At 39.3% G+C, this 133,952-nt stretch overlaps 2 protein-coding genes across 3 annotated transcripts; one reads left to right on the top strand and one right to left on the bottom strand.

Moving 5' to 3' along the window:
- The first annotated feature begins 33,459 nt into the window (after positions 1-33,459).
- On the top strand, positions 33,460-45,317 carry foxn4.L (forkhead box N4 L homeolog). The gene is made up of 10 exons (XM_018260933.2): positions 33,460-34,548; positions 35,162-35,250; positions 41,603-41,760; positions 42,079-42,185; positions 42,342-42,449; positions 42,663-42,787; positions 42,958-43,054; positions 43,165-43,372; positions 43,579-43,956; positions 44,847-45,317. The coding sequence occupies exons 2-10, from the start codon at positions 35,165-35,167 to the stop codon at positions 45,095-45,097; spliced, it is 1,518 nt and encodes a 505-aa protein (XP_018116422.1). The 5' UTR covers positions 33,460-34,548; positions 35,162-35,164; the 3' UTR covers positions 45,098-45,317.
- A 4,339-nt stretch (positions 45,318-49,656) lies between these two features.
- On the bottom strand, positions 49,657-130,335 carry LOC108715603 (acetyl-CoA carboxylase 2). 2 transcript variants are annotated; one of them, XM_018260915.2, is made up of 54 exons: positions 130,179-130,335; positions 127,048-127,588; positions 104,359-104,491; positions 101,217-101,355; positions 99,724-99,833; positions 98,145-98,226; positions 97,663-97,761; positions 96,258-96,367; positions 95,109-95,219; positions 94,676-94,885; positions 93,518-93,688; positions 92,774-92,935; positions 92,077-92,240; positions 90,774-90,924; positions 89,823-89,926; positions 88,701-88,782; positions 87,529-87,674; positions 87,300-87,450; positions 86,531-86,665; positions 86,118-86,264; positions 85,818-86,006; positions 84,630-84,730; positions 83,089-83,177; positions 82,275-82,399; positions 82,041-82,154; positions 81,000-81,113; positions 80,768-80,857; positions 80,456-80,574; positions 78,900-78,923; positions 76,375-76,512; positions 76,119-76,218; positions 74,870-74,977; positions 74,568-74,624; positions 74,448-74,489; positions 69,538-69,753; positions 68,441-68,596; positions 67,988-68,191; positions 67,219-67,374; positions 66,259-66,381; positions 65,700-65,969; positions 63,948-64,045; positions 63,727-63,847; positions 63,465-63,575; positions 60,590-60,733; positions 59,166-59,286; positions 58,987-59,083; positions 58,797-58,893; positions 58,022-58,157; positions 57,214-57,391; positions 56,809-56,921; positions 56,512-56,666; positions 56,252-56,422; positions 55,250-55,386; positions 49,657-50,692 (listed from the first exon to the last, which is right to left on the bottom strand). In XM_018260915.2, exons 2-54 carry the CDS (start codon positions 127,578-127,580, stop codon positions 50,566-50,568), a joined length of 7,281 nt encoding a protein of 2,426 aa, XP_018116404.1. In that variant the 5' UTR covers positions 127,581-127,588; positions 130,179-130,335; the 3' UTR covers positions 49,657-50,565. The 2 variants fall into 2 exon arrangements, with proteins under 2 accessions (XP_018116404.1, XP_018116412.1); XM_018260923.2 differs by lacking the exon at positions 78,900-78,923.
- Between the last annotated feature and the right edge of the window lie 3,617 nt (positions 130,336-133,952).

Below are 133,952 nucleotides of genomic sequence, written 5' to 3'. Positions count from 1 at the left end.
GTGGGCGAATTATGTGTGCCAAACTGCAAAGAAAAGACATCATATGCAAGAAAACGTACAGGGGCACATTCACTAAGCTCGGGTGAATGAATAGAGGGAAAAAAACTTGTTTTTTGTGCTCCTCGACTATCGAATTGGCGTAAATTCGCCTGAGTAGAATGATTCGAATAGATCGAGCGAAAAAACGGTGCGACTATTCGCCCATTCGATAGTCGAAGTACTGTCTCTCGCTCGACTATTCGGCGGGCATATATTCGCCCATTCGACTTTTCGCCAGTGCGTAAATTCGCTCGAATCCCCTATTCGATTCCATTCCCCAATCGAATTTCGAGGGATTTAACCCCTTTGAAATTCGACCCTTGATACATCTGCCCCACCGTGTAGGTGAGTAAAAACAGCTGAACCCCAAATCCCAACATGGGATTGCATATGTAAATTAGGGAATGAAAAGGGGAAAAAGTGTGTGTGTCCCTTAATTAATAAACATAAAGGATTTTAAAAACACACTTACTAATATCAGGTATATATTGATATACTGCATATTCCCTCAATGCACAGGACTGTATGTAGGGATGTGCTGAATAATGTATTTTGGCTTTAGCCAAACCATATCTGAACCCATAAAATCATGCAAACTTAAAGTGCTAACAACTAATGGATGCACTTTTGGTTCGCAGGTGATATCATTTTGTTGATTCTATTGAAATCAGTTTCAGACAAAATTATACAGAATTCTATGATTTTTCTTGTACTGCATGTGCTTTTGTGGTCGACAAAATGAGCAATGCTTTGAGAATGAACATTGGCGCATCTAAAGCCAGGTGCCTTTTTGCATATAACCAAGGACACTAGAAAGGGGAGAGGTTCAATGAGTCACGAGATGCTCAGCAGATTGACAGTGCTTTGCCCTTTAGAAATATGGACATTTTTAGGTAACAAACTTAGATTTGATTGAATTACATACTATACAACAATGAAAGTACCAGAAAGCACTGTAATCTGTATTTATAGGAATATACTGTAGCTAATTGTTTTCCAGCCATGTCTAAGTATTTAATTTTTTTTTCTTTGGTATTTGCCAGTAACTATATTCAACCTAGACGTTGTCACATTTGTCCACTGTGAGAGACACATACATGTTGTGAACAGCTCTAATCTGCAGCCCAATTAAAAATAATGAGGACTGTCCCCAGCTGTCATGGCCCGTTATGCATAATAGGAGGTGATAGATTCTGGAATAGATGTAGTTTTTGGCAGGCAGTGGATGGGAGTCTAGCAGGATGTGTAGTATAGAATAGGCCACAAAGCATTGACTTATCCATCTCTAAATATGTTGTTTAAATAATGAGTAATTAAAGAACACACATAGGTTATACCTCACTAATCTTTACACTCCAGTTACGAGTAGAACCAGTGTTGGTTCTTCTTTAACGATTACAATCTTGGTATAAATGACCATACACTATTTGTGCAAGACACAATAGCTGGTTATGGCATGTAATCACTATAAGCATGATGCTAGAAATGCTAAGTGCTGGAACAATGCAATGGAATCCTTCATAATAATAAAACTTTTTTCATGCACCTTTAACTTAAATAAAAAAATATCAGTAAAGATTCAAAAGCACAGATACTTTGGTGGAAAAAAGTTGTAAATCAGTGATATAAGCCCACTCAGCAGTGGACAACCTCTATTGGCAATTTAAACATGGCTAAGCATAGGAATATGATGACAAAAACCGTGCACCACTATAGCTTTTATATAATGATGCTCTTAAGGGCAGAACTATTCATTGTGCATTGGCAACTGAAGCTTTAGGGAGACTTCTGGGCTTGAGTGTGTAGAGGTTACTATGATTTAAGACATAGTGACCTGTAACGGCCCTGCAAAATTATGTTCTGCCTCTGAAGAGTGTAATTTCTGTATTTCATTCTCAAGGAAAGGGTAGCTGGTAATAAAAATCTAGGATTCATTAAAGTAAAAACAGGAAACCAATTTTCACTTTGAATGTTGCCTACTGAAGCAAACATAGTTGCCACCATCCATAATATGGCTACTAAGTATATTCAAATCAATTAATCTCAAGTAGTGTTTAATCCAACCAAATAATTTGGGAACAAGATGCTGGAAAGTAGCCAGTGAGGCATAAATACAGCGAGGAAAGATGCATCTAAATCTGAAAAAAAGTTGTATACCCACTGTGTTCCTTTACTGATGATCTTGTACAGGTACCAGAATTACACTTATAGAGGCGCTTACTTCCTTTGTGGTTGATCTGTCATAACTTGTTGTAATGTTTGATGTGACAGCCATGGAGTTTTCACATGAAATGCTGTTAATCACTAAATCAGGTTCTGATTATCTCAGGGACTAAGGGGTTGGAATGCACTATGGCTGCCCATGAAGTCAGATTTGCTTTATAAAAGAAACACTTCCATTAATGTCTATTGTCAAGTTTCCTAAAGGGGCAGATTCATTACATATGCATTAAAGAAATCCTATTCATGTGCAAGGTGGAAGCATACATTTGGAACTGCTGGAAAGGATTAATTCAGCTGGAAAAATCATGTCTTGTATATTATTGCCAAGCAGTTCGGTTTTCTGTTTAATACCCCAACAAATGGATCTGTCTCAGACCAGTCTGAGCTAAAACTCAATCTCATTTGTTTGGGTCACTTCATGAATTTCTAAAACATACTTATTGTGACAGAAAAAAACAGAACCTAAAAGACAAACCACAGTAATGAATAAAACCCCAAACCAAAAAATAGCAAACCCAAGATAGACAAAGCAAAAGTGAAGAAAAAACATACAATTTATGGTATTTCTCTATGTGAATTATGTATATTGGAGCAAACTTTCTATTCATCCTAACATGACCAATTTAATACATCTTATAAACTTTTGGAATAAACGACAGAGAGCCTACATATGCTTGTACTAATAAACTCCATTATATAAAACCATTATATGAAGGACATTATACTAGTCAACAGGATTGGAAGAGAGAGAAAACTCACAGGTCCACATCGCGGCCACTCTTTCGTTGTGTCCAGTCCCAATAGTGTGCTGGCTCCCTCTTACTGGTCTCCAATCCAGTGGACATCATGAGGCCGATTCACTTAGCTCGAGTGAAGGATTCGAATGAAAAATACTTCGAATTTCGAAGTATTTTTTTGGTACTTCGACCATCGAATTGGTTAAATTCGTTCGAATTCGAACGAAATCGAACGAATCGAACGAAAAATCGTTCGACTATTCGACCATTCGATAGTCGAAGTACTTGCCCTTTAAAAAAAACTTCGACCCCCTACTTCGGCAGGTAAAACCTACCGAAGTCAATGTTAGCCTATGGGGAAGGTCCCCATAGGCTTGCTAACCTTTTTTTGATCGAAGGATTTTCGTTCGATCGTTGGATTCAAATCCTTCGAATCGTTCGATTCGAAGGATTTAATCGTTCGATCGAACGAAAAATCCTTCGATCGATCGAACGAAGGATTAGCGCTAAATCCTTCGACTTCGATATTCGAAGTCGAAGGATTTCAATTCGAGGGTCGAATTTCGAAGTATTTTTAACTTCGAAATTCGACCCTTAGTGAATCTGCCCCCATATGTGGGGGGGTTAGGTAGGTGAGAAAGCCAATCCACACACTTTGGATAAAAATCACTGTCCAGCTTTATTGAAAAAATTAAAACAACAGACAGGCATCTTTAGCAGTTGTGTGAGCAGTTGTCAGAGAGGTGTGATGAAGTGCCAGAAAGGGGCATGAAACGCGTCAGGTGATTCAACATGTCATAGGGTAGGAGTACAACTGCTAAAGATGCCTGTCTGTTGTTTTAATTTTTTCAATAAAGCTGGACAGTGATTTTTATCCAAAGTGTGTGGAATGGCTTTCTCACCTACCTAACCCCCCACATAGGATTGGAATGTAGCTGGTGGCCAGATTTCTATCTGATGTTGAACTAAATGATTTATCTTTATTCACTTTACTGACATAGTTTAACCCCCTCCAAATGACTCCAGATCTATCTATGCACCTACATATATAATCAAATACATATTGCTGCTCAGTTATCCAATAAAAAAAGTATTTTGAGATAAAAAAAAATGCACAAACCTGAGGGATGGCAATGGTGAATGACTTATGTGGAATATGGACTTTAGTTAATCAACGGGAATCTGCTAAATTTAGCAGCCTTAAACTTAACCAAGTGGTACATATGTAGGCTCTATGGGGTACATTTATCAAAGAGTGAAGTTCCGCCACTAGAGTGAAATTCCGCCACTCTCCATTCATTTCTATGGGATTTTGAAAGGTGTATTTATCAATGGGTGAAAGTGAAAGTTCACCCTTTGATAAATACGCCTATAAAAATCCCATAGAAATGAATGGAGAGTGGCGGAATTTCACTCTAGTGGCGGAACTTCACTATTAACTTCACTCTTTGATAAATATACCCCTATATGCTTCTGTTTTCCAATGAATGCTTAACCCTGGGAGTTGTTGTATGTCTCTGGACACAAATATCTCTGCACCCACTTTGTAAATCTGTGACCATCTTACAAGTTTCTTCTACTTGGCAGAGGTGTGCCTGAGAACCACTGCATGAACCTGTGAATATATATAGTGTTGACATCCATTATGCTGACCTGAGAATTATTCTATAGTTAAGCATAGATAACTAAATGCTCCATTCACAAATATGCTGTGGCTTCATTGTCTTCTAACAAGTTTTCATACAGAGAAGCAAATAAGCCTTCCTCTTTTCTGCACAATTAACTTACATAGCAGCCAGACATTGGTTCCAGTTTCTAAAAAGTAAAACATGTTCCAAGCAAATTTGAATAACAGAGGCAACAGAAACAGAAAAGAGGCATCAGAGATCATTTTACATAGAGGTACTCCACTGTAGTTGACGGGGAGACAAAGGATCTGAATGATACAGCCCCCGAATATCATTTTGTCAAAGGAATAAGTCCCCAAATCCATTAAATTAGCAGTGAAGCCTAAAGGAGGCCATACATGCACTCTGAGCTTACCCAAATGATCAGGCCACGTGGAGATCAGTTGGATGCTGTCTGTTATAGCCATCCACATGGATGGCCAAATAGCACTAATCTGAACAGAAGTTTAGCATATAAAGGCTACTGATCCTACTGAAGTTACTACTAAGACGAATAGTAAAAAGCCTAAATTCAAACACAATAAATCATAAAAAAATAATTAATAATATATCCTTATCCTGCATATTAAATTATAGGTTAGAAAGAGGCAGAATAGAAAGGCAAATACAAAATGTAGAATACTACTGTCTGCATTATACTAACATGTAATTCTCCTTCAAGGTGCACATTTTACAGAAAAAAACAGAAAAGCACACATATAAAAACTCCCTACACAGTAAATATTACAGAATTATCTGTACTGTTTTCCCCCAACAAATTCTGCATTTCTCCACACATCCTATTCCCTGGAAAAAAAATCAGGTTGGTCTTGTCTGGAAGTAGCCCACAAAAGATGATCTATTCATTGGGTCTTGTGAACCTCAAGGTCCTGTAGGTCACTGAGCAAATCCCTCCCTGCTGGATTGTTGACAGGTCTTTGCAGGGTTCCTTACTAAACACCAAAACTTAATTGACTGTCTTCCCCCTCACCATGAAATGATTGAGAAAATGTTCGTTTTTAAGCCTATTATCAGTCACAATGAATAACTCACTCTGTCCCCATGACGGTGTCTGCATTATAAATGCTATGAAGAAAACAGAGAGAAAGAGAGAGAGAAAGAGAGAGATAGAGAGAGAGAGAGAGATGAACAGATTTAAATGTTTTGTAGCAGTTCTTGAGTTGGACTTAGAAAAAACATTTTTCGTAACAAGAGATTTCTCTCTCTACCCACAAAGGGTAAAGGCTTGGCTGCAGTAATTATAAAAGACATAACTGAACTAATGCAAGCAATAGAATTTAAAAGTTAAAATATGTCACCTATAAAATAAACTAGATGTTAAAAAAAAACAAAGATAACTTTATTGGAGAGAACCAAACATATTCAAATGTAAAACTTGTGACTTTGTTTGTAATAGAAAGAGTCAGTTTCCGTAATTGTCACGAGCATCCTTAACTATATCTGTATTGTTATGTATAATGTTCATTTTGTGTTTACTTTGTTACTACAGTTTGGTTTCCATGCTGTAAAAATGTTGTTGTATTTTGCCAAAGACTGAAACTTCCAGTTGCTGTTACTTATTGTATCACTTTGTTCATATGTACATAATAGACTCATAATAGATTTATATATTGACACCTTGCTTTGTAAAACATTTTCAGCAGTGGTATAACTAGAGGTTACTGGGACCTACAACAAAATATTTTAGGCCACCCTCCCTAAACTTTGAAAATATATTTTTATAAATATATAGAAATGATTTTCAGTCAGTGCCTTGCTGTATATTCAGGGGGAAGCACCAAGGCGGGATGGGCAAAAGAATCCCTTAGTGCTCAATTACAGAACACAAGTGCCCTTGAGTTTGCTGGTCTCTGTACTGAGCACTAGATCAGTAATTAAAAAAGAAAACACTAAATAACCAACAAATAATTTAGGAAGGAAGAAGACATTCAAATGTTCACTGCTTTAAAGTGGCATTTAACACTAAAGGAGTAGGAAAGTCTCACTGGTAGGTAGGCAATGGTAGGCAAATCTGTCACTTTTTTAGGGATTGGATTTGGTTCGACCTGGCTCTTGGATTTGGCCAAATCTGAATCCTGCTAAAAAAAGTCTTGGATTTGGCTGAATACCACACTTGGTGCATCTCTGCTGGGGGTGCCAAACATTAGGCACTCCCCAAAGATTAAGACTTACCTTCTCCTTTAAGTGATATGATTTAATTGTGCTGACATTTTACCAAGGGGAATAGAAAAACAAAAATGCCAACTCCGAAAACTGTAAGAGCCGAATTATCCTTTTTTATATCTGAGATTTGTTTCAACTATATTCTGTACAATTATTTTCTCTTACTCAAATATATACATTTTTTTTTAGTTTGAAAGAAAAAACCCAAACACTAGCACTAGCTAGTCATGGAAAAAAAGTCACAAACGAAAAATCACAATGTTCCATTCATTTTAAATGAGGCTGAAAATCGTGGAAAGAAATAAAATAAAGTTGCTTTGAATACTTCAAAGACAATTCCCATTGACTTCTTTACAAATTTGGCAGCTTCTACTTGCTGAGCTTTTTGCATGCAAATTGTTGGCATTATTAATACATTGCGTTTGAGTTTTCAGAAAATATTCTCGATTACGTTGACATTCGCATTTATTTTGTCAAATCACAAAAATAAAAATCTTGAATTTTGCTAAATCTGCCACTAATTGTTTACACAAGGTGGGGGTGGTGGTAGGGGGTGACATCAGGTGATAGGGGGGTGCCCCTCAGGACGAAGCACGTGAAGTGCACATTTTATGCCCCTTCAGCTAGATGACTTCTATTATGTAGACTTGTAAAGTACCCATTTAGAGCAACCAATAACGTTTAAAGTGGGCTAAATGAAGGAAAACATTGATCCAGTATAGGTAAAAATAGAGTAAACAATGTCTGTCGACAGACCAAGACGGCGGCTTATTGGCCAGTGTGTGGGGCCATCTGACGGGGTTCCCCGATCAATATCTGGTCGAAAGTCGGCCAGATGTCGATCGGGCAGGTTAAAAAATCCTGTTGGATCGCAGCCACCAGCTATGCATGTATACGGTCACACGATCGGATCACACTTCATTGTGGGCATATCGGGGAGAGATCAGCTTGTTTGGCGACATTGCCGAACGAGGGGATCTTTATGTCTATAGGTGGCCATACACGGGCCGATAAAAGCTGCTGACAAACCAAGTCGGCAGCTTATTGGCCCGTGTATGGGGGCCCCCGAAGGGCTTCCTCGATCGAGATCTGGCCGAAAGTCGGCCAGATCTCGATCGGATGGGATTAAAAATCCCGTCGGATCGCGGGCGCATCTGTTCGTTGATGCGGTCCCGCGATCCGACCGCCCGTTTGCGAATGCTAGGATCCGATCGTTGGGCCCTAGGGCCCACGATCTGATCTGCCCGATATTGCCCACCTCAAGGTGGGCATATTGGAGGGAGATCCGCTCGTTTGGCGACATCGCCAAACGAGCGGATCTATCCATGTATGGCCACCTTAAGGCCACTGTAAGCCTTATTTCGATTGAAAAAATATTGGATCTGAAGTCTTAAGGTGGCCATACACAGGCAGACTAAATCTTCTGATATCGGTCCTTTAGACCAATTCAGCATCTTATCTGCCCGTGTATGGGGGCTTCCGACGGGTCTACCCGATTGATATCTGGCCACAATATAGATTGGAAAGGTTTAATTTCTCAGGCGATCGGTCGAAGCCCATTGCTCCTCGCTGTAATCCGATAATTCGGCCCTAGGGCCGAACGTTCGGATTATAGCCCTGCGTTGGTGGGCATATGGGGGAAAGATACACTCGTTTGGCAATGTCGCCAAGCGAGCGCATCTTATAGTGTATGGCCAGCTTTACAGCAGATGGGGAAAGAACTTGATGGGGATGTTTACTTTACATTGTATATAGATTTCACTGTGCGTTATCCGGTGAATGCCTGAGAAAGTATTTAAAGCAGAAGATGTAATTACTTTTAAATCAGTCTTGTGCCACTGTCTGTCCCCTTTCAAATTACAAGTAATGACAAGAAAATTCATTAGTGAAGAGAAAAAAAGCCAACTTGACTTCTAACCTCAACATCCAACCATGCTTGATTAGTTCACTGATGCCTATTGTAAACAGTATTTGCTCTGGTTTTGTTTTCTACAGCAAAGAAGAGGCCAGAATGAAAGATTACAGGGGATTTACAGGATTTTCAAAACCTTGTAAAACATCCACCATTAGCAACAACAACAGCAACAAAACAGAACAAAGAAATGCGGAACCTAATGTTTTGAAACAAACAAGGACAAAAACAAATATTGTATGTCAAATTTTTAGCTCATTGTACTGCTGCTGCAGCATTTAAATACATGGCGGGGTTTATTTTTAGGGATGTAGCGAACGTCGGAAAAAATGTAATGTAAAATATGTTCGCGAACTTGCGCAAAAACGCGAGCGGTTCGCGAACGGTTCGCGAACCCCATAGACTTCAATGGGAAGGCGAACTTTAACATCTAGAAAAGACATTTCTGGCCAGAAAAATGATTTTAAAGTTGTTTAAAGGGTGCAACGACCTGGACAGTGGCATGCCAGAGGGGGATCAAGGGCAAAAATGTATCTGAAAAATCTGCCTGTGTGTGCTTGGAAGAGATAGTGTAGGGGGAGAGCTGTTAGTGATTTCAGGGACAGATGATAGTAAGTTTGCTGGCTAGTAATCTGCTTGATACTGCTCTGTATTGGAGGGACAGAAGTCTGCAGGGATTTGAGGGACATTTTAGCTTAGGTAGCTTTGCTGGCTAGTAATCTACTGTTCTCTTTAAACAACTGCCATACGTTGACCTTGTAGGCATTGTTTGCCCAGTTTTTTTGGACGCAGCCACTGAAGCACAGTTGCCAGAAAAAATATGCCATATAAATGCTGAAAATAGTCATTTTTCGCCATACGTTGACCTTGTAGACATTGTTTGCCCAGTTTTTTTGGACGCAGCCACTGAAGCACAGTTGCCAGAAAAATTATGCCATATAAATGCTGAAAATATAAATTTTTTTGGTTGCAGCCACTGAAGCACAGAGGCCAGAAAAATTATGCCATATAAATGCAGAAAATATGCATTTTTTTGGTCGCAGCCACTGAAGCACAGTTGACAGAAAAATTATGCCATATAAATGCTGAAAATATAAACTTTTTTGGTTGCAGCCACTGAAGCACAGAGGCCAGAAAAATTATGCCATATAAATGCAGAAAACATGCATTTTTTTGGTCGCAGCCACTGAAGCACAGTTGACAGAAAAATTATGCCATATAAATGCTGAAAATATAAATTTTTTTGGTTGCAGCCACTGAAGCACAGAGGCCAGAAAAATTATGCCATATAAATGCAGAAAATATGCATTTTTTTGGTCGCAGCCACTGAAGCACAGTTGCCAGAAAAAATATGCCATATAAATGCTGAAAATAGTCATTTTTTGCCATATACGTTGAGTCAACGTATGGCAAAAAATGACTATTTTCAGCATTTATATGGCATATTTTTTCTGGCCTCTGTGCTTCAGTGGCTGCGGCCAAAAAAACTGGGCAAACAATGCCTACAAGGTCAACGTCGTTGACCTTGTAGGCATTGTTTGCCCAGTTTTTTTGGCCGCAGCCACTGAAGCACAGAGGCCAGAAAAAATATGCCATATAAATGCTGAAAATAGTCATTTTTTTGGTCGCAGCCACTGAAGCACAGTTGCCAGAAAAATTATGCCATATAAATGCTGAAAATATAAATTTTTTTGGTTGCAGCCACTGAAGCACAGAGGCCAGAAAAATTATGCCATATAAATGCAGAAAATATGCATTTTTTTGGTTGCAGCCACTGAAGCACAGAGGCCAGAAAAATTATGCCATATAAATGCAGAAAATATGCATTTTTTTGGATGCAGCCACTGAAGCACAGTTGCCAGAAAAAATATGCCATATAAATGCTGAAAATAGTCATTTTTTGCCATACGTTGACCTTGTAGACATTGTTTGCCCAGTTTTTTTGGTTGCAGCCACTGAAGCACAGAGGCCAGAAAAAATTAAACCAGTAGGGTTTGCACCCTAGTTTGTAACGGTGGCGGAGGGAGGAGGAGGACGCTAAAGGACAGCTGTGTGTGGAGTCATGAGGCTTGAAGAGAAGGACAGTTGCATAGAAGTCAGAACAAGTCTTCCGGCGTGCAGTAACCCTCCGAGATCCACCCCTCATTCATTTTAATAAAGGTCAGGTAATCGACACTTTTGTGACCTAGGCGAGTTCTCTTCTCAGTTACAATCCCTCCTGCTGCACTGAAGGTCCTTTCTGAGAGCACACTTGAGGCTGGGCAAGACAAGAGGTTCATGGCAAATTGTGACAGCTCTGGCCACAGATCAAGCCTGCGCACCCAGTAGTCCAGGGGTTCATCGCTCCTCAGAGTGTCGATATCTGCAGTTAATGCCAGGTAGTCCGCTACCTGCCGGTCGAGGCGTTCTTTGAGGGTGGATCCAGAAGGGTTGTGGCGCTGCCTTGGACAGAAAAACATTTGCATGTCTGACGTTACAGACTGGCCAAAGGGCTTTGTCCTTGCAGGTGTGCTCGTGGCAGGATTACTGGCACCTCTGCCCCTGGAATGTTGATGAGTTCCTGAAGTGACATCACCCTTAAAAGCATTGTACAACATGTTTTGCAGGCTGGTTTGTAAATGCCGCATCTTTTCGGACTTGTGGTATGTTGGTAACATTTCTGACACTTTATGCTTGTACCGAGGGTCTAGTAGCGTTGCGACCCAGTACAGGTCCTTCTCCTTAAGCCTCTTGATACGGGGGTCCTTCAACAGGCATGACAGCATGAAAGACCCCATTCTCACAAGGTTGGATGCAGAGCTATCCATCTCCGCTTCCTCATTATCAAGGACTGCATCATCCACGGTCTCCTCCCCCCAGCCACGTACAAGACCAGGGGTCCCCAAAAGGTCACCACTAGCCCCCTGGGAAGCCTGCTCCTGTTGGTCCTCCTCCTCCTCCTCCACAAAGCCACCTTCCTCCTCTGACTCCACTTCTGGCACCTCTCCCTGCGTTGCAGCAGGTGCCTGGGTTCGTTCTGGTGATTCCGACCAGAAATCGTGCGCTTCCAGCTCCTCGTCACGCTGGTCTACAGCCTCATCTGTCACTCGTCGCACGGCACGCTCCAGGAAGAAAGCGAAGGGTATTAGGTCGCTGATGGTGCCTTCGGTGCGACTGACCATATTTGTCACCTCTTCAAAAGGTCGCATGAGCCTGCAGGCATCGCGCATAAGCACCCAGTAACGGGGGAAAAAAATCCCCAGCTGTGCAGATCCAGTCCTACCACCCAGTTCAAAAAGGTACTCGTTGACGGCCCTTTGTTGTTGCAGCAGACGTTCCAACATAAGGAGCGTTGAATTCCAGCGAGTCTGGCTGTCAGAAATCAAACGCCTGACTGGCATGTTGTAGCGCTGCTGAATGTCAGCAAGGCGTGCCATGGCTGTGTAGGAACGTCTGAAATGGGCCGACACCTTTCTGGACTGGGTGAGAACGTCCTGGAATCCTGGGTACTTGGAGACAAAACGTTGGACTATTAAATTTAACACATGTGCCATGCAGGGCACATGTGTTAAATTGCCTAGTCTCAACGCTGCCAACAGATTGCTTCCATTGTCACACACCACTTTTCCGATCTGCAGTTGGTGTGGGGTCAGCCACCGATCGGCCTGTGACTGCAGAGATGACAGGAGTACAGATCCGGTATGGTTTTTGCTTTCCAGGCACGTCATCCCCAAGACAGCGTGACAACGGCGTACCTGGCACGTCGAATAGCCTAGGGGGAGCTGGGGGTGCACAGGTGTGGAGGAGGAGAAGGAGGACCCAGCAGCAGAGTAAGAAGAAGAAGAAGACGAGGTAGAGAGCGATGGAGGAGTAGAGGTGGTGGCAGAACCGCGTGCAATCCGTGGCGGTGACACCAACTCCACTGTTGTTGTTGAGCTACCCATTCCCTGCTTCCCAGCCATTACCAAGTTCACCCAGTGGGCAGTGTAGGTGACATACCTGCCCTGACCATGCTTGGAGGACCATGCGTCAGTAGTCATATGGACCTTTGGCCCAACACTAAGTGACAGAGATGCGGTAACTTGGCTCTGCACATGTTGGTACAGGTGTGGTATTCCCTTTTTAGAAAAAAAATTGCGGCTGGGTACCTTCCACTGCGGTGTCCCAATTGCTACAAATTTGCGGAAGGCCTCAGAGTCCACCAGCTGGTATGGTAAAAGCTGGCGGGCTAAGAGTGCAGACAAGCCAGCTGTCAGACGCCGGGCAAGGGGGTGACAGTCAGACATTGGCTTCTTACGCTCAAACATGGCCTTCACAGAAACTTGGCTGGTGGCAGATGACTGGGAATGGGAACAGGTGGTCAAGGTGGAAGGCGGAGTGGAGGGTGGTTCAGACGGGTCAAGGAGAGCAGAGGTAGAGCAGTAAGATGCTGGACCAGAAGGAGTGTGGCTTTTAGTTTGCCTGTTGCCTTTGAGGTGTTGCTCCCAAAGTGCTTTGTGCTTGCCGCTCATGTGCCTTCGCATAGAAGTTGTACCTATGTGGCTGTTGGGCTTACCAAGGCTCAGTTTCTGACTGCACTCATTGCAAATTACAATGCTTTTGTCAGAGGCACACACATTAAAAAAATCCCACACTGCTGACTTTTTGGAAGTGTGCGATCTGGCGGTAACAGTAGAAGTTGGCGGAGTTGGCGGTATTGGCGGCAATGGCGGGTGCGTTGGCCGGCTGAACACAGGTGCCGATACATGTTGTTGCCCTGCTGATCCCTGCGGGCTGTCCTCCCTGCTTCTTCTAAGTCTTATTCTCCTACTGCCTCTCTGACTCTCCGTCTCTCCATCTGAACTACCCTCCTCTTGCTCTCTTCTACTAGGCACCCACAAAACATCAATCTCCTCATCATCATTCTCCTCAGATGCATCAATTTCTTCTGACACATCACAGAAGGAAGCAGCAGCGGGGACCTCCTCCTCATCACTCATTATGTCCATCTCTATCGTGTTCTCTGCCAGAATTAAATCTGGTGTAAGGTCCTCATCTCCTTCATCTTCTTCTGGCAATAATGGTTGCGCATTACTCAGTTCAAGAAACTCATTGGAAAATAACTCCTCTGACCCCAGTGAAGAAGGGGCACCGGTGGTGGAGGAAGTGTTACGTGGGGTGGCCATAGCAGTGGAGGATGAGGAGGATGTTGTGGTAAAGTTAGAAACGGTAGAGGATGGGGTGTGCTGTGTAAGCCAGTCAACTACCTCTTCAGCATTTTGGGAGTTCAGGGTCATTGGCTTTTTAAAACTGGGCAATTTGCTAGGGCCACAGGATTGCATAGCAGCACGGCCCCTAGCCCGGCCTCTGCGTGGCGGCCTGCCTTTGCCTGGCATTATTTTTAAAAAAACAACAACAACAACAAAAACTCAGTTGGTTTTTCTGGAAACGATAATACACACAGCTAGATGGCGGGTTGAAGAAAACACTGTGCAAATAATGCCTACAAAGTCAACGTATACACTACTACAGCGGTGGATACGGATTACGTAAAATATATGAATGCTGCTTGAAAAAAAGTAACTCAAGTGGTTTTTCTAGAGACGATAATATTATCAATATTTAGACAAAATGTGAACAAGCTCACACAGCTCGATGGCGGGTTGAAGAAAACACTGTGCAAATAATGCCTACAAGGCCAACGTATACACTACTACAGCGGTGGATACGGATTACGTAAAATATATGAATGCTGCTTGAAAAAAGTGACTCCGGTGTTTTTTCTGGAGACGGTAATATTATGGATATTTAGACAGAATGGGAACAAGGTCACACAGCTCGATGGCGGGTTGAAGAAAACAGTGTGCAAATAATGCCTACAAGGCCAACGTATACACTACTACAGCGGTGGATACGGATTACGTAAAATATATGAATGCTGCTTGAAAAAAGTGACTCCGGTGTTTTTTCTGGAGACGGTAATATTATGGATATTTAGACAGAATGGGAACAAGGTCACACAGCTCGATGGCGGGTTGAAGAAAACAGTGTGCAAATAATGCCTACAAGGCCAACGTATACACTACTACAGCGGTGGATACGGATTACGTAAAATATATGAATGCTGCTTGAAAAAAGTGACTCCGGTGTTTTTTCTGGAGACGGTAATATTATGGATATTTAGACAGAATGGGAACAAGGTCACACAGCTCGATGGCGGGTTGAAGAAAACAGTGTGCAAATAATGCCTACAAGGCCAACGTATACACTACTACAGCGGTGGATACGGATTACGTAAAATATATTATGGCTGCTTGAAAAAAGTGACTCCGGTGTTTTTTCTGGAGACGGTAATATTATGGATATTTAGACAGAATGTGAACAAGGTCACACAGCTCGATGGCGGGTTGAAGAAAACAGTGTGCAAATAATGCCTACAGGGCAAATAATGCCTAAAAGGTCAACTTATACACTACTACAGCGGTAGTAAAATAAAAAAAAGTAAAATAAAAAAAAAATGAATATTAAAAAAAAAAATTAAAGTTGGTGCTGCTGAACTACTAGGAGCAGCAGATTAGCACACCAGTCCCACTCCCCAACACTGCTAGACTAATAGCACTGGGCTCTTATAGTAGTAGTAGTAGTAGTAGTAGTAAAACAACAAAAAAATAAATAAAAGCAGTCCTTACAAGGACTACTGTTATTGCAGCAGTCAGCAGATGAGATCAGAAGCAGGACAGCTGCCCACTGCAGCTACATACAGAGCACTGCAGTAGAAGGTAGATTACTAGCCAGCAAAGCTACCTAAGCTTAAATGTCCCTCAAACCCCTGCAGACTTCTGTCCCTCCAATAACAGAGCAGTATCAAAACGATTACTAGCCAGCAAACTTTCAACTGTCCCTGAAATCACTAACAGGCAGCAGCTCTCTCCCTACACTATCTCTTCAGCACACACAGGCAGAGTGAAAAAACGCTGCAGGGCTTCGGTTTTTATAGGGAAGGGGAGTGGTCCAGGGGAGAGCTTCCTGATTGGCTGCCATGTACCTGCTGGTCTGGGGTGAGAGGGCAAAAAAAAGCGCCAACAATGGCGAACCCAAAATGGCGAACGTCGCGCGACGTTCGCGAACTTCCGGCGAGCGCGAACACCCGATGTTCGCGCGAACAAGTTCGCCGGCGAACAGTTCGCGACATCTCTATTTATTTTATTCCATTGATCTTTACTCTTTTTTTAGTTTAATAAAATGTATTTTCCATCTGCCCAGTGTTGGCAAAATATTTTCTTCAGGTGAATAGGTGTATTTGGTGTGTAACGTGTGATGAAATGAGACAGCTAAAAGCTGTAAAATAGGATCAGAAGAAACTTGCGGATAGCGAGATAGTCATTATGTCATTTCTTCCTGACGGATGAAAGTTAAATACCAGGTAGGAATTATCAGAAATTTATGCTGTTAAAATCCAGGAAATTCAAAATCTCTTGAAAAGTCAAATCCCTTTTAGTGATGGAGTCAGTGGGCGTCAAAGTTATTTTAACGCGCGCCAATTTCGACGCCCGCAACAATTTTGTATACGTGCGCCTATTTTGTCCAAATGCATTAAAGTCAATGGGCATCCGAATAATTTGGAACGTGCAACAATTTTTATGCGCACAGCTATTCTGACGCATGGCAAATTTTTTTTTGACGCGCCAAATTTTTCGCTGGTGAATTTTTGCCGCAGTTTTGCAAATTTATTTCGCGGGCAGCGAAACGTGGAAATCTGCTGCAAAGTCACGCCTGGCAAATGTATTCGCCCATCACTAGTCACTATTCAATAAAGGATTATAGAACTGTTTTTTATCGGAGTTAGTGAGATTCCTACTAAAAAAGAACATTTGCCCTAAATTCCCCCATCTTGCCACTGTGTTCCTAGGCCTTTCTGTTTGGTTGGGAAATCATCACGTGACCTCCATTTAATTCTTCCTGTCACAATAAGACCCTGCTTGTTTTATAGGATTCCATTGTTCCTCAATAGCAGTGCTTGTTATTGAAGGATAGAAAGGCATTATATTGCCCTTAAATACATGACCCCAAAGCAAAAGTTTAGAAATTAATTTTGAAGCAAATGCAAATATGACTGCAAATTAAATTATTTTAGCCTAATTGCTAAGTGCGCAAAATTACATTATATTAATTTTTCTAAGGTAATATTACCTAATGATCTAAATACCGTAATGTGCCAATGTCTATCACCTGACCTGGCTACGACAAAAAATGCAGCCAAGCGAGAAGTCAGTGGATTATTTCCAAAGTCAATCACCTTAATTTTCATCTAACAGTGTAGTTTAAAGGGGGTTAACCCCACATGCTGTGTGTAACCGATGCTGTATTGTACTGTTTCTATGTAACACATTGTACTTAAAAGCCAGTTAGTGTGAAATTACAGATAGGTCTCTAGGGATAAGGGGCTGTGATATAAAGGCACCCCCATGGGAGAGTACAGATGGTCCAGGTTAGTTTCACAATAGGCACAGTCCAATGGTTAAAAAGGATGTAACGGAAAAAACCAAGCAAAGCAGTCGTAGTGCCTGGGCAGACAGTAGGTTTAAATAATGCAGTTCATCCCACTCATACTTTCTGGGAATAAAACCATGAGATTGTGGCATGTTCTGCTAGCACTGACACAGAAAGAACGTCATGCTTTATAGTTCCAGTCTGTTTGGATGGCGGCAGGTTTTAAGATAATAGAAATTGTATGATTTCTCCTTTAGTTCAAAATTTTTTTTTAGAAAAAATATTTATTATAGGTACAAAGCAAAAGATCAGATGACTGAAATTTAGAATGATACTGTATATTATAAGCATTTTATTTATTTCCTATAACTATTCCTTGTTGCGGGGTGAAGACTAAGACAAATGGGGGAAGGAACTATGTGCAAGAATATATAGGTTTGTTTCATGGGAGAATGGAAGCATTTGACATTATTTGGCATATTTATCAAAGGTCGAAGGTCGAAGTTAAAAAAACTTCAAATTCAAAAAGACCAATCGAATGGAGGTCGAAATTTTTTTGGGGTCGAAGTGGGCCGAATTCAGCCTACTTTGAATTATACGATCGTACTTCGAATCGCGCGATCGTACTTCAATCGTACTTCAATTCAAAGTTTTTATAACTTCGACCTTCGATCTCCCAAACCCCCCCAATTGCCTCCATACAGGTTGTAGGAGGTCCCCCATAGGCTAAAACAGCCTACTAATATAGTATTGGGACACCCTATGCTGCAGCTTATTATACAAAAGTAGCAAATGCTGGTCTAAATAGGTGGTAATCTGGTTAAGAACTGAATGAACACCATGAGAAGTCAAGAATGGCTGAGACAGAAAGGGGGAATAACAAAGCAGACGACAGAGCAAAAACATCAACGAACAAAACATAATGTCTGACAGTTCATTCACTTGTATGAGAGTATCTAAGGGTAATGTTTCACAGCTCTTTAACCCCCATCCACATAATATCCAAATTAGGACAACATAATCCCCATTGGGAATACATAAAAGTGACACACCGTTAAGTACTGGAAATAATATTATCACTTTTATTTAATTAATCCGCGTAGTACATACACAGAATGTAATTAGGAAAGCATCAGGTAAAAAAATGTATATATATGCATTCAGTATGTATAAATATGCCCTATTAAGTAATAGCAATATCAGCAATCAAAAGGAATGGCTTATTAGTAACAGGCATTTCTTACAACATGACTTCTGAAATACCTTCATATCTGAGTGACCCCTCACGCTTCTCTCAGATCGTGTATATGGGCAGGTGCCTGCACATGACTAATGCAACATGCACCTTAAATTAATTAATTGAACATTTTATAGAGCTGTCAACTCCCCCTATTTTATCGGGAGTTACCAGATTTTACGTTGTGTCCCACTGTCTCCCTTCACTTTACCACATTTGCCCGATTTCTGATGATTCCTGGTGATTTTGCACAATTGCAGGGAAAAATCTGACTACTTCAGTGACGTCAGAGGAGCAGGTTCTGTGGCTTCAGGAGAGGTTCTGTGCATGTGTGTGACATCACTTCCTACTAAGTCACACACCCAAAAAGTTTCTGCCACGTGCTGGCACGCTCCACAAGTTCCCCAATTCTGCTGGTTATGAAGTTGACAGCTCTGATTTTAAAGCTCTTTTTAATTTACTTTATGGATGCTTGAGAATACCTTGGGTATTAATGCCAATGTTAATGGATAGTACTGCGGTCTGTTAGTCCCCAAGAAATTAAGTACTAGGGCATATTACAATCTTTGTTTCCTTGGGTTTGTGTTCTTTTAAATTAGTTATTATCTGATGCCACAGCACTATGGTACCTGTCTTCTTCCTCTTGCTCGTACCATTAGTACAGTACCTTTCTATTTATAATTCCATTTCCTTCTCTCAGCTGCACATGAAGGTGAATTTGTATTTATATATATTAATCATTATAGAATCTTAGTAGATGTAAGCACTATTTAAACTTTATTTTAATTAGATTATTTCATAAACTATTTTTAAATATTATTTGAATTAAAGACTACGAGCTGTAAGCACAACAGAAGGTTGTTTTTGAGTCTGTGTAAAACAAACACACTGTATGCCTGCCTTGTAAGAGCCCCTAAGAGTAAGTTGACCCTAGAAAACCATATTTTAGTCCCATTCCCTATTGATAGGACAGTAAGAACAATAAAGTATAGCACATATAAGGACCGGGGGGAGCCAACCCTCATGTTTTTTTCTGTCCTACCTTTGGTAGGATGGTAGGAGCAGAGCGGATCTTTTTTCTTCGGATTTCAGCTCCAAGAGAGCTGTGGACATGCAGGGAGCCAGTGAGTTTGGTGGTCCTTGCGGGGTGGAAACTATTCGCAATGGCGATAAACCCTGTGAGCAGTGAGACACACTTTTTACTGGATTATCCGGCACTTCCACGTTCCAGCCGAATTAGGTACATCAGCTCGTGGGACGCAATGCATCACGCTCGGCAGGAGGCACCCTAAAATGACGTCATTGCGCTCTGGTTAGCGTGAACTTTTAAAAAATAGTGCTTGTACAGCCTAGATTGCCTGTTTTCCTGTCACTGAGGAGGTAGCCAGGTTCTAAGGCTGCTGGGTGCTGGGGAAAGCCTGAAGGTATTTTCAGGTCCATTATGCCTCTCTCTCTCTTATATATATTGGAACTTAAGGATTGTTTTCTCCGTGTGTTACAGATGTCTAGTCAGGAAACTCCCTCTGGGAAGAGAAAATCCAAGAACAGACATTTGATTTGCTGGGAATGTGAAGTACCCATACCTGATAATTATGAAAGAGGGCGCTGTGAAGATTGCTTAGCAAAAGCCCAAAGTGTACCACAACAAGCTGAAAGTTCTCTATCCTGGCTTAAAGATCATCTTCAGCAATCTTTTGCAGAGATAAAACAATCAATCATACATAGAGATTCAGGAGAGGTGGAAAGGGAATCCCTGGAAGAGGCAGAGTTTACAGTTTTTGACGAGATATTTTCGTCTTCCGAGGGAGAAGAAACAGAGATGGCAAGGTTCCAAGCGGAATCAGTTTCAAAATTGATTAAAGCTGTTAGAGTGGCTATTGAAGATCAGGAGGGAAAAGATTTGACTGCAGAAGCAGAAAGAGGTTGGACTCAAAAGAAACAGAAAGTTTTTCCAGTGCACCCAGTAATTTAAGATCTCATAGAATTTGAGTGAAAAAACCCGGATAAAGCTCCTGTAATTAATAAGACATTTAAAACACTTTTTCCAATTAGTAAAGAAGCTAAAGTTTGGGAATCATCTCCAAAAGTAGATGTCGCGGTTGGTCGCCTATCTAAGAGGACCACTATTCCTGTGGAGGATGGTTCAGGTCTTAAAGATGTCATGGACCTCAAGGTGGAATGTTCGCTCAGACGCATTTATTCCACATCGTCTAATCAATGCAAGCCACTTATTGCTGCATCAGAGGTTTCCAGGGCCCTCGGGAACTGGGTGGTCCAGTTGGAAGAGGATGTACTAAGTAAAACTCCTAGAGAGAACCTGATAAAAGATATAAAATATATAAAGATGATTAAAGCTGCATCAGAATTCCTATGCGATTCATCTACTGAAGCTAGACGGGCCATATGGCTCAAACTGTGGAGAGTGGATTCTACATCTAAGATAAATCTATGTAATATGGATTTCGAACCTGGACATTTGTTCGTATCTAATCTAGATACACTGATGGAAAAACTGTAAACAAAGAAGATCTCCACCCAGAACTCGCCAGTCCAGGTATCCAGAGAGGGAAAAAGAGAAAGATAGATCTCAATCTTTCAGAGGACAAGGAATGGCCAGAGCTACAAGAGGAAGAACGCCAGAAGTTTGGAGGTGGGAGACAGACTAACTTTTTTCTATCCCCAATGGAAATCATTTATCACCAATACATGGGTTCTGCATCTAATAAAAGAAGGTTACAGAATAGAGTTTCAACCACCTCAAGAATCTGTCATTATCCAAACAGATTTTTCACCTCAAAAACAGCAAGCACTAGAGGAGTCCATGCTTAAGTTTTTACAGATGAGGGCGCTCGAAGAAGTACCCCAATTAGAAAAAGGTTTGGGAACATATTTCAGAATTTTTTTGGTTCCAAAGCCAAATGGAACGTCTTGGATGATTATCGACCTAAGAAGGTTAAACAGATTCATAAGGAGGAAGCACTTTTGAATGGAATCCATAAAATCAGTGATACAGATTCTAGAAGAGGGAGATTTTGTTGGCTACTCTAGACTTAAGAGATGCATATCTACACCTGGCGATATTTACAAAACACAGAAAATATCTAAGAGTGGCAATGTTTGTCGACAATCAGCTTCGACATTTTCAGTTTCGGGCTCTTCCATTTGGAATTACTTCAGCCCCCTGTGTCTTCACGAAAGTGGTGGTAGCCGTAGTAGCCGGTCTCTGGGAAGAAGGGATCCATATTGTTCCTTATTTGGACGACTGGCTAGGATGGCTTCTTTACTATCAAAACATCTTCAAAGGACACTCAAAGTTCTAGAGGCCCTCTGATTGATAACAGAACAGAGGACGATGGCTCTTCAAGTTCAGATCTCAAAATTACTGTCACACGCTCCAGTGTCTCTTCGTCAGATGATGAAAGTATTGGGTTTGATGATGTCATCCATAGAAGCAGTCCCTTGGGCACGCCTTCACATGAGGTATCTTGAAACCAAGAAACTATCCAGATGGGATCAGAATTTATCTACCCTGGATTCAGTGATATTCATCCTGGTACTAGTACTGGAAGCAATGGATTGGTGGCTCCAGAGGGACAGGCTGAAACAAGGGAGATCGATAAGAGAACAAAGTTGGTTCCTTGTCATAAAAGATGCCTCCAAATTTGGTTGGGGTGCTCATTTGGGGCCCCTCATAGTCCAGGGGACCTGGGATCATGTGGAGAAGTCTCTCTCTTTAAACTTCAGAGAGCTAAGGGCAGTATTCCTAACCTTGAAAGCGTTCCAGCCAAGGATCAAGGGGTGTGCAATCAAGATTCAGTCAGACAATACCTCAGTAGTGACTTACCTGAACAAACAGGGAGGTACAAGGTCCAGAATTCTCCTAACAGAGTCCCTAAAGATCCTCAGATTGGCAGAGGAAAATCTACAGGATCTCAAGGCAATTCACATAAGGGGGGGAAAGGACAATTGTTTGGCAGACAGGCTGAGCAGGGGGAAAGTTTGCCCAGGAGAGTGGTCATCGGTCCAAGAATTTTTTCAGAAGATCATACGCAGGTGGGGGATGCCAGTGGTAGACTTGATGGCAACACGCCACAATGCAAAGACCACCAGGTTTTGCTCCCTATACAGGGAGGACAACCCTTGGGTTCTGGATGCATTTTCCATAGAATGGAAGTTCAGACTGGCATATATTTTCCCTCCAATTCACCTAATCGGCAGAGTTCTGAGGAAATCAGATGGGAGCAGTCTTCAGTGATAGCTATAATACCATTTTGGCCGAAAAGGAGCTGGTTCTCGGGCCTGATGGAGATGTGTCAAGGGGAATACTGGATTCTCCCATTAACAAGAGATCTGCTGAGGCAGGGCCATCAGCTTCTTTTGGACCTACAACGGTGGATGCTGACAGCTTGGAAGTTGATAGGCCCCTATTAAAAAAATTGGGTCTATCAGAAGATGTGGTAAATACACTACTTCAGTGAAGAAAGCCACCAACATCTAAAGTTTATGCCAGAATTGTTAAAGCTTATAAGAAGTGGTGTGTTTCTCAAGAAATTCGTTGGGCCAATACGAATACTAACCAAATTTTAAAATTTCTACAAAAGGGTCTTGAGAAGAATCTTAAGCCTAATACCCCAAAGTTTCAAGTATCAGCGTTATCTGCATTTTTGGGAATTAGACTTTCTGAGAATCCTCTCATTAGAAGATTTATTAAAGCTGCAGTAAAGCTCAGACCGACAGTAATACAACCCATACCTCAGTGGGACTTAAACGTGGTCTTAGAAAGATTGTGTGAAATTCCCTTTGAACCTTTGGATAAGTCAGACATAAAATACTTATCCTTTAAGGCATTATTCCTCACGGCGTTAACATCAGCTAAAAGGGTCGGTTAGCTACAAGCTTTGTCGATTAAGGATCCTTACATCAGATTTTTTCAGGATTATGTGTTACTAAGAACAACTCCCCACTTAAGATTTGCCTTCCTACTTTTCTACCAGAACCAAATACTGCGGAAGAAGTTTGGTTACATTCCCTCGATGTGGGAAGGATTCTCAAAGAATATATCAAAAGAACACAAGATTTTAGAGTATCTGAAAACTTGTTAATTTCTTTTTTTGGAAAAAACAAAGGGAAGGCAGCTTCGAAATTATCTCTGGCTAGATGGATAAAAGATACTATTCAGACATGCTATATCGTAGATAATCGTTCTCCTTCAATATTTGTCAAAGCACATTCAACTAGAGCTACAGCTACATCTTGGGCAGAAAAATATCTAGTTCCGATGGATCAAATATGCAGAGCGGCTTCATGGTCGAATCTTCACATTTTCTCCAAGCACTATAGACTAGACATACAGGCTTCCCAGGAGGCAGCTTTTGGAAGAACCATTCTACAGTCAGTGACGAAGAGTTCCTGAATTCCCACCCTTTCTTGCTATATCCCATTTGTGTGCTGCAATTGGACGCTAAGGAACGTTGAAATTTCACTTACGGTAATCTCTCTTTCCCTTTTCAGTCCAATTGTCAGCACAAATAAAATCTACCCTCCCTATTAAATTACTATGCATTCAGTTTTGATGTATTATTGCTTGGAAAGAACATGAGGGTTGGAGGGAGGGGGTCCTTATATGTGCTAAACTTTATTGTTCCTAAAATCCCATTGTGTGCTGACAATTGGACTGAAAAGGAAAGAGAAATTACAGTGAAGTGAAATTTCAACTATTTTTTCAAATATTTAGCATGTAGTGAGCTGAAAATAAAATTGTGGTTTTATAATATTTCTGAAAAATTCTTCAAAGCTTGCATTTTACAGCATCTAATGTAAAATATCATAAAAGGGTCTTCTAAACAGAAAATAATAAGAGTAAGTTAATATTATTATGTTTGAATCCAAACTACAAATCAAAGCTAAAGATTGCATTTCTTATGACATGTCTAAGAAATTGTGCACTAAAGCACCTTATTACTCATATGACCTAAGGTAAAACAAAAAAGATAAAGCATTATAAAAATGATTGACAGATGTCTTATGCACAGTTTGATGCCATATAAGCATAAGACTTCCAGATGTAAGGCATGACATCTCGGATGAAAATGGAGCAAAACATTTTTTATGGTTGACATGGCTACTAAAAAAAATGTATTATAAGAGACCCTAAAAGTAAGTTGATCCCAAAAGCCATATATCTTTCGGCAAGTACACATTCTGACAAATTTAAAATGGGCAAGTATGTCTTTGGAATTAAATTAGCTGATGTTTTAATAAAATTTCTGTAATCCACCTCAAAGTTTTCATTACATCACCTCATGTTCAATATGTCTTAAAGTATAAATGTAAACCGTAGGTATATGGGGTCACGAATGCTATGACTCTTCTGAAGGGTTTTATACCCAATATGCATAGGATTACTAAATTATGTGGCAATGTAATGTACCTTCTTCTATCCCTAATAGCCTAATGTTTGCTTACCCTATTGTCTACATTTGCTGATTAATTGATTGCTTTTTTTCACTGAAACTGTAATTAAAGGACCCTTCTGTCAGTTGTATTAACCGTAAATTACCATTCAGTCTGTATTTACAGGGTTAAGCTCAGAAGGTAAATGGAATGGCTTAAAATGCTCCAGAACAAATATATGTTTCTGTATATTGCCCTTAGATACAAAAAGTACATTGCAAAGGTGAGCTATGAGAAGAAATCTTGCATTCAAGTTATCTGGGACAAAACTTTTTTTAAAAAAAAATATTAGGAGGACAAAAAAGAATGGAAAGCATCAATCAGGCCAAAAAAAATAAAAAGTAAAACAAATCTCAAATTATTTGTAAATATATTGGAAGAAAATACAGCAGGAGTTCATGGTACTCATGGGACTTAAATCGGGTAACTAGGTTGGTGGAAACAGGGAGGGAGATTTTGAACTACTGTACCTCTTTTTCTCCAAGGAGGAGCCAGATAATGAAGGCTTCCTTTTTAATAGAACCAATTCAATAATTGAATAAGCCCACTTATTCTCCTACTAAATTAGTTATGCTCTTTGGTTGTCAGACCACTTTAAAGTTATTCTCTGTCATGGGAAAAAAATTTTTCACAAAATGTGTCAGTTAATAGCACTCCTCCAGTAGAATGCTGCTTTCAAATTTGTTTTTCAAAAGAGCAACAGATTTTTTTAATATATAATTTTGAAATCTGACGTGGGCTAGCCATGTTGTCAGTTCCCAAATGTGCCCCCAGTCATGTAACTTGTGCTCTGATAGACTTCAGTAACTCTTTACTGCTGCAATGCAAGCTGGAGTGATATCACCCCCTTCCATTCCTCCTGCTAGCAGCCCTTCAGCAGAACAATAGGGTGGTAATGAGATAACTGCTCCCTAAAGCTGGCCATAGAGGCAAAGATCTCATCGTACGAATCGAGGATTTGTACGATTTTCGGACCGTGTGTGGAGAGTCCCAACAATTTTCGTCCGGCGAAGATCGGTCATTTGGTCGATCAAACAGGTTAGAAAATCTCAGTCGGCTGCCGATAATATCTTTGTGTGTTGCCGATCGTACGATTTTCAGTGGGAGACTGTCACTAGCTTTGTCTATCGTACGATTGCTGTCAGGGGCAGAACATTGGCTGATCTGTTCTTTACAACTTTATTTGGTCGGAATGGTAAGACTTTGATCTGAATGGTTAGTGGCAGGTCGGGAGGTGGGAAATTCCGATCGTACATTGATTCGTATGATCGGACCTTTGCGTCTGTGGCCATCTTAACATCTGCATTGCTAATGCTCCCATGCTACCATCTATCTAAAAGTAGTTTCTGAAAGCACATGACCAGGCACAATGACCTGAGATAGCTGCCTACACACCAATATTACAACTAAAATAAATACATTTATTGGTTCAAGAATACAATTTTAAATGGTAGAATGAATTACTTGCAATGTACACAATGTAATTGAGTAATCAAAACTATACAGGTATGGGACCTGTTATCCAAAATGCTCGGGACCTGGGGTTTTCGGGATAATGGATCTTTCTGTAATTTCATACCTTAAGTCTACTAGAAAATCATGTAAACATTAAATAAACCTAGCAGGCTGGTTTTGCATCCAATAAGGATTAATTATATCTTAGCTTGGATCAAGTACAAGGTATTGTTTTATTATGACGGAAAAAAAAGAAATCATTTTCTAAAATCTGAATTATTAGGATCAAATAGAGTCTATGGGAGACGGCCTTTCCATAATTCTGAGCTTTCTGGATAGCAGGTTTCTGGATAATGGATCCCATACCTATACCATAAAAAGCATGACAAAATCCCTTTAATTAAAGCGGAATAACTGGTAACATAAAAATATATTAACGTGTATTGTGTGGGTAATAATGATTTTTCACAAATAAGTTGTATTTATTTTTCTTATAGTTGTTTTTAGACATATTATCTGAAAGATATTTATTAATCATCATCACTAGCTACAGTTCAGTGGATTTTCATAAAAGGGACAGGGGATATATATATTGTCTAGTTTTGGTTTATATGTAGATTTTAGATAATTTATGTATTTAAAGTGAATGTACTAATAGTATTTGAATTACTGATCATGTGACTTTTATCAGCTGTTTGTTCCCGCCACAGTATATATTTAAGGTGGTTTAATGTTCAGTTTGTTACTTTGAGAAAGGCTAGGGACCTAGCTGAAACGTTAGTCATTTATAATAAATATTATGATTTTTATTAAGCCCTGAGAGTGCGGACCTTCTACACAGGCCAACTCCTGATACTTGCTCAGCTAGCCCTCAGTTAGACCCTTATCCTGACATTCTCCTGACAAATTAAGTAGTGACATAGTGCTTTAAATTAATTCTAGTTGCTCAAATTGGCTTCTTATGATTTGTGTGTAAGTAGTGATGCAGTAATGGGTGCATGTGGCTTCAGTTCAGAGTATTTGAGTAGAATGTACAATGGCCTGTGTAGGACCTGTGATTACTAACATCATTTAAAAGGTTTTTAAAAAATGGTCTCATATGAGGATATGTCTTTTCTTACATATTAATAACTATTTTAAGTTTCCATGAAAATGACATTGAAAAGTTTTAAAAATATGTTTTGTTTAAATGAAATGTAATTATTTATTTATAAATTATTACAGGATGCAAATGTACATCCTACAGAGGATGGGGACCAGCTTTTACTCTTCATTTGGAGCGAGAGAAGAAAGAATTAGAAGACACCGAGAAACAGCCAGTGAGCAATTTGGAAGACTTTTAGTATCAGCAGCAAATAGGAGACATCCAGCAGGGCCATCAAGACAAGCAACATGAACAAATCTAGATGATCAGATTCTAATTGAAATAAAATAAAAAAAATTCCAAAATGTTTTCAAATGTTTTTGTGGTCATTATAATACCATATAATACACAAGAGCCATGAATATCCTGTAAATTATATCCTTATAAACGGTGAGTTCTGATGTCATTAGTTATAAACGGTGAGTTCTGATGTCATTTCTGTCACATGACTCACTGAAATTTGTGTATTATAATAAATAAAGTACCCCCAGTTGTAAAATATGAGGATATTAGAAGTTACCTCGGAGTTCCATGACCTGTATAAAAACACTCGGCCTTTGGCCTCGTGTTTTTATATGGTCATGAAACTCCTCGGTAACTTATAATATCCTTATATTTTACAAGAGGGGGTACTTTATTCACTATATCATGTTAGAAAGTCTTTTTGCTCCTAATCCAGGGAAAATGGAAGTAAGGCGTGCCTGATGTCTTGATTTTAAAGCTATAAAAATATTTTCTCTTTTAAAAAACAGATTTTAGTACTACAGAGGCATTTTATTTGTGCATCACAAACTCAAATGGGCAGCAGTGTATACATGTGCTGAGAGAGACCTTAAAAAAAAAGAGACCGTAGGCTGTAAACTCCACTGAACCCAGGACTTATGCTATTCATGGAATAATAATAATAATATAATAAAGGTATAATCTATAGCAGCATTTATAGTTGAACTTCCCCTTTGGTTTATAACCTTTGCTGGATTATCTGCAAAATGTAACACCCTATTGATTACTGAATCTGGGAAAATGTATGTTTTTGTATGTATGCTTCTGTAGATATGGACTACTATGGGGCAAATTTACTTATGGTCGAATATCGAGGGTTAATTAGCTCCCAAGGATGAAGGGGTTAGTAGCATAAAGAAAATCACAAGTCTATTATAAAGCGTATGAGCCCTTTCTCCTTTTTCAGTTTGAATGACTGCCCCCCATGGCTACACAGCTGCCTGTATAAATTATAGTAGTATATCTAATGCAAACACATCAATTTTACAAATGCAAGTCAATAGTACATGATATTTTAATTACTTTAAAATGCTTATATTTTTTGGTGTTACTGTTCCTTTAATCCAATGATTCTAATTTTGAAGAAAAAAAAGTTTTTTTTGTTTCTTTGTAAAACACCTGCTGGGGGGGTACTTTCTTCTACCATACCAAGATAATTTTTTTGATTTTGCCGGCATTCCCTACTCCATTTGGCATGCGCAGGAGCAGTACAGAACATCTTTGCCGATTTCTGTGCATCTGCCTTATATGCAGGTAGGGTTGCCACCCGGCCAGGATTTTACAAGCCTAGCCGGTAAAACACCTGCCAAGGCCAGGGCCGGTATTAAAAATTTGTAATACCCTTAAAGGAACAGTAACACCAAAAAATGAAAGTGTTTTAAAAGAATGACAATATAATGTATTGTTGCCCTGCACTGGTAAAAGCTGTGTGTTTGCTTCAGAAACATTACTATAGTTTATATAAACAAGCTGCAGTGTAGCCATGGGCGCAGCCATTCAAGCACTGGATACACAGTAGATATCAGACTATTCTGAAGAATCCCATTGTATACCAAAGAGCTTATGTTATCTGCTGTGTATTCTGTGCCTTTTCTCCTTTGCCAGCTTGAATGGCTGCCTCCATGGCTACACAGCAGCTTGTTTATATGAACTATAGTAGAGTTTCTGAATCAAACACACTAGTCTTATCAGTGCAAAGCGACAGTACATAATATTTTAATTACTTTAAAACATTTTGATTTTCTGGAGTTAGTGTTCCTTTAACAAAAGCCCTTAGCCCGCCCCCAATCCACTCGAAACGTAACTTTTCTATGCCAGGATGACGGTTTGCCGTCATCTATAGTAAACAAAATCAATTACACAATAAAATATGGAAATGCAATTTCCCATCGTGCAAATAAGCAGTAATTTGTTTGTGACTAATTTGCTTTCTATCTGTAAGTAGGAATAAATCCATGGTAATGGCAACTCAACCTTTTTTTTTTATAAATGTTTTTTAATGACATTAATCAATGCACAGTATTCCAATTACAGAAAGTCCTCCTCTCTAGAAAACCACAAAACCCAAGCATATCTGATAGATAAGATACTAGTAAACACAAATATGTATTGCAGAAGACATGAATCCTGCTTAATATAACAGAGAAATCATGATACTAGCTCTTAAAGTGGACGTGTCACCCAGGCACAAAAACCTGTATAATAAAAGTCCTTTTCAAATTAAACATGAAATCCAATTTCTATTTTTTATTAAAGCCTTCATAGCTGTTGTGAGCTCATTTAAAAATCTCAGCTGTCAATCAAATATTCTCTGCCCCTCCTCTATGCCTAGGCATAAAGGAGGGCAGACAATTGCTTTCACTTTCCATTCAGCACTTCCTAGATATTAGTGCTCTCCACATATTCCCCCATTCTTTTCACTGTTTAATTGTGTAGCCAGGGCATGGGGGTGGACATTAGGTCCCCATTCTGGTGCAAAAATAAGATTCTGAGATGATGCAAGACTTGCCTTAATAACAGTGTCCACAAAATGGCCCCTGCCTGCTTGCTATAATTATGAATTCCCAGACTGGAGGAAACAAGATTCAAATAATTTATATAGTGTAATTAAAGTTCATTTTGCTTGACTAATGTGATAAAATAGTATTTTGAATAATAATAATAACCCATAATAATTTTGGGTGACAGGTCCCCTTTAACAGTGGATACTGAAAGGAAATAAAATGTAACTTTTATTACCATGATCTTATCCAAAAATCTCCCCTGATTCATCCACGGCTGATGTCACAGGGCCTCTTTAAATGCAACCACCTCTAGTTTAGGATGGGGGAGGAGGATGATTTAACCTTTTTAGTGTCACACATGGATTTTAAAGCTAGGGATGAACTTCTGATCAATTCTCCTTTCCGTTGACATTGAGCAAAGTGTGCAAACAAGTACCCCTTGTGGCTAAATTGCCCCAGAGATCAACAGACATTTGGTGATGATGTTTGTGGTTGGACATTGACCACCAGCCCTAATAAAAACCATTCTGAAGACAACCCATTGCCCTCTTGCTTTTCTTTTCCATTGATTTCACACACAAAATACACAATATACAATCTGCCAGTGCACACACAAACTTTTCTTTTTTTCCCCGTTTCCATCAGCATTCTCCTATGCTTATAAGGCACCTCTCTGCATTGACACCTTGTCTGGACACCAAGATGAAGATTATGAAGATAAGGAGAGGACATTTCCTGTGAATTAACTTGATCTGTATAGGGCTGCTGGATAAGGCTCTGTTTATGATACAGATTAAGGGCCAGATATCCTTTTAGAGATTTAGTATCCCTTACAAACTGTTTTTAAAGGGGACATGTCACACTACGAAATAATTCCAAATTCTTTTCTATCATGTTAGTTGCGCAAAATAAACTTTACTTACACTATATTTATTTTTTTACATTTTGTTTCCTTCAGTCATGGAATTATACAATAATAGCAAGCAGGCAGGTGCCATTTTGTGTACACTGTTATTAAGACAAAACGTGTATCACCCCAAAATCTAGTTTATGCCCATGTGCAGTGCACTACACAATTATAGACCCTAAGGAGGGAAGGGGGAATGTGAGGACAGCAGTGATATAAAGGAATTGCTGAATGGAAAGTGAAAGTAAATGACGGCCCCACCTCTATGCCTCAGGCATAGAGGTGGTGCAGATAATATTTGATTGACATCTCAGATTTTAAAAACCTTTATAACATGGATAAATGTTTTAATGCAAAAAATAATTATTGTTCCATGTTTAAATTACAAAGGACTTTCATTATGCAGCTTTTTATGTGGAAGTGACAGGTCCACTTTAAAGGTGCACAAAAATTAGAGTTCAATGATGACAAGTGTTGTGACTCAAATTGATACTGTCAAATAATGGTTAATAATGTGGTTTAACCCAATAGTTTATGTTGCATCGAGATATACAAAAGTACCAGGTACCATTCTTAGATCTGTTATATTTTTGTTGAATAAAATAAAATAACTGTAAAGTGTGTGAGCTGATAAGGTTTCTCTTGGTATTAAAATCGAGCAAATGGCCAGACTGGTGACATCAGAGGGGATGTTCTGTGATGTCAGAGAGTGGAGCAGTGACATCATAGCATGCGTAGTGACATTGGGGAAGTGTCTGGTGATGTTGGGGTGTGACTTTGATGTTGCACCCACATCCCTTGGCTAGATTTTAAACTTTAAAAACCGGGCAGGATATTTTAAACCAGACAGCCCCCTAAAAAATGAACAGGTGGTAAACACAAACCAAAAACTACTATAAAGGGGTCTGGACATTAGTGTGAGGGGCATGAGTATAGCCCAAGGTAATGAGAAAAACAACACAAATAATGTGTCTTTTACTAATGACAGAAAGTTCTTCTTGTTTCACATAGTCCTAGTTTTAAAGTACTAAGATTAATGCATCCCTCCAAAAGGACTTGTGTTTAGTACAATATAAGTATTTATTATAAGAAGTAGGCCCTGTATATAGCAAAGCTGTGGAATCCACTATAAGGATAAACAGAGCTTCAAGGAATCGTTTAGTATAAACATAAAAAATGGCTAAATAGATAGGCTGTGCAAAATAAAAAATGTTTCTTATAATATTTTTTAGTGCTCCAGAATAAAAATAATGCAACATTTTTAGTTTCGTAAACACATTAGTGCACATCTGTAAATGTATTGTAGAAGTAATGCAATATGTTGAAAAGTGGAGTTTGAGCCTAATTCTTGCATATTAATGCACCCTTGAAATCATATAGCAAATCCCTGATGAAGGGAGGTGGAGAACCCTCTCCCCCAAATGTTGATATGGTGAATGGCTGAATAAATGGGTTAAGGACCCACATCGCAATTGGTGTCTTTAGCTCTGAGACGTTGCCAAAGCTGTGGAGTCGGCATCTAAAGCAATTTTGGGTATCGCCAAAAATGTACCAACTCCTAATAAGTTTAAATAAAAGCACTGAAAATAATCAAAACAGATTTAAGAGCTTCTATCTGGCAGAAGCAATTCTGTTTCTAAGGACAATACTTTAATTGAGGATTGTATTTAACAGCTATTATATAGCTATAGACCAGGTTCAATTAGAGTCAGGCCACACGAGCAGATTCGGGGAGATTAGTCGCCCCAGCGACAAATCTCCCCTTCTTCGGGGGCGACAATCTCCTCTGCCCTCCAGTTCACGTCAAGTTGCCTCACGAGGAAACCTCGGAAAATGAAGCGATGCGTGTGCATTCCCCCAGGCGATTTTCATTTAATTTTGCGCAGGGCAGGGGGAAGTCAGTTCGGGGAGATTGTCGCCCCAAAGAAGAGGAGATTTGTCGCTGGGAGCAACTAATCTCCCCGAATCTGCTTGTGTGTCCTGACCCTTAATAAAGAAGTTGTTTTAGGTTTTTGCAAGTGTTTTAAGAAGTCTAACTTTGATTTGTTTCAGAATGATGTGGTTTATATGTGTGTGCTGTGTCACCTCAGGAATACAGTGCAACACGGAGCCATAAGAACTGGCTGCCCCACAGCAAATGACAAAGTAAAAGCTCAGGGCGCTACGTGTCAGGGATGTTTTTGGTGCGACTGAGTTCGCTGTGAGAAACAATGGCACAGGCTTGTTTGTTTGTTTTCCTCTTTCATCTTGTCCCTGTGTGAGCACCGTCTGTCCCTCCCTCTTCTCTCCCCCCTTCCGTGCCGCCATCCCAGCTGTCTTTCCCGGGCTGAGGCGCGGGCCCAGCGGCGGGCATGGACAGCGCGAGCCGGGCGGGCTCAATGATTGTCCAACGGCTGGTGCCCAGTGTGTGTGAGAGAAGCAGAGAGAGAGAGCAGCAGCGGCAGCAGCACACGGACACACACACGTCTCCCCAGACGAACGGAGTCTCACACAGGAGCCCAAGAGCAGTCCATGCCTGCGCCCGCCGGAACTTGCCATTCGCACAAGGCAGCAGCACGTTGATTACTACGGTAGCAGGAGCCTCATTGCAACTCACTGCCCATCTCTCAACCCCTCTCCTAGTCTGAAACCAACTTTCAAACAACTGCAGCCCTATCAGCGTCCCAGGGGCCAGTACCATCCGCCGCATTTACCAGGGGTGTTTACAAGTGGCTGAAATTGCATCTCCGCGGCATTGTCCTTTTTAACAAGAGATCGGAGGACAGAAGACATTTCGGGACACTTAACCCCATTAGGGAAGGGCACCCGGAAATGCTGCAGGTGTCCCGGTGAACTCACTTGTCGACCACTAACTCTAGACGCTGATTTTAGCTCCTACGTGCCAAATATAGCGCCAGACAAAAGAAAAGCCAAACTAATCCCCATATACTACAGATACACACATAAGTACGAGTCCTTTGTAGGACATTTGATAGTTAGTCATTATTCCCCACAACCCCCCGCTTAAAGTTGAACTGTTCCAATGGCAATGAGTGGCACTGAGGCCTGTCAGGAGTGATTGTGAGTGGCCACAAAGACGGGCTGCTGTTGGGGGTAGGGAAGGAACATCATCTCGTCCCTTATGGGAACAGCTCGCAACTCAGCAGCCCTGCCCTACCACTGACCCAGCGAGGCAGAGTGTGCGCATGCGCAGCGCTGGACAGCTCCTGAGAGGGAAATTTAAAAACGGTTTGGGGACAGAGAGAAATCCCATTACAAAGGAGAGAACACAGTGCCCTGGAAGCACAGAGCTGCTCACTCACTGCAGCTTCCCTGCTCACTAACCATAACCAGAGACCTACGCCTGGGACATTTAGGTAACGGCATTTACTCATTATCTTGCTAATATATATATTTATTATTTTTCACAAAGCTCATAACCAGATTCCTGCGAAACTCAACCCTATGTCCTATGTGCTTATACATATGCGCACTTGTTATTCTATATAACCCCGCTTGTTTGTGTGCTTCATCACATGCTACTGCTATGGGCAAAACAGGGGTGAATCCAAACAAATTAGTGACATTTCCTAGCAAACAGAATCTTTACTGGGAATCGCTTAATATTCCCCCTCGTAAATATCAATTTTTATGTCAGATCATCGTTATATGTTTGTATTGGATATGGGGTTTCCTTAATAATCACTTGAAATTCTTCCCCAATATATTAACCTGTTTGCTTTAAGTGATATTTTATAATCGTGTTTATATAATACTCAAGTCTACATATTAGGGACTCACCCTAATCCATGCCACTGATATTTATAGTCCACAAAATCCCATATTTTTTTCCCCTGCTTTATATACCAACGTCTATTATACTTTCCTTTAAGACAAATCTAGCAAATGCCAATTAGGGCCCACGCTTTCACTTCTAAATCTTTGCATCACAGTATTGACTAATACCATATATTCTCCTCTTCCCTAAAGGAAATGATAGACAGTGACATATCTGCTATAATGTCTGGGATAATAAGGGCATCAGGGCAGAATCATCATCCACAGAGCCAAGAATATAGGTATGTTGTTTTTGTTTTGGTACTTGGGATTAAGCACTGGAAGTCAGAGGGGTCTTCTATACTTGATGGTGAATATTTGATAGCAAAGGGTATTTTCTGTCGAGAAGTTTACTGTTTTACTGCAAAACTTTTTCACTTGATTTTTGTGGTCTCTCTCTTCTCTAAAGTGTTCACCCTATAAAGTGCATACCAACATACAGCATACCTGTGCATAACCAAATATTTTTTTTTCATACATACATACACTTAAAATACAGTAGATCCCCCATTTTACATCCCTTGGTTTTAAGTGGTCCCAACTATATATTATACATAATACATTTCCCTGATTTTACATTTTTCTGGATTTTACACCATTTTTTTCTGGTCCCCTAAAAAAGGTAAAATGGGGGTTGTACTGTATACACTACAGTATTTATTTATTTATTTATTTATGCAATATATAGCTATACTGACAATTCAGATTTTTCTCCAGATTTCTTTAGACTGTTATGCTGTGGCGGTTCATATACAGCAGCAAAGCCGTTGACATAGCAGAATAGGGGGTTTTCCATGCAGCAGGGAATTTTTTCCAATATCTATATTGTCTTTTCTTACATTTTGCACTGCTTGTTGTGCCCTGTGGTGCAACTTGTTGTGCTCCTAGGATGGAGTGAAAAAATTGCACCTGACTTTTTATGCATCACTGCCTGCATTTGCAAGTGCTGCATACAGAAGAGGCAGGAGTTGGGTGACACCTGGATGTCTCCTGGAATGATCCTTAGCTTGCACATAATTAACAATACAGAAGCTGCAGAAAGCTGGAGAGTGCAAGGTGCGACTGAGCCATGAACTTAGTACCTGCTTAGGGTGCAACATATAAAGTGCAACTTACACCTGCCAATGGGAGGGGCATATCTGCTCCCTTTATGGGGCAATTTCAAAACCCTCAGCGCTCGATTACAACCACTTAACTATTAAATGATTCCACACTTGATTCCCTTTTCAGAGGCATTTTCCATAGAGTGGGTTAACACCATCACCCCTAGTGATCATAATAATGATACCTTTGCAGCTGGCATTATGTGACAGCTGTGTTTTTAATGAATAATACATTGTAAAAATCCCTATAAATAAGTTGGATTCCACTTTAATAAAACAGTTGCAATGCAAAAAGGCTAAAAAGTATAAGAAAACACTGAATGCTTATACTGAGGCTATCTTATTAGCAGAGAGATTTACAAACAAAATCTTATTAAGTACTGAGATATATGCACATATTTATTTTATACTGGGATTCTGTTTATAAAAAAATATTTTTTAGCCTGTTTTGGAGAAGTAAAGTGAGCAACTCTGTGATTTTTATTTTACTTTATAATAAAATACAACAATTTTTTTTGTCTGTATTTCATAGCCTATCTCTACGTACATATTTATGTTTATTGTGTTTTTATAGAAACTCTGCATTGTTTTGTTTATGAAGCTGGTTAAAAAAATAGATTATTATGTCTGGATGTCGATTGTACAATGTTTATAAACACATTAACCTCATTCCTTATGCTGCTTTGGCAGAGAAAAGCTTTAGTGCCCCCTGCTGTATAGGTGAACTACTGCATGCCAATTTTAACGGGGTCCTCCTGCCAAAAACTGTTGCTTTGCATAACAAATTGAATTCTAAGCAACTTTCTAATGTACACAAAAATAAGTGTTCGATAGTTTTAAATTGCTACTGAAAGCAGCAGCTATCTGAACCAATGTAGCAGAAGCCAGCAGAATAACAGACCTGAATTCTAATACAGTGTTCCAAGAGTCAAAAGAACTTATACGCATATACTGCTTTCAATATCAATTATATTTACAAATAAAACTGTTGATAATCTTTAGCCAATGTATATTGTCGTGCTGCTTAAAATTACACTTGACACAATAACTCTAGATTTCACATGATTTTACTTTAAAAAGTAGGAAACATTCAATTTGCACGGAGTAGTGCGTATGCCTTCTTTATACACAAATTATATTTCTTATGCCCAGATCCTCCCATTTACAGCAAAACATGCCCTATCAGCTACCAATTTTTAACAGACCTTTTTTAACAGACAGTATAGTATAAGGCATTGTTTTCCATCTATTTTAAAGGGCAGTTTACCTTAAATTAACTTGTACTATGTAGATGATTCTGTCCTGACTTCTTAGAATGCCACTGTAGGATGAACTTCCCCAGCAAATGCTGAAAATGATGATGATTTATCATAAAACAACTTATCTGTTTAGAACTACAGGAAGGTTTCGTCTTTAAAAAACAATAGTGAAGAGCACATAGGGTTAGCTTCCTAAGGAAATATTCATGAAACAGTTAATATCTATACATTGTTTTCATATAGACATCAGTCTCAGGTGGGTGTACCTGTGATTAAAGGTAGATGGTGGCTTCCGGTAACAATAAAACTTGTATCTGCATTAGGTGGATAACAAAACTCTGCTTGTAACTAACCCCCAAAATAGTTGCAGTCAGCCAATACATACATTTACCCACTCAAATGACTACAGGTTTGGAGAATAATGAGTGTAACATAATAATGTGCAGCTACAACATATCTCAAATATTATATATTTATAAGGCAGATGGTCATCTTGCAGTCATCTGGAGTTTGCTGAATTGTATCTCCCACTAGCCATTTAGCAAATGAAGTGACAGTTGTGACATCACCCATGTTTTGAAAGGAATAACATACAGACATCCCCAATAGTAACAGTAATCTTGTGAGTAACTGACTTATAAAGCTCACAATCCTTCAGATTCAGAGTTGTGGCAGCCTATTAATACACAAATTTCGTTCCATTCGGCCTGACAGAGAAAACAATAGAACTGTCAAACTGTATGAGTTCTGTTTATACTTGCTTTATCAGTGTAGCATATGACGGGGTCCTAGAGTTCTAGAAATCCCTGCAGGGGGGTGCGCAAGTGCCCAGTAACGTGAATATTTCCCAATTAGTGAAAAAAGAACATTTTCCTCTACAATTAAAGGCAAATTTAAGTTATGAATAATATGGATGTATGTAATATATATATATATATATATATATATATATATATATATATATATACTCCTTCCGATTCATAGCTGGTTCAGCTTTCTAGATATGCAACAGCTGATTTGCCAAGTTTTTAATGTTCCAGTTGACCTTTTCTAATAACTAACCAGAGCTGCTAGACAAATTGCGAGGTTGGGGTAAACAAGTTAAATTTATTGTTTTGAAGGTTATTGTTTATAATCTGGATCATTATCAGTACTAAGAGGGGTCAGGTTCCCTCCTCTGACCTCTTGCTTCACTGGCTGGGGGGGTTGAGGGGTCATAGACCAGGGTCATTTTTACTTTCTTTGTGGCACCTACCCTATCATAGATAAGGACACTGGTTTTAATTTTTTTTTAATTTGTCCCACCCTATCCCATGGGTTATAGTGGTTAATGTTCCTCAGGCTACAACTGATTACAGCCTCCCTGGCTAACAGGTCAGAAGTTGCTGCTGACTCTTACCTTATTTATTCATCGGTTTCCCACCAGGCACATGAACCCTGTCACCTGGACCTCCTTGCTACTAGTTAAGTTGACCCAAACCCCTACACAATGTGTGTTACAGTATGTGGTGGTCCCTAATAAAACCTAATAAGACCTAATAAGTATGCTATATGGTCCCTAATCAGACCTCCTGTATTTACTCCCCACCAGGCACAAGTTACAGAGGGCAACGTGATTACAAGGGGCTTAACTCAGTGAGCTTTTTCCCTCGTCAGGTCCAGTTTTTGCCCAGACTTAACAAGTGAATTTAAATAGCAAATCTTAAATTCCCTATTAAACTGATAATTTTATCATTGGACTGAGCATGCCTGACGGGCTTTTTCTTATTTACATTTCTAAATGATTTCACATGTGTAGCTGTGAATGTGGGTGGTAGGTATTTTATATAAAGCACGACCCCCCAAATGTCATAAAAGGCACCCAGTTTGTCCAGGAGCTGTAACCCGTAGCAACTAATAAGATATTTGCTTTCAAACAGGTAAATTCTACCTGCGGATTGTTTGCTATGGGTTATTGCTCCTGGGCAAATTTAGTGCCTTTTATTAAGTAACCCTGTTGTCTTTTAGTATTTGTAATGGATGATTCATATACCACATCATGGTATAGGAAGCACATTAAAAGGCACATTTATCATTTGACATTATTGACCATAAAAAATGTAAAATCTGAATTTTCGAATTCAAATTTTCAATTCGACCCTTGATCAATCTGCTCCTTAATAACAGGTTATGAAACACTGTCATGCAGTAATAGAAATGAGTATATAGATGTATATAAGGCTGGGGGGGGGCACACTGTAGTCCTCTAGCGAGTTCCAGAGAAAGAGAGGAGCTGTACAGATGTATGCACACATGAATGAACCTGTTTATAAGTTGAGTGTTCTACAAGCTAGCACTTTAACACAAGCTATTTATGTAAATAGAAATAAGATTGTTTTTTTAACCACAAAAGATTGATTCTATAGGGCGTGGAATTGGGTTTAAATAGGGGCATATGAGATTCTCATTCTTTCAGTATGAGGACCCAGCTGGTAATGGGTCTGATCCTGGACACTAGCAGGCTGTTACACAAGTGTTAACACAGGGGTTTGGGGATTGGAAGTTGTACTGAATGAGTTTGCCCTGTGACAGGAGGTGTGCGCAGAGGGTTTGACTCTTAGCACTCCCTATTCGACCTTTCCATTTGTTAAACAAAAAAGCCCCCAAACTCGTCATTTCAGACCAGTAGGCACCAGGCGGGTGGCAGATGGCACTCTTTTTGTGCTCCTCTTGTCTGCTGTCATTCAGCTAGATTAATGAAGGGTCTGCAAAGGGAAGAAGGGGGGAAAGAGGTCTTGTGGGGGTAGAGAAATAGAAACAATTAATCCTCCCCCAAAAACAATGGAGACACGTGTCAGTCGGCTTTAGCCGTTTTTTAAGTACAATAGAGCAGTGGTCTCTGAATAACAAAACCAACTGTTGCAAACCAGACGGGCCTGCCCAGCTTTTAAATCATTTCGTTTGATCTTGTTTGTTTATGATTTGGCCAATGGCAGAGCTGGAAGAAGGGTCAGCTGAGTATCCCCCCTCCCTTAACTCTACATTATCCAAATGGGGCATTGTGGGAAGTCACTGGTAAAGCTCCTAATTACTGGGATACAATGGCAGAATCAGAGCACACATGAGATGCATTCTATCTATGAAAAAAAAACAACATTTGCACTTGCACCGAAATGGTTAAATACATTCATTGCTTATGAAATAGAAATGTACCCCAGCTTAGATTCAGTCTTATAAAGAAGTCTGTCCTTCACAGGTATAGTCTGATAAATATTAGTATTTATAGAAATACATTTGTAGTGACAGCTGCACAGAGCTGACTGTCATGCCATGGATTATGTGATTATAATAAGGACTCAGCATTTCAGTAACGATCTTTCTACATAATAACGGCTGAAAACATTAACCTACACATTTCTATCTGTATAAAAACATGTTAGCCTGATTTTTTTTTTTTTTTTTTTTGCAAATCAAATCAGACGTTAGCCACATAACAACCTTTGTATTATAGATGTCTTTATTATCTTAGCTATTATTATCTGCTATTTGGCAGTAAAATTGCCATATTCATAAAAGTCAAAAAAATTATATCTTGTAAAACATTTTCAAAACCTCATGGGTAATTGTATTATTCTACCATTCTGTGCTTTATTAATTGTTCTTTTTAGCCTTGCTTGCATTCTAAGAAACCCTATAGCAGATACCATTTGCTTCCTTCATGTTAAAGGAACAGTAACACCAAAACATGAAAGTGTTTTAAAGAAATGGCAATATAATGCAGTGTTGTTCTGCTCTGTTACAGCTGGTGTGTTTGATTCAGAAACTCTACTATAGTTTATATAAACATGCTGCTGTGTAGCCATGGGGGCAGCCATTCAAAGGAGAAAAAGTACAGGATACACAGCAGATAACAGATAAGCTTCAATGGGATTCTACAGAACCTACCATCTACCATGTATCTTGTGTTTGAAGGATGCTCCCATGTATAAACAGCAGCTTGATTATATAAACTATAGTTGCATTTCTGAAGTAAACCCACCAGATTTACCAGTGCATTGCAGCAGTACATGACTTTGTCATTCCTTTAAAGCACTTTAATTTTTTGCTGTTACCGTTCCTTTAATAATCTTTAAAACATGGCTGCCATCAGATTTTCACTTATTAGAAGGGGATATTTTGAAGATTTTAGCTAAAAAATCTGATAATTTGTGTAATAATGCAGAATACTGACCCTTTCTTGGCACTGACCACAGGCATTTGAACCCCTCTCAAATGGGAGCAGAGGAACTTCCCAATGACCTGCAGTCTCTGTCATGGCTGACCTCTGTGGATGTTCCCAGGTTACAGCAGATGACTACTGCAAGGATGGACTACAGTCACTCTTCCCAGAATTCTCTGATGCAGCAGTCAGGTAGGTTGAGCATAGTCTATCTATCTATCTATCTATCTATCTATCTATCTATCTATCTATCTATCTATCTATCAATCTATCTATCTGTCTATCTCCTATCTATCAATCTATCTATCTATCTATCCATCCATCTATCTATCTATGTCTATCTATCTATTGTATGCCTATCATCTATCTATCTATCTATCTATCTATCTATCTATCTATCTATCTATCTATCTATCTATCTATCATCTATCTATCTATCTATCTATCTATCTATCTATCTATCTATCTATCTATCTATATGCCATTGTTCATGTATATTTTTCTTTCCAGGGCATTTATCAAGCAATGCACACTCACCTGGATCTATGATTCACATTCCAGCAAGCATGCAACAGGGGATTCTGGGTCTGAATACGTTAACATCACATGGGTCCAATGTAAGTAATCCCATATTAATCTTAAAGCTGCTGTTTATAATAGTAGACAAAATGAGAAACTTTATTCCCATAGTGAGGAAGTTATTGCGACTGGTAATGATGATGCCGTATGAATAAAACGATAAAATAAAAGCGTTTCCTCTTTCGTTCCATTAGATGAGCCAGTACAATATGGCAGGACACGTGTCTCCTGGTTTGCAGGCTCAGCAGCCGGTGTACCAACCTCATTCACAGCAAATCTATGCACTGTCCCAGGGATCCCAGGTAATACACCTTTCAAGTTTAAAAAAGCAAATATGTTTTAGAAAGGGAAGCTAGATGGAGTAGCTAGGCATGGGGGGAATAGTTACCAGTCAGTAGGACAAGTAGAATGTTTTTAATATAGATAAAATGGTGTCCCAATAAAAGAAATGCAGGATAAAGGTGGAGTTTAATTGTGTCTATTTTGTCAAATAATAATATTTCTCTTTTCTCCAGTGTTCCTCTGCAAACTTGTACAACAGTTCATACAGGGCACAAGCTCAGTTCACGCCGCGCCTTGCAGCTCATCCTACACAGGAACTGCAGCCCAAGAGCTACCCCAAACCCATCTATTCATACAGGTACATTCAACTATAAGATGACTAGACTTGATTTAAATAATCATATCACCAGTGAAACAGACAATAGCTCTGTAGCTATGGGTACCAATACTGTATGCACAGCTGTCTCTTCCATTGTACCCTACACCATTACTGGGTCTAAAGATTTGCATTTTACTTTTCTGTTAAAGTTGCCTTATTGCAATGGCCTTGAAGAACAGCAAGACTGGAAGCCTGCCAGTGAGTGAAATCTACAGTTTTATGAAGGATCATTTCCCTTATTTTAAGGTATGGCATAATGCACTGTATTGGTGTTGTCCATAATGGTGCTTTTCTAATGGTTTAAATTACAATGCATTTTCTGATGTTTACAGTTTTTTCCCCTTTTTGCATTACAGATAGCTCCAGACGGCTGGAAGAACTCAGTTCGACATAACCTTTCCCTAAACAAGTGCTTTGAGAAGGTAGAGAACAAATTAAGTGGATCTTCACGCAAAGGGTGCTTGTGGGCCCTGAACCCAGCTAAGATTGATAAAATGGAAGAGGAGATGCAGAAATGGAAGAGGAAGGATCTTCCAGCTATACGTAGGAGCATGGCTAACCCAGGTAATTACAAGCTTGGGTACCTTAAAAATTTTAGATGTGGAGAAACAAAAATACTTTAAAATGTGCCCTCGTTCAGACACCCTTTGATGCTGTAGAAAACTTTATAATTAGCTTCTCTTATTTTTGACTCCAAGACAGAGGATATGTTCAGGTGTAAAATACCACTACTTTTGACAAACTTTCTTAAACCATTTATCTCTCTGCAGATGAACTGGACAAACTTATCATGGACAGACCAGAGAATTGCAAAGCTCCTAGTAAATTGGTGGAAACAGAAGTTCAAGCTATGACGCCCATAGGAAACATCCCGGGCAGGATTCCTCAGCACCATCCACACCATGTCATGACTTTGTCATTACAGTCCATTCCTTTGCACCATCAGATCCAGACCCAGGCCAGGCTAGCATCAGCTTCTCCAGCCCCAGCCCAGAGTCCTCCAGTTCACTCTATTCCAGACATGACCCACAGTCCCCTTCAACAGCACATCATGAGCAGGGCTGCTTCAGACTTTCTCAGCCTCACTTCAGATATGAACACAGAGGTTGATGCCCTTGATCCTAGCATCATGGACTTTGCTCTACAAGGTGAGTAGGACATGTTGTATTAAGTAACTAACAGTGGGTTAAGTACAGTGGTTTATTAAAAGGGCCATTTCGTGCAGAAACTTGTCTTAATGATACATGCTCAAATTACCATAAAACAAAATGAAAACATTTCAAATTAATCTTGTTTAATTAAAGGGATTCTGTCATGGGAAAACATGTTGTTTTCAAAACGCATCAGTTAATAGTGCTACTCCAGCAGAATTCTGCACTGAAATACAATTCTTAAAACAGCAAACAGATTTTTTTTATTCAATTTTGAAATCTGACATGGAGCTAGACTTATTGTCAGTTTCCCAGCTGCCCCCAGTCATGTGACTTGTGCCTACACTTTAGTATGGAAATACTTTCTGGCATGCTGTTATCTCTCCTACTTAATGTAACTGAATCAGTCTCAGTGGGACTTGGCTTTTACTATTGAGTGTTGTTTTTAGATCTACCAGGGAGCCATTATCTTGTGTTAGGGAGCTGTTATCTTGTGTTCTATCTGGTTACCTTTTCAGTGTTCTATTGTTAGGCTGCTGGGGGGGGCGATATCACTCCATGTTGCAGTACAGCAGTAAAGAGTGACGAAGTAAAGAGAGTGAAGTTTATCAGAACACAAGTCACATGACTGAGGCAGCTGGGAAACTGACAAAATGTCTAGCCCCATGTCAGATTTCAAAATTGAACATAAAAAAAATCTGTTTGCTCTTTTGAGAAATGGATTTCAGTGCAGAATTCTGCTGGAGTAGCACTATTAACTGGTAAGTTTTGAAAAAAACATGTTTTCCCATGACAGTATGCCTTTAAGGGCCTGTCTCAGTATATTATTTTTATTTCATTCCCGTATTGGCTTTTAATTCCAATCTCCATTATGCTTTATGTTAAAGGAAACATATGGGAGGACATGAAGGATGAGAGCTTCAGCCTGGACACATTAGGGGCTTTCAGCAGTTCCCCTCTCCAACTCTCAGACTGTGATTTGGGAACCATTGGTCTGACCCCTGTGTCTAGCAGCGGGGATCATTCTTTCTCAGACTTTCAGGTTACCAGCCTGTACACTACATATCCAACTATGGAAAATGTGGCACCTTCCCAGTGTGTGACTGGATCAGGAACCAAGCCTATTGCTCTGCTTTAATAGCAGGACACTTATGAATTCAAAGTCACTGTGACAACTTCTGGTTGTATATTGGCACTGTACTGCCAGAGATGAACATAAGCAACTGATGGTGTTTAGGCTGGATACTGGAAAACTTGCACAATTTACCCTGCCGCCAACAATCTGCAAAACAAGGAGCCTGCTGAACAACACAAAGCATCATTATACCATACAATTAAAATTGCCATTTCTGCCTCTACATTGTTTTTTCAGTTGGACAAAAAAAGTTAAATATTGCAGAAATATTTTTTGGTGAAATCAGTGTTGCATATTCAGGTTAAAACCAATACTCCAAAAAAAAGCTTGCATGTCAGGAAGGCTACTAACAAGGTCCTCTTGCATTGACTTATACATGAACTCGGCAGGTTTTAGGTGGCGAATAGTCCAATTCAAATTTTAAAGGGCCAGAGTTGGATAGATCTCAAAATTTGAATTTAAACAAATAAAGTTTGGATAATTCAGAATTCGAATTTGAGAGTTTTGACCATAAAAAAAAAATTTAAAAAATGAATTAAAATTTTCAATTCGACCCATAATAAAGCTGTCTTTAGTTGGCGTTAGAAAAGCTAATTCCTGGACCTGATTTCTATTACGGCAGCTCTAACTATTTGCCAAGGAATAAGAAGCAATACAAGGGAGTTGTTTTTTTGTGACAAATTTTATTTATTTAAAATTTTAAGAGACTTTTCTTAACACGCAACATTTTTGAAAGATCCACATAAAGCTCCCCAAATTACATTCGTGTGTTAGCAATGACTAAGAGGCATACGCTGCCCAATAGCTTTGGAAGTTTACCAAGCAGAGAAGAGTTGAAATTGAGGTAGTGTTATATATAAGGTATAGGGTGCTTTATTGTCAGATTTTTCTGAATACTCACCTCTCAAATTGAGAGCTTTTTTTTATTTTCCTCTGGAATTTCCACCTTTCAAAACTGGCGACAAGTATTCCAACCAACAAATTATGATTTGACACGAGTTGTATTGTACACATCAACCCATTCACAACCTGGGAGCCTTTCATTGCTCTTTGGCCAAATTTTTTATTTTATTTTTCTTTCAAGCTGAAAAAAAAACCACTGTATAAATTGTAGAATTACTCTTTTTCTCAGACTGTTTCTAGAATAGCGTATGTATGTGCATGTTCACCTTTTTATACATTTTAATATTGTACTAGGCAGTATTATTTGTAAATTTATTTATATTTATTATTGTGAACAAACCTCTGTAAATTAAGCAGTTAATTATTTTGATTAATGTGGACGCTCATTTTGTATCTTTAGTAAAGATATCTTTATGTAGTCTGATGTAGATCTTATTTTAAACAGTCATTCATTCCTAATGACAAATTTACTCCAGTCACTTAAATAAGACATATATATATATATATATATATATATATATATATATATATATATATATATATATATATATATATATATATATATATATATATCATATCCAAAAAGTTGGGACACTGTGAATGTGTGTTGGATGATGAATGTTCATTTTTGTTAAACATTTTACATTTTCTTACACTTTAAGCCATTTTTTCCCAGGCCGAGCCAATTCTACAGGTAAACCTCAATTTATATTACCCAGTTTTATGTGTGTGTATGTGTGTGTGGGGGGTCTTTAAAAAAATTGGGGTTTTACTATAGAGGTATGGGATCTATTATAAACAAGTATAAATAATTTCACTGGCATCAGGTCAAAGTCCAAGCAGGGACAAACCCTTGCTGTGTTTATTTGCGAAAGTGCAACGTTTCAGGATAAACCCCTTTGCCATGCTTGTTCATAAACTCCATTTTATCCAAATAATCCAGATTTTTGAAAATTATTTCCTTTTTCTCTGTAATAATAAAACAGTACCTTGTACTTGATCCCAACTAAGATATAATTAATCCTTAGTGGAAGCAAAACCAACCTATTGGGTTTATTTAATGTTAAGGATTTTCTAGTAGACTTAAGGTGTGAAGATCCAAATTACAGAAAGATCCCTTATCAAGATAAACCCAGGTCCCGAGCATTCTGGATAACAGCTCTCATATCTGTATTTATATTTTTTGTTTTGGAATCTAAAGAGCTTACTTACCATAGTAAATAGGCAGCAGTGGGAAAGTCATAATGGAAAATCCATACTAGAAGACCTAAAAAGATATATTAAAAATAACGCCTTCTTAGCATTGATCTGATTCTTGGATGCTGGGGTCAGTGTCCCTGACAACCAGGCAGCAGTTTGCAGTTAGGTTGGAATGAAACACGAATAACATACAAAACAAACAACAAAGACCAATAGAAACAAAAATGAAACCGAAAAAGGAGGAGGTGCCTGTCGGCAAAATACTCTGCAGCTCCAGAGAAACCAATGCTGACCGCAGCATGTAGCCTAATAAGTTTCTAATTAGCCATGCTGCATGTGGATGTTATATTAATAGAGCAAATGATGCATACATTGTAGCATTTCCCTATGTGAAATATCCACAGTGTAGGATATTCTCAAATATGCAAAGCATCACATTAAAGAAGAACTGAAGCTTAACTTAAAAAGTAGGCTAGAAATGTTATGCATTATGTTTTGTGCTTCTATACCAGCCTAAGGCAACCACAGACAGCCCTGTAGTTGAGCAGTGCCTCCAAAGATGCCCTAGTAGCTCCCCATCTTCTTTTCTGCACATGCTCTGTGCTGCTGTCACTTACTGAGCGTAGGGACTTTTATATCAGGCTCTGATCTTACAACCCAGGCCTGGACTGGCAAACTGTCAGAGAGGCTGCTGTAAGATGCCATAGACAGTCACTATTTGTTTAGACTGATGGGGCTGTTTGGCTTCTGTGTAGTTGAAATGCCAGGGCCTATTATGACTCCCAGTCCAGGCCTGTTGGGATATCACCATTGTACTTACAGTGGATTATACAGTGCTGCTTCTCCGACTGTAGTGCTCATATAACATCACATGGGGCCTTGCACCTGATCCAAACTAAGATATAATTAAACCTTACTGGAAGCAAATCCAGCCTACTGGGTTTATTTTATGTTTACATGATTTTCTAGTAGACTTAGGGGGTTATTTACTAAACTCTGAATACAAAAATTCCAAAAAATTTGTGGTTTTATTTTTATAAAATCGGACTTTTAAAAAAAAAACAATTTTTCGGGAATTTATTAAACCCAGAGGATGGAAAAGTCTGAATTAGAAAATCCAGCATCTCAGACCTGTCGAGGTTGCATATAAGTCAATGGGAGAAGTCCCAATGATTTTTTTGATGTGCGCTGGGTTTCATGCAACACCCTGAAGTTTTTGTGCAAAAATCTGAGTTTTAGGGTGAAAAATCCCAAAAAAAACCCCAGTGAAAATCGAATGAAAAATCTGAAAAAATCGTGAAAAACACATTTTTTCCCCGCAAAGCAAATTTTCGGGAAAATGTAATAATAAATAAGCGCAAAAAACCTGAGTGGATTTGATCGGAGTTTGTAGCAGAAAATAATGAGATAAATTCGGACTTTGATAAATAACCCTCTATAGGTATGAAGATCCAAATTACGGAAAGATCTGTTATCCAAAAAGCCTCGGGTCCCAAGCATTCTGGATAACAGGTCCCATACATGTACTGTATATTATTACGGTATATGATTGCTTGGTACTCAAAGGTTACTTCCCTTGTTATGATGCACTTCCTAAAAGTCACTAAACTCATCCCTAAGAGGGGCTGGTATAGGTAACTAATCTGTTATTGCTATTAATGCTAAATTTTAATTGGAGTTTAGGGAGCAAATAATGTGCTGGTGTAAGGAACCCTGGTGGTCTAGTGGTTAGCGCTTACCCTGGTGGTCCAGTGGCTTTCTCCTGGGCATGCGGGGGCGCCCGCCATGACTCCGGTGGGGACACCTGCTGCATGTGTCCTTCTTCTTCCAAGTCCGGTCTTCCTATGTCGCGCGGGCTGGCACGCTTCCTGGTTTATGCGCCGGCGTGATGATGTCACGTGCAATGGCGCGAAATTTAAACAGTATAAAAGGGGAATTCAAGTATCTGCACACTGCCCGTTGTTAGGTTCAATTTAGCTTGTTCCTGGGTGCTTTCCTATTTGAAATCCTGATTGATCATCTTGCCTGTCTGTGACTTCTCTGATTTCTCCATTTCTGATCCTTGCCTGCCTGTTAACTCCGAACTCTCCAATCCTGACTATTTGCCTGTCCACTGATTATTGTACGCTCTCTAATCCTGATTCCGGCCTGTCTGACTATTCTAATCTGCCTGTGCCGGTCCGGCCTGCCTGTTCCTAGTGGTGTTCTTCCTTCCAGTATCCTTGTGAGACGATCGTGCCTCTTTGCTTGTCCAGAACCGTTAGCTTTGCTCCTCTCTCAAATAAGACCTGGTGGCATCTGATTAGCCGAGGGCTCCTCCCGAAGTGAAAGGCAGCGGTTAAAGGCAGAAGTGGGAGACCAGGGGGCCTAGCTTTGGTTCTGGATATAGGGTGCCAAACGTGACAGCTGGACAAGTCAGTGGATAACATGGTAACAAAGCAAGAAGCACAACAACAAAATCAAATTTGTAATGCTCTTGATTGTGGATACAGGGATGGAATGGAATAGGGCAAATAAACATGACAAACAAAAAGTTCCGTAAAATCTTTTTTTTTTTTTTACTCGTCAAATGGCCAAAGTACATGAAGAACCATTGTGCGTATGAATACAATCAGTATGGCCACAGGCATCACCACTTCTCAATCAGCCAGAAGCACCTGAAGTTTTGTATCTGTGTATCTAGAACCCCTTTGAAACATTTGTAGTGGGCAGAAAATAAAACAAAAAGAAATTAAAAAGAAAATCACTGAGGTCACGTATAGAATTTCAAAGAGGAAGAAAAAAAGAAAAAAGTTGAATGATCTGACAGTATGATTCCGAGAATCCATTTGGGCAACACAAACACGTAATATGGGAACACTGCAAGGTGTAAATACAAAGCTGGTGGCTGTGCCTAAAATGTGAATGTCCATAGCTAAAGCAATCCGTTCCACACTGCAGTGGGATGCATTAACACATTCCCAATAACTGCTCTGTATACTGGAAGGCACTTTACTGACTGGGTGAATAGAGGCAGAGAAGTTTGTGCTTGTTTTAAACCATTGATCCCCAACCCCTTGTATGTTGCTCCCAGTGGCCTCAAAGCAGATGATAATTATTGAATTCCAGGCTTGAAGGCAAGTTTTAGTTGCATAAAACCAGATGTACTGCCAAACACAGTCTCCTGTAGTCTACCAGTCCACATAGGGGCTACCAAATAGCCAATCACAGTCCTTATTTGGCACCCCCAGGATTTTTGTTTTCATGGTTGTGTTGCACCCCAACTCTTTTTACAACTGAATGTGGCTCACTGGTAAAAAAAAAAAAAGGATGGGGACCCCTGTTTTAAACTTTCAGTTCATTAGCAAGTCGCATTGCTCCCATCACAGTTAGCTGGGAGGGGTATTGTCCATGGTAGATAAGAGCCTGGTCAACTGAGCTCTCTGTGCTGAAGTGATGTGCTGAGTCATGTGAACAATGCAGTCCATGGCTACTTCTGGGTTAGCTTGAACCAAACTGTGGACAGAGAGAATGAAAGCCAAGTAAAAGTCTGTTAATGACCACACACAGTTCACAACAAGACATTTATATATACAAAAAACATGTATTTATTAACAGCTGTAGACAGATTTTGAGCCCTTAAGGGGAGGCTTTTCAGGAACCTGACATTGCATTTAAATGGTACTTCATTCATTGTTTCATTCATGAATAACAGGGATTGTTTGTCCATATATTGCAATATATTTAAGCTGGCCAACTACGTCAAAGTCATCCCATATCTGGCCAGTCCTACGCTTAATTTTATCTGATTCATTAAGAACTCTATTGCTTCATTATACATTTTACAAAGGGACGAATACGTTTTACCTGCAACTTACTTGCTGCTTTCAAAGTAAACCTCCATACTTGGCTGCCCTTTTATTAGACACCAGTGGGATCACCTGACTATAGCTGGGAAGGGTGGGAGCTACAACATGGAGCTGGTCACTGCTCCTGTATAAACTATAACAAACAAAGGAAAGTTGTGCTCACCACTAGTTTTTAAAACCATTAGGCGGGGGTGCAATGACGCTGTGACCACAAAATACATATAGTCAAATACAAGAGTCCTCTGCACTCAACCCATTATCAATATATTTAAGACAGAGACATTTTGTGCATACAGCTACTGAAAAATGCCTTACCCTTTAAACAAAACAGGGATTGTTTGTCCATATATTGCAATACATTTAATCTGGCCAACTACGTCAAAGTCATCCCATATCTGGCCAGTCCTACACTCAATTTTCATCTGATTCATTAAGAATTCTATTGCTTCATTATACATTTTACACAGGGATGAAGTTTTACCCACAACTTGCTGCTTTCAATGTTAAAATTCCCAAACATGACTGCCCTTTTATTGGCCACCAGTGGGATCACCTAACTAATTTTTAAACCATTAAGTGGGGTACAATGACTGACATACAGTAGTTGTATTTGTCTGTGTGAATTTTGTGGTCACAGCCTCATTGCACCCGTGCTTAATGTTTTTAGATTAGTGGTGAGCACGACTTTCCCTTGTTTGTTATAATTTATACAGGAGCAGTGACCAGCTCCATGTTATAGCTCCAACCCTTCCCAGCTATAGAGAAGGGCAACCACGGTTGGGAGTTTAACCTTGGAAACAGCAAGTCAGTTGCAGGTAAAACTTAGGGGCAAATTCACTAAGCGCCTAACGCTAGCGTGAATTCACCAGCGTTGGGCATTTTCGTTACTTCGCCGATTCACTAATGGACGCTGGCGTAACTTCGCTACTGTTACTTCGCACACTTACGCCTGGCGAATTTGCGCAACGGATGTAACTACGCAAATTCACTAACGCGTGCATTGTTCTGAACGCTACCTTTTACGCTAGACTTCCTTCGCCACCTCAGATCAGGCGAAGCGCAATAGAGTAGATAGGGATTGCTTCAAAAAAAGTTACAATTTTTTCTAAGTCCCAAAAAACACTGGCGTTTTTTCTTTATTATGGGTGAAAGGCTGAAAACGAGCGAAATTTTTTTTGGGACTCCCCTCCTTCCTCCCTACATTTCCTAACTCATGGCAACTTAACTATACAGTGGGCACATGTGTAGGGCAAAATAAAATTTTATTTGATGTTTTGAAGGTTTCCCAGGCATTTGTAGTGATGCTACATATACCTCCATTGTAACTTGAATTTGGCGCCGCATGCAAATTAACCATCGCTAGCGTAACTTTGCTTTGCTTGGCGAATTAACGCTACTACGAATCTTAGTGAATGTCTCACTGTGTCCCTTCATAAAATGTATAATGAAGCAATAGAATTCTTAATGAATCAGATAAAACTGAGCATAGGACTGGCCAGATATGGGATGACTTTGACGTAGTTGGCCAGCTTAAATATATTGCAATATATGGACAAACAATCCCTGTTTTTTCTTAAAGGGTAAGGCATTTTTTTAGTAGCTTAAGGCACAGAATGTCTCAATGCCCGAGAAGGACAGGCAAAATGAAATACTTATCTCCCAGTAATGTACACCCCAAGGCCTCTGCAATCGCTAAGTTAGCAAGTAACACAGTCCACTGTAATGATCTGTAATCCTTGTCCTCGTTCGTGGCGCTTATTTAGGCAGGCAGGAACATCTTGAAAAGGTAACAGGCGCTTCCTTCGCCTCCTTATCGCATTGCGCATGCGCGAAAAAAAAAACCAACTTCACCCCAGGAGCGCGTCACTACGGACGTAGCGCTCTTTAAGAATCAGCGCCAGCAGATCAGTAGTGGCAGCACGAAGACAAAGAATTACACGAACGCGGGTCAATGATGACACTCGCATATGCAAATTAGCAGGTGCGCCATCTGGATTTAGAGCAAGGAAGCGCCGACGGGACTTGTGCAGTAGATAGAAATTACACCGAATGCGCATCAAGGCTGCCTCTGACAGCAGGACACAAGCAGACTGTGTCCACCGCTGCAGTCTGTCTAGCAGTGCTACTGCTTCCACTAAATACCATGGAGAAAACTTTTAAAAGGCTACGTAAATTGCTTTGCCACAAGCCTTGGATTAGAGGCTTATTTATAATTTGACTTTCCTTCTCCATTAAAGGAAAATTCAAACTTTAACTAAAAACCCTACCCCCTAACCCAGGGGTGACCAGACTTTGTTACACTAGGATCTACTCTCGACACCTGGCCCCCATCAGGAGATCTACCTTGATAGCGTGCGGCAATTTAAACCACGCCCATTTTGTGACCACACCCCTAATTACCATGTTCATTTTACAAAATTTGGCAGGTTATAAAAGTATGAACACACTCCCTTCCCCTCCGTGCTTGCTGCTCTCAGCCCTCCTTCCCCTCTGTGCCTATAGCCTGCCCTCCCTTCCCCCCCATGTCTGTGCTTGTTGCAGCCCACCCTTCTGTGTCCGTGCTTGTTACAGCCTGCCCAGGGCTGGATTTACATGGCAGGTGCCCCTGGGCCTGGTGTCATTCATCACCCCCACCCCCTCCCTTTTATTCTCTCAAATTTTCATCATTGGGACTAGAGCAATGGGAGGCCTCTCCACAAATTCGGACCCGTTTACCCCTCCCAAAAAATGTTGCAGTGTAGTGATATGCCGCCTGCACTTTGAGAAATCATCTGGTGTGAGCAACCATGTTTACTGAAATACACGTGCATTAATGAGCAAGCTGGGGAACGCATTTATTATGTGCATGACCCAGTGCAGGTGGCTTTACACTTGTGGGAGGCAATTTTTTTAAAAAAGAAAACCTGTTTGATGCGCTAGCTTTTGATGTTAGGTTTCCTTTTGCATATCAGTTTTTGTGATATACTTTAATCTCATATTGCCCCACTTCTTTAAGGCATGGACTACTAGTTAGAAATGGTAACCTTTTAACAACCACATAACAAAGGGAGTCGAGTGTAATAAATAGACAAAAAACGGACACAGGCATTCAAAAACGCAAAAACAATCAGAGCAAGTGAGCATTTTCCTCAAAACCTCCCATTAGAATGCAGAGTTTCTTCAAGAAATTTTTTTATTGGGAATGCCTAGGGGGCAGTGGTTTCTGACCTTTAATGCTTTCATATTCTGGAATCATGTATAAGGGAGACTGGCAAAATTGCTACTTTAAAAAGGGACCAATTGTGACTGCTAATCGTTGTACTTAGTATTGTCCCGCAATTGAAAGTAATCATATTACAGGACATATCGTTAAATACAGCGTTTTCTATTAGCACAGTCAAATTTCATTCCCGCACAATTCCCTCCTACTGTGCGCCAGGGCTGTGCATTCATTAGCTAAAGTAAAGTATGTACAAATGCCCATCTGTATGTTTACTTGGTGCAGATTCAGGTATGGCAGTTCATGGCAGCCATCTTCCAGCTATTCGGTAATCTGAGACCGAGACTGGCGAAACGGCACCTGTGCAGAGATTGCTGAAGTGCCGGAAGAAGACACGAAGAACCAGAACATGGCTGCCGAGAACTGCGATTCCTGATTCTGCACCGAGGGGTAAGTAAAAAGTTAGGGGCATTTCCCTGGGGGGCAGCTAGGCTGGTGGGGAGGAGGGAGGGGTTTCTACCTAAAGTAGGGGGGGGAGGGTTTTTTTAGTTACTGGTTGAATTCTCCTTTAATATGTTGAGTGCAGAGGACTTCTTGTATTTGTGTATATCTATGGATATGGCTGCTAGGTCTGTGAACCAGATATACCATGACTTAAAAAAGTACACCACTTATGAAATAATTATACTATATACACATACATATTTATATATATTATAAATGTTTGTGTCTACAATCAACATTTCATGTTATCTTTGTACAATTAAAAGTAGGGGTTAAATGATTTGCAAGTCTTCCCATTCTACACAGTGGGGCTCATTTATAAACACTGGACAATTTTGCACCTGGGCAGTAACCCATAGCAACCAATCAGTGCTTAGTTTTTTCAATCAGCTGCAGGTTGAACACTGAAAGCAATCGTCTAATTGGTTGCAATGTATTACTGCCCAGGTGCAAATGTGTCCAGTGTTTATAAATGAACCCCAGTATGTTGTTAGCACTTACCCTCGGATATGTTTCAGAGCGTAATCTTTTTTTAGGTATTTTATATTCTCTCGGATTGCAGATCGGGCCTCATCTTCTTCATTTAAGTGCTTCTCCAACCACTCCACCACAACCTGGTTATTGTCCCATAGGTAAGTCTGGAAGTAAAGGAGATGAAGAGTGAGAATAGATATAAATAAATGCTCTGCCTGCAGACCACATATTACATAATATGTCCGCAGTCTCCTTAGCACAGTGGTTTCCATTCTGTCCTTCCTTTCATGTTAGCCAGCCTAAAGACCAGTTAGGTTGAAAGCCGATATCCTGATACTTCAGGATGCCCCCTGTAAAAGTCAATTTAAGTGAGACTTTAAGGGTAGGACTACATGGATGTTTTCGGCGCGATCCAATTCGCTGTGACAAAACACCAGCGACAATTCACATGCGACGGAACTAAGGTAAGTGAATGCATTGTAGGATGAAGTCACATAGTTGATCCGACGCGACACGACTTTTGGATGCAGACACTGCACGCTGCTTCTGCATCTGACAGTCGTGTCGCGTCAGATCAACTCTGCCACTTCATTCGACAATGCATTCACTTACCTTATTTCCGTTGCATGCGATTTGTCGCAGGAGTTTTGTCGCAGCGCGTCAGATCGCACCAAAAACATCCGTGTAGTCCTACCCTAAGAGAACACTTACTTACTATCCTAACTATAGCTGAATGACTGAACATCCCCTTTAATGTAATGACTTTTCTTGTCTTTCTTCTACAGAGAGAAAGGAATGGTGCAACTGTATATAGTAAATGAAATTGTGCATCAGTGAGACCCTAGCAGCCCCAGGGTCTGCTGTTTTTATTGATTGTGACTAAAATCATAACTTTATAAAACATCTGTTGATTCCATAAAGTTGCCCAGTTGAGACCAGTTCCAATTACACACTAAAATTCATTCTTTTGCTTAAGAGATGTTTATTCTACTGAGCGAATGGCAAGAAAAGTATATGAGAAAACGACACCTTTACAGCCCCTTCGGTCTCCATAAACCAGCGGCGCAGCATAGACTGGATGTGAATGTCGCTGAGCTCACTGTTGGCATGAAGGATCTCACTCTTCACCATTTCTTCCAGTAGAAGGCGCCGCAGCCTCCAGTAAAGGAAGGATCGAGCATCCTTCCATTCCAGGATATCCTTAAAATAAAGGAAATCATTCATTATCCTATAATGCCAAGCAGTTGTTTAATTGCTTATTATGAATAATAATATACTGTATCTCTTACTGTGATGACGCCTTTCTCCTGCATTCTGCCTGGTGTATCATGGAGATCTGCAAATCGCACTGCAACCTGGTGGTAAATAGGAAGTAGCTGCTCCTCTCTCAACTTTAGCTTCTTCTCCAGCTCCTTCCTTTCCCCCTCTGTCAGCTCTGGGCTACCTAATATGGAGAGGAGAAAGAAAGACAGCCAGTAAATACAAATACTTGTATGTAGCAGGATTCCTTATTGATTTGTATAGTGAGAAATCTGCATGAACTAGAGTCTTTAACTTACATAAATATGGTATATCTATATACTCACCAAGCTGTTCTACTATTTGGATATATACAGGGTCTATCCTTCTCATTGTTTTAATCAGATCTTTCTTCCTAAAACGAATTTCAACTGTGCCCTCTGGTTCCAAGACACCTCCCCTTTCAAAGCAGAAGAGAAGAACTAATCAGCATTAAGCAATGCCTACACACAGATAAAAGCTAAACTTAATATGCTATAACTGGCAAATAAGTCGCCAATTTGGGTATGCACAAGTTGATTTAAACTGGAGAAAAAAGGCTCAGATCCTGCTATCTGGTATATACCTAGAGATCTGTCTGTCGCAAGTGAGACCACAATAAATCTCTAGTTTTGTCTATACATGTGTTTTTGCAGGTGCAAATATCCAAGTGCATTGATACTGTGATACTTTGAAACATTGCTGAGCCTCACCTGCTGTCTTTGTCTGCATACAATTCCATATAGAGGGGGTTAATAGTTGGGTCTATAACAACCCATGAACCACCCCTCAGCTCAGCATAAGGTGGTATGTACACCAGCACTGGCTGCTTGAACTCACGCAGGCTGTCCACAATATATGCTCCAAACTTCAGCACTTGGTCATACATGTCTGCAAAAGAAGATGGGAGATCCCATGCTAATAGGTAAACACATGCCCTGAGCTTCTTCATGCTCAGTGATTTGCACCAATCGCCAAATCAATCAATTTTTGACTGAACAAAGCTAATTATAAAGTTGACTGAACAAAACGTATTGCTTATTGGTTGCTATGGGTTACTGTCCAAAGTGCAAAAAAAAAGACAAAAAGCCAGGGTGAAGCATGCCCCTTTCTTTTTCTTAAGGTGCACTCCGTTGCTCAATAACTGCCCTGCCACCCACTTACTTGCTGCTAAAGCTTGTAGTGTATGGGTCAGGGGAACTACCATGCAGCAACCCCAAGATCTGGGCCCCCATAACCACTGGGTCTGCAGTGTGGTATTTACACCAATGCTGACCCACAAGACTAGTCTCCTCAGTGGCCACTCTTCCTCATTTTTCACTTCAAGAGCATTTTGTTTTATCACAAACTAGAAGTTTCCAGCCTTGTAAGAGAATGGAATAGTATCATATTAAAGAATGCGTATTTGAAGCATCCAATCAGATCACATCTCAAACTAGATCACTAATGATGACAGACCTAGAACAAACCAAAAGTTTCCTATGTTGGTAATAAATTCCCTAATAATAGAATACGGTTTACCTTTCATTCCTCCAGAAAATCCACGCCAGTTTGCAAAGATAAGAAGCGGCAGCCTCTCCTTGTTGAAATCCATTATTGCTTGGGCAGTTTTAAAGGCAGAGTCTGGGAACCAAACTTGTCCAGCTTGCTGAATGATCTGACAACCAGAACCAAGTACAGACACTAGATTAGGTTCCCTTGTATATGTGAAATAGAAACCAGCTACACAGTGGATATGATTAGCTGGATCTTTTATTAAAAGGACACACCAAAAAACATAAAAGTTCATATTCTATCTGAAAATAATATGCAAGGATTAGTAAGGAGAGTATCTGTAGAACAAACATTCACTGTAATCTTCTGTATATTAAGCGAATATGTGAATTTTAAAGCAATACTATATACCAATTAGGGATGCACTGAATCCACTATTTTTGATTCGGCCAAACCCCTGAATCCTTTGCGAAAGTTTCGGCTGAACCGATTCGGATCCCCACCCCTAATTTGCATATGAAAATTAGGGATGGGAAGGGGAAAACATTTTTTACTTCCTTGTTTTGTGACAAATAGTCACGGGATTTCCCTCCCTGCCCCTAATTTGCATATGCAAATTAGCATTCAGTTTGGCTGGGCAGAAGGATTTGGCCGAATCCTGCTGAAAAATCCTGGCCAAATCCCGAAACCCTGGATTCGATGCATCCCTAATACCAATGAAATAAATAATTCAGATAATTCAGAGCACACAGAGACATGCATGCATACATCATAAATATGTTCCCCTCCCCCACACACTAACCTTAGCTTCAGAATCCAGATTTGCTGGATCAGCAGGCACTGCCATTTCTACACTTCTAGTCTCCACAGCAATTACACCTACTGGTATTCCACCAAGTCTGACACAGAGAAGCAAAGTTGGAGAAGTTAGACACTAGAACCATTAGTCGCTTTTTGAGTGGGGGAAAGAAAAAATATTTTTCCAGCCTTACCGTGCCCTGCCCACAACAACAGTTTGAGCCCAACGCTGCATAATCTCCATAAAGCTTCCATGGTCAAAAAAGCCTCTCTGCCATTCTCCTTTGATAGCTACAAAATGACAAGAGTGATCAATGTGGTAGAATTTGACAGAAAACCAAATGTTAATAAAAGATCCATAGAATGGACTTACTTGGATGAGCTCTCCCAGCAAGCATCCAGCGAGGGTCATAGGGAGCCTTGGTTGGCATGAACTCGATCTGGCGGTCAACTGGGTCCATAGGAGGAATAACGGGCACAGGACTTTGGTTATCCTAAAGAAAGAACACGTTATTGTTATACTTTTTTTATACAGGGATTCGACTGTGCCACAAATCCCAAGATGTGGACATTGCCTAGACTTTGATGGATGACAATTCCAGGCATGATGTCATTTTGACTTTGTCCAAGAGAACTGCAGCACCACCCCTAGGGACAACACCCCCACAGTAAACTGCTGAAGAAGCCGGGTGAAAGGATTTTGGCAACTCTGCTTTTTAAAGGAGAAGGAAAGCTAAAATCGTCAATTTGTTAGGCAACCCCCTGTGATTCTAGTAGTTTAACTGCTACCCTGGGCTGCCTGGAGTTACTCTTCTACTTTAAAAAAACCAACCCAAAATACTGTTCGAGGAGCGCTGTGCCACTGTCTTGTTCCGGTGCGCCAAACATCCATTGTGCCTTCTCGAGCTGGATACATGCCCAATACAGATATTAGCAATGAAGTCCTGTACTGCAAATGCAGTTTCCCGGGATACCTTAGACACCAGAACAAGATGGCAGTATGATGTGTCTCAAACAATACCTGGGCTGGAGCTGCTCTTATTCAAAAAATATACTAGCTGGTTTTTACCTTTTTAATTCTCCTTTAAATGAGAACTAAACCCTAAAAATGAATATGGTTAAAAATGCCATATTTTATATACTGAACTTATTGCACCAGCCTAAAGTTTCAGCTTGTCAATAGCAGCAATGATCCAGGACTTCAAACTTGTCACAGGGGGTCGCCACCTTGGAAAGTGTCTGTGACATTCTGAGTGGGCTCTGAGCAGCTGTTGAGAAGCTAAGCTTAGGGGTCGTCACAAATTATCAAGCAGAAAATGAGGTTGGTCTGTAATATAAGCTGATGCTACCGGGCTCATAATTAAATTCTGATGCTAATTGTACTGGTTTCCAATTTTTTGGATGTGGTACAGAAAGACTAGATCAGAACACATTATCCCTGTCTCTAATTTTTTTCCCTATCTTTTGAGACACCTAATTTGCTAAGAAGGCATTTCCTAACTAAATGACAAGTTAGATGGCAGGAGCAGGGGGCGTGTCTAACCCCCGCCCACATGACTGCAGTAACACCAAATGCAGTCAGTGCTGTGTTCATGGGGCAAACATAGTTCTCCGTTATCCTAAACTCTGCGGCAATTCTGCTACCAGCACTGCAGCAAGCAAACTGCAAAAAACTGTTTTGTTTTTTTTTGCAGTTACTAAATGTCTCCTCAGAAAAAAGGATTAATTGATGGTTTTAAAAATAGGTGCAGTGGACCATTAAACCACTGACACATGTAATGAATGTCAGAACTGTACCTTTGGCATGTAGGAAAGCCACTGAAGAATGGTGTACACTCCCTCAAAGTCATCAGGTACCATTGTGTGAGACACTCCATTGTTGCACATGATCTGTACACCACCAAGCTGGTTATTTGATGTGTACACCTCTCGACCTAAAACCTGAAGAACCCAGAAAATACGTTGTGATTCAGCAGTTACCATTTAGTAATAGGGACAGAATCCAATTCCTGTTCCAGTATGTTTAGGATGGTTAGAAAAGACAGCAGCCTAAGAACATCATTGCAAACATATGTAGACTGTGTCCTGTTTGGAATTAACCACAAGCTCTGAATGCTGCAAGACAATAAAGCTAACCACACTGTCACAACACACAAAAGTAGCCCAAATAAAGAAATGAATTCAGTCATCGACTGAAACAATTTTAGTAGTCCCTCTGATTAATAGGATCTACACAAATAGAGGTGTTCCTTGGGGTGCAAAACAAATACTCTTTCCTCCATTGTACCTAAGATGCCTTTTGAGCATGGCAGCAAGAACTGCTTAAAGTGGACCTGTCACCCAGACATAAAAGCTGTATAATAAAAGTCCTTTTCAAATTAAACATGAAATCTAAATTCTTTTTTTTATTAAAACATTCATAGCTGTTGTAAACTGATTTAAAAATCTCAGCTGTCAATCAAATATTGTCTGCCCCTCCTCTATGCCAGTGGCATAGAGGCGGGACAAGTAATTACTTTCACTTTCCATTCAGCACTTCCTAGATGTCATTGCTCTCCCTGCATTCCCTCAGTTCTCTTAATCATTTAATTGTGTAGCCAGGGCATGGGGATGGACATCAGGTCCCCCATTCTGGTGCACAAACAAGACTTTGAGATGATGCAACACTTGCCTTAATAACAGTGTCCACAAAATGGCTCCTGCCGGCTTGCTATAATTCTGAGTTCCCAGACTGATCGAAATACGATAAAAATAATTTATACAGCGTAATTAAAGTTTATTTTGCTTAACTAACTAGTATTTGGAATAATTTTTTTGGGTGTGACGGGTCCCCTTTAAGTGTATTTACTTTTATGTGTTATCTTGTTTCTCTACACAATATATTTCCTAGTATTTGTATCATGGATATTACTTCCTTATCTTATTTGCTTTTAAAGAGGCGGTTCACCTTTACGTTAACTTTTAACATGTTCACGAGTTTCATAGAATTGGCCATATAACATGTTAAAAGTTAACGTAAAGGTGAATACCCAGAATACTGGTGCCCCAGACATCCATTGTGCCTTCTGCAGCTGGACAAATGCCCAATACAGATATTAGATATTTTTTGAATAAAAGTAGCTCCAGCCCAGGTATTGTTTGAGACACATCATACTGCCATCTTGTTCTGGTGTCTAAGGTATCCTGGGAAACTGCATTTGCAGTACATAACTTCATTGCCAATATCTGTATTGGGCATTTGTCCAGCTCCAGAAGGCACAATGGATGTCTGGGGCACCAGTATTCTGGGTATTCTCCTTTACGTTAACTTTTAACATGTTGTATGCCAATTCTATGCAACTTTTGAATTGCTCATAATTTATTTGAATCATTTAATAATTTGCCTTATTCTTCTGACTCTACCAGCTTTTATTTGAAAATAGGAACAAAAAACGTATTTTTCTTTGATGCTACAATTCTATCACTATTGTTACTTTTTATTATTTGTCTTTCTGTTCAAGCCTCTACTATTCATATTTCAGTCTCTCATTTATAACACTGCCTGGTTGCCAGAGTAATGTGGACCCTAGCAACCAGATAGCTGCTGAAATCCCAAACTTGAAAAATTCTAAAAAAAAAAAAAGCCAAATAATAGTAAAAGAAATGAAGACCAATCACAAATTTTCTATGAATATCACTCTCTACATCATACAAACCCCTTCAACTATTTTAAACTTTCGTCATTTCACTTTACTTTGGTGAGATTTGCATTCAACATTTGTATAGCAATTGTTTTGGTTGAAAAGTACTATGTAGTATAGCCTCAGGAGAGAGAGAGAGGCGTAAAACCATAAGAACTGTCTTCCATAAGTTATACGGAAGTGAAGGGGAGAGGCAACTCTGCTACTACAACTGGGACCGGTTATCCAGAATGCTCAGGACCTGGGGTTTTCCAGATAACAGATCTTTCTGTAATTTGGATCTGTATACCTTACATCTACTAGAAAATCATGTAAACATTTCGTAAACCCAATAGGCTGGTTGCTTTTTGATTAATTATATCTTAGTTTGGATCAAGTCCAAGGTACTGTTTTATGATTATCGAGAAAAAGGAGCCTTTTGGATAACGGGTTTCCGGATAACGGATCCTATACCTGTAATATGTTGGATGAGAGAGAGAGCTGAAACATGCAGGGTTGGCCTCTATCCATTGCTGACTCTATGCACCAATACAGACAGCAGGGAACCAGTAAGAAGGACAGCAGACAATTAGAAGAACTATCATTGTTACAGCACCTTTACCAGGACTCTTCTCAGAGACATACTGTATATATTGAAAGTAAAATCTGTATAATGTAAGGCAGTGATCCCAAGCCAGTAGCTTGTGAGCAACATGTTGCTCTCCAACCCCTTGGATGTTGCTCCCAGTGGCCTCAAAGCAGGAGCTCATATTTGAATTCCAGGCTTGCAGACAAGTTTTGGTTGCATAAAAAACAGATGTACTGCCAAACAGAGCCTCAATGTAGGTTGACAATCTATATAGGGTCTACCAAATGGCCAATCACAGCACTTATTTGGCAGCCCAAGAACATTTTTCATGCTTCTGTTGCTCCCCAACTCCTTTTTCTTCTGAATGTTGCTCACAGCTTCAAAAGGTTGTTGATACCTGATGTAAGGCAATAAAATGCTTCACCTTGTTCAGGGCGCTGGCTCCTGTTAAGATGATATGCGAGTTCTCCACTTGTATAACCCTCTGACCCAACCTCACTAAATAGGCTCCAATTCCAATGGCTCTGCAAGACACCTGAGAAGCAACAAAAACACTGTAATGAACGAATTGCAGAAAAATGAAGGGGAATCAGTCTTGGTACAGTGTGCAAGGTTTATTTTGTCCATCTTTCCTAAATGATGAGTATTTATTTCAACAAGACAAGCTAGAACCCAAAACAACATACCATACTAATAGTAACAATCTCTTTATATGCCAAGGATGATTCTCCAGCTATTGTTCCTGAACCTCGAAGATTCTCTACACCAATTCCTTCCTCCTTCCCGATAATGTCAGTCAACACATACCTGTAAAGGGCACAGATAGAGATATGAACACTTGTACACGTCAGCTATACTGATCAATAGGTCTTGGTGACAGAAAGCAGTAACAAATGGAATGAAATACCTTGACTCTCCTTCATCCTCCACATGCTCACAGTGTGCAGAGTTCATGGAGCTGATTCGTGTGTAGTCTTGAGGCTTCAAATAAAGATATTTAAAACCCTGAAAGAAAGACCAAATTTGCTTTATTTAGGAATTTCAGTCTCAGGTCCAGTTAGACTAAACGATGTTGCGATGGTGCATTCACAAACTGAATGCAAAAGTTGCATGAACGTTAGCATAGACCAGTTAGTTACTAAACAAACTTTCAAAAGACTCCATGGGCAAAATCATACATTGGGAATTAAAGAACATGTCAAATATATGCAATTCTTATTAAATTGCTGCTATGCTGCTCCCCAAAGCCAGTAGCCCTCTGTGTTCCTAACCTGTGTTCTTCAATTAGCCTGTGCATGGTGCTTTGCTTTTCCAGTACTAATTAATCAAGGTAATTAATATAGTGTGCATGCCCATGTGCTGCACACCAGAGAGCAAGAAGGCAAGTAGGGGCAGAATATGCCTTAAAGGAAAACTATACCCCCCAAACAATGTAGGTCTCTATTAAAAGATACTGAGTAAAACAGCTCATGTGTAAAACCCTGCTTCATGTAAATTAACCATTATCATAATAATATTTTAGTAGTATGTGCCATTGGGTAATCATAAATAGAAAATTGCCATTTTAAAAAATAAGGGCCGCCCCCTGAGATCGTAAGATTCACTGTGCACACATACAAACGACTTGTAAGGTCACATGAGCCAATTAACAGACAGAGTTCTGCCTTTTGCTTCCTTACTTCTTCCTGTTACAGTAAGTGTTGTAGTATTTCTGGTCAGGTGATCTCTGAGGCAGCACAGATAGAGTCACGAAATGGTGGTTCAAGGCAAGAGATGTAAAAGGGCAATATTTATGTAAATATATATTCCAGTTTGGTAAGATTCTTTAATATGTCATTCAATTTGATATAAACTATCTGTTGCTTAAGTATTCATTTTGGGGGTATAGTTTTCCTTTAAAATGCATAGGCAGCCCTTTAATCAGTAATAGTCGACTTTATTTAAATGTTTTACAAAACAGGTATAAAAAAAGCTGCTGATAATGTAGATCTATTCCTGCAGTTTGGTATGCCTGTTAAATAAACAAATACATTGAAAATAAACTTAAAATGACCCCATAAACTACCTTAAAGGGGTTGTTCACCTTCCAACAACTTTTTCAGTGGAGTTGTTTTCAGATTGTTCAAAATTTACGGTTCCTGTCGCTGGTGTTTGAGTCTGGCAGCTCAGTAATTCAGGCGCAGAATCTGAACTGTTGTATTTTGTAACATTTAGTTGATACATTTCTCAGCAGCATCTCTGGAGTATTAGCAACAATTATATCAATTCTAACAGCTGTCTTTAATAAAATTCAGGAATTCTGCTCAGCAGGGACAAAGATAAGAAATGTATCAACTAAATGTATTCATTTAGAACAATTTAGAGAGTCAGTGACCCCCCCCCTCTCAGAGGTGCTTTAGAAAGATGAAAAATTAGATTTACACTTCTATATTGGAAAAACAGTCACACATAGAAAATAGAAAGTAATTTTAAAATTATTTCTAGTGAACTATCTGAAACCAACTGAACTGAAAAAAGTGTTGGAAGGTGAAAAACCCCTTAAAATAACTACTGTATATTTGTACCATTTTTAGTAACTATATTTTTAAATCTCTTGCTTTAGCACAGGTTTCTCTCCCAAGCTCTCCAACATAAACTTCCAAGTTTTCATTTTCTTTACCTTATAAGGGTCAGAGGGATTGTTCCAAGCCACCTGAAACATGTGCCTTAGCTCCTCTGCCAGTCCTATACGTGCACCACTATTGGCTGAAATGTAAACACGTGGAATGCCTTCTTTCCTGGCCAACTCTGAAGCTCTGAGGAAAAGCAGATCTTCCTGTGGCCCAAATGAGCCAATCTTGTAGGTGATGTCATTGCAGATGACAATAATCTCACGGCCATTCGGATACTCTGGGGTTTTTAACTTCATTTTGAAAGCCACCATTCCAACCTAATAAAAGAAAACAGCTTAAATCTGGGAAAACCTGCACACTGTTTGACTTGAATACTTCTGTATTCACAAAATTGCCTATATGTATTTAAAATCAGCATATCCAAGCTGTGTGGCTGGCCCCGCAGGGTTGCTTGGAGCAATAAAGAAGGTGGCACAGCCTAAAGGCCAATAAATACCTTTGTACATATACCTGAAAGCCTGGCTTAAAAGTGAATTAGGGTGAGATTGGGGTGATAATTGCTACCCTACACATACATACAATGGAAGTTATTGATAAATTTTGTACCTCATTTCCACCTGGAAGTCTGTTTAACTGGACCAGCTGACCTTGGGTGTCCAGAACCAGCTCCGTGTAGGTGAGAATGTCTTTAGGATACTTCTCTCCTGAACGCCACAGTTTAAACAGAGCCTAGAAAAATAATAAAACTAAATAATCCAAAACATTATTCTACAAAAAAATCATGTTAAAAGTAGAGAGGCAACAATAAAATGAAAACAATGTAAAAAAAGTTTGTGTGGGTTTCCCCCTCAATATAGGTAACATACAAGTCAGAGATCCGCAAGAAACCCTGGAAAATATGCCTCCTCTTGGTGTCAACCTCAAAATTTTATTTGCTCTTGCAATCCTTATTAAGCTTATTGTGCATACAGGGTAGATCTTCAATTCATGAAATACCTTTATTGTCCATCTCACACTGACTTTGGCTGATGGTACACATAGCACGTTTTAACCAGTGCTCTTTACATCTAGTATGCAATAAATCCAGTACCCAAAAACGACAACTCTGGCTTATTGGCTTACAACTTTGTGTTTTGTGCAACAGAGGGCAGAAGATCTCAGGAATGCATGATAAACCACCCATAACAAAGGAACATTAAGCAATAGGAATGAGGCCCATATCTTAACATGGGAGTGTATTTTGTTGATCATATTACATTATAGGTTAGGAACGGTCTTGCGCAGGCAGAATATAACGAAAATTTAGGGAGGCTTAGTCTTCCTGCCCCCAAAGCCACCCCAAACACAAAATTGACTCTCCATCCTTTCCATCTAGGACTGACCGTTTTAATTTGTAAGTATGCCAGCCCATTAAACAGAGGTAATAAATGCTCTATCCAAGAAGGGTGAAAGTTGCTGAAACGCTCGTTTACAGTTCAAGAAACTAAAGGACCCTTATTTGTAATAAGAGATAATACATTACGAATAAGATCCAAGTTACTGAATCTAATGTCACCCTTGACTCACCTGTCTGAACATCTCTGGGAAGTCATACACATAGGTGGTCCCTAGGGATTGGGCCTGGAACCTTTTGGACTGCAGCAAGTCTTTGGTGACATATGGTGTGTTGATCAACATGCCATGCATGTGCCCATGCTTATCCCCATATGAATGAAACATGATCTGTAAGGATATGACATATTGTTAACAAATAAGAAAATAAGGCAACTTACCCTTTAGGTACTATTCATCGGATATGGAACAGACAACTACTATAGTGCAGGTAGGGATTATTGATTTGCATATAAACAAATATAAATCAGAGAAGCAAACACATACCAAAATACCCACTTTGCGTTAAAGCCAAATGTTTTTTTATTAACAGAGGTACCATATAATTTGAAGGTTACCGATTTCAACACGTTTATTTACCAAAACTGTCAGTAGCTTCTTCCATTAGACCAGGCAGTCAGTCAGGTGACAAACCTCAGAAGACAATAACTCACTCTGCTACTATGAAAAAGATGGTAAGCCCACAAACAAAATGAATCTCACAAGGATCAGCATCTTTTCATTCAGCATGTATACAGAGTATTCTTGGACATCAGAGAGGCTCCTCTGCTGGCCCTTCTGATGTCCATCTATAGCCTACTGCAAGCTGTACATAAATCTGCACTTTCATTCCTTTCTGACAAAATCATTAACCTAAAAGAAGAAATGTTGTGCCACACTTAAGATAGCCAATATTAAGTTAAGGACTGCGGTTTATAGCTGTATTTTAATGGGAAAAATTTACCTGTCCAGTGGCAGGATCGGTCACCTCCTTGTAGAGGCTGATATCCAGGTAATACCCAGATTCATTTGTCAGGAACAGACGAATAGGAATGGCTTTGCCTGTTGGGGTTAAGCGGATGTTGATTTTGACTTCAGCTTGAAGGACACGCAGCTTCCACAGCCTGCTGCCATATCTCATAACCATAGAGCGGACTGACTCCTCAATCTGCCAGACATTAACATACGGGGACAATAAATAAACTTTTTAAAAAATTCAGTGCTTACTTGATGAACAGGATCAGTCATTAACCACCAGAATAAGTTGGATGGCATCTGTCACACTGTTCAGTTAACCATGTTTCATACATACACTCGGATATATATATTTAAAACATGCAAAAAGAGAACTGTACAGCCGAGTCATGGCTTGCTCAAAATAAGGGAGTTCCTGACAGAGAATCTGATCAGACATCACCTTGGAGGGGTCCATAATGACAGTGGGAACAAAGTTCAAGAAGATGTGATTGCAATCCGTGCGAACACTGGGGTTGTTGAAAGCAACTTCTAGCTCATCCATGGCCTCCAAAAGAAGACGCTCGCCTTCATTCTGCAGGTATTCAAAGGAAGCTTCCTACAAGAATAGCATATGCAAGTAATGCATCTGATATCAGATTTAAAGTACAGACAACAAAAACTAAGCATGCCTTAGCCAAGCCCTTTTCGGATAATATAGATAGACCACATTATAATTATAATATAATTAGAAGGTAGTTACACTAAAATAAACAAACACACTCATATAAGTTATGCATTTCAAAAACAGTTGTGTTTAAATGTTCATTTCGTCAGAAGTGTTAGAGTGAAGAAAGGGAGCCTTGGCTTAGATCAAATACTGCACTATTGGTTTAGAGTCCATAGGTGATACGGTCATGTGCACATATTTGTGAACAACTACTGGTGCTGGTGCTCATCAAGTCCACAAGCATCTCCAAGCCAAAATCCACTGTAGCACACTGAAGACAAAAGCACATCGATTCTTTGGTGGCCAAACAAATCTCTACTCCATTTGCGGAGTGCAAGGAAAATTGTGCAAGCTCTCAGGAGGGACAGGTTTGTAAAAAAGTTTCCAAAACTCAAATTTAAAAACATCTATTTGCTCCATGTTCTTTTATTAAAATATTAATTCTATGGGGATGTGCCTTGTGCTCACCAAATGATAACAGTTACAGTCTGAATTTATCAACCTTACATACAACACCATGGGTCACTCCAGAAAATTGACCTTTACAAATGTGTTATCTTACGTGGAAATATAAGATGTCCTACATAATACATAAAATGTATAGTTTAGTCCTATCACAAAGATAACTTCTGTTCTGTTCTCTCCAACTGGAAAGGCAAGCTAAACAGGAACTTAAAGTTATGCTTAAAGGAAAAACCAAAAACAGGTTCACTAAAGTCTAGGAATAACCATGTTCCATAGATAACAGTTGATTGGCAATGATACTGAAATAAGTCTCAGTTATCCTAGTTACGTCAACATTACCGTACAGCCTTGCTGTATGAATTTACCTTTGTAATAAGGTCAGAATGACGAATTATGGCTCGGACGAAAAATCTATAGTCTGTGACTTCAATTCCTGCAGCTACTTTAGCTGCTCCAAGATAGAGATGCATTTTGTGGTTGGCACATGGCACAGCATTTAAGTCAAAGTTACGCATTCGATTCAGCTCTAACTGGTAGGCAAGGGCTGGCTCCAGGTGCCTGTATATTCGGTCTTCAGCAAACTGATTAAAAAAAAAATAGAAAACCTTAAATATATCAGAATGATAATACAATGTTTAGAAGAGTACACTTTTGAGGAAAGCCCTCTTTACCTTCTGTATCAATTCATATTTCTGTTTAATGAATATACCTTTGATTGTATCTGTAGTACAGCATTGCAGAATAAGTTGGAGCTTTTTATGTTAATAATAAAAACTAATAATATACATTAGCTAAGGTATGAAACAACTGTGTCTGACATTATAATAGAACTAAACCCTAAAAATGAATACGTCTAAAAAGGAGATTTTGTATACTCACCGTAAAATCTCTCTCTTCAGTCGCTTGGAGGACACAGGGACAATGGGGTATAGCTGGCACCACTAGGAGGTAGGACACAACATGAAGTAAACTAAACTCCTCCTCCGCTGGCTATATCCCCCAGCAGTAGGCGGAGCCACATCAGTTTGTACCAAAGACCGAAGTGAGCTAACTTGACTCAAAAAACTGTATAGAACAATGAACGAACTATAAAAAAACTGATTGGTGTATGTAATACCATGTCCAAAGAATCGAGAGGGCCTCTATCCAGGGAGCGAAGCCCTGTGTCCCCCAAGCGACTGAAGAGAAAGATTTTACGGTGAGTATACAAAATCTCCTTTTCTCCAATGTCAGCTTAGGGGACACAGGGACAATGGGGACGTTACAAAGCTGTCCCTTAAAATCGAGGGCGGTATTTGATGCTCTTACATGGAAGAAACCACAACCGCTTGCAGCACCTTCCTGCCGAAGCGTGTCATCTGCCGCAAAAGTGTCAAAATGATAGAATTTTGCAAAAGAGTGGATAGAAGACTACGTGGCGGCCTTGCATAGTTGTTCCGCCGAAGCCTGGTTCCTGAAGGCCCAGGGTGTACTCATCCTCCTGGTAGAGTGGGCCCTTACTTTGCTTGGAGGGGTTGTCCCTGGGAAATGTAGGCGCGTTTGATAGCCTGTTTTAACCAGCTGGAAATGGAGGACTTTGTGGCAGGTGTGCCTCGTTTTGGACCAGACGAAAGGACGAACAGCATATCTGACTTGCATCACCCTATGCAGATAGAACTTTAGAGCTCTGACTGGGTCTAAGGAATGCATCGCAGTCTCTTTAGGATTGCTTGGAGAAGGGCAGAACGTCGAAATAACTATCTCCTGGTTTATGTGAAACTGTGTGACTACCTTTGACAGAAAAGAAGGTACTGTAAGCAGTACTGCTCTGTCATTATGAAAGATGAGAAATGGAGGCTTGCATGAAAAGGCACTTAGTTTATAGACTCGTCTGGCTGAAGCTATAGCTTAGTAAGAAGACTGTTCCATGTGACCCATTGGATGTCGACTGATGGCAATGGTTCGAACGGTGCATTTTAAAAGCGCCCTTAGTACTAGTGTGAGATCCCACGTAGATACCGGTGCTCTGAACGGGGGGTTAACATGAGATATGCCTTGTATGAATGTTTTCACATCTGGCAAAAGTGCCAGTCTCTTCTGGAAAACAATTGAAAAGGCGGAAATTTGAGATTTGAGAGACCCAAGCGATAAACCCATGGCCAGTCCACTCTGAAGAAATTCTAATAATTGTGGTACTGAGAATCTTTCAAAGTCCAAGTTGTAGCGAAGGCACCAATCTCAGTAAATGGACTATACCCTGTGGTATGTTTTAGACAAGACAGACTTTCTTGCCGCCCTCATGGTGTCTACCACAGCATCTGAAAAACCTTTGTTCTTCAGGATTTTGATCTCAAATTGAGGCTTTTTGGGTTTGGATGACAGATTGGGCCTTGTTGTAGGAGATCTAGTTGATATGGGAGTCCATGGTTCTGCTATTGACAAATTGACGAGATCGGAGAACCAAGTGCGCCTGGGCCACTTGGGAGCTATCAGAATCAATGTGGTGTGTTCTTTGCGCAACCTCTTGATCGTTCTGGGGATCAGAGGAAGTGGAGGGAAGGCATAGGTTAGCCAGAAATTCCATGGAGCGGTTAGTGCGTCTGCTGCTGTTGCCAGTGGGTCCCGGTACCTGGCGAAGAATGACAGTACCTTTCTGTTTTCTCTGGTTGCCATGAGGTCCACTTCTGGCACTCCCCACCTTTGTGTTATTTTTAGGAATATCTCGTTGTTTAGTGCCCACTCGTCTGAGTCTCGAGTCTTGCGGGATATTTGCATCTTTTGGAGGAGTGATTTTCTTCTCCAAGAGGCGAGTATGTTCCACTGGAGTTCCCTGAGATGGTATTCTGCAAAGGGAACTGCTTTTATCGTAGACACCATGACCCCCAGCACTCTCATGCAACTTTGTACTGAGTGTCTCAGTTTTTCTAACAAGGAGGTTACAAGGGATTGTAGGTGTGATACCTTCTCTGGTGGAAGAGATATCCTCTGTGTCAGAGTGTTGAACTGCATGCCGAGGAATATCATTTCCTGACTGGGGGACAGGGAGGACTTCTCCTTGTTGATGTGCCAACCGAGTTGTTGTAGTCTTATTGTGGAGGCATGGATGGACCGTTGAGCCTCCTCTCGAGAGGGGGCCTTGATCAGCAGATCGTCGAGATAGGGTGTGATGGAGATCCCCTCGCTTCGAATCACTGCTGTGGCCACTGCCATGATTTTTATGAACACTTGTGGGGCCGATGTCAGGCCGAACGGGAGAGCGGTGAATTGATAATGCTGGTTTTAGAATGCAAAGCGTAAATATTTCTGATGGGGAGGGAAAATCGGTATATGTAGATATGCATCCTTTATGTCTAGGGACGTCAGAAATTAATCTGGATCCATTGCTGCGATGATGGATCTGAGAGACTCCATTTTGAACCTCCTTGGCCGTATGAACTTGCTGAGTTCCTTTTGGTCTAAGATGGGACGAGCTGATCCGTCCTTTTTGGGGACCACAAAAAGGTTAGAATAGTAGCCTCTGAAAAGATCACCCGTAGGAACTGGTACGACAACCTCCTTGTGTATGAGATCGTTGATGACTTCTCGGAAAATCCCTCTTTTTATCGGTTCCTGGGGAATCCTGGACATAAAGAAACGAGGAGGTATGGAGGAGAATTCTAGATGATACTCCCGTGTTACGATCTCGTGAACCCTGGAGTCTTGTGTTAGTGTGAGCCAAGTGTCTGCAAAATGTCTCAGTCTGCCTCTTTATGGTATGTGGTCGGGCGGGAGTAATACCCCATCATGCAGAGGTCTGCTTGTCGGTAGGCCTGAATGAGGGCTTGCGAGCTTGCCAGGAGGATCTGGCTTTGTTAGTGAAGCGTCCTTTCCCCGAAGATGACTGACGTGGTGGGGACATCCTAACAGTCGTATTTTGTGAGGGATGGAAATACTTTCCCCTGCGAAAGGAAGGATGAGTTTTTGGCCGAGGAAGGAGTGTACTTTAAATGGAAGAGAGGTCAGGGACTTCTTCAATGATAGGTCAGCAGACTAAAGTTTCATCCATAAGGATCTTCGTGCTTCTGTGAGACGCTGTTAGAGGTGAGTGATTGTACCTCTGTCCCTTACTCTGTGACACAGAGTAACATACACGGTTGTTATAATCCAAGTGTGGGAAGTGTAATAAAGACCCAGAGGGCTTAATGTATGGCCGGCAGTTTAATGAACCAGGCGGGGGAAAATGGGAGTATACTCACCTTCCCCTAGGTTCATGGCCCTGCTTCTTCTGTCTGCCGGCAGCCGACTCTCCCCCTTAGTGGGAGTAGAGAGGTAGATTAGTCTGGTGGTCTGAGCAACCGCTAAAGACCTCAGTGACAGTCTCCCACGTAGCAAGATGTCAGATTCTGGCCAGCCTACTCAGTGTAGGTGCATTGAGCATCTCAATTTTGTCAGAATAACTGAACATAAGCACAGTGAAAAATTTTGAACCTATCCTCCAGAGGACACAACTAAAACTGATGTGGCTCTGCCTACTTCTGGGGGGTATAGCCAGCATAGGAGGAGTTTAGTTTACTTCATGTTGTGTCCTACCTCCTAGTGGTGAATGGAGAAATGCCTTATTCTATATACTGAACTTTTTATCGCAATAACAGCAATGATCTGGGAAGTCAAACTTGTAATAGGGAGTCACCATCTTGGAAATTGTTTGTGACACTCACATAATCAGTGGGCTCTGAGCAGCTGTTGAGAAGCTAAATTTAGGGGTCGTCGCAAATTATCAAACAGAAAATGAGATTGGTCTGTAATATAAGATGATGCTTCAAGGCTGATTATCATGCTAATTGCACTGGTTTCTGTGCTGCTGCAGCCTTATATTGTGACATTTATATTCTATGTGTACTGTATATTTTGAGTGAGTCCCTAAGCTCAGTAAGTGACAGCAGCACAGAGCATGTGCAGTGAATCAGCAGAAAAGAAGATGGGGAGCTACTGGGGCATCTTTGGAGACACAGATCTTTACTGCTACTGCTGTGGTTGCCTTGGGCTGGTACAGAAGCCCAAAATATAATGTACAGCATTTCTAGCCTACTTCTTTAGTTTAGCTTTCTTTCTACGTTTCTTAAGTTTAGCTTTACCTCTCCTTTAAAAACAAAGAAAGAGTATATTATGTCTGGCAATGTTGTCTGTCAATCAGAGTGTATTACAGTAAGAATGGTTACTTAATTTGAACAGTGAGGATAATTCTTGTAGCCTTTAGCCACACACAAAAAATATTATACTAAAGACTTGCTTGAAAAATAAAGTTTAATGGTCAAACCTCATCTCTTGCTCTGAATGTGAAGAATTTTGGAAACTCTCTCTGCAACAGAACAAAACAGAAGGTCAGAGTTTTATAGGAACAATCTCTAAATAGCTTCTACTGCTCAAATACTCTCACCTGTTGGGCTATCAAAATTGTGACTCTGCGAAGTCCATAATCAACCAAGATGTTTTTCTGCAGAAAAGAAACATATCTATTGTTAGAAACTTTTTGTTATGTTCTTGAGACAGGAAAATGTTGCCTTCCAGTTGCAAATACCCTGCCAGATATTTGACATTAGAAGGGGTTCATAGATTAGTATGGTAATGTTCCAATGTATAATTAGGTTATAATTTTGTTTTACAATATACCCATTAAAATATTCAGCTCCAGCATTTACAACCATTATTACTCTCCACTGGTAGCATTTGGACACTCACCTTAGACTGGCAGAAGGTTCTAAACTCAGACACCAGTTCTTCATCTTCCATGCGATCAACAGACTTTATGGCCACATTAAGAATGTGAATAGGTTCCTCGCGGATACTCTAAGGAAATAAACATAATCCATTATGAGTTAAACTACTGTGACCACAAAGCTTCCATGCCACTTAAATAAAGAATTAATATATTCCATCAAGATTACATTATATTTACTAGTAGAACTAAGGCAATCAGTAAAACGAAGGCTAACACGACTAAGTCATCTCATAGGACCACAGTGTTGTCACACCTAAATAATATGGTAGCTCAAAGCTGATCCAAATCCATCTGCATGTGCTTGAATGGAAATCCTACTAGCACTCCATTTAGTCAAAAATTTTCAAAAGTTGTCAATAATTCTTCAGTCGTCTTTATAATTAAAGTCTATAGGACTCGTAATGTGAGCAATATTTTCCCAGGTATCTTCACGTCAAAACATGTTCCTCTTTTGCCAAGAATAGTTGGGAAATAGCCAAGTTTTTACAAACTTAGGATAGTCATCACTTTTGGACACCACATGAGTGATAAAAAGGGGCGTTTCTCTATAATACACACTGGGTGGTAGCAAGTCATATTGGTTGAGGTTTTTGCTCCTATGTGACTTAAGCATTACATTTAAAGCCAGGGGGAACTATAATGAAAATTTAATATAAGCTTCATCATACTAAAGTGATAAACTTTCTAAATACAATCACTTAAAAATTCTGCATTGTTTCTGAAATAATCAAGTTTATATTCCTCTCTCAGCATCTGTTTCTCTACATTCTGTCTTCATGCAGCAATTGGGCGTCAAATGAATGATCTTATAGAAGGCTCCCTTTTCTAGCAGATGAATTAGAGCTCACTCAAATAACTGATTCCAGTACAAACAAAATCTAACAAAATAACTGCCTTTTGCACAATTCTGCATGTAGAGAGACAGGATTTCTGGTGATTTTAATAGAATGAGCTCTAATACATCTTCTAGGCAAATGGAGCCCCTATAAGATATATTGGATCATTCATCTGACACCCAACTCCTGAATGAAGACAGAGTGAGGAGAAACGGATGCGGAGAGGAATAGTGAAGATAAACTTGATAATTTCAGAAACGGTACAGACTTTTTAATTGATTGTATTTAGAAAGTTTCTTATTTCAGTATGATGAAGCTTATATTATTTTTTTATTTTCTCAATAGTTCCCCTGTATTCCATCTAGTCACCGACCTTATTGTCTTCCTCGTCGTAAAAGGAAGATCTGACTTCACTGAACAGAGGACTGTCGAGAGGAGGGTCTGCAAAGCAGGAGATGACCTCATCGAAGTTCCTAGAGTGAAAGGATGGTTGCCTTGGTCAGAAAAGTTTTGCAAAACTTTGAAAGATTTCTTACTTTTTTCAACTTCAAACATTAAAATGAATAGCCAAGCATACATTGTTGGGAACAAAAGCAAGATATAATATGTTATCAAAATCCTTTGGTTACCTGGTGAAATCCTCAAACTTATTAAAAGCGACCATGACCCCCATCCTTTGACATAGAGGAGAGAAACCACTGTCCATGAAGAGCTCACTGCTCTGACGATTTATCTCAAGATGTGTTGCACTGATTGGTAGAGACATCCTGCAAAGGCAAGATATTTAGCATCAAGAAAGTCAAAGACACTGCATAATATCAATTTCTACAACATGATTAGCATTATGAGTTACATATCTACCCAGTATGCTCATGTGAATGCAGGTCCTCATTCACTATTATGGGCTTTTTCAATGGAAATTGTAGTGTGCATGAAACTTGCAAAATAAAGTTAAACCCGCTACTTGAAATTTTGGGCTTATGCTGCAGAGAGGACAATAAGTTTATACTTGTAGCTGATCAGGAATATATAGGTTTCATGGGGTAAGTAGTCATACCCCATAGGAACAAAGCAAATCTATTTATAGTCAATTACAAGTAGCATGCTAAAATCCCTCCCCCATGCAACATTCCCATTCTTGGTGAATGCACACTTCCTACATTGTTGCAGCCGATACCAATGCACTTGGTTAAAACCCACAACAGTGAATTGGTATGCGGATGGATAAATATTAGCAATCCATTGTGCAAAAAGAGAAAGTAGCGGATTTCTTATTTACTTACCCGTTCTTCAGGTATCTATTTTGGCCACAGCCTTACTTGAAATGCAACAAGCTACAGTTAGAGAAATACTGGTAATTTTAAAGTATGTTTTAAGGTAAAAGCTGGCAATTCAATTTAACGTCTTGGTTATTGGTATCCAATATATCAGAAAAAAAGTGATATCTTTTAAGATATCTTTTAATTGCACCTTAAGTAATGATGTGTAAACAAGTGTAAAGTAAACATTTACACATGTAATTGCATTGCCTGACAATATAGAAACATTCTATTGGTATTATTCACAATTAATGAACATATTACATTCGAATTAATAAAGCATTGACATGTTATATAAAAATTAGGAAAGGGTTAAGCTGTAATTCTCTTCGTTGTATAAAATATTCCAATCCATTCCTGAAAATAAAGTTCAAATATGGTTTAACCTGATGCAAGCTACGTAATTCTGTCCCTTGTGTAACAGGTTGCCAAACTTTTTATGATTCTCCACATATGGCCTCACCAAGCAGTTCTTTACATTTACAAATATAAGTTAATGGAGGGCACTCCCAATATTAGAAAGGGAAAAAAAATTTTTTTTGTCTTTGTCAAGGGGATGACAAAGGCTATAGTGCCAAAACGTTGGGGTGTTCTCATTATTGGCAAGTGTATCTGCTCCCTGTGGTTTGTCCCTTTTTGCCTTCATCTTGTAACTTGGTGGTATTTATATATATCTGTGCTAATGCAGTTGTGCATAATATACCAGTTTGTCTGATGTATATTTGTTTGCTATACACTATATAAAAGAGAACTTTTAAAATACCACCTTTGTTTACTAAGTATTATTTTCTTTATTGAGTGTGCATCCCCTCTCTATTCTTACAAGCAGTTCTTTACTTCAGAATACCAGCATATCCTCATTATTTTTGTATGGATCAATATCAAGACTGCTTTAGAATGGGTTACGGCTATGGTCAGACACTTTACGAATTCTCCGTAGTGTGTGTGATGGTGCCGTAGCTGATACAAGACTTGGGTTCAATTCAAAATAAACTATTATTGTTCAAAGAGTGGATTTCTAAATTTTCAATTTGAATTTTTATTTATTTAATTTTTTTTTGTGGGTTTGAAGGGAATAAAATGTTTTTCGAAGTAGAACAAGAGTAACATAGAACATGACGCGCTCTGGTCAAAGCAAGATCATTAGGCCACTGGATTAAAATGGATCTCTTTAAATATCATATTTCATAATTAAAGTTGCCTCGAAAGAATATTGGCTGCTTTCACTAAAAACACAAATATGCAGAGAATATTTATGGGGAAAAAAATCCTGCTTTTAGGGCAATAGCCCAGGGCATTTTGATTCACGTGGTTTTCTTTTGGAGAACTTTAGTCATCAAAACCCCTCACACACTGGCAGTCACTTCTCATTTACTGTGTTGCCTCTGGCTTACACTTGTGTTTTCTGCAAGCATCTCTAAACTTTGTTTTCCTGAGTGATACCCGCTTATCGGCACAAGGATCTGCCAAAGACAGCATGTTTCTAAAGTAGATTTAATAGAAAGCTACCAGCAGGAAAAAGGGGTTTTGGTTCCCACAGTTTTCTCTGAAAGGACCATGGTTGGCAATCAAAAGGCCCCATGCACTATTCACCTTTAATAAAGATTCACTACGAGTAAAAAAATAAAGTAGGAAACTTAAGCCACTGTTAAAGCCACATAACCTTCCCAAAAATGGGTTACCAGGCCACAAAAGCTATGTTTTTAGTACACTTTGCTATTAGTTTAGAACCAACCAGAAGCAAGAGATAAAAGCACAAATGATAGCGATACAGTAAGAGATTGCAATATGGATTGATATAATTCTCATGCTATAAAATAATTCTGCTCTCATACCTGCTCAGTGTTGGGCTGATCTCTCTGCAATTAAATTGGCAAATAACAGGACAAAGAGTGTTACAAGGATGTCTATCAGGAGGCGTTCTACATTGCTCTAATTCCTATCTGCTACTATTTCTATTTACAGCGGAACCCTCACTATCTAAATATATAAATGCAAATCATTACATTATTCGGATCACTTAAAAACAAACATAAATAGGGGCTGGCCAGTCTACCAACAGTAATATGTCAGTGAAGATATTGGAGGAAGCTGTAGGGTAGTGCTATGCTGTTATGCTTTTATTAACAGTGCGCACACTAAATGTAGTATGTACACATCACTGCCTCCCAGCTTCCTATAATCTCTTCACAGCAATATTGAATTTTTGTACTTAGGACAGGCGTACAGTAGGTTAACCGTACGAGGATCTGACTTTGCCATACTGCTGATGCTGAAGATTTGTTATTTGGAAGATTGTTTCCTATCATACAGTGTTGTGCGCCAAGTGCTTCTGGCTCTCCTGCACAGCCTGGGAAAGGAGGCAGCAGGAAGTGGAACAGATGGACAGGACAAGTAGGATTTGTGCAGATATTTTCAATAAATCAATTCAACCTGAAACACTATATTTTTTAAGCACATTACTTCTCTATTTAAGAGAGTATAATGCACTGGCACAATATATCTTCTTCAAAAACCCAATAACTATTTTAATACCTGCTATTGGTATTGTTGGCAGGCTGGCAGCCATTATTTATATTTTATTTAACGGTTTAAATAATTTAAAATTATACTCTGTTACCACTATTTTGCATTGCCTAATCAATTAATACATTTTTGTATGGGGCCCTGTATTTTATATAGCCTCACCATGGTTTTTTTTTGGGGGGGCGGGTAGTAATTTAATACCCTTTTATGTAGTCATATAAATTGGACTATTTTAGTGTGATTACATATTTACTGATATTTACTGATATTACAGATTAGCAAAGTATATTCTACCATGCTGTTTTATACAGATGTTCTAGACTGCCGAGATTTATGTTGCAAATCTCTCAGACGAGAGCATCACCAAAACAGCTTCACTTGCCTCACAATATTGGAACTTGAACGTCATCTAGAGCATAGAAATTGGTGGTTGAGTATCTCTAGTCAACAAACATTATAAAGGATAATGAAACAACACAGCTACAAACAGCCTCGTTGTACCCTCTGTATTGCAAAGCCATGAAGCAGGGCATGTTTCTGGATATCCTAAAAGGTACAGGTCTGGGGTATACTTGACCTAGACATTCTGAAAGTGGCACGGTTTCATCCAAGTGTGCTTAAGTGTGGATAGCCAGAAAACAAACCAACTTCAGCAAAAGTGCTCAGATTCACATTGCCCTAAACCTGTTACCTACTGTTTTATGTTTCTTTTTTATAATAAAATATTAGTTCACATTTTATACATCTACTTTTTCATGCTTTCCCTTAATGTTGCCATTCAGCACAAGGTTTTCATGCAGACATAAGACATAAGTTGAGAGTTGATCTGTGGTCAAAAAAAAATCTAGAGCTTAACTTTCAGTACCTGTTAGGGTGAGAGGATGGTAGCATGAACTGAAACTCCACTACGCAGGTGAAATCTCGAAGCTGGTGGTGCTGGAGGCTGTTTAACTCATAGGCAATATAACCTCTTCTAACATACACCTGTAAATAAATTATAGTTGTGAGTCCCATACTATGTACATTTTTAATATTATCCTTGCATTCCCAAATCCCACAAAAGACAAACTTTCGCCCAAAAACAATATGAAACCTTGTGATGATACCAACAATCTGATGATTTAAGTTGCAATCTACAGTATATTTGCAAAATAAAATTTCGGTGTTGAAAGCTTACCTCCAGTGCAGCCATACTAACAACCTGGTTACTGTGATAGAAGAAGTTTGGAAGGACATCAAAGATCGAGGTTTCCGACAAAATCAGTTTCTAAGGAAAAAAAGGACAAAGAAGAAACTCCATGCGTGGCCAAAATTTATTTTTTATGTACTCTGGCAGTCTCAGAGGAAATAGTACTGTAAACATCAGTACTAAATAACAGAACAAAACCAAAATATTCATATATTGTTACCTTTAGATTATCAGGGCAGAACTGATGTCCATAAAGATCAATAGCAGAGAGAAAAATAGATTCCACCTGATTGTGTCTTAGTTCATATGAGGGAAGATGGGAAGCAATCAAAACCTGTTGAAAGGGAGAACCTGTGATTGTTAGGATTGTAACAAAGAATGCCACTTATGAGAATGAAAAAGTCAAAAGTCTGAGCCCATATAGAATATACAGTAATTTGCCCTGCATTTATAATTTCTTACCATAAATATGGAAATAATACTTTGCACTGACTTATGCTTGCCCTCATCTCCAATTAATTTTGCAGCAGGTGTCAAGCACCAAAGAGAAGGTTCAAAAACAAAAGGTGGAGTGGAAATATATTTTCTATATACAGGCATCGGTGAGCCATCCCCTTAAAATGCCATGGAAGGTACAGACCTTCAGATGCATGTACAAATTTGCCATTGCTTACACTGTGAATGGAACATTTATAGTTTGAGTTACTATTATATATATTTTCATAAAAAAACTGTGATATTATGAGAATCAACTTAAAGAAATGAATACAATTGTGTTGATCCTTTCCAGTTTTGCATTTAAACTACTATTGATTTGGGTCACTACCCCTAACAATATAATACTGATTTATATAACCGTACTCTAGAGAAATACAAGTGAGTTGACCAACAAAAAAATTATTGTAATTTTTATGCAATCTTTTTGTTCAAACCCACTGAATTAAAGCTGAAAGTCTGCATTTCAACTGCATCTGAGTTGTTTCATTTAAAATTCATTGTGGTAATGTACAGTACCAAAATTAGAAAAAAAGTTGTCTGTCCAAATATTTATGGGCCTAACTGTATATATCCTTTATAGACAGAAATAGAGCTAATTTACTAAGTTCGAGAAAGGTAGACTATACAAGCAGAAAGCTAAAAAAAAACAACCAAACAACCAACCAACCAAATAACCAGTTGTAAATAATTTAAGGTGAACTTCACCATTTCATAGTGAATAGCTCAATCCTTAACACTGAGAATGTATCTCTGTTTCACCAACCTGACGTGCTCTGAGGGCAACTTTTGAGTGCTCTGTTTTACTCAGTTGTGTCAGCTCATTGAGGATAGCCATTAACTCATCAGTAAGGGTGGGGTCACGTCCACAAAGCTGATCCTGCAAGAAAATAGTAGAGATGGAAGTCAGTTGGCTGTAATAAATGTTGTCCTAGAGGTATTTTCTGAAACATTATGGAATATATATTGTTTCAATTTAGCTTGGACACATTATACTTACTATTAACATGATGACAAGATAGTTTTTCTTAGCCACCTGGGCATGTGAGAAGATACATTCTAGAACAGGGGTCATGTCTGGCTTGTACTGTTCCCGCAGATGTATTACACACTTATCGTAGTGAGCTAAAGGATAAAAAAAAAAACAAAAACCACACATCAGGATAACCCAGATCATCCACATAATACGTAGTAAGAGGTGTGGCACCAAAATGTCCGGACCAGTAATCTGTAGATTCTGGCAGGTGTCGGAGGGGCTGCTGTAAGGTGCCATAGAGACTATTTATTGGGCCTACAAGGAGACTGTTTGGGCCTCTTTACTTGAAATGCAAGGGCCTATTTTAAATCTCAGTCCAGACCTGCCCACAGGTACCCTTCCCTTTCACTAGGATGGGAGACAACAGAAGGTTTTGTTCTTTCCACAATAATACAAGTTTCCTTACATTAATGTATATGGCAGGATTCAATGTGCAAAGTAAGAAGTAAAACCCAGGGCATAAGGTATAACTGGACAAGTGAACAGGGGTGTGGATTTAGATGACACTGAAAGCAAAATTTGTTGCTGGTTCTTGAAAAAATATAGCAGAAATCGGTTCTCCTCAAATCCAAAAAAATCAAAAATTCCACTACCCACAATGCCTTGAATAGGTCTGACTTAGAATCAGCAGTGAACAGAACAGAAAGGGAAGGGAACAAAGGAACTTTTAAAAGATCTGCTTTATTTTTACATTTCGTAAACAATATTCTTTAGTATGGCCAACATTTGTGTCTACAATAAGAGTGCCTCTACATTTTCTGTGTTATGTGCCACTTACAGTGTTGGAACTGAGTTTCCACTTGTAAGTATCTTCTTAGCAAATCAAGTACCACAGATTTCATGTAGCCACGGATTCCACTGCGATACCTGAACAAGAGAAAGAACAAATAGGTAACATTCACATTTTTGGAATATCCATTTTTAATCTCCCTCTTCATCTACTGTATATCATTCAGTCATTATTTTACTCCTGCTGTCATCAAAGGCAAGTTGTCCGCATTTTTGAGCGATTGCATGATTTCAGCAAAAACAATTCTCAGTATTGTCTATTGGTGGGGTATTTTCTAGTGACAAATAGTGTGTCATTGACCTAATCACGTTTTATACCGCATAAAGATCACACACTAGTACAATTCCTTTTATAGGAGCTGGGACCAAACAGATGTCTTAACAACCACCAAATGCTTAGAACCATACAGAACTTTAGAGAATCACCAACCCAGAAGTATACTTTTACAGTTATAAAGAACAACTCTATAGATATCTGGGCAATTTTCCGCCTATCATGCCATGCATGGTCAATAAGATGCCAACTCAGTGTAGCCTGGCCTAGTTGGCGGCATATATCAGACCATGTATGGTCAGCTTTAAGTTGGAACCAGATGCTTGTGGAAAGTACAGAATAAGAGTCAGCTTTGCTTTTCAGAGCCTGGCTGCAAGGGAACATGCGCAACATGTACAACTTGGTGATTCTGAGACACCCCTATATCTCCACAAATATTGCAGTCTAAGGGGGTAATGTAGTATGTTATGCTAGTACAAAAAAAGCAAAGATGCTTGCGGAGGTTAGCGACTGTGTTTGCGTCCTTTTTGACTGATTAAAGACCTCAACGACTTCATCACAAAGAAATGGCTTTTGAGAACATTCACAGCTCATGTAATAAAATTTTGCAAGCAAAAGTCTTTTTAGCAAAAAACTACAGAGCAGGTGTTAACGCTAAACCATTGCTTAGCGAAAATGTGCAACGTGATATTCTCCAGCGACTGACTTTACATTGTGAGTTGTGCTAAACATTCGCAAAGACGCCATTTTAAATAACGATTGCCACTTTTAATGAGATTTGACAATTTTCTGTTTACTATTAAGTGAACTGCTTTCTGTAGAGAGATAATGGGTGTGGGGAGCAGGGACCCGCCTGAAAATGCGAAAGCAGGCAGGCTTCATGTAGCTGAGTGGAAGTGAAAGCTGTACTGGTCAGTGCAATTTTACGGAGGTGAATAAGGGAATAGGGAGCAGATCTGCTTCTCTCAGCTGTCAGGAAAAAAAAAACTACAGGTTGAGAGCAGCGGAGCCAATGCCTCTGTGAGCCGAATAATCCTCCTGCTTCAACCTAAATGCTACCTTTTGGGGCACTCAAACAGCATCAGATTCGATCTTGGTACTTATGGCCAATGTCCCAAACTATCGTGAACCATATGTATATTTTATGTATTTTTTCTTGAACCATCAATTCTATTGTTTGTATTATTTGTACTTTATAAATGTACAGAGCTGTGTATTCAAGTTCTACATATAGACATACATTATAGCTACATTACCTCTGTACAAGTTGAACAATACTCTGGGTGTTCATGAAAAACACTTCCCGGTCGGCTTTCCTCTGCAGTGTTGCAGCATGGCTGTCCAGAATACTTGCAATCTGGAAACCCAAGAAATAAAGTTTTTCCTCATACTTTTAACCTTTCTCTTTAGAAGAATTTTTTGTCAGTTTATGGGGTACTTCACCAGCCTTTTGGGGTGGTTCACTATTAAGATAACTTTTAGTATGTTAGAGAATGACTAATTCTAAGCAACTTATCAATTGGCCTTAATTTTTTTCTATTTTCTAGTTTTTTAATTACTTGCCTTCTTCTTCTGACTCTTTCCAGCTTTCAAATGGGGGTCACTGACCCCATCTAAAAAAAACAAATGCTCTGTAAAGCAATGCATTTAATGCTATTGCTACTATTCATTACTCTTCTTTCTTTTCAGGCTCTCCTATTCATATTCCAGTCTCTTATTCAAATCAATGCATGGTTGCTAGGGCTATTTGGACCCTAGCAACCAGATTTCTAAAACTGCAAACTGGAGAGCAGTTGAATCAAAAACTAAATAACTCAAAAGCCAAAAATAATAAAAAATGAAAGCCAACTGCAAATTGTTTCCAAATATCACTCTTTACATCATACTAAAAGTTCATTTAAAAGTTAACAACCCCTTTAAGCATTTAAAATCTACATGGGCAGCTGCGAAGACAGAAAGGAGATTGGATTCAAAACATTAAAAGTAAATTTTGTCAGAGTGTGCTTCTGAGAAGTTTTGGAATTTACTTGTTCTAGGTTTAACCATTTAAAAATATTAGCAGTTTTATACTAAGATGAGTATGGGATGCTTGTCAGATAATAAATAAATAGCAAGAAGGGGCTTAGAAAACCTATGCTGGGCTGAACAGAAGCTCACTATAGCTCTAAAATCCCAAGGAAACAGAGAAAGCAACTTGAAGAGCAGCATCTTATGGAGAAGCCCCCAGAATATTAATTTTGTCCACAGGGAAAAACCCTATGTAGCAGGAAAAAAAAAACCTGCTCATTTCTTTTAATCAGCCTACAATAAATTTCAAGCTTGATCAAGTTTTATTAAATGTTTAACTTTAGATCTCTTTAAGTCTTAAAAACATTATACAGACTGTCTGTTCAATATGCCACAGTTTGTAAGGCACAGACGTGGCTTAATACTTATAAACAAACCTGCTGGCTGGGGAATTGGCACAGGACAGAGGTGATATTGCTGGCATACTGAGCCATAACTTTGCGTATGGACCTCTCTACAGTGGGTGGAATTCTGGTGGAAACACTGGTCATGATTTCCTGCAGCTCCAGAAGAGGGAGAGATGGGTCTCGCAAGGTCTTCATTAGTTTGCGCACCCACTCTTTTATCTGTAATGGAGGCACTTATGCTTAAAATCAGATATAAAGGACATGTATAATGACAACTTTTATTAATATTAATACATAGTTAATGAATAACTATTCCCTATTTTTTCTTACCTTGACAGTGAAGTAGGGCTCCGGCAAGCAGTAACCATTCATCACATTAATCAGATTTTCAAGAACACTGTGAAACACCTGGTGGAGCTTCTCTCCAATTATCGGCAGAGTTTGCTGAGGCAAGAGGCTCCCGATGTATAGCTCGGCCTGGTATAAATGGAGGAGTCATTCATTAGTGTTGCTTTGAGAGGCAGATAATGTACAAGACTATGCATTGCACATATACTGAATATTACTAGCCTAGCCAGTTAAAAAATATTTGAGGATAGTTCTTCACAGAAAGCAAAGTAGCTGAGATGGCAAGACTAATAATTTTTTCTTTTTACAGAAAAGATGATAAACCTAGATATAGTAAATGAGTCTGATGGTGGTACTGTAGAATTAGTTACATGACCTACAGTATATTCAAATACCTGGAGGACTTTGGATGGATCATCTAAATCAAGTTGAGCCACCATACAGCCTGACTCCAGAACAGCTCCAGGACGTTTCACATAATGTATCTGACCTGGCTCCTGCACAGTCAGCGCCATAACCATTTTCATTACCTGTGTGGAAAAACTATATCTATCATATTTTAATTCTACAACATTCAATAAGTATCGCCCTTAAGGCTGCTTTCAATGACTTAGTGTTTTCCAGGGAAAGAAGCCACACAATTTAGAAGCTAAATGTTAGGGTGGATTCATTTCAGATAATCTATCTTGTGAGCCTGACTTGCACTTGATAAGCTGTAAAGGCAATGTAAATATGTGAAAAGTAGTACATTTTGGCCAGGGATGTTTCGAGTGAATATTTGGTGTTATGACGAGCGTGAGCCTTTACTGAAAGCAGACAACTGTATAATAAGTTGATCCTTATCTATTTGTTCTAATTGTGTTCCTACAAAAAGGTAACAAGGGACTTTGCGGGCAATTTCAGATTTGGGCCTGTTAGGTGCAAAATATAATGAAAACATACAGATTTCCTAATCAAAACAAATGGCAAAACCTTTGTTCAACACAAAAGCATACACACAGAGAAAGAGATGTTACAACAACAAAAAAGGTAACGAGAATCCAGAAGGTAAGCAGAAGGAGCTTGTGTACAATACATATCTCCAGAAGCTTGGTCCACATGGTTCATGCAGAAAATCACACGGCTTTCCACTGCTCAGAAGGTGAATGAGCAGTGCAAGATTACCTCAATTTCTGCAAAGCATTCCCCAGCATTCACATGGGAACCATCCTCCACGGTGTACTGAAGCAATTTGCCAGTAGAGGGTGACCGTAGCACAGTGGGGTCATTCTCCTTCTCAAAAACACACGTCTTGTTCCCAATAGTTATACGATATCTGCATAAAATGCATGACAATTAGAAAGAAAGTTCTTATCATTTTTAACATTTTTTATCATTTGTGTATTTAACTTACCGGTCAACTTCCTCCTTCATGTACGTGGTGTAGCTATTTCCATCGTAGGACAAAAGAAGTCCCCCATCACTCAGGCGGTGCACATCTATCTCTATGTGAGAGTTATTCATGATTATCACATAGGTGGTGAGGGACTGTCGGGCAACCTGCAAGAAAAGGGAGAGATAAAGATGAAACACACAGGTCAAAGATTTGTGTTGTGTAGAAGTATTAACAGATGTCCACCATATAACCGTTATAGAAATGCATATTAATACTAATTAACCAGGGTCTAGGTTTTTAATGTATACATTTCATTGCATATCTTATACAAACAGGGGTTTAGAAAGAGTCATTTCTCTTACTGAAAGGTAAGCAGAAGCTTGAGAGGTGAAAATGATTAACCTTTAGGGTCGCACAAAAATCAGGGGAGCAATAGGAATATCAGGAAGATCAGTGTTCGTGGAAGATGCAATATCACTGAATAATTGCATACAGTTTTCATAAAACCTTTTTAACTTCACATCTAAAAGACTGCTATGATGGTGGTGGAAGAGGTAGGTGTAAAATCAAATAATTACAAATATTTTAACAACATTTATGTAATTAAAATGCACTTTGTGGCCGAAAGCATTTGAACACCCCTATACAATATTGGAACTGCTTACATATGCCAGCACAGAAGCCAATGAATTTAGGTGAATATTTTTGGGATGAATTGCAACACCATTGTGAACTGGGGTGAATGTTTTTGGGATGCACCGCAACACCATTGTGAGTAGGGGTGAATGTTTTTGGGATGCACTGCAACACCATTGTGAGCTGGGGTGAATGTTTTTGGGATGCACTGCAACACCATTGTGAGCTGGGCCTGATCCCCAACATCATTAGTCAACCTCTTGCCTGTGAATTAAGGCAAATCCCTCCAGCAATGTTCCAACAGCTAGTGTAAAGCCTTCTCAGAAGAGAAGAAGGTAAAGGCTGATGTATCAGCAAAGAGAAAGCCAACATAATATTAACATAATATTAACACCCTGTGTTTTGGAATGAAATGTTAACAAGGCAGGTGTCCACATACTTTTAATTAAACTACTAATATAGAGATGACACCAAGGATTGCACAAATGCTTGCACTACATCTCATATCAGAAATTTCAATGAACCATACTCCAATGTACATTCAGAACACCTACCTTCAGTTTGTATTTAACACGCTCAGAAATTAGCTCAACGTCGACAATATTCAGAAGTGTGGCTGCAGGAAGTACTTGGCCTCTACAATAAAGATAAAACCAACAAAGCAGCACCCACCATTAAAGTGAACTCTGAGCTAATATGCCCCCCCCCACCTTAAAGGGGCAGTATACAATCTTTTTTAACACTAGTTTAATAATAGGACATGTGGTTAACATACCTTTTGCTTGAATTAGATAATCCATTTTTTGTGATTTTTTGCACTTAGGGTTAAATCTATTTAAAACTAGTCACATTCCACTTTCACCAATTGACCAAATCAAATCAGCAGTCTATTGAAAATCCCTTTGTATAATGAGCTGCTCTGGCTGCAGCTGGGGGGAATATAGGGGTTTATTTATATAGTTAACATTTCAGTGGACTGCTGATTTGTTTTAACTGTGCTTGTTGGGAACAATAAGTAGAATATGACTATGCTTAATATCAGATTCTGACCTGCTTAATGCAATAATAACAGAAACCGTACATACTTCATAATTAAAACAAAAGGAGAAAAAAGAAAAAAAAATGTTGATCAAAACACCCTTTAATAACTATGGTCGTTTGCATGTAAAGAGCTCTGTTAAACGCAAGAAAGGGACTTTCTGCTTATTTGGGACATTGAGCATTTGTTCTCCCTAACAGCAAAATGGAGCTCCTGTGTTTTAGACACTACCACTGCTACGCACTTCACAAAATAAAAACAATTTAAAGGAGAAGTAAACACCACACAGCTAAAAGCCCTCATTCGCCTTTACTGGCCCCCTTCCTGCTTTCTCCCTGCATAGTGACTAGTACCTCCGCATGGTGCTCCTGAGCTCTGCTGCTCTACTCTGCATATATAGGTCAGTGTTGTTAGACGAGACACTTATACTAGTAGAACTTTATGCGGGGAGGAAGTGGGAGGGTGGCATATGAGGGTTTTTAGCTGTATGGGGGTTAACTTCAGGTCTGTTCATGCAAACCAATACAAATTAAACTTAAAAGGACCTCAAACTCAAAAACATTTTTAAAACAACATGTCAGCTGAAATGGGCTAAATTCTTTGGTTTGGTATTGAAAGGAATCAAAGATGGATGTACCTCTCAAGGCAGTGCAGAAACTCATTCATACAGATCTGGAACAAAGCATCTGCCACATTTAGTGCCCCACATACCACTCCGAGCATTGTGTCTGGTTTTTCTGCCTTAAAAAATTATAGAGAACAGATTTGAACATAAGTTGTCAAATACTACAAGTCCACCATATACTGAAATACAGTTTAAACACAATCTACTGCAAATACAAAAAAAACCCAAAAAAACAGAAGAGCCTCTAAAAGCTTGAATTAAAGAAAGATTTTACAATTCTTGACTACCGTACTTCTATATGACCTCACCAGCTTTTAGATGGTAAAGTTCTGTATTAGTGTTTTTTGGTTTAATACATTACAATTTTCTCATGGTTGTAAGATCCACAACTTTTAGAGCCAAAAAATACATTTTGTGAAAACAAACTAAAATATGAACATTAGTAAATCGGACCCTAAGGGGCAGATTTATCAAGGGTCAAATTGAAAATTAGAATTTCGAATTTAAAATTTTTTATTTTAGTGTAATTCGACTAGGGAATAGTCCAAATTCGAATTGATTTGGTGTTTTAGCCTATGGGGGCCATCCTACAATCAAGACGTTTGGTGGACTTTTGAAAAAAACATTTTTTTTTGGAGAAAAAAAACGAATCGAATTTGATCAAATTCGATTAGAGTTTACAGGTCTATTCTATTCACCCGAATTTAACAAATCCAAATTTTTAAATAAATTTCGATTGGTTGTTTTTTTCCGAATTTTGAGTTTATGGGAGTTTTTAGAAACTCCCATAAACTCAAAATTCGACCCTTGAGTGCCCTTGCCCCTAAGTGTTGATTAACATCATCAGTGGGATATCTGAAAGTTTATATCAGAAAGGAGAAATAGCATTAGAGGCTAGTAGTGCACCATCTACGATGATTTTAGTAGAAACAAAGCTATTTTGATATAACCCATATAACTCACCTGGACTTTCTCAGCGATTAGGTGATCCAGCCAGCCAGTGTCAATTTCATTGTTCTGGAAGCTCTCTGTCTCCAGCAACTTAATGAGGTATTCCACAGTAGTTCTAAAATCTCCCCGGATAGACAGCTCTTTAAGAGCTACAACCATGTTCCTATAGTAGATAACATATACTTTAGATACCATTTTAGCTGCCATATTAAATATGGATGCCATGCTTCATGTTCATATATGCATGATCCATGAAATAACTGGTTCCCCAATCAATCCATACTAAAATATAGGAAGCCCTGTGCAGGTGATGTTACTACACTCTTATTTCTCCTTTAACCTTCATCGTCATGTGTAATATGGACAGCCCCACTGTTTGAACCAGTGGAACTGCACCTGCTCAATACTGCACCTGCTCAATACTGCAGATTAATGGATGCAAAACTTGCTAAATGCATCTTCTCAGTTGGGTATTGTTTCTAGGAAGCCTAAAAGGTACAATAGGGGAACGTGGAGTGAGTTTACAGCAGCCTAATGTACCCAGATCTGTACACGAGCAAAGTTTTATCAAACTTTAGTTGTCCCTCAAGATTTTTTACATTTTGCTTTCTAAGGACCTTGAGGAGAGCGATCAGATCATACAGTGAAGCCTATGGAGCTTCATTTGAAGGATAACAGCATCAACACACCAGTGTGATTCTTGACTAACAGGATTTCCAAACCTGCCCAATAGCTATCTATCTGATTTTTGACTAGATATTGGTTGTGCGGGCCAATGGGTGATCCCATAAACAGGTCAATAAGATGCTGACTGTAGGCACTGAGTTGGCAGCTTTCTTAGCATGTATATGGCCAGCTGTCAAGCCGTCTTCCTTATCATCTGTCATAGTCTTCCTGACATTATGGGAACATGGCTAGTTGCAAACAGCCAAAAATGGAACTGATCAGGCAGATATGCAGTTGAAAAGATTCCCGCAGTTTGCTCATTGCATTTACAGATAAAAGTGTGGGTATTTATTTTTACTGACCTGGATTCTTCAGAAAGAGTTAGTGGCAGAAAAGTTTGAGTAAGCATATGAAATTACTGTTCACATCTAATCCATTCCGCTACAGAGCTAGAATAAATATTGCCTACCTTAAAGTATAAGACAAATATGGATATTTTTTCATAGTGAGCAAATAGGAAAGCAAAGATGTATTTATCTTTTTACATTCATCTTTTTACTCCAAACTATCCTTTAGTTTATTAGGGGTATGAGGAACTGTAAATGCAAGAATACACAGGAATACATGGAGGTAGCAGTGAAATACTAACGAGATAGCTTCTTCACGGTTCTCGCCCCAGGAGAAGCAATGTCCGAACTGCGAATCAGCGAATTCATGCAGACCGCCAGCAGCCGCCACGCTGAAGTATCCCCATACATTCTTACTGCTGCGAAAGTTCAGTTCCTGGACGGTCCCAGAGCTTGGCTTAAAACCCTGATAGGAAACACATTTAACACAGAAAATAGTCACTTTTTGAACTTACAATGCCAATGTCTCATATCAGAGAATTTAACGGGAAAGGAAATTGTTTCGTGAAAATGGATACAGATACAAACGAGCAAAGCCAATGGCAAGTAAAAAGTGGCCAAATCAGGTCACAGTCATAGGGTCTGCTGTAAGGCATTTACACCACTGTATACCTGTAAGAATTTCACTGTCCAGCCAGCCTACTACCCGCCTGAACTGCACCACCAGGGAATGACAATACAGCTGCTATTGCTTTTATCCTTTTTAATTTAAAAAAAATGACAGGTATAGGATTTGCTTCATTCTACTGTTGCTATAAGGCTGCACTAATTCGCCAAAGATATACTCCTATTGTTTATTCTTAAATAGTAAATCTAAGGTATATTTTTACAATTCCTGAAATACAAGCACTATGCTTTAAACACTTCCTTCTACTGAATAATCACTACTGACAAAAACTTTGAACTATAATCATTTATTTAGGCCCCCCAGACACTCACTTCATCTGGGTTCTCACTGGTTATCCTAGCAGCAATCACATGGCCTCTGGGATTTGGTGCATTCACAGGGTTCTCAAAGCAAATAGGTGAAACTCCCCATGGTGTCTCTCCATACAGTACTCGTATATCCTTTATCCTGTACAAGGGAACTCCCATTGAGATCTGTTCGGAAAAAACAAAGTCATCAGAATGAGCTCAGGAGTATTTAGAAGATGAACAACTGCTGGTAACTGAGAAAAGCACTTCCATTGGACCTACTATATTGATTTAAACATTTTTAAAGGAACAGTGACACCAAAAAGGTTTTTTAAAGTAACTTATTTAAAATGTACTGTTGTCCTGCACTGGTAAAACATTTTTGTTGATTCAGAGAGACTACTATAGTTTGTATAAATAAGCTGCTGTGTAGCCATGGGAGCATCCATTCAAAGGAGAAAAGACTCAGGTTTCCATAGCAGATAACAGATAAGCTCTGTAGAATACAATGGGAACTTTTCAGTTATCTACTATTTAACCTGTGCTTTTTCTCCTTTTTGCTGAATTGCTGCCCGATGGCTGCACAGCAGCTTGTTTATTTTAACAATAGTAGTGTTTCTGAAGCAAACACATTTATCCGTGTACAACTAACATTCCATTTCTCCTTATTTATAATAATACAGAATAGCGGAGGGTATCATATTGCTTGGATAAGCTCTTTTCTTGCACTATTCTAGTAATAAGCCGAAAGCGATACTACTTCCTTACCTGCAGTTGAGCAGCTGGGAGGTTAACATCACAGATCATTTCAGTGCAGGGATGTTCCACTTGAAGGCGAGGGTTGAGTTCCAAGAAATGAAAGCTCCCATCTTCACTGTACAGGTACTCCACTGTTCCTGCACTAACATACCCTACCATTTTAGCAAGACGCACTGCACACTGGAAACAGTGGAACACAGAACAAAATATAAGCATGCTTTAAGACATAAAATAAAGATTTGATTATAAAGCCTATGGTATACATCACTATTCCTAAAGGAAAAAAATTCACTGGCACTCAGGTAATGCTAGCAGGGTGAAACCCTTGCTTTAAATTTATTTAGTGTGGCATGCAACGTTTGGGGGACAACCCCTTTATCAAGCCATAAAGCTTTTGAGGGGTTGGCCGATCCCCCACTTTGCTGGGCACCAGGGATCGAGTTCCAGGAGGGCCAGGGTGTGCATTTGTAATTTGGATAATATACATCACTATTCCTACCATGGCCATTCTGTCCCTCACCTGTCCCATTTGTGTAGTTAATGGAATGAATGAAATCATTTTTGCAACTTCTCTCTGTCTGAAATCCACCCCTTGTGCACAGGTACAGGTGGATCCTATTCATTACTGTTTCCACACTTGTATCTAGTGTGGGATTGATCAACCTTTTCTACACCACTAGTTAGGAAACATGTGGAATGGAACACACTGTGGAAGAACATACACCCTCACAAAAACTATCTTCACTTTATTCATATAAAAGACTATATCGCACTGGTATATAGGTATATCTTTATGCCATAGATTTTTTAGACCTTTCGGGGATACAACATCTCATATCCTGCCTCCCATCCAGTTGTTGAACTTCCATAATGTAGAAAAATGGCTAACACAGCTAGCAAGCAGAGAGAAACAACCTGTTTTACTATGAAAAAAATAAAATACAGCAGATATCTTTAATGTTGGGCTCAGATTGGGTCATACACAGCATTTACAAATCCTACACAATGAGTTATTCATAAGTAAAGTATTCGTAAGTAAAATACAAATTAAAAACTGAATTTTCCCCTTTCAAGAATATATCTATGCATTTTAATAAAGTGTAAATGGAAAGCTACAGTTTGTTCCAGAAGAGGAATACATATAAAGTCTGGCTAAAGCAAACTCACTTGTTCCATGTACTCAAATACAGATGGGGTAGCTACAGTGGCAGGAGCTTCCTCAATTATCTTTTGGTGCCGTCGCTGTATGGAACAGTCCCGTCCAAACAGAGACACAGCATGACCATACTGATCTGCTAGTATCTGGACCTCCAAGTGTCGGGCATGCTGAGCAAGCTTCATAACAAAAATAGGTGATCCTGGGGCCTCTGTTTGTACCTAGGAATTGAGACATGTTTAAAAAAATAAGTGCATTCAACTGTATATGATTTCGTTTATTTTATATTAAAAAGGTTTACATTTATGGGCTGTTATGTCCAGATTCATAGAACGAAATGTATCTTTTCTTTTTGATAAGTTTACTAGAACCCAAAACCCATTAAAAATGGTCAATAGTTAAGGGTGTCTGTGTAAACATAATGCAAATGCCATTAATTGTCACCTGTCTAAATAGATTGGGAAAATCCTCAGCACGCTCAGCCATTCGAATGCCTTTCCCCCCACCACCTTCTGATGCCTTAATCATCACTGGGTATCCAATTCTCTCTGCAGCCTGTAAATAACAAGAACATAGAGTAATTAATAGGCAAACAAAACTGCAAGAGGATATATGTATTTGCCTCTTTCTCATTCTGTCAAGCAATCAATTCTCTATATGGAAATGTGTCTATTATATGAACAATTGTGAGTAATAAACACAGTCTTAAATAATGTAGCAGAACACTGCAGCTGCGTTTTCCTTCATTGCATGTGCAGTAGAGTGAAAAGCTTATAAGCAAAAAGACTGCTTTCTCTACTGCGCTTGCGTCAGCCCAGGGCAATTGAAGAAGAAAGAAACAGAAGAGTAAAAATGCTCTGTGGTGCTCACTGAAAAGAACCCCGGGCCAGTGCAGTTTTCTGCCAATAGGAGCATTGGCCCGGAGTATCAGGTAAGTGATTATAGTCACGGGGGGGGGACCTAAGATTTAGCACCCCAAGTGATTTCATCTTTCCTGAATAAACCCATTAGTGTTTTCATTTAATGTTAAAGGGAACAATGGCCAGGAAAAGAAAATCTCGGGGAGTATGAAAATTACTCCTTTAATTACTTGATTTTCCCTCTCTCTACTGTTTTTTATTTAAAAAAAACAACAAAAAAACAAAAAAAACAGCACCATATGAATGTATCTTTGCACGTTGATATTGTGCTATTCATGTGGTGGGATAAGTCAGGCTGATAAAATTGTTCAGTCCCTGGGCAAATGATTGGATCACACGGTGGGCCCGCACATAACTGCAGGCCTTAGATAGAATATACAAATAGCTTGATACATATCCCAACAAGCCACAGAAAGGCCATTATTACATCTTTATACATGTGCCAAGAGGTTGCATTCTCAAACATGGCTAAGTCAGCAGCCGAAATATACCCACGTATGGATATTTTACATTGGATTCTGCTGAAACTAAACTTTGGAGGGCACCTAACAAATTGGCACATCCTGTAAATTACATTTTTCTTGTCCTTTAAAATATATCCAGTGACGCTATAAAAATGGTTTCTACCAGAGTCCAGTAAACAAGAACTTGTAGTTAAGCTTTTTTAATTCACCTCCAGCCCTTCATCTGCATCTTTTACACAGCCCTTTTCATACAACTCTGGAGGAACGCAAATTATATTTTGTTGTTGCTTGTCATCCGGTTTTAATTCCAGGAGGAGGCCTAAACAAAAGACAACATAAATTAAGATAAAAAAACGTGGACTTGGCCCAGTTTAATACATTTACAAAACTTCACAGAATTGTACCGTGACTACCAGAACCAATTTTATTTTCTTTGAACTTGAAAATCTGTGTAAGCCAGTAGTTCCAAAACATTGGGGCTGGCTTCACCTAAACAGGTTAAGAGCAGATACCAGGCACCAGTCAAAAGGTAATTTAGGTTCAAAACTGTTTCCATATCATGTGTTATTAGTTCAGGAGGGTTTTGAACAAAATGTTAGACCTTAGTTATGAAAATACATAGGAAAATAACTGGTGTACACTATAAAGAGTAATACACGCATATCACAATGTTCTAGCTCTACTTTTTGCAAAAAGAACAAAGAATATAAATACATGAGGTTGAATGCTGGATGCACGTAGTAGCCAACACCTGCGTGCCCTCCCTGACCATCTTAATCACCGCTTTGTTGATTATGCAGGCATATCTCTGATCGTCGGCAATATAAACTTGGCAGCCTTATTAATACCCTCTTGACTCTCCAGTGGTGGATAAGTGGCGGGTGGGCATATGCAGGTTCCCAGTCTGAACTGAATGCCACATTAGATTTATTGCATTATGTAAGTGCTTTTTGAAGTTAACTGTGAGGGAGCTCACTACCACATAGACCTTGTATCTTATCTCTTATTTGATACTTTTTTTAACATAAAATATTTAAATGAACAGCTGTGGCTAAATAAAGGACGAAATTACCATAGAGGGTAGCAGAATGTTACCAAGTATTGTTTTTAACTATTTTAATAGTGTAGGAGAGGTTGAATCTAAATGTTTGTGTGCTAAGTAAGTGTTTAACGTTACACACCGAATGATTTTATTGTTGTAACATGCGTAGGTTAATTATGTGACGTATACTGATAGTCATGCTGACACGTCTATCTCAATCTAACTAATGTTCCCGCCATTTCTGTGTATTTAAAACATTTCTGTTATTGCGGTCAGTACTTTGAGAAAGGCCTCTGAAGAGGTCGAAACATCAGTCTCCTATGTGAATAAAAGTCCTGAGAGTGCGGACCTTATTAGTATAGTATTGTATTCATCAGGAATTAAGCAGTACAACCAGACCCACAATAGTGTGACAGAATTTGGAATATATATAATTTCCCTACTTATGTTCTCTAATGAAAATATGTTTCATAATTTGAGTGAGTTATACGTTTATACGTAATAATCAGTGGTACAGATGTATCTCAGGGGTCAAAGATAAAAATCACACATTCATAACACCAGTAACTTACCATCACCACTCCATGATAGAGTTGGGATTCCCATAGCCTGAGCAACAATGGTAGATGCTATCTTGTCTCCTAAGGCCCACATTGCCTGACTGGGAGGTCCTAAATACAAAACAAAAATCTATTCAGTTGCAATGGCCGCTTTTGTTCCTGTAGGACTCAATTTAACTGTAAAAATACAAGCATTGCCTGTAGGCAGTTCTAATAGTATATGTCACTTTACATGCTTGATCTCTAGCACCACATATCAGTGCAGTTTGAAATCCCTTTTTACAGCTTTGAACAAAATATTCATGCAACACAGTAACATTGCTTGAAACTCGAAATTTCATTTTTGACCTTTTTCTCTTCCTTGCACATATGCTAGTATCATTGCTTGCAAGAACATTGAGCCAATGAAAATATATTATTCTTTCCACCCCCCCCCTTGTAATAACATCTGACCTTTGAAAATAAAGTGATTAATAGCAATAATTATACATTACCCAAGAACGCAATGTTCTGTTTCTGCAGGAGCTCTGGAAGTTTTGGATTTTCAGAGGCATGTCCCCATCCAGCCCACACTGCCTAAACAAAACAAAATAAATGTTTGGGTCACAAAGCTAGTCTCAGGCACAAATGCATCTGCACTCCACTAGAACAAGAGAAAAAATGTGGGCCTGGCCCATTGTTTTGTTGCTTGTTCCCTTTCAAGTCACTTGAACCTGAAAAGATCTGTACGTTATCTTTTGAAATTGCTACACAGCAGTTTAACACAGTTTAGAATCACTCATACAGTGGATGAAGGTGACTTACATAGCAGATATACAAAAGATACATGTCAACCTGCAACACCTAGCAAACCAAGTTGCCCAGTAAGAACAAGAAAAACATCCAAAGATATAACACAACGGCCACAGACTAATACCAGAAAAAATTCAACCCATAGATTTGGATCGAGCACATAAATCATTAAAACCCAAAAAATGTTGTCAGCCATCCAAGACACATTATTTGCTAAAAAAGTAATTTGAGAAGAAAGCAAATAGCAAGGGATTGTTTAAATGCATATAATATAAATTATATATTTTCTATATATAGAAACACTAAATGACCACTTGTTTGAATCTTTATCCAAAGAATAAGGTGGCCATACACAGGGAGATCTGCTTGTTTGGCGCCAAATGAGTGGATCTCTCCCTGATATTCCCATATTGAGATGGGCGATATTGGGCTGATCCGATCGTGGGCCGCCCTGGGGCCCAACGATTGGATAAGAATGGAGGCAATAGGGGCGGTTGGATCACATCAACGAACCGGGCATCTGCCCGAGCTCAGCTAATGAGTGAGAGGCTAGAAATAGATGGCGCAATATCTGATCCCAAACTGGATCTATACAGATATATTTCTTCTATTCGATTTGGTAGGCCACGCATCATATTAATCATAAATCATAATAACAGAATGTTAAAGTGATTTACATATAAGTAGCCTGCTGAAAAACTTTTTATAAACTACACTCATATGAATGGTTGTCTTAAAGGCCCTGGAAGAAAGAAACGTATATCCTCAATGCAGATATATTGGCCAGATTAGCAGGAGAAGATTCCCATTGGTATATATATATGTATATATATATATATATATATATATATATATATATATATATATATATATATATATATATATATGTAATACTGACAGAAGAAACGCTCATTCTCATAATACAAAAGTAGTTATGCACATGTAAAACTGCTAAAATAAATCCTGTTTGCGCTACAGAGAAAACAAATACAGTATGTGACAATCATGAACTTGTATTATACTCTAGATAAATTCCCTATTATGATACCAACAAGTACATCAGCAAATTATTGTAGGGGATGTGGGGGACATACTGCATTTCTGGAGATGTTTCCTAACTGTGAGAGGTGGAGATGCAAAACAATCTTTTTTTACATGCAATAGCAACAGATCCATGGAAAAAATTGCTAGGTAAACCCATGCTAACATTCATTAAAATTGACCAGAAGCTGCTGAATCATAATAATGAAAGGATTTGAAATCAGAAGTGCACTTACTTACCTGTACTGGTATTCGTTTGGCAATGTCAACAATTAGTTCTACATTAGCATAGTTGTTGTTATTGGCTCCTCCAGGGACTGGCACATAATGATCGGCCATTTTGATGTACTCTTGAAAGGGAAGAAGAAATGGAGAAACCTTATTATAAGAGCTAGGGCCTACATGAGCACAATCATTTAATGAAGCCTATACAATCTCTATCTGACTTCTTTAATTCATAGACCATCTTAATCTATTTTTACAAGGATATTGCGTCTAAATATTAGTGCATGTACACATGTAAGGCCAGTGCCAGATGTAGCTGCCTCTGCCTGCAGAGAAAAACAGGTTGAGAATCTGCTCCTCAGCTGCTTAATGTGCCTGCACCCGGATACATTACCTTGGCCTGGGTGCAACCAGATGTGACATACTTCTGCGCTGAAATGTGAGAGTTTGCATTTCGGCACTAAAATCCATTAAGTCTGTACAAGCAACTAAAGCAGCCCAGGTGCAGCAGCCCGCTATGTCTGGCACTGGCCTAAAGAAAGTTCATTTCTTTCCTTTTGTCACCCAAGTTTTTATTTTTTAAAAAATCAAGTAACTAGATTTTTTAAACATCCTAACAACCATGCTGATATATTTCTGTCTATTTTGATAAACTAGAATGCAGCACCTTAAGCCTTGAGCTCTAGCATCAATTTCTGTTGCTTTCAGGGTAAAACTGACAAGAACTGTAATAGGTCCTATTGCCATGTAATTGAAACTCTCAAAAACATAGGAAGGGTGACAAAAAAGGGGAGGGGGAAACAGGCATTCTGACCGTGTGTTAGATATCAACTTTACATTGTCACCTAATGATAAAAGTCCAACGTGTCTTGAGAAAAAAAACAGTAATTCTATCCCAAAGTTATCACTTAAGGTTTATCTTCTGAAAACATTTCTTAGCAATCAGTTTGTTCTCAGTTTATCAAGAATAGCTTGTGTTACCTAAGAACCTGAATCACACCACTAAAATCAGAATGTCAGGCATATCAGAGAGCAAAGCATTTTTATGAAAACTATACAGTATATAAATGTACCATTCTATATGCCTCCCACAGTGGCACAAGACCTAACCATGTTCAGAACAAATAAAACAGTAAGTGTAAAATAAAATTCTGTGTATGCAGATTCCCCTGTGTAGCCCCCTGACATACATGGATTCTGTTCTCAAGTTAGCCTTGGTCACTAGTACCCTGGTCTTGAGGACAGAAACATATGTTTGGCTGTAAGAGCAGTTCTTTTTATCTGTGCCGCGGAGCAATATCTCTATGCACTCCCACCAGTAACTCCCTTTAACTCCCATATTACTTCATAATGTTCCCATGTACAGGTCTATAAAACCCTGTGATTACTTTGTTCAGGGTTCTGACTCTTTGTGAGATCAGAATTCACTGAGCTTGTGTCACATAAACTCTGTCACCCAAGAGGTCTCTGGTAACTGATTTTCCTTGACGTTCAATACAGTTGTTTACCTGCATTAGCTTTGAGGTCTTCTGGTGTAACCATGACCACAAAACGGATTGCTCTTTCGTTCCTGAACATTTCATATGACCACCTCCGGATGGAGCGCATGCACTTGACTGCTGCAATGCCATTGTTGGCGATGAGGACCTACCAATGACATTTCAAAAACTATTAAACATATTCCACAGAAACTGCAATATATAAGAAAGCCTGGCAAAAAGGCCTAAAATGCAAGCTGTCACTAATAACCATAGAGCTTTAAAAGCTGGGTGAATTTTAAATGGCAAGAAAAAAAAAAGTGGAAAGGGTTTAAAAAAGAAAGGGACAGCAGATATATAATTAAAACACCTAAAAATAAAACCAAAACTTTATTTGCCCACTGATATGGTACTTATATATATATATATATATATATGATTTTATTGTGAAAAAATGATTCCCTTTTAAACAGTGTCTAGCATGGGCTTTAAGAGAGTCGGACTCAACTTTGTAACTTTACAACAGTCCAAATCTTTCCCTCCTAATTAATCAGGGATTCAATATCAGTGAGCGTAATGGTAAAAATACGCTGCTAAACTCCAACAGCCCTCCCTAAACTGCAGACTCAATTTCATGAATCATATAAATAAACAATTATAATCAATATGAATTGTAACTATTACAAAAGGCCAATGTATCAAATGTGCAAAAAGGGATGCAATAAAAGCTAAAGAAACTGTGATTTAACCCAAATACATAGTAAAGACTTGAACAATTACTTTAGGTCTGTGTCACATAAGAAACTTTGTTCATTTAATGTGACACTTTGCAGTCACTTGTTCTGGGGTGGATTGGGGCTTAGCAGAATGCATGTCTACATCACGAGAGAGGTGTACAGTAGCTGTTCAAGTTCAAATCCAAGTTCAGCCTCAGTTGGCTTATAGCTATGTGTGGGACGTGTGTGATTATCATGTGACAAACACATTCTTTCTGTCGCATTCCAATAAGCAGCTAGCAGACCCAAGCAATATTGTACACAGAGGCATATTTATTATGATGTGCAAAAAAAAAATTTACACAAAAAAACTGTATGAAAAGCTGTGTAAAATAAATGGCAAATTTATCAAGGTATGTGTAATTTTACGCCATGTGAACACCAGATTTGCCTCTGTTATTTTACATTCTTTCCAGCAGAAGTCACTCTGAGAAAAACCGCATAAAAAATTTACGCCGCTTAGAAAATTAAGCTTAATTAAGCTTAGTTTTCTGAAAAAATCTCAAGAAAAAAAAATGCTTTTTCTTTATTCTATCTTTTGAAACAATTACAACTTTAAGTTGTTGTGGGTAAGAATATGCAAGCTTTGCAGACTGTTCCTGTGTGATCGTAGCCCAGGAAAATCTGCTGCAGGTTCAAGGTAGCCAAATGACACTAGGGCACCTCAGTTCAGAAATTGTGCCACAGATTGTTAATTAGATACAGTGTCGGACTAGGGTGTATGGGGCCCACACCTCCTCAGGGGCCCCCACCAGCCGTGAGCTTTTCCAGGTGTGATTCCCAAAGTCCTTCATCCCCCCCCCATCTATCATCACCTATTCCTTCGACTCCCACTGAAGTAAAGGGCATCCGTGAAGACTCTCCATTCAGATCTATGTGTTACTATTCTCTTGATCTCATTCCATGTTTTTTCCCATCTTTATAATTTCTTCTTCAACTGATCTTCTCCATGTTTTTCAAGGCTGTCCCCTTCTTCTTGATCCCTGTGGATTCCATTCTAGGGCTCTTGTTTCTATAGATTCCTCTCCCTTCCTAAGTGTGTGGCCTATCCAACCCCACTTCTTTTTCCTTAACTGAATTTCTATTGGTAGCTGGTTAGTGTTTTTCCACAGTTCTTCATTTCACTTTCTCCAGCCATTTTATATTCATAAGTCTCTGTAGGCCCTGTTTACAAAGATTTGGATTTTTGTGGTAATAGGTTGTGTGACCTTCCAAGTTTCACTTGCGTATAAAAGTACTGCTTTCACATTAGAATTAAAAATGCGAACTTTGGTTCTTTTTGAGATGTTTTTATTTCTCCATATAGGGAACAACTAGATAACTGCTCCATTTGCTTTCTTTATTCGATTTTTTACATCATCTTTTGCACCACTATCTCTGGTAACAACACTTTCCAAGTAGGTAAACGACTCCACCAGTTCTATTTCATAGTCTCTAATATTCAATTTTTCTGTAGCAGTATTGTTTAGCCTCATTTCTTTTGTTTTGTTGGCATTGATACGTAGCCCTGCAATTTCTGCTTCGTTTTGTAACCTTTCCAGTTTTTCTTTCATATCTATATACCGTTAATAAACATGTCATCAGCAAATTCTAGATCTTCCAGTGTTTCTATCATGCTCCATTTTATTCCTCTTTTCTGTTCCCTTCATCCCACCACACATACCTTTTTCATCGGAGGGGCAGCTTCGGTCAGGAGCGGGTCTGGGCTAGTGGGACCCACTGGGTTTATTCCCAGTATCCCGCCGGCCCAGTTTGACACTGGTTGCATAGCGTTCATGGATTTAATTGGGCCAGTGTAGGACATTTTTATTCTTGAGCCACTGCAATACTCCTTTGGCCTTGTGTCACTGTCCTAAAGACTTGTCAAAGAGCAGCTGTTACAATTTTATGCATTAGTTGCGGTCAATGAGATGTCAGCAACCAATACAACAAATTGTGAAAGTTTAGCGAGTAACAGAGCTGCCTGTCACACTTTCCTCCGATTAGCTTATGCACAGCAGCAAAACAAGACAGAAAAAAACTTTGGAGAGGCCCAGTGCGTATGACGTCTCCTGCTCTGCTGGTCGCACCTCCCCTGCCACATGCACAAGTGTGTCAATTTAAAGGAGAAGAGTGGCAGGGAGGGGGCATTTTAATACTCTAAGACTAGGAAACTTCCTATAGTTATCCCATTGCTTATGCACTTTTCAATACAGCATCCCAGGCCACTGCAGACTGGCATTGATTTCTACTGCTTAGTCTATTATCTGTATTCCTAGGTACTTGTCTGTCAAGAATACACCTTACAAAACATTTAAATGGCTATGCATATTTTAAAACCAATTGTGGCAATGGCTGTCACAAAAGACACTTATACAGATGTTGCTGCAACAGGAACCGTCTATAAGTTTGCTTACCTTTTCAATAACACGATTCCCCCCAAACCGTGTCACAAATTCATGTGGTGAAGCAACAGTGAAGTCCCTATGGAGATCCAGCTTCTTGTGATCTCTGCCTTTCTTCACAAGGTGTAAACCAGACATGCTGGACCTGGGTTGGGAGAGCACAGTCAGCAAGAAAGCAGACACAATATGAACAAGGCTAACATAATATGAAAAAGAGGCTTAGATTAATGGGGATATTTACTTTTTTTTATCAATATTCAATATGTTACAGGTGGACTTACCGTAAGCAACTTTTAAAATGGGCATTTTTTTATTTTGAATGACCACTGGCTATCTGGTTGTCAGGGTCACCGACACTAGCAACCAAAAACAAGCTAACTGTGAGGATTCCACTTTACTGTTATTCTTAAGCTGGCTATAGACGCAAAGATCCGATCGTACAAATCCTCGTTTCGTACTATTTTCGGATCATGTGTGGAGTGTCCCAACATTTATCTTGCCATACCTATCGGTCGTTCAGTCGTTCAAACAGGTTAAAAGATCTGTCGGCTGACGATCCTATCTCTGCATGTATTGCCGATCTGACGATCTTCAGTGGGAGACTGTCAGCTTTGTCGGACAAAAATAGTTTGCTACGATTGCTGTGGGGCAGAACATCAGCTGATCTGTTCTTTACTGTTTTGTTTGATCTGAATGGTTAGTGGCAGGTCGGGAGATGAAGACATACGATCGTTCATCCGATATTGCAGGGAAATCTTTGCGTCTATGGCCATCTTTATTTCTAAATGCTCATCTTTCTTTTAGGCCCTATCCAATTGCCCTTTGATAAGTAATCTCATATTTGCTATTGTCACAGTAGGGGTTCAATTTCGGCCCTGGGTAATTAGCCTATGGGAGGTTTGCGCCGCCCCCAGCCCAGCAACACTGAAACAACACAGAATATCATTAAGCAATATTGGAGGGTCTGGTTAACGAAGGTTTGAGGGGCTGGGGCAGCTTTCAGTTGAAAATATTCATCGCGCATCGGCTCCTAGATATAGACACGGTCCTATGATTTTTATAGGAATGTGTCGGTATCACTTTAAAGGGGTTGTTTACCTTCCAAACACTTTTTCAGTTGAGTTGTTTTCAGATTATTCTCCAGAAATAAACACTTTTTTTCAGATGCTTTCAATTTTTTATTTTTTTTACTGATTTTCCAAAATCTGAATGTTCCCGTCTCTCGATTTTCAGTCTGGCAGCTTAGCTATATAGGTGCAGATTCTGAACTGTTTTGCAACATTTAGTTGATACATTTCTCAGCTGCATCTCTGCAGTATTAGCAACTATTGTATCAATTCTAACACCTTTAATGAAACTAAGGGATTCTGCTCAGCAGGGACAAAGATAAGAAATGTATCAACTAAATGGACCGGTTTAGAGCAGTTTGGAGAGCTGTCCCTCCAAGCTGCTTTAGAAAGGTGAAAAATGAGTTTTACATTTCAATATCTCTGGTGAACTTTCTAAAGTCGGCCAGATCTCGATAGGATGGGACTAAAAATCCCGTCAAATCGCGACAGCATCTGTTGATGTGGTCCCGCGATCCGACCACCCGTAAAGCCACCGTTAGGATCCGATCGTTGGGCCCTAGGGCCCACGATCAGATCAGCCCGATATTGCCCACCTCAAGGTGGGCATATCGGGGAGAGATTCGCTCATTTGGTGACATTGCCAAACGAGCGGATCTCTCTGTGTATGGCCACCTTAAAACCAACAGAACTGAAAAAAAAGTGTTCGAAGGTGAACAACCCAGTATGGTAAGCAACCAAGTCGAAACAATGAGTACTGAGCTGATCTGCAAGGTTGTATAACAATGTATCAAATTATTAGAAACATCTGGAGTTGGAACATAGCACACAGATAGTCTGAGTGTTTGCCCTATAACTCCCAGCAACCCAGTTCAGACCACTAGTTCATGTGAACTTGAACCCTTGAAGTCTTTGATTTATAGAAAAAACCCAGAGTACTAAGTGAACTACCTCTTTTCTCTTCAGTAATAAACTTCCTTCTACTATTTTTAAACAAATTGTTGTGGAAACTTGTGCCTCAGATTATTTGTAAAGTTATTGTAATTATAAGTAGTAGTTGTTTGTCTTTTTCTTAAATGCTAGTTCCTACACTTGAAACAATGTAGCAGAATTCAGCTGGTTAAAGGCTACCCGTTTCAGCTGCCCGTTACATGTTGGGCAGAGCACGTAAATCTTTAAAGGAGAAGGAAAGGTTAAAACTAAGTAAGTCTTATCAGAAAGGTCCATCTAAATATACCAGTAAACCCCCAAAGTAATGCTGCTCTGAGTCCCCTGTCAAAAGAAACACCACATTTCTTTCCTTCTATTGTGTACTCATGGGCTTTTGTATCAGACTTCCTTCCTTCAGCTTAAACCTCATTGCCCTGGGCAAGAGCATGCTCAGTTTGCTCCTCTTCCCCCTCCCCCTCCCTTCTCTACTGTAATCTGAGCCCAGAGCAGGGAGAGACTCAGGCAGGAAGTGATGTCACACCACGTTAATACTGCAGCTCCTATTCTAAACAAACAAGGGAGTTTCAAGAGCTTTTTACTCAGGTATGGTAAAACATTCTACAGAATAAATATAGGATTCTAGCTTGCACTATTGCAGCTAATCTATTGACAATAAAATGCCTCCATAGCTTTCCTTCTCCTTTAAACCTCCTGAACTAAGAATAAGAATTTGCAGCAAATATAGGGAAGCAATGTGCACTGTTGACAAACCATGTCACTTTGTGTCACCGTTTCATAAATAAGCACTGCCGCCTTTAGTAGATAAGCACAGTCTTATTTCACTCACAAATGATGCAAATAATAACTGGGCATTTAACTTTATTTAGATACTTCAAATCCATTGCTAATAAGCTAATGCAATGTACACATGCCTTGTTCCAAATGAGTGAGCTGTCAACACTTCTTGATTTGCACAGCCTTGCATGGTAGAGCAGCTGCCTCAAAATGATTGGTTAGAGTTGGGGGGTGTGTTTATGGTGTGTTCGCCATTCACCCCCCCCCCCAAGGAATTTAAATAGAAAAGAAAAAAAAAATTAAAGGTGAGAGAAAACGCTGTTTTGAGGTGTAGTGGAATTTGATTCACAAATAGTCTTTGTTTTTCTTACAACTGTTAATAGATTTAATATCTATAAAGTCTGTTTCTGGCTCCAGTAGTTCCAGCCCGCTGTAGTGCTAAATGGCCAGATCAGTACAGCAATACACACATCTGCTGTCTTTTTGAAGTGGGATGCAGGTCCTAAATGTTTGCTTCTACATATATGGCCAAAGCAAAGTTGTACAGCAGATGCCACTAATTGTGCCCATGGGCTCCTTTAGGGCCATCATTTCCAGTTTCACCCCCTATAGCCATGAATTTAGCCTGCCGACTCAATCACGTTTTACTGATCGTAGAACTTGCATTTAGTTTATACAACCTTAAAGGGAATGTTCACCTTTGCGTTAACTGTTAGTGAGATGTAGAGAGTGATATTCTGAGACAATTTGCAATTGGTTTTCATTGTTTATTATTTGTGGTGTTAGAGCTATTTAGCTTTTTATTCAGCAGCAATTTCAGCAATCTGGTTGCTTGGGTCCAAATTAACCTAGCAACCATATAGACAAATTGAAGAGGTCCTCTGCACTCAAACCAATATATTAAGGACATTGAGACATTTTGTGCCTTCAGCTACTAAAAATGCCTTACCCTTTAAACCAGTAGTGCCCATACTTTGCTAATGCGAGGTCTACTTTTAGTGATGTTGTCCTATTAGGATTTACATCCATAAAATCATTGTTAGCATTTTGTTCCATGGATAATATTACTTAAATATTATATTGATTTATTAAAGAATTTATATTGCTACTGTATATTTAACAACTATTTCTTATGTAACCTTAGAAGAATACATAGCTGAATGAAAAGCATGAAATAGGAGGGTTATTTAGACAAGCTGTTTGTTGACAGTGTATTGAGATCTACTGATCACCAGCTAAAGGTCTACTGGTAAATCCTCATCTTCCTTTTGGGCACCCTCCTTTAAACAAATCAGGGATTGTTTTTCCATATAGTTACATAGTTAAATCGGGTTGAAAAAAGACTGAAGTCCATCAAGTTCAACCACTCCAAAGGAAACCCAGCATTCATCCATACACACACCCCTCTATACCCTCACATAAATGATATATACCCATATTCATACTAACTATAGAACTATATATTGAAATATATTTAAGCTGGCCAACTATGTCAGTCATCTGATATCTGGCCAGTCCTACACTCAACTTTCATTTGATTCATTAAGAATTCTATTGCTTCATTATACATTTTACACAAGGACTAAGTTTTACATGCACTGACTTGCTGCTTTCAAAGTTAAAACTCCCAAACATGGTTGCCCTTTTATGGCCACCCCTGGCATCACCTGACTATAGCTGGAAAGGGTGGGAGCAACAACATGGAGGTGGCCAATGCTCCTGTATTACCCTGTATTAGAGTCCTGCGCGGGTCAATTTTTTGGGACCCGTACCAACATTCTTACCCGTTTGAAACCGCTGCTACCCGACCCTACCCGCAGGAACCTTATCCGCAGCCGGGACCCGCTGACCATCAAGAATCAGGAAGTGCTGTCAATGTAAACCGGAAGTGACATCATCGGAAGTAGACATGATCAGAAAAAAAGGAGTAAAACAGGAAGTGCTGTCATTGTAAGCCAGAAGTGACGTCATCGGAAGTAGCCATGACCAGAAAGAAGGAGTAACTATCGCTATTAAGAAGACCCGCAGCCTGACCCACAAACCGCCGACCCGCATCTTTACCCGCACCCAGAACTTCTCTCCTCAACCCGCAAGGTACTGCAGGTTTTTGTGGGTAACCCGCGGGTACCCGACCCAATGCAGGACTCTACCCTGTATATCTTAGCAGCCATGTAATTATTTGAATAAAGACAGAAGAGGCTCCAATAGAAAGATAAGTAATAAAAAAGTAGAAATAACAATTGTGTATCCTTACATATAATAATAATAATAATATATATGACATATAACAATAATTCATTTTTTTGTAGATGGGTTCAGTGATAGGGATGTAGCGAACGGCGGAAAAAATGTTCGCGAACATATTCGCGAACTTGCGACAAAACATGCGAATAGTTCGCGAACGTCGCGAACCCCATAGACTTCAATGGGAAGGCGAATTTTAAAAGCTAGAAAAGACATTTCTGGCCAGAAAAATGATTTTAAAGTTGTTTAAAGGGTGCAACGACCTGGACAGTGGCATGCCAGAGGGGGATCAAGGGCAAAAATGTATCTGAAAAATCCATTGTTGACACAGCGCTGCGTTTTGTGCTGTAAAGGGCAGAAATCACACTACGTCACTCAGGTGATGTTTCTGGACACGGAATGTGAAAAAGCTCACACAGCTAGGTGGCACTTGGTTAAAGACTGGGCAAATAATGCCTGCAAGGTCAACGTATACACTACAGCCGTTGGATACGGAATATATTATTGCTGCTTGAAAAACGTCACTCGGGTGGTGTTTCTGGAGACGGTATTATTATTGATATTTAGACAGCTAGGTGGCAGTTGTTTGAAGAACAGATGCAGATGAGAGATCAGCAGCAGGACAGCTGCCCACAGCAGCTACATACAGAGCACTGCAGTAGAAGGTAGATTACTAGCCAGCAAAGCTACCTAACCTAAAATGTCCCTCAAATCCCTGCAGAGTTCTGTCCCTACAATACAGAGCAGTATCAAGTAGATTACTAGCCAGCAAAGTTACTATCAACTGTCCCTCAAATCACTAACAGCTCTCTCCCTACACTAGCTCTTCCAAGCACACACAGGCAGAATGAAAAACGCTGCAGGGCTTCAGTTTATATATGGAAGGGGAGTGGTCCAGGGGGTGTGGGGGTGGTCCAGGAGGGAGAGCTTCCTGATTGGCTGCCATGTATCTGCTGGTCTGGGGTGAGAGGGCAAAAATAAGCGCCAGCTAAGGCGAACCCAAATTGGCGAACGTCGCGCGACGTTCGCGAACATTCGCCGAACGCGAATAGTCGATGTTCGCGCGAATTAGTTCGCGGGCGAACAGTCCGCGACATCCCTATTCAGTGACTCCCATTTGAAAACTGAAGAGTCAGACGAGGGTGGCAAATAATTAAAAAGCTATATAAAAAATAATTAGGACCAATTGAAAAGATGCTTAGTATATAACATACTAAGATGGTGAACCACCCATTTAAAAACATGATAGAATCAGTCAGCAGGGTAGGTGCACAGCTATAGGGGCTGAAACTAGAACATAAAGGCCTAAAGGCACAAAGGAGGAAAAATAAGGCAATGTGACAAGACCATTTTCAGGGTATGACTGACTGGACTGGATTGTGGAGTAGGGATTAAGAGCCACTAGCTATACCCTTGGTGCTAGTTACATTCATTGCCCTTGAAAAATCAGCTGTGGCACCTTCAGACAGAAAAACACTGCATTCACAATACTGCACTACTGCAATACTGATGAATAGAGCTAGCTTATTGGTAAAAAAAAAAAAACCTTCAAATTTAGCTTGTTTTACTTTGAAAACAAGTACATTTTTTTCCGATAAGAGGCCTACCCATGTGCAGCGTTTTATCTTAATACACCAGGCAGATAGACTTAACCTGCCAAAGTGAGATTTCTGCCAATTATGTAGTTACTTTACTGTTAAATAAATTGTAGTCTTTGTCTGTGCTAAAAACAATAAAATTAGGGGGGAAAAAAAAACTTATCAGCACCCATTCACACTTGCACTTTGTGCAATTAGTAACAACAGGTACAAATCGTCGACACTGGCTGAAAACGTATTTGTTGAGGTATATACCCATGGTTGCTTAGAAACAGTGAAGCCTGCAGAATGCGGAATACGCAAAATGGACAAACTGCAGGCATGCCTTAAGGCAGTGATCCCCCCAGTGATCCCCAACCCGTAGCTCGCGAGCAACATGTTGCTCGCAGCTCCTCTTGGTGTTGCTCGCGTAAGTTTATCAGCAGGTGTCCATTTAGCAAAGTGGATTCCGGCACTGTGCAAGTACGCTCCCTTCTTTCCAGCCCCATACCAGTACCGTTTCACCCAGTGGATTCCTACTCACTAGCCCTGTGTAATAGGAAGCATTTTAATAGATTGTGGGCCAGCGAAATCCATTCTCACCATAAGAAGCTTGTTCAAGCACGATCCTTTCTATATAGCCAACCTTCTGAAGTGTAGTTTCAGTGTGATACTTTCCAACCAGCCCTCATAGTCTCTCATAAATTGCCAGCGTCTTCCCCCGATCAGTTCTCTGAGCCTCCTGTCAAATCGATCAGTGAGTTATAACAGCGTGTTCGCGATTAGTCCTTCTGTGAGCGAGCAGTGAGTAGGAAGCGCAGGAAGAGAATGGAGAGAAAAGATAACGCTGTTATAACTCACTGATCGATTTGACAGGAGGCTCAGAGAACTGATCGGGGGAAGACGCTGGCAATTTATGAGAGACTATGAGGGCTGGTTGGAAAGTATCACACTGAAACTTTTACACGTACTTCAGAAGGTTGGCTATATAGAAAGGATCGTGCTTGAACTGAAACTGTGATATACGCTTCTTATGGTGAGTCAGGGAGAAGGGATCTCGCTGGCCCACAATCTATTAAAATTTTTCCTATTACACAGGGCTAGTGAGTCAGATCTACTGGGTGAAACAGTACTGGTATGGGGCTGGAAAGAAGGGAGTGCTCTGTAGCCTAACAATAATCTTATTGCTGGCAGAAATTATATGCTTGCATTTCCAGCATTGAGCACTAATAACAGCGCAATAGTTTCTGTCCCTCCCTCCCTTCCCAGCCCAGCACACTATTTTTCTGCCGCCTTGATGTCATATGCCAGCCCACAGTGAGCCCTTCTCCCTAGTCCCTGCCATTACTGTGCCAATTCTGATAATTCCACATTCTCTGTAACTCCTTCTCCCTCACCTATTACCTTGTTGTACCATTATTATTTCCAACTCCACATGATTACTATTTCAGTGCTGCCCAGTCTTCTTTGTGCCACCTTCTCATCCACTTCTATCACTGCCAGGGCTGGGCCAAGGTATTTTGGCAAGGCCTGCAATCAGTGCCCCCCCCACCCGGTCCTGCATTACCATTTCCCACCTTACCATTCATATTGCCCCATGTACCTCTGCCAGCACTTATCATATTGCCCCCATTTGTACCTGTGCCAACGACAGTAAATTCCTAATATTGCCCCCATCTGTATGTGTGCCAGCATAAGCCAAAATATCCATCATATTGTTACCCCCAATCTGTACCTATGCCAGTGGCAGCCCAAAAAAATCTATCATATTACCCCTATTTTGAACTTGTGCCAGCAGGAGCCAAAAATCCATGATATTGTCCCCAAATATGTACCTGTGCCAGCAGCAGCCAAAAATTCATCATATTGCCACAATCATCTGTTTATCTGTGCAAGCAGCAGTCAAGATATTGCCCACAAATATATACCTGTGCCAGCAGCTGCCAAGAGGGAGGTTTCTGCCCGCAGTATGAATCACGGGCAAGAAGGGGTTGGAACAGGTGGTTTATAAAACTGAAAAACTATTAAAGGCCAAGCAAACCAAGGTTTAAAAAAAACAAAGAAAAAATGACTATTAAAAGTGCAGCCCCCCGTGATTGCACCCTAGGCGGGCGCCTACTCTGCCTACCCCTAGTTCTGGCCCTGATCACTGCACCTGTGGAATCTATTTCCAAGAAGTTCAACATCCTACATTTCTTTTTTCCCCTTTTCATCTGTTCCCATTTTTCATGTGCCACAATCTCCTCTACCTTTTTGCTCCTGCGAATGCATGAGGCTGACTGTCACAAACATACAGTGCCAGATCTCACATTGATTGATGTTATATATCATTTTAATTTAGAGTATATGCTTAATATTAATAAAAATTATGTTTGCGGTACTGTTCACGTATTGTGTTGCTCACGGACAAGTTTTTCATCTGAGTGCTCACGGGGTGAAAAAGGTTGGGGACCCCTGCCTTAAGGGAATAGTTCCCTGTAAAATGAACTTTAAGTGGGAGGTTATTTTATGTTAACTAGAAGGTTGTTACAATTGTTAGTTAAATTTAAACCATGCAGTTCTTCACTACATAATTTAAACTACCCTATTGTTGCTAGGATCCCTAACCTGGATTAAAGGGGTTGTTCACATTTCAATTAACTTTAGTATAATGTAGAGAGTGATATTCCGAGACAAATTGCAACCTGCTTTCATTTTTTTTTTTTTTGTGGGGGCTTTTTTGTTTTAGTTATTTAGCTTTTTATACAGCAACTCTTCAATTTGCAATTTCAGCCCAAATTACCCTAGCAACCCTGCATTGATTTGAATAGGAGACAGGAATATGAATAAGAGAGGGCCTGAATAGAAAAATAAGTAATCAAAAGAAGCAATAACAATAAATGTGTAGCCTTACAGAGCATTTGTTTTTTAGACAAATGCTGGAAAGGAGTTAGAAGAAGGCGAATTAATTAAAAAAAAACAATACAAAAAAAATTAAGGCCAAAAGTATTTTAGAATAACACAATGGGATGCTGCTGATCTAGTCTCAACAATAAACTTGCCACTTCATACAAATGTTAGGACGAACTTCCCCTTTAAAATAATATCTTGGTAATACACATTTGTCCAATACCCTATCTTTTTTATATACTAGATACAAGTTAATGTGTATTACCCACAGATAAGACTACAGTTATCAGTAAAAGTATATTGCACATCAGCTGAATAATGGCCTGACATGAATTTTTTACAGTAAGTGCAAAGTTCTTCGCATGTCCATTACTACTTATAGCACATCTTACTTAAGACATCTATTCTCTTTTATTTAACTAGACAATTCATCTTATGGCAAAAATAATGAAAACGTCCTGAAGAATAACATTAGAGTTATGGGATAGGGACCAGACGAATAGAATGAATGCTACAAGACCTGGGGTTCTAGCAGATTATGAACAGTAACCAGTTTATAATGAGAATGTTTAATAGGCGTTATACTTTTTTCCAGGATTCCCATAGCTCAGCAGAGCTGGAAGGTATGAAGCAATACAAATTATATATATATATATATATATATGTGTATATATATATATACATATATATATATATATATATATATATACATATATATATATATATATATACATATATATATATATATATACACATATATATATATATATATACACATATATATATATATATATATGTATATATATGTATATATATATATATATATATATATATATATATATATATATATATATATATATATATATATATATATATATATATATATATATATATATATATATATATATATATATGTATATATGTGTGTATATATATATATATATATATATATATATATATATATATATATATATACACACACACACATATATACATATACATATATATATATATATATATATATATATATATATATATATATATATATATATATATATATATATATATATATATATACACATATATACATATATATATATTATATACATATACACACACATACATATACATACATACATACACACACAAGAATACTTAAAATGTACAAGCTGTTTTTCTTTTCTAATCCAGTGATGCAGACTGACCCTCCCTGATCCATGCACACCCAATCCAACTCCTAGGCACTGGGGGAGCTGAAACATGGGAAGTCCTGCAAGTCTGATCTCAAGCTGTGCTCACTCCTGTCACTCACCATATGGCCTCTGCTGCTTCTTCCGGACTGCTTTTACAGCTGCTCTCCATGTCCTTTAATTCCATTCAAACTCCTGATTAACACAATGTACAAGCTTATCTCATCTCCAACGTTTAAACAGCACCTTGTGAGCACAGCCTACACGATCCCATTTGTTCTGACCCCCTCATTCCTTCACTGCCTGTGTCACCTTCTGCATCCAGATCATAAAAGTATTTTCCCTTGCCCTGATCACTTCCACTATGGAACTCCCTCAGGACTTTGCTCCTGCATTCAGAGAGTGAAATCAGTACCTGCTCACCTAGAAGAACTTTACACATTTGGGACTCACCCTATCTGTAGAGATCACCCACAATCTAAAACATTGCTTACAGCAGCAGCTGCTTCATTTCTTGTTCCCTCTGCACTACACTCATCCACACTTAAGATATATAGCCAGCATTTTTAAGAGGAAAGTCAGTGTTCTCCCCAGGGGCACTAAAACAGGAGTGCTTGCAAGCAGTTAAATTATCGCAGTAAATCTGTATATATAATTAGCCTGATTATTAGTCGCTCCTGCCTCCCCTGCTTGCCAAGATACGCTTAAAGGGGTGGTTCACCTTTAAGTTAACTTTTAGTATGTTATAGAATCAATTGGTCTTCATTATTTATTTATTTTTTATAGTTTTTTAAATTATTTGCCTTATGATTCTCGCCAACTTTCAAATATCTAAAACAAATGCTGCACAAGTTACACATTTATCTGTACTGCTATTTTTGATTACTCCTCTTTCTATTCAGGCCCTCTCCTATTCAAATTCCAGTTCCTTATTCTAATCAAGGCATTGTTGCTAGGGTAATTTGGACCATAGCACCCTGATTGCTGAAATTGCAAACTCGAGAGCTGCTGAATAAAAAGCTAAATAACAACATATAAAAAAATAGCAAATTGTCTCACAATATCACTCTCTACATCATGCTAAAAGTTAACTCAAAGGTGAACAACCCCTTTACCATTCAGCTATACAATTCAGAGAAGGTCCCCTTCCCCCCTGCTCTTTGTACTGACTGAACGCTGTACGATGGATCCAAAATTTAATCAGCTGCGCGGTCTTCTTCTCCTGACAAGCAGACTTCGGCAGACGCAATTAGCAGTGTTCACTCTGCACGTATCTTAGCAAAATAAAAAATTCAAAGTAATATGTATCCTGGCAAGAGGGGGAGCGAGGGAAGCACGGAGGGTCGGCACTATCAACGATCAGGCTGATTAAATAGATAGATTTTTTATTACAATGAGTTATTTCTTTTATGCAAAACACAGTAAATACAACAAAGAGCAGGACACTTATTTCTAGGTTATAAAATTCAACACTACCGGTTTGGAAGTGATACACTAGTTTGGCTGGGCTGGTTGCAGTCAGTATCAGGGTAGCCAGGTTGGCTGGTTTTAGCCAAATTGGGCTGCTAATTTAAAGCCAAGTGGGTTTCCAAAGTAGAAACTAGCCAAGGTATGGAGCTGGGCTATTTTTGGTTGATTTGTATTTTGAGAACTAGTCAAAGTTTTTACCCCCCTAGTGTAGCTGGTGTGCCATCCCAGTGCATGCTAGATAATGTAATTTAACAACTACCTCCAGCCCAAAATTTACAATACCCAGAATGCAATGTGAGTAGAAAAGCTTCTTCTATTTGCTTCAGTTCCAGCCTCTCAGTCTCAACCGCTCTGCACAACAGCCTGTGATTCCAGGCATATTTTCACATGTATTCTAGAATTTATTTTTCCTGCGCAAATTCGGTTATTTTTGGGCTACTTTTAAACAGTTTTTTAACTAGTTGTGGGCTGGTTTTGGGACTGGCTTTGGCTGGTTTGGAAAATGAGACCTGAAAACCCTGGTTAGTATTGTTGCTGGTGTGGTGAGGTTAGGAAGCTGCTGCAGACGCTCTGCACAGTAAAGGTCCCCATAGACGCAAAGATTTTTCGTTGGTGAACGACCAATTCAGTGCAATCCAATCAATCCGTCAAATTAACGTGAGGTTAGTGGAAATCAAACAATCGTGCATCGAACATCTGTCAGAAAATTGATCGGCCAGGTTAAAAAAATATTATTGTCCCAGTGCAATCTAAGCAGCAAGCAGGCAGCTACCCTTTATTTTCCTGGACAATATCACTTGAAACAATAGTTTAAAGTTAATCGTGGTCTCATGATAAAAAGATCTTTTAAAAATCTTTACATCTATGGCCAGCTTTAGACTGAGGCAAAATATCATAGAGACTTAAGTGTAAAGAAGATTGTTGGTAAGGGAGAAATGTGGAGGGGACACCTTGAGTGTGGTAAGGAGTTTGAACAAAGAATCATTGGTGTGGATAGGGAAAAGGGTGCAGGTGAATATATTTGGGATGAGACTTGAGAGAAAATCATTTTTATTATACTGGTTGCCTTCAGAATATTGCTGCATCTTTAGAAGAGGGAAAATCTATTTACCTTTAGAAGGAGAAACAATCTTCTTTTTTTCCTTTATTACCGTCTGCTGTCAGAGCTTATATCATTCTCAATTGCTTAAATTTGTTACAAACAATTGACCAACCTGAAACCTAAGTCCAAATTAATATCTTCAGTGTAAACACTGTTTTCTCAGGTCAGAAACTTAATTTAAACAAAGTAAGGCTCATATTCAAACATAATAAATAAAAAGAGTTTATTTTAGAAAGGAAGACATGTCAAAGCCTAGTAGTGAAGATACTGCATCAAGAGCGCACTTGTCAATTTCTGAAAAAGACATGGCAGAGGCTGGTCAATCTGCACAGGCTTTTTCAAGTAACAAACGTGGGTCTAAGCACACCTTATCTGGCATTAACAGAGTGGTTTAAGAAATTTGACTGGCTAATGGTGAAAGATAATGGCATGTTCTGTTTATTGTGCATGAAATATTTAAATCGACAACCTACAAGCAAGGATGTGACTTGTGGAAAGTTATCACACACCACATTATTTGAAAAGCTGTTGTAACATTGCAGAACACCTCAGTGTAATAATGCAAGAGTTGCTGAATGTCTTAGCATCAGAAATTAAGTCCAACACACTAAAGTAGAACTGCTGAAAATTATTGCAGTCTTTTTTGTGATGAAACCACAGACGTCAGTTGGGAAACAGCCGATTGTAAACATTCAATATGTTTACAAATTAACTAAAGATGCCAGGGTTTGTTTTGTATCAACCTGCAATATGATTGATGTCAAAACAGAGACTATTACTAACACACTTATTGAATCTCTCAATAATCTAGGTTCGAAAACAGCTAATGTGGTTGGATTGGGATCAGATGTGGCAGCTGTTACGATTGGAAAGCAAAAAGGAGTTAAAAAAACTGTTCAGAGATAAAACAGTAAGCCTCTTTGTCAAATGTCATCAACCACCGTCTCGTCCTTGCAAGTGTCCAAGCAGCAGCTGCTGTACCTTAAAACATTATCATATCTTAAAGGAATAGTTCAGTGTGAAAATAAAAACTGTGTAAATAGATAGGCTGTGCAAAATAAAAAATGTTTCTAATATAGTTAGTTAGCCAAAAATGTGATGTATAAAGGCTGGAGTGAACAGATGTCTAATAAAACAGCCAGAATCCAACTTCCTGCTTTTCAGCTCTATAACTCTGAGCTAGTCAGTGACTTGAAGGGGGGCCACAAGGTACATTTCTGTTCAGTGAGTTTGTAATTGATCCTCAGCATTCAGCTCAGATTCAAAAGCAACAGATATGACCCATGTGGCCCCCCATCAAGTCTCTGATTGGTTACTGCCTGGTAACCAGTCAGTGTAAACCAAGAGAGCTGAAAAGCAGGAAGTAGTGTTCAGACTGACATAATATACATCAAATCTCTCCAGTCTTTATACATTACATTTTTGGCTAACTAACTATATTAGAAACATTTTTTATTTTGGACAACCTATCTATTTATCCAGTTTTTATTTTTATACTGAACAATTCCTTTAAGGCAGCTATTTTATTTCTTTCAAAACTCTTCAGTCAGGATGGCTGGATTAACTGTAATCCAAAATATACTAAACATTCCACAAATTAAACTGAAAATGGCTAGTGACACTAGGGGGCAGATTTATTAAAGGTTGAGTTATTTTTATCACTAAAAATGTGAGTTTGGTATTTTTCAGACAAAACTCAAATTTCCAGGTTAAAAAAAACTCGAAAAATTTAGTTTAAAAAAAAATACATTTTTTGAGATTTATTATCCCCAGAAGCTGAAAATAGCTCATATCCGAAAATACTCCATCTAAAACCTGTCGAGGTCATGTAGAAGTCAACAGGTCCCTTGAACAGCCTTCATGGTGTTTGAGTTTTTTGGTGGGTTTCATTAGAAAACTCAATCAATTCGAGCAATTCAAGTTTTTTCCGTGGACAACTCGATCAATTTGAGTAGTCAAGATTTTAACCCAGACTACACCGATTTCGAGTTTTTTACATTCCAGTTTTTTTCTTAAGGGCTCTTACTCACTGGCGTTCTGACCTGCGCTCCCCTGCATTCCGTTTTTTGGCGTTCAGCCGCAGGGGAGCGCAGGAATAGACGCATGTCATTATTTCAAATGGGGCTGTACTCACTCAGGCGCGTGTAGGCGCCGAACGCAGGTTGAGACGCAACATGCTGCATTTTTCCTGCGTTCGGCGCCTACACGCACCTGAGTGAGTACAGCCCCATTTGAAATAATGACATGCGTCTATTCCTGCACTCCCCTGCGGCTGAATGACAAAAAACGGAATGCAGGGGACCGCCAGTGAGTAAGAGCCCTAAATCAGATTGTGAGTTCATTTGAATGCGACCTTTGATAAATAACCCCCTAGATGGCTGTCTCATGACATGAAGTTTAGTCTCTAACACAATGCATGATCAGTGTCATAGCTGCAGGTTTAAGTAGATGTATGAAAACATGCAATTTTGTTGCTTCTCTGATGATGATTTCAGATGCGTTACCTATATTGTCAAACTTATCTAGAACTTGGCAAAGTCACAAGTCAACACAACAGAAATAGAGCCAATATTGGAGGCTACAAAACTGTCTATCAATTAAAAGACACTCCTGGAAAACATTTTCAAAACCTTCAGTGTCTTGCACATGAATGGTCTGATGTCAATATTATTTATTCACAGGATGATGTTATTACTTTCAACTGCTGTTAAACATCTTTATGCAAGATTCCCTCAAATGCCAATAATTTCCTTCTTTTGAAGAGTGTTCAGTGCAGAATCTCCAAATCAGTCTGCTAAGATTCTTTTTAACCGTTACTCCAAAAATGGCAGTCCTGCTGTTTTAGACTATGACAGTTCTAGACACGAGTGGGCAGTTGCATCAAAAAAATAAAAACAAAAAACAAATCTTGCTAAAATTAGAAACAACACCTGAGCTCAGAGAGACTTTTCCAAATGTAACTAAACTAGCACAGCTGAATATGAAAGGGGGTTTTCTGCCTCAAAAAGTATAAGGACCTCTTTGAGAAATTGAATGAATCAACACACTAAATAATCTCATGTTAATTTCTCTGGAGGGACCAGATACAAGTGACTTTGATTACGAGAAAGTTGCTGACAACTGCGCCTCAAAGGAGAAACAAGGAATTGATGTTTAAAGGCAAATAACAATATTGCAATATTTACTTACTGATTTTATAATACAGCACTGCTGTGCATTATTTTTTCCCCCCACTCGGCAAAAAAAAATCCTGGGGAGAACACTGGAGGAAAGTATATACTGAGAAACACTGCCTACCTCTACCTGAAAATGTTCTCACAGTAGTTGTCACGCAGGCTGCTGGACACTGATGCACCTTTCTCAAGTGTTAGCAAAAGGTAACTTACAAGTTTTGTGCTTGAATGCACAGAGCTCATAAACAACTGCCAGCAGAGCAATAGTTACACTAGTGTAGTTACTATGTAAGCTGTACTATCTATGCACAAAATGGGGAAATCATATGCTTTGCTAAACACCCAAAAAACTCCACCAAATGTTGCACTACAACTTCCAAAATCCCTTAACAGCCTGCCATCATGGCAGTTCAGGAACATCTGGAGGGTTATGGGCTGTCCAGCACTGATCTCAATCACTAATAATGAAAATGCTGCTGTCTTTCTCCACTGTGTTGCTCTTGCCGTTTAGTTGCCTGATTTGTGATATCGCCCTCCAATCTGCAGCAGTCTTTGTAATCGCACAGCCACGTGGCCTTGCTGCCGCCCTAAATGTACACATGCTGAGTTATAATGAAGGAGACTCCACTGACCTCTTTATGAAAGGCAACCAGCGGTCGTTTTCCTGGTTCTCCATCATGCAACATGGCTCGGTAACTTCATGTGCACAACCCTGCCCCCTCTCTCCTTTCTTCTCCCTCCCCCTTCCAAAACTTCATACAAAGCCTGTCAAGTCTTTCCCCCCTCCCTCTATTCACTTCTACCTCCTGGCCTCACCAATCTCTGCTCTTTAGCAGCCCCTTATGGTAGCTACAGGGATTTCTCATTCTGACCCTGTCTTTAGAAATCCCAGGAACATATCAGAATACTCACACTTTATCATTATTATCATATATTTAAACAAGTTCCAGCATTAGCTTTATACCTTTTGAAACTTAAAAAGTCCCAAATATGTTATAAGGCAGGAAACAGAACAATGGGAGCCACAGGAGCACTTCAGAATACCATCATGTGGGTTCCTTCCTGTGAGCAAGTTTGTAGTATTTCTACTGAAATACATTTGTTTTGTGTTATAGTCCCTATTGTGCCAAAGTAGCAATAGTATCTACAACACTCACATGCTCAGTGGACTCTGAGCAACTGTTGAGCAGCTAAGCTTAGGGGTCGTTGCAAATTATCAAGCAGAAAATGAGGTAGGCCTGTAATATAAGCTGATGCTACAGGGCTGATTATTAAATTATCATGCTATTTGCGCTGGTTTCTGTGCTGCAATGTAGTAATTATCTATATTAATTACTAATCAGCCTTATATTGTGACATTTCTATTCTATGTGTTCTGTATATTGTGAGTTGGTCCATAAGTTCAGTAACAGCAGCACAGAGCATGTGCAGTAAATCAGCAAAAAAGAATATGGGGAGCTACAGGGGCATCTTTGGAGACATAGATCTTTACTGCTAAAGGGGTTGCCTTGAGCTGTACAGAATTCCAAAACATAATGTACAACATTTCTAGCTACTTTTTTAGTTAGGCTTTAGTTCTTATTTTAATGACAATTCAAGCCAAAATGACCTCGGGAGGGATCTGCCAATTTGCTAAGTAACACCTAGTAATTCCAATAACTAACATGGGAACCAAGGCTGGCACTCCTCTTCTCCTTCTGTGACCAACCAGGATTTATCCAAATCCATAATAGAGTCACCCAGAATGAAAATGAAATACTGGGCATTCCAGTCAATGGACTACATGTGACAGAGGGGGCCCTTGACTATTGAATGGGTTGATAGCCAAGGTGCAAGAGCCATTAGTGGTACCTGAGAATGATAAATGGGGTTGTTCACCTTCCAGCACTTTTTTTCAGTTCAGTTAGTTTCAGATACTTCTCCAGAAATGTAAACTTTTTCCAAGCACTTTCTATTTGTGACCATTTTTGTAATATTGAAGTGTGAAGTGTCATTTTTCATCTTCTAAAACAGCTCTGAGGTTGAGGTCAACGACTCTGTAAACTGTTCTAAAGTGATACATTTAGTTGATACATTTCTTCTTAAGGTTTTATTAAAGGCAGCTGTTGGAATGGATACAATACTTACGAATACTCCAGCGATGCTGCTGAAAAATGTATCAACTTGTTGCAAAATCGGAACAGCGCAGATTCTGCACCTGAATTATTGAGTTGCCAGACAAACATTAAACTTTAATTTTGGAAAAATAAAATAAAAAATGGAAAATAATTGAGAGAAAAACATTATTTCTGGTGAACAATCTGAAAACAATTGAACTGAAAAAAGTCTTTGGAAGGTGAACAACCCCTTTAAAGAGATAGGCTGCGGAGGGTCCCGAGTGTTTTGGCAGCTAAGGAAGCCTTCCTGACTTTAAGATGGCAATTGCACCAGTCCCTGGATCAAATTGTACTATGAGTTATCTTTCATAACCCTGTATTCCCTCACTTGCTAAAAAATTATAATAATATGTGTATACGCTAGTGTTATTTTACTACATCATTGACAGTGGCGTAACTATAGAGGAAGCAGATCCCGCTGTCGTGGGGGGCCTGGGGAAAAGGGGGGGGCAAAGACCGCAGGGTCCGTTTCCTCTATATCATTCAAATCCCCCTCCCTGACGCTTTCTTATTCTTTTAATAGACACCCTCGTGCCTGAGCGAGCACGTGCAGGGGAGGGGGGATTACGGACAGGTGAGAGCAGGAACTCCTATGCATGCCAGGCCCTCCAAAAATATTGCTGGTGGGGGGGGGGACCCTTTGCGCTCTTGTTATGCCCCTGATCTTTGAATAACCCTCCATGATGGAATTCACCCATGGAGTGGAGTAAACTGCAATTAGAGTTAGAAATATTATTGGCATTTAAAGAATGTAGAATTTACAAAAGCCTTATGGAATTTTGTGTATTTTCTGTATACAGTAAAATACTTTTTTTTATAGGTTTTACTTATGTAGTTAGTGACGTGTTTTAGTAAGTATATGATAATTGGCTGCTCGTCGATGATAAATATAGCTCAATTACAGGTATATTACATTCTGATAGACGGCACATAAAACAATGTAAAGCTAAGTGGTGATTATAGGAGATCCATTGACTGTTAGCTATGTCCTTGTCCTCCCAGTCCTGCTTTCCCCATGCACTCCATATTTTATCAAATCTTTTAATGGGACCTTTAGTTAGTAGAGTAAGCTTTATAAGAGGTAGGGTCGGATTTACCAGTATTAACCAATTTTGTATTGTAGGGGGCATGGGACCCATTTTCTAGGCATATTACAAGTGTAGAATGTGTTTTGTCCTGTGCTTCCCTGCTTTGGAATACATTAAAACTGACCACAGGGTGAAGCACCTGTGAGGAAGAGATAGGCCAGATATACAGTAAAAAGGTTAATGGACACTTTTAGGGGCAGATTTATGAAGGGTCAAGTTGAAAATCTGAATTTAAATTCGAATTTTAAAAAAATTATGGTCAAAACTGTCAAATTTGACTAGGGAGTTTCGAGTTTTCTTAAAAATTTGATTTTCGAGATTTATCATACTCTGGCCCTTAAAGAATTCAAATTTGACTATTCGCCACTTAAAACCTGCCGAATTGATGTATAAATCAATAGATGAGGTCCAGTGGCCCATTTTGAGATGTTTGTAGCCTTCTTGACATTCAAGTTTTTTTCTGAGAAAAAGCTTGAATCAAGTTTGGTCGAATTTTAATCAAATTTGATTTGGGTCGGTAAAATTCGTCCGAGTTTTAGATATTCGATTTTTTTAATAACCCCCCGATCAAATTTCGAGTAAAATTTAATTCATTAGCATTAAAAAAAAAAAAAACTCACAATTCGAACCTTGATAAATGTGCCTCCCTGTGTCAAAGGAAGGACAGCTGATGTGATTTAGAGCTTGATTGTTTTCCAGATTATATAAAACAAGTCTTTTGTGAGTATATGTTATTAAAAAAAAAACAAATTTTTAGAGATTTATAACACCCCAAAATCCAAATCTCAAACCTGTTGAGGTCATACCGAAATCAATGGCAGATGTCCCTTTTACAATTTGAAGATATCGTGATCTGCGCTGGGTTTCATACGATAATCCCAAAAATTCTGTGTTTTGGGCGACACTCGAAAAATTTTCGCGATTTTGTCAAGATCCCACTATTTCTAGCTGATTATTATTGTTTTAATAAAATCTGCATTTTGCTGGTGTTAATGTCTAATTAAGAATGATGAAACTAAACTAGCAAAATTGCTTTAACCCAATGACATTTAAAAAAACACTTTAAAGGTGGTATAAATAATAATTGGAATTCAGATGACTGTGAATTTGTTATTCCATAATTTTCTGGTGTAAATGAACACTCTACTGCAGTTTAATATCAAATTCCTCTTTATGCTACTTTTCTGAATTCTCCTCTTACATAATCTGGCTGTTTATTAAATGGCTCTGCTTCTCATCATATCACAGAAATAACATAGGCAAGTCAATTTAGAAATTTTTTGAAGAATTTTTAGTATAAAACTTTATTTTCAAGGTGCCATATATTCCTGGAGAGGGCTGATGTATCTTGAACATGTGCCAAGCTTTGGCACATTAAAGGAGAATTCAACCCTTCACCAAAAAAACCCTACCCCCACCCCACATAGACCCCCCTCCCTTCTCCCCCCCAGCCTAGCTTCCCCCCGGGGGAAATGCCCCTAACTTTTTACTTACCCCTCGGTGAAGATTCAGGCATCGGAGTTCAATGCAGCCATCTTCCCAGTCTTCTGTCTTCTTCCAGCGCTTTGGCAATTTTCGTCCATTTCGACGCATGCGCAGTTGTCGCAATCCAGTAAATTGCTCCAACTGTGCATGTGCCCTTCGCAGGTCTCCGGCTCAGTTTACCGAAGACCCGGAAAGATGGCTGCGGTGAACTCCAATGCCTGAATCTGCACCGAAGGGTAAGTAAAAAGTTAGGGGCATTTCCCCGGGGGGGGGGGGTAGGGTTTTTTTTTTTGGTAAAGGGTTGAATTCTCCTTTCAGGCTTTTCCAGTACGTATAGTCCTACCGATATATGCATTACCTATAAACAGAACAGCATGTATGGTCTAAATAAATATTACCTCTAACTCCCTTAAGTAAACTTAAGTGTCTCTCTGTAACACTGGACATTTAGCTAGAAATGGTGTGCAACCTGCTAAGATTTTTTGTGAAGTTTGTTAATTAGCATGTAAATATGATGCAAAGTATAATGCAATACACTGTATTACATAGAATTTACTACATTTGCCAATTTTGGTGCAAAAACAGCTCAAAATTCTAGGTTACCCCTAGAAAAAAAACTAACTACAATTATTATTCACACACTGTGACAGACCCTAAAAATACTAAGCATAAAAACACTGAACAACAGATTTAAGGTTCCCATACACAAGTAGATATAAGCTGCCACATTGGATTGATGATGCAGTTTTCGATCCGACTGCCCGTATACTCAATGTTTCGATCCAATCATTGGGCCCTAGGGCCCACGATCGGATCAGCCAATATCACCCACCTTGTGGGAGAGATCCGCTCATTTGGCGAGGTCACCAAACAAGAGGATCTTTTACAGATAATGTGCATTTTTTTTTAAACAGACAATGTGTATACTTAAATTGAAAAAAAAAAGTTGCATCAGTTTGATTGGCGTGTACAGGAAAAAAAAAAGTTGCATCAGTTTGATTGGCGTGTACAGGAAAGGACAACACAAAATGCCAAGGATCACATTAAGCAACACAAATCTAACATTTGGTGTAGTTATACTTATTTACCTGTCAGACCTCTCTGCAGGAGCTAAAGATAAGCGTCCTAAACCATATTATGTACAACTCATCCCCCTTAAGCTGGCCATAGAAGCACGATCTGACTTTCCCATCTCCCGACCTGCCGCTAACCATTGCGATCAAATAAAGTACAAAAGAACAGATCAGCCAATGTTCTGCCCCTGACAGCAATCGTACGAAAGTGATGTCCGACAAAAGCTAGTGGCAGTCTCCCTCTGAAAATCGTACGATCGGCAATACATGCAGAGATATTACCCACAGCCGACAGAAATCTTTTAACCTGTCTGATCGACCAAATGACCAATCTCCGCCGGACGAAAAAAGGTCAGGACTCTCCACACATGGTCCGAAAATCGTACAAATCCTCGATTTGTACAATCAGATCTTTGCATCTATGGCCAGGTTTACTTTATGGGCATTCTTTGGTATTCTTACCTCATAGTAGTTAATGGTTCTGTTTCTGGCAAGGAGGATAAAGATGGAGTCTGAGAACCAAGGCTTGTCTGGCTGTTTCTCTTTGTAGTTTTAAATGATCCATAGGCTAATTCATCATCATCAGAATTGTCTTCTGAAGAGCCCAGAATGAACTTGGACAATGGCGGTTTCCTTGGCTTTGGATTTACAGGTTCTGTACCTCTTGAGGGTGCAAATCTTAGTTGCTTCTGCTCTGGTTTGGACAGAGATGGTGTAACTGGTGGTAATGTGTCCAAATTGACTCCTGAGTTTGTCTCTTGTATTTGACCTGAGGTATTTGCTCCTGTTTGGGTCCTGAGATTGTCATCTGCCTCAGATGGGCTTTCAACTTCTTCTATTGGTGGTTTTGGCATTTTCTCTTTGTCACTTTCCATGATTTTTCCAACAGATTCAAACAGTGCACCCCGCCTCTTAGAACTTGATTGTGGAGGCCTCGTCACATGTTTCCAAAGGAACCAAATCACAACAATGAAAGACAAGATCTCTAGCACCATCTGGAAATCTGCAGTAAAAAAATGAATAAAGCATTAATGTCTAAACTTTAATAAAAAAAATGCAATAGAGCATTAATGAGAGCCTGAATGGATATAAATAAAAGTACTAAAAAGTAACAACATTTTTTTAGCTGCAGGGGTCAGTAACCCCCATTTGAAAGCTGGAATGCAAATAACTCACTCACAAACTCTAAAAAAAAGTCCTATTAAAAGGTTAAGAACTGGCTATTCTACAACATACTAAACTGTAAGTACCCCTTAAATACAAATCGCAGGACTGTCAGAAAACAAAATCTTCAAAACCCCAAAAATGTATGCAAAATCTCCCAGAGTGCTGTTCTGTTCATTTTTACATTATCTTTTTTTTCTTCATGGTATTGACAGTTTCACACTGCTAATATTATTTTTCCCCATCACTGCTAAGCAATGCATGCCAGCCACCAAATGGTTAAAATGACTGATGCAGGCATTCCACCCAGATGCTAATCTTCACTGTTCTCTCCCTCTTTCATTTAAATCTTAAAGCTAAATCTGTATGAAGTTAGGTTAATAGAATTGTAGAAAGTATCACTCAGAGATGCCACCAGTCATTTAACCTTCTGGTTGCTAGTCGGCCGGGTGGATACCATGGCATGAAAAAACCCCCATAAAATTAGTAGTATAAACATACTAATATCATGCAAAGAAACAGAACAGAAAATTAATGTAAATTATAAAAGTACTCAGAAGAGCTCTCTGAAAAATGTTGTATACAATTTTAGGAGTTTTAGTTTAGTGGTTTAGTTCATTAAAACATTGAACAGTCATAGAAGAATGGAAAAACACATATCTACATACTTGACCTGTGGACGGAGTAATTACCACATACACTATCAGAGCTTACTATCTAATTACGTGTATTGGCCAACACTAATGTGACCTTCACAAGGACATCAGGGTGTAATTTATTTCCCAATCTTAATTCTATGCTGTAAAGCACACATGTACTGCACACAGACTGAATCTGCACAGTGAAACTGAAATAGTGGGAACATACAGTACCACACAGGACAGGTTGTTTTTGCAAAGCCGTTACAGCGAGGCAGAACGATTACCCTGAGGCTACTAATGCAGTGCCAACATCTTCCAAAAATATAAACAACTACTTTACATACCGTAGAAACCAGATCTAAGTGTGGCAAAGGTCATCTAGTACTCCAAGTCCAAATACATGTGAGAGACCTAGTGGCAATGAATGCAGTAGCAAAAATTACAATCAAGTAAAAAACTGTTTAATTAGGACATAATAACCGAACGCGTTTCGTACCAAACGGCTACTTACTCATAGGCTCATGAGTAAGTACTCACCAACCTATGAGCAAGTGCCCGTTTGGTAGAAAAAGCGTTTGGCTATTAAGTCCTAAATAAACAGTTTTTTACTTTATAATATTTTTTGCTACTGCATTCATTACAACTAGGTCTCTTACCCTGAGGCTACAAATTCAGTGTGAAAGTCTTCCCAAAATATAAACAACTACTTTACATAGTAACCAGAACTAAGTGTGGCAAAGGTCATCTAGTAATCCAAGTCCAAATATGTGTGAGAGACCTAATGTTAATGAATGCAGTAGCAACAATTATTATGAAGTAAAAAACTGTTTATTTAGGACATAATAGCCTAACTAGTTTTGTACCAAATAGGCACTTATTTATAGGCTCATGAGTAAGTGCCCGCCAGCCTATGAGCAAGTGCCCGTTTAGTATGAAACGTGTTAGGCTATTATGTCCTAAATAAAGAGTTTTTTACTTAATAATAATTTTTGCTACTGCATTCATTACCATAAAGTCTCTCATGTATTTGGACTTGGAGTTATAGCAACCCACTGGACTGGGGTTTAATGTGTTTAGACCATAGTGTAACTATTTGAAAATCTCTTTTTTGTAAGGGTCTATATATATTTACTATACTTTGGGAACAGATACACATGCCACTACTTCAAGAAAACCTTCTAAAGGTCATCTAGGCTCATAAGCCATCCGAGGAATGAAACAGTCTTCCCTAATGACTTAGACGTTATCACGTTTCTCTGAAACAGAGAAAATGACAGGATGAAACAAAAAGGTTAAACAGGTGGATGATATCCCCGTCCTCTAGATATTCATTGAAACACAAAGTCTAGGCAAAGCCTTTAGCCACTGAGACATGTAGAAAACCAGAAAGAGATAAATTTGTAGTAATTTCTAAGGTCATGGCAAAATAGCACAGGGTATCACATATAGCAAAGACTTTATTTACATAGGAGTGATATTCTGCATAGCGGTCTGCTAAATATGCTCTTTCTGGCAGTACAGAGGAAGCACAGAGCTGGGGGAATATCTATTGGAGGAGTATGACATGAGTTGCAGTAAGTACAGCACATTGTACAACAGATAGACTGTCTCAGGACTCAAGAAAAGGAATCCATACAACATGGCATTATCCCTAGTTATGGAATAAAGATTTAAGCAGCAGGTACTGAACAATGTAGTCTCTTTCCCCCCCCTTTTTTGCATAGAAATGCTTCCTGATGGGGTTAAGTTAAATGTAAGAACTCAGAACCCAAAGCAAGAATAACATACCGATCCATCGTCCTGTTCCAGCTTCTATTTTCTCAAATACTTCAAGTCCATGTGTCGGCCCAGCTCAGACGCGGCTGAGAAACACACTGTCAGAGCCTCTCGTTTACAATCCAACGTACACCAATCAGAAAGGAGAACAGAGTTAGGGAGGCGGGGATCTTGGAAGCGTTGATGTCAGAGGAGAACAAGAAAGGACAGGGAGAAGTAGGAAGTAAGCATGCGTTCCACAGAAGAAAGTAGGAAGGCTGCGTTCCACGGGTAACTCGAAACTGATTAACCGGAAGAATGTGAAATCTGAGCGCCCTCTTCTGGCACGCTTTAGATTAGGGCTCAAAGGAAAATAAAGAACAGCAGAAAAAACAAGCAAAATAAAACTTCATCCAGTTATAGCAATGATATGTGATATGTGCTCCACAATGGTGGCTGCTTTTGGTGCAGTAGCCACAGGTACCCATGCCCCCCCACCACCGTAAAGGGGTTGTGTTCAACTTTAAATTAACTTTAAGTGTGTTATAGAGAGTGATATTCTGAGACAATTTGCAATTCGTTTTCATTCTTTATTTGTAGTTTTTGAGGTTTTTTTTTTTGTTTAAGCTTTTTATTCAGCAGCTCTCCAGTTTGCAATTTCAGAAATCTAGTTGCTAGGGTCCAAATTAACTTATCAACCATGCATTGATTCAAATGAGAGATAGGAACATGAATAGGAGAGGTATACTTAAATAATTCTCCGAGGCATGAATAGGAGAGGGCCTGAATAGAAAAGATGAGTAATAAAAAGTAGCCATAACAAAAAATATACTACAAAGAGTCAGAAGGAGAAGGGAAATCATGTTTAAAAAAAATGAAGACCAATTTAAAAGTTGCTTAGAATTAGCCATTCTTTAACATACTAAAAAGTAACTTAAAGGTGAACCACCCATTAAGGCTGAGTATCATAGAATATACAATGTAACAAGTATGAGGTAGAGGCCTAGCAGGGAGACCTGCAGTGTTGTTGTTGCCCTGTTCGAGGGAAGAGTCCTTTTTACACGTTTATTTGCATAATGAGAACAGATTTTTTTACTTCCCACCAATTGTACTGGGATATAATGCATGAAATGGGTGCTTTATATATATACAGCCAGGTGTTCTGGGGGGAGATGGCACTTATCCTGCCATGCATTTTGGAGGTACTATAAGGAACTGGCTGTACTGCCATGTGTTCTAGTATCATATATGGCCCTGGTACTGTAGTTTCCTATCATGTATTACACATAGAAGTGGCATGTCTTATTGAAGTCTGATGTGCTTTGTTCACCTAAGTGCAAAAAGTGTGAACGCAAATGTTCTTTGGAGGCCCCTTTACCGAAGCTAGGGGGCCCATTTATCCTTGACCTTCCAGGTCCGCAGAAGGTAATGATTTTCAGATCCCCTTCACCACAAGGCTAGGGGGATTCTTTGTCCTTCCCCTCCAGCTGAAGGCTTATAAGGGATAAACCAATTACTTTTTTGCCCATGGCAGGGCCAGGTTTCAGGGAAGAAAGGAGCCTAATGGCCACCCCCACCACCACCACAATCTAAAAAAGTGTAAGTGCCATTGGTAAAAAAAAAAGTGTGGCTGTGTGCAGCTCAAGCCTAGCCTAGATTATTTACTTATGACTGTAGACGACAAATCTCCAGAAAATGCCTTTCCATTGGAAATAACTGAAATTGTTAGATGTACCACCAATATATTGCGAAGTTGCCCGAAGTGTCCTTCCGAGTCAACTTCGGAAAAACAAAGCGATGCATTGGTTTTACTGCTGGCAATTTCAATTATTTACAATGGAAATGCGTTTTCAAGAGATTTGTTGCCCCCAGATGTTCATTATTATTGCAGGCAACAAATCTCCTGGTCGGCCACTGCCTAAAGGGCAAAAACCTTTATTGTGTCCGCTGCATGGTGGAAGTTAACTTGACACTTGACTCCTTACCTGGGCCTCCTGCTAGAACTACAAACCCCAGCTGTGGCCAACAGATTAAGATTTTTAACTTTTTTGAAAAATTACCTGTGTACATCCTTTGGATAGCACCAGGATTTTGTACTATGTGTGCTGAACATGTTTAGACATTGTTTATATACAATATATATATATATATATATATATATATATATATATATATATATATATATATGCCCAATATGAAAGCACTCACAGCAAATTTCATCAGTGTATATAAAGATTTATTCACCGCTCACATCTACGCGTTTCAACCCTTAATGGGTCGTCATCAGGATAGTGTATCCAAGTGAGTATCACACATTTAAAAATTCTCACACCAATCAGTGTAGTGTTTCAATAGTGACATCATCATCCAATTACCCTTAACCATTACCTACACAGCCACTATGTAGATACATCTCAATTTAACCCTCTACTTCAGACACATTCTTAGAGCATGAAAAGCCAATGTATATCTGGATAATATACAGTCAAGCAATCTTACATTATAAACTGAATCAATCCCACCAGTTTCTAAACATAATCAAAAATCGCCATCCATATGCAACAAACCTTCCAATTTCAATTGATCACCCCCATCGATAACATACTATTCAGAATGTGTCATCAGTTAGCATATCCCACACCACTATTAAAAGTGAATATGTGCAGATAAAAAATTTTTTTATCTCCCTTATAAAGTGCTAAGTGCATAATTAAAATATAAGTGCCTTAGTTTAATATAACATATGTCATATAAATAGACATATACATTAAAGTTAAAACATTAAAACTCTTCAATCAAATAGTGTTCTGTGATATAAAAGTTAAATTCAAATCAGCAATAAATAGCCATATCATCCAAATCAAAAAGTTGAAAAATTTGAAAAATTCTGAAAAATTTCTAAAAAGTCCAGAGAGATACACGCCAGCGCTGTCAGACTACCAGTTTCCCAGCGTAAAATCTATTCCAATTGGTAAAAGCTGATGAGGAGGGCATCCTATAATTCATTATAAAAAACAGGATAATGAGTACATCTCATTCAACCCCTTAGGGGAGATAGTGTCCAGGGTCCGTATCCAGCGGGCTTCCTTTTGTAGCAGGATCTTCCCCCTATCTCCGCCCCTCCGTAGAGGGTTAAATTGAGATGTATCTACATAGTGGCTGTGTAGGTAATGGTTAAGGGTAATTGGATGATGATGTCACTATTGAAACACTACACTGATTGGTGTGAGAATTTTTAAATGTGTGATACTCACTTGGATACACTATCCTGATGACGACCCATTAAGGGTTGAAACGCGTAGATGTGAGCGGTGAATAAATCTTTATATACACTGATGAAATTTGCTGTGAGTGCTTTCATATTGGGCATATGTGATATACGGTTAGCACCCAGCTGTGAGACTTTATATGGTGAGTGCCGTTACATGTGGAATTATATATATATATATATATATATATATATATATATATATATATATATATATATATATAATACACAAAAGCCATGAATATCTTGTAAATTATATCCATATAAAAGATGACTGATCCCAATGTTATTAATAGGGAAAAAAGATAAATATATAGGAAGGCTGGTATTTTTTTCCAGAAAAGGTGGCAACCCTAGTCATAAGACTCACTGAAACTTGTGTAATATAATAAATAAAGTACCCCCAGTTGCAAAATATGAGGATATTAGAAGTTACCTCGGAGTTCCATGACCGGTATAAAAACACTCAGCGTTTCTATTTGCCAGCTACGCGAGTGGAGGACGCTACTATGGTTGCGTCTAGATCCAAGTTGCTAATG

This window comes from Xenopus laevis, chromosome 1L (genome assembly GCF_017654675.1).
Source record: "Xenopus laevis strain J_2021 chromosome 1L, Xenopus_laevis_v10.1, whole genome shotgun sequence".
Lineage (NCBI taxonomy): Eukaryota > Metazoa > Chordata > Amphibia > Anura > Pipidae > Xenopus > Xenopus laevis.
This window is presented reverse-complemented; position numbering and strand designations above follow the sequence as displayed.

Bases quoted from the DNA above. Each gene is read 5' to 3' on its own strand.
- foxn4.L (XM_018260933.2), top strand. From the start codon at position 35,165: ATGATAGACAGTGACATATCTGCTATAATGTCTGGGATAATAAGGGCA. The intron at 43,373-43,578 runs GTAATTACAAGC...ATCTCTCTGCAG, and splicing joins TAGGAGCATGGCTAACCCAG to ATGAACTGGACAAACTTATC. The intron at 43,957-44,846 runs GTGAGTAGGACA...TTTATGTTAAAG, and splicing joins CATGGACTTTGCTCTACAAG to GAAACATATGGGAGGACATG.
- LOC108715603 (XM_018260915.2), bottom strand. From the start codon at position 127,580: ATGGTGCTAGAGATCTTGTCTTTCATTGTTGTGATTTGGTTCCTTTGG. The intron at 59,084-59,165 runs GTAAGTCCATTC...GTCATTTTGTAG, and splicing joins TGCTGGGAGAGCTCATCCAA to CTATCAAAGGAGAATGGCAG. The intron at 56,423-56,511 runs GTAAGAGATACA...CTTTATTTTAAG, and splicing joins AGGAGAAAGGCGTCATCACA to GATATCCTGGAATGGAAGGA.